Consider the following 105,119-nt stretch of genomic DNA (forward strand, 5'->3'; position numbering starts at 1 on the left):
TAGACGAAACAATATCAAAAGCTCACGATTGATGTATTTTACCTTCTCCAAGGACCAACAAATGGGACTGGATGAGACCGGACTGGACTGGACCGTGTTCTCCGGTCATAAATATGAACTGACACAAGACTAAATACAAGTATTTTTACCATTTTCATTGTGTAACTTTTAGTCTTCATTAACTGTGTATAGTAAAATAAAGTCTACTTTATTTAGTTTTTATCAGAGGGTTAATATCCTTTGGGGTAAAAATTTTTACAGGTATTACTTGATTGTTTGGAGTTCAATTAGAGTCTTATTTTTAACAAATATTATATTTGGGCTAATTTGAGTAAGTTTGTGATAATTGTTTTAATAAAGTTTTTTTTTTTTTTTTATTAGAGTAATACTCGAACCCATAATTATTATTTGATGATCCTGTGAACAGATGTCACCTTTAGCGTTGTATCAGTACTTATTATGGACTGAAGACTACAGTACCGTCTAGTTCAGTCTCGGTCTGGTCTAGTTCAGTCCTTCAAAACGAATTATTATACAACAGAAAAAGGGAGAACGTATATTGAATTGAAATTAAACATGTTTTTGATTGATTTTATTGTATTATACGGACTCCCACAATATATCATTGTTAAATCGTCTGCATAACATAGACATTTTAAATTTGAGTGTGGCAACTGAAAGCCTTTTATTCCATCTCTATGATCTATTTCTTGTAGTAGACCATTAAGGCATTTAATAAAAAGTATTGGGGACAGAGGATCTTCCTGACGAACGCCCCTGTTGTTCGAAAAATATTCGAATTCGTTTCTGCATTTAATCATTGTAGGAGTACGCGCTAAGTTAACTGCAACCATACGAATTATAAAATCACCAAATCTTTTTCGGTACAACGTTTTAATTATGTTCCTTTGAGACAAAGTATCAAAGGCCTGGACCAAATCCACTGCTATCACTGTTAAGTCACTGTTGGACTCTATAAGAGTATATAATGTAAAAGGTCTACTAACCATCATCTTGTTTTTACAAAACCATACTATGATCCATGTAAAATTTTGCTTAAAACTAATCGTGTATACGATTTGAGACTACGAATTAAAAAAAAATTGTGTAAGCAATTTTACATAACAAAAGGCCTAAATTTTTAAGATATCTGGTATCCTTCTTTTTTTGTTGACTAGGTGTCCCTCTGAAGCGAAGTCAGGGAAAAAACCAACACTAAGAACCTTTTCATAAAACAAGAGTAAAATTGGTGAAAGATAGGAGATATATTTCTTATAAAATTCAAAGGTAAAGCCCCATGGACCAGGAGCTTTATTTAATTTTGCATTTTTATTAATAGAGAAGATTTCTTCTATTGAAAGGTCCCCCTCAACCATGTCGTTGTCTTCATTTGATAGTAAAAGCACTTTATCAGACCTGCATCTGAGGTCTTCACAGAAAGAAGCATTTCTTAAATTGCATCTCATACATTTTTATGTATGTTTGCAGTCGATAAAATTTTTACAGTATGGCCAAAAATTGATGGGGGTATTAAAAATATCCGTTTTATAGTAAAAAAAATTATTTTCGGTCTGAATAAAGTGAAATTTGGGAGGTCCATTGAGAATTGATGTAAAAAAAGGAAGGATGGACAAACCCTTGCAAATCCGAAGGGTGGAGGAAGGAAGAAAAAAATTAGCAAAGTTCCCAAACTGGTGATTTCAAAATCTTTGACCAAAGAGAGGCAATCCACAAGGAAACTTGCAGCAAAATTGACTTCAAAGGGCTATCCCATATCCAAGTCATCTGTTCACAACTACCTGAGGCACTCATTGAATGTTTTGCCATACAAACCTCGTCTGCACCCCAAATTTTCAGAAAACCAAAGGAAGGTCCTGCTTGAATTCTGTCGTGAGTGGAATCACTGGACTGCAGATGACTTGAAATGTATCCCCTTCAGTGATGAAAGTCCTTTGGAGCTATTTCATGTCCCAAATCACCAAATAGATCGGGTTTGGACAAGAGATAAGGGAGATGTGGAACCCACTCCAACTGTGAAATTTTCTCTGAAAATTCAGGTTTGGGCCGTTATCAGCCACCAGACAATTCAGATCTTCACCTGATTCCACTAAACCTAACTGTGAACGCCGAGTACTGCGTAACGGAGATCCTCAACAAGTCTCGGATGTCAGATTTGTCTCGTACTGAAGAAATTGGACCTCCTTTGAAGGGGAAATGTTGTCTGACACATCAAGAGCCATTTTCCAGCAGGATGGTGCCCCCCTCACCACTCCAAAAAGGCACAAAAGTGGTGTTCAGACAACTTAGATTCCTTCTGGGGTAAAGGCACATGGCCTGCCAAGAGTACTAATTATTCTCCCATTGAAAATTTGTGATCCTAGGTCCAGAGGGAATTCAATCAAAATGTTCCTTCAACTTCAGAGGATGAATTTTTTTAAAAACTACAAAAGCTGGTGAAAAATTTCCCCCGGATACTTTGAATAATCGTAATGAAGGGATGCCAAAACACATAAAAAAATGTATTAAGCTTAAAAGTCGTGATTTTGGGAAGTGAATAAAGTTTTTTTTCAAAAAAAAAAATCACTTGTTTAGGTTATTTCATGATTTTTTTTTAAATCACCATAAATTATTGGACATACTGTACATGTAGAGATGTAGTCAAATGACTACATCTCCTTGCAAAACAATTCAGGATGATTCGATTCCATACCATTTTTTAGTATGATTGATAAGTTATTATAAAGGTTATTTGTCTTTTTAAACTGGTAAACATTGTAATCTTGATTTCGATTTTGAATTTAACTCTATAAAAAAGATTTGCTTCTCCATAAAGCATATATTTTTTAACATTTTCAGGTATTATTATTATTATTTTTTTTTTACATTTTCTATTTCATTCAGTTGTCTGCTTCTTTTCTCGGCACGTCTTGCCCCTGCTTGTCGAAAAATACCTTTTATTTGGATAAACATTTTTTTTTCAATTCAGAAAAAACGTCACTACCATACTTGATTTTGCATTTTTTATTTTCTCAATTATTCACATCATTCGCATCAATCTCCTCCACTAGTAAAGAATTAAGCTTCGAAAAACTTCTAGCTCTTGCTTTCCTTGAAATGGGGCTCATTTCAATAAATAAACCACGATGGACAGATATTTTAATGTCTATCACTTTATACGATTTTAATGTTTCTGTTGGATAACCTTTAAAGAGAAAAAGATCTATTCTCAAGGACACAGGTCTGGAAAATCTATCCACAGAAAAAAAAAGTATGACTATAATCTTTTACTAAGTCAGCACAGTTATGAAACCCTTGAGGGGTGTTTAAAATGGAAGAGAGGGACGCTGTAGCTCGAGGATGATGATTCCTTGTATGCTGAATAGAATCTTGACCGTATTTAAGTTTTATATTAAAATCTCCACTGATTATGGTTGGTACACGTGAAATAATAGTTGAAAGTGTTTCCTTAAAAAAAAACGGGATCGTCATAATTTGGCCCGTTACCCAAATTACATCAAACAGAGAGCTTGATACCCTACATTGGACCTTGATTAGATTACCATCAGAACAACAGTATTCGATTTTTGGCTGTAGTTTTTTTTTTTTTTAATCAATAGTGAAACATCCCTTTTTGGATGTAAGAGTCAAGGATATCAAACGTGGAAAATTAAGAGTAGCATTCTGGCAAACAAAAGTGATTCTCTAAACTGCACCTCGTGTTAGATTTAATAATCGAATCGAATCGTATTTTCTCTACAAACTCTGAAGGGAAGTGCAATTTAAAGAAAAAAGGAGACCATGATTTTCTAAAAAAAACTTCTGGAGGTTCTCATTACCTTCTGTCGCCATTTGAAATTCTGAAGCAAGTCTTTTTGTATTAGAGGCAGATCTTGATCTACACAGAATAGTATTTTTTTTCAGAAACATCCCCAATGGGTTTTCTTGATTTTCTTGATGAATTGTCACTTTTGATATTGTCTTTTGGTTGGTTTTTCAATATTCCAATTTCCAATTCCCCAGATAAACCCGTACTGAATTTCTCTACAAGTGTAAAAAAACAAATTTCTACCTTTGGACTTATTTATTGTAATAAGATGTTCCTTTTCCATGATACTACCTTGAGATAATCATTCCCCTTTATACTCATCTTGAGTCACCTTTGAATCATCATTAATTCCGACTACTTAAGTTTTTTTGGTTTTTTTTAATTTTGAATATTAAATATTGGGGGAAAAAATCAAAAATCCACTGTTATTCACACAAAATAAATTTTTTGCTAAAAAATTTCAAAAATGAAATTTAAAAGATAAAATTTTTTGAAAAGAAATTTACAATATTAATTTTTTTGGAGAAAAATTTAATATTAAATTCATTGATATTTACAGAAAATGAAACTTTTTGAAAAATTAAATAAATTTTAAAATATTAAATTATCTAGTGAAATACAAAAATTCCTTGGTTTTGGAGGGAGGATCTTTATCTCTCCAGCCTGCCCCATAAGGACACCCCTGGATGCAGTCTAATCCCATCAAATTCATCCCCACTTGTCGTTCCTTAAAGAAGGTAAAATTGACCCTTCGTGACAGACCAACTGAGATAAGGATGGACAGACAAATTATATTTGTGGTAGAGGAAGGGAGAATAACGTAGAATTTTTGTATTTAATGTCACTATAATTGTTCACATTGAGTTGCACTGATTAAGTATCAGTCCGATCTAGAAATTGTCTTTGAATTCCATATACATAAAATAAAGAATATATCCAGTGATGAAATCTAGTGTATTTTTGGATAGTCTGTTATTTTGAAATTGTAAGATTGAAGAATGAATTTTCTTTTCCTTAGCAGTTGTCATTATTTTTTAATTCCTGAGAGTAAACATTATTTTCTAAATAGAGACAAATTATATTCAAATCTTGATTGAATCTTGATACATTGTATGCTCAAAAAAGACTGAATGTAACCCTGAGGATATGTTGCAGAATTATAATTGTAAGTCCTTGTTCATATTGATTCCAGAGTATAATTGGGGATCGATATCGGAGTAATTCTAGTAAAAGTCCTTTTTATATCCTTTTCTCCTTCCTCCCTGGTCAAAGGGGGTTGTAAGTGATTTAATAAAACGTCATGAGCATTGTTCTTTCTCTCCTCCAAAACATTCTTCAAATTATTAAGGTTACCTTTTTGGTTTTCGGTTCCTTAATTATTTTTTTGGAAAAAAAATTCAAAAATTAAAATTGTGACGCCAAGTATTATTATTACAAGTATTAAATTTCGTGAAGAAAAATTTCAAAACTCCATAGTTATTTAGAGAAAATTAAATTGTTTGAAAGAAATATAAATTTTTTTGGAAAAAAAATTCAAAAATACACAATTATTCATAAAAAGAATTTCAAAACTTAAAATTTTTAGAAAAAAATTCAAAATTAAAGCCACTCAAAAAAAAAAATTCAAATATGAAATTTATTGCTCTGCTGTATAATTTGAACGCATGACGAAAAAAAAATTATAGTAAAAACCAAAAGTCCTTCATATGAGAGGAAGCTACGGCCCTTCCAGCCCAACCCCTGTGCAGTTCAATCGTCAAAAAATTATAAGCCTCATCCTTGACAACGTCCTTCAACAACTATTTTCTCCTTTTTTAAATCCGCTCTGAGAGTACTAGGGACCAACTATCTTTAGGACCGATATGACGGATCCTAAGAATGGACTTGATCGAATATATAAGCAAGGGGGTTCGCAGTTACAGGGGTTGGCTGGAGGTGTTATAGCCCCACCCTAAAATCCAAATTTCACAAAAAATTTAATTTTTCAAATTTTTGACCAAAGAAAAAGAATTTTTTTGAAAATAAATGTAAATTTTTTAAATTTTTTTCGATAAAAATTTAATTTTTGTGTGCAGCTGTGGATTTTCAATTTTTTTTTTTCCAAATAATTTAATTTTTTTTTCCAAACATCTGTGGAATTTTGAAATGTTTTCAAAAAATTTAAATCTAAATATTTTTGAAAAACTTTAAATTTAAATATTTTTGAATTTTAATTTTTTTTTTTTCAAAAAAGTTGTATTCTAAAAATTTAACAATTAAATTTTTTTTGTGAACGGCTATGGATTTTTTTTTTTTATTTAAATAAAAAAAATTAAAGGGGTTTTATATTATGATCATACTTGTTCGTGTCATTTAGTTTATTTTAATGGTTACATAATGTGATAAGACTCACCCAATAGCCATTCATGTTCATCTAAGCAAAAATATGTATTATGCATGCACAAATGGACTTATTATACGTAGAATATATAAAAACCGCTGCAATGTATATTTATTTGTTTAAAATATAGAACATTGCTAAATATACTTTTGCGTGAATATAATATGCATAGATTATAATTGCTAGTTAGAGTCCAATAAAATGATAATTAATTTTGTGTACATTCATTAATATAATCTCATACAACTTTAAATGGGAATGCAAGAAACTTCATAAAAGGGTTTTTAAATGTGTGAAAAAAATATATATTAGTAAAAAACATTCTACAGTGATATTAGGTTAGCTGTTTTTTGGCTAGATCTAGATAATTTTTGACTTGTATTAGGTGAAAAAAATGTAATTTAGCGAATGACCAGAAAATAAAGCTAATTTTTGGCCTATTTTTAGTAATACCATAAATAAAATTGGAAAATTACAGCTTCGATTTTGGATATGTAAATTGATTACTTTCAAATCAACAGTTTAAATATACTTGCTTCGACCTTATAGCAAGCTACTCTGGGTTGCATAATAGACCATAGAAGGTGGATTATAGTTTTTGGATTATAATTTTTGTTATTGAAAAAATTGAAAAATTAAATTTCAAAAATTCACAGCTATATGCCAAACAGGTCCAAAAATAATAGGTATTCTGAAAAAATTAAATTTTTTGAAAAAAAAATCAAAAATCCACATTTTTTTACAAAAAAAAATAAACTTTCACCAAAATTATTTCAAAAATTAAATTTTATTTATTAAATTTTTTTGGAGAAAAATTGCGAAAATCTATAGCTATTCACAGAAAATTAAGTTTTTGGAAAAAATATATAAAATTAAATTATATTAGAAAATTAAATTTGAAAAAAAAAAATAATATAAAATTATTTATTTAAAAGCGAAGATTCTTTTTTTTTTTTTTTTTTTTTTTTGGTGGATGGCTACATCCCTTCCAGTCCACCCCCTGCGAATGCTTCTGATCACTCCATAAATGAAAACCAGATTTTTTTTTTCATCCTTTTTTTAAACAACTAAAGGCTATTTTTCTAGTAAAATAGTTATGAAATGAAAAAGGGAATTGAATTAAAATAATAAACTAATTTGACCGTTCCAAAGTTATGGCCAATCATGTTTTTTTAATATTCCTTTAATATGTCAGAGGGAGTTGCAATGACTTAGGAATTTTCTATGATGTTCAGATACAATATGCATATTTTCTTCTCCAGAAACGACTGGGGAGCGAACCTACGGACATTGAGTTCAAGGGAATAATTTATCCCCCTACTGTGTTGTCCATTGAGCTAAGTCGTTCCATTTTGAATTAACATTTTGGCAGCATTGAGGAATAAATATTAATTCTGCACATTATGTGCCTTGGCAATCGCAAATTCAGAACACCTCTTCTTCCTCTGTCCGTCATTGCGGCAATTGATTAACAGAATGAAGGACATAGTACAGAAAGTTATAAGTTTACAGGTAGGATTATACAATCATAGAAGAAGCCTTCACAGCATATTTCTATAACTAATAACTATACAATAATGGTTTTATTAATAATGTAATTTAAATTAAGTTTCTTATTTAAAGGATATGAACAGAACAAATTTTATCATATTGACACTTAGTTTACAGTTTACAATTATGTCCCCTGTTCAAACTTAATTATTTGTTTGTAACCTATATGAAGTCTTAATGAATAGTATATAAATAAGTATTACTGAATTGTATTATAGATTTATCAATCACAATTGCTCGAAAAAGTTATTACGTTTTACCCGGAACAACCTTCATTTCTGACGATTGGGGAGCCTATCCCAACTATGGGAATGAGTTAGATAAGGCACACTTTACTGTTCTGCATAAGGACAAATTGTGGATCCATTAACTGGAACTCATACTGAGACGATTGAGTGTTTATAGAGTATTTACAAGGTACGCTCAGACGGTAAATGTGGAGAAAGTTTATATTTTACTTTTTATAGAATTCTTGACGACATTATGAGCCAATATGAGGTTCTTTCATATTTATTTTTTATTTTTTTAAAGTGTATTTATCCTCCGCTTTTTTTTTTCTGTTCCCTGACTTAATGATGGCATATATGTTCTTCACACTGATACCCATTACTTTCATCCAACTGTTTAATTTAAGGTTTGTAATTTATTTTATAATGTTGTTTTTTTCTTAATTTAAGTATGCCCTTCTACACAATGAGACTTCCCATCTACTTCCGTTATCTCTCCAAGTGCTAATTATCCGAATAACTCGAAAAAGTTGAGATCCGTCTCCTCTTTCTCAGTCAATATATTGTTCTATTCACTTTGATTCCCTTGGATCGACGTACCAAAGTTATTTCCTTATCATTGAAAGGTTGCGATAATTAAATTTCAACTATCCTCGGTCGCTGCCTCCAATTTTGAGAATGTATGTCGTAGAGGCAAACTTGTAGAGGATACCGAATAAGGTAATATATCAAGGAATTGAGAAGATGGCCAAGGGATCAATATCAATGATGGGCACTTTTTATGATAATGGGATACAGAGTTTGAAATTTCTCTCTCTGGATAATCATCTCTATCTTCCTGAGGGAGATTAAAGTCTATGTGAATGAGGATAGAGAATCCTTTCTACGCAAGGGAAGTATGAAATGAAGCTAGATTTATCTCTTCTCATTTTTCGAGAAAGTATACCTTACCCGAGAATTGTATCGTTCAGAAAGTAAGTTCGAATCTCTTTTTTGATGATGTCCTCATGATTGCTACTCCCAAAAAGCAACAGGCCATTGAGAATAAATAGATCACTTATTCTGTGTATCTGGTCTCTTTTTCAAATCGTGGAGTGAACACTGATGTTATTATTAATGTCACAGGTACAAAAAAAGTTAATAGAGTAGTAAATTAGTGATGGGACGATATATTGGAATCGGAGAATCGGCAGTTTTTTCTGGAAGCAGGATCAGCATCGGGAAAATTATCTTTAATTGCCGATTCCAATTCTTATTTATTCTTGGTATTTACAAATTTAAATTTTAAAATGTTTTTCCAAAAATTTCATTTTTGTGAGAACAGCTAGGGATTTTTCCAAAAACTTTAATAATTGAATTATTTTTCAAAAAAAAAATGTTTTTTTTTGTTATCAGCTTTGGATTTTTGAATTTTTTTTCCAAAAAAATTTATTGTTGTGAACAACTCTGTATTTTGGAAACAAAAATATGAAAAATTTAATTTTTCAGAATAGCTATGGTTTTTGAAAAAAAAAATCAAAGAAAATTATGGGCTTTTTCAAAAAATGTTTAAATTAGAAATTTTAGTTAATAAAAAAAATTTCATTTTTTTGAGAAAAGCTGGGGATTTTTCCAAAAACTTTAATAGTTGATTTTTTTTTTTTCGTTAACAGCTGATGATTTTGGTAAAAAAAATTATTGTTGTGAACAACTCTGTATTTTGGAAAAAAAATCCGAAAAATTTAGTGGTTTTGAGAAAAGCTAATGGTTTGAACAAAATTTCAAAAAAATTCCAAAAATCCCCTACAAAATAAAATCCTGTGAACGCCCCTGATAGCCATAGTATATTTTAACTATTATTTAAATATTAAAGAGTCACCATCGGTATTGTTTACTAAAATCACATTGGCATCAATACTTTTTTTGAAATCGTCCCATCACTAGTTAAAATGCTGAATTATACAATTCAGATCATAAACAAAAAATATGTAGATAAACATTATTCATATTTGTTTTTGCTTGTAGTTATCATATCCCTTTTTTTGTAAATTACCTTTCCGATCAGAGGTACTCTGCGCAAAGGTGGATTAATATTTATAGCATGTTCAAAGAGACCCATAAAATATATTACCTAGATATCAAAATCCTCGACATGTCATAATAAAAAATTACTATAAAAATACAGGCTCAGTAAATAAAAATTCCAAAAATTAAGTAATAAGTAGGACTATGAATTGATTGTCCTATATATATATATATATATAATTAGTTTTTTCTTTAAGTAAAAGTTCATAGTTAAGGTGAACTATTATTGGATTTGAGTATTACTCGAAACTCCAAAAAAAAATCAAATTCAATACAAGACAAATACTCGTCAACTAAGTAGAAAGGGTGGTGAGTTACATTAGACAAATAGCTTTGAAGAAACTTCAGATATTATTTTCAAAATAATTTTTTAAAGCTAAAGAATATGAAAATATGTCCGACTATTGTTACCCTCTGTCCTAGTAGCAGAATTTTTTAATTGACTCCTGCCACTTTAGTAAAAACCAAGCCCTTATTAACTTATTGTGTATGGCGACGTTCAGATAAATATAAAATATATTCTCGAGTAAGACGAGACAGCCATTTTTTTTTCTTACAATTTATCCAATTATAACAAAAATTGATTTGAAAATATAGGCTAAACTGATCAAAGCTTAATATATTCGAGTATAGATTCATCAAGAAGTTATTTTTTACTACTGAGACAACGATATCGAAAAGAAGAAATATAATTGGTAGTGATGTGGATGAAATGTTAATGGCAATCTAAACTTGAAGGGGAGCTTGTAGAGATCAAACCGTCACCAATTATCTTTTTTTTTTTGTAAATGAAATATCCAGCTCTTTTTATCTTTAGTATTAATCTGATTAAACCTACATAATGACACCCTTTTGGGCTCTGAACCTCAATTTGTTCCAAAGTTATTGTCGATTCTGTATTTTTAACAAATGTGCTACTAACTCAATAATTTAAGGAGTTGAGTTGTTGAAATTAATTCATATTTCGATATATGAGAGCATAAACAATTAGCCACAAACTTGAGCTCTCTAGCGAACAACAAGTCGAGAAAAGGACATTTAAACGTGATGGATTAGTTTCCATTTGCGTAGGCTAAGCATCTCCTCCGTTGTAAGACTCTTTTGAACTCTTTTTTTTTCTTTTTTGACACATTTGATCCCCTACAAACCTTATGCCAACCCCCCTCGACTACAGCTTTTGGGTGCATGTTGAAGGGTAGGGGCCCGCAGTTTCTCTTATCCAAAACACAGAAGCTCTCAAAGCCACTGTTAGCCAGTACTTGGACACCATAACAGAGGACTACATCTGCAGTGGGTTTCAGACCTTCCTGCCACCACCAGAAAGACTTCATTGTCACTAAAGACAGCTACATGAATGATTAAGAGAGTTCATACACACATCTATTTATAGGATTAATTTTGTTGAAATTCTATTGTTAATTAATAAATGATATTTTGTTGAAGCTTAAAGTGTTCAAATTCTGTAATTATACTCAGCAGTAAAGTAGTTTACGTGCTATTATATCAAACACAAATGTGTTAGAAAAAATGACACTATTCAGGTTGCAACAGTAAAAAGTTTTGCACTTCTTCAATATTATATTTTTTTAAACTATAGCGTACTGTAATGACCAATGATCTCTAAAGAGATTTAACAGTTGGAATAAGTTTGTAGATCATTAGTTGAATCCATAATGATAAGACCTTATGAAAGCACAAGACTATCTAACTTTTTAACAGATGAATATCATCTGTTCCAAACATTACAACTGTTAATATACATAAAGGACATATACATACACCTATATATTACAAAATATATTTAGCTAACTTTGATGGTTCATAAATTATAAGTAAATACAAAATCTTAATTGTTGATTCATTTTGACTTCAACCCCGATTTGTTTCGGCATGTAAGTTATTCTAGCCTATTTTGAAATAATATAAATTATTTCCTTAAGAGATCCAGTTTGGAGATTTTAAATCCAGAACAAGTATAGACCTCAATATCTTGGCAAATCTAAGATCTATGTTAATGAAAATGTGATCATCAAATTTAGCTGAAAAAACTATATAAGAAAAAATCAAAAAATCTTTGAGATATCCTTCGAATACGGACGCCGCACAGCAATTAATTTGTGCCTCTGTGAGGGACGCACCCAAAGGACCATAATAAAACCATAAGTAATTATGTTAGATAGCTTAAATTGATGTAAACTGATCCGGTGACATGAAAGAATTTTAAATTGGAACTGTTTGTCAAAAACGGGTATTTGGAACGTGATCAACAAAACGCCTGCGAGATTTAATTCATTTTATACAGTGCTCACTGTATATTATACAAACTGTGCATTTTGTGATAGTTTTTATATTATATAAAAATACAGATATATTTATTAAAATAATTTATAGAAATCTAACTGGTGATTTTATTTTTAATTATATATAGTATCAGGGGCGGGTTTTTTTTCGACAACGAATGACCTTTTTTTTAGAATATATCGAAATAAAATATTTTTTACTTCAATGACCTTTTTTTATAAAGGAAAATTGAATCATTTTTTTTCTTAATGACCTTTTTTTTAAACAAATCCTTACATTGATTCTTTTGAGGGCCTATTTTTCCCCACAGAAATTATTTTTTTAAATTTCTCAATTTTGGGGAGGGGGGCTACAGCCCTTCCAGCTCCCCCTCAGTCACCACTGAGTATTTGTTAGACATGACTATGAGTGAGCATGGATAAATATATATAGGGGTGTTCGCAGGAGCTGAAGGCGTTGTAGCCTCCCCCTCGGTCCTTATTAGGAAAAAGTATCGCTTGTTAAGGAAAAAAAATATGAATGAGTATAATAAATAGATTGTTTGCAAGCTGTTGTAAGCTTTTGATATACACATATTAGATATTATATAAAATAAAAAACCTTTCAGTATTCACAAATGCAAAAAAAATATAAATATATTATAAATTCCCCGGAAACAGTTGACATGAAATCATGGGATAACAGCACTTTCAAGTAAAACTTTGTCACTTTCATGTCATTACCTTTATTATATCATGCAACCTTTCCTGCAAAAAGAAACATAAAAAAGCCCTCAATTATCTGGGTGTTAGATGAATTACATTTAAATATTTATTAATATTAAAATCCAACAAAATATTTTATTCCACACTGTATTACATAGTGATATTATAAAAAAAGCGTACTATAAATTTGTATATGATAGCCAAAATTTCCTCATATAAATATTAGGATGACCGATATATATATATATCTATTCCACGAGGGATGAACAAAAAAATTTTATTCCTGTCCTTCTTGAAACGGAGCAAATGTATAAAACTGCTCATTACCACGTTTTTTTCAAAAAGAATAGATTATAAAATAGCTAAGACGTATCAAGTGCGATGAGTGAATCGACAGTCGACAATATAATACATAGGGTATTTTTGTGTTAGCAAGCTAACGCCAACACAATATATTTCTACACTAGTCCACAAATTTTCAACTTTTTTATGCCTATAGATTAAAAAATACTTACAACTTCATAATAAAAAAACAAACACTTGAAATAATATATATTTGAATAACTATTTAATTTATTTTTCTTGCAAAAATGTTTTTTTTTACATATATTTATCAAACTTTAAAGGCTTAGTAATAGTACATAAAACACTGCTCTTTGTAGGCCGTAAAAAAATACATTATATGCTATAAAAGTTATTTTTATATTTATCAAAGTAAAAATAGTCCGGAAATCAGCACCTTAAGCATGAGTTGACACGTGTTATCTATGTGAAGGATAATGTTATTTATCGGATAAATGTTCTATAATTATTACTTTAGCTTATTGGATATAGTCATAATTATAATTAGGAACCTTTATTTATAAATGACTAATTATCTCACTCTTGTTATATAATATTTCATATTGAAAAGGAACAGATATGAATATAACTAGTGTAATAAGTGTATAATCAGCTTAATTAGGTAAAAAGGGACCTAAGGTTATTTATCGCTAAGTGTTTTTTCACTGTGTGAAAAACACATTTAGTATTAGCCTAATTTCCTAATTTCAAGACAAAAAAAAACACATTTCAAACAGTAAAATAAAAGTATGTAAATATTTTTTAGCTTATAAAAATAGCATCGTTGTGTGTGGAACAATCATTTACTTAAACATTGTATAGTTGGGGCGTCTGTCGGATTATATATACATATATATATATATATTTCCGGGAGTTGGGCAAAGCTATTCCAAAAAAAATATTTTTTTTTTCCAAAATAATTTGCAAATTAAATTTCAAACATTGAATTTTCCTAAAAGAATTTCATTTATTAAATTTCTTCGAAAAAAAATTATAGAGTGATTCATAAAAGATTAAATTTTTTATATAAAGTTTCAAAAATCCATAGCAATTGACAAAAAAATTCAAAAATTTATAGCTATTGACAAAAAAATAAGTTTTTTGGAAAAACAATTTAAATATGAAATTTTTTTGAAAAAAATGAAAAAACCGGAAAAAAATTTTACGGGATTTATCATAGAGAAATAAATATATAGGGGCGACAAGTTGAGAAATATCTTGAAAAACATTTCAGCTGTTTAAAAAAAAGGGGGTTGTTTTTTATTCTATTATACGACCTGATTTTTTTTTTGCTTAGGAACAATAAAGAAGACGAAAATGATAATATGAATATCAATTATTTAAGAATTGTTAATACATGTTAGATAAAATTCCGATTAAAGTCATTTAGTGAACATAAATAAAGAAGGTATTTTGAAGCAAGGCGGGATAATCGAATCGGAGAAAGAGAAGAGTTGGAGAAGAAAAAGACAGTCTCACAGTATTAATAAGTTAATCATTGAGTTAATTTTGTTACTTCCTATTGAGATATAGTTTTGGCCAATCATATAATCAATTGAATCAACGCAATTGATGCAAAAAAAAAAATGAGTGGGGTTAACGTTGAATAGTCCAAACTTGTTCATCATACAAAGTACAGCCCTACCCATTTTATTCATCTTAACTTTCTTTTACCCTAGTTGTATATTCAAAAATACCTCTGCTATCAAAAATATATTGTCCCCTCTACATATTTCTTTCTCTATGGGGTCCACAGTGAAGTCAATCACTCAAACCAAATCTCAACACAGCCTCCAACCTGAATTTGAGCATGGAGCAGGCCTTGATAAGGAACTCATTGCCCATGTTGGTCAATACCTCGAGAATTGAAGCCCACAAGGAGTCTATAGTGTTATGTGGACGTATATTGGACTCTCTTTCCAAGACACTCCATACATAGTAGTCCAAGGGGTTCAGATCCGGCGAGCTAGGAGACCACATTCCCTTTCTCTAAGGAAGTCTGGAGTGCGTTTTTTGCTCTCAGAACGGTCCTAAGTCTTCCTTGCATGCGTTCCCGACCCATCAGACTACTTGGAAGCCTTGGCAACATCGTAAACAGTAGATTTAAACAGCTATGTAAACTCAATAATCTTTTTGGGCGTGTGCTCGGCACGTAGGCACACAACAGTGCCCCGCGCGGCGTTGATATTCAGAGGACATCTCATGGACTTAGTATATTTTTTTATACGATTTTATTAGCTAAATTTGATGGACACACTTTTATAAACATAGATCTCAGAGTTGCCAAGATAATGAGGTCTAAACTTGTTCCATATTTTAAATTTAATATCAAGGTTTTGAAAAGTACATATAATACCTTTGACTTAATGAATAGTTTAGCTGGACAATATAAACCGTATACAACACACTTTATTTGCTCACAAAAAACTATGATGAATTCAAGTTAAATTTGATTGAGATCAGCTGAGTTAAAGTAAATGAATATTGAGTCAAGTTGAGCTTGAGTATTAGGCAAAGTGAAATATTTTCCAATTTAATGTATTAGGTCTAGGTTTGGGAATTAAGTCCGTTTGACTTCTTCAATCAGGCGGTCAATTATTAATCAAATTATCTAAGTAATTTACGACAATATTTATTTGCAAAGTAGGAAATTATTTCAAAAATTTGTAACTGTATCATCACAACAAAGCATAAACTATGTATATGTGTTGCCTCAAACAACGGAGTTGAACGGAAGTTATGTTTTCGTCTGAATTTTTTTGCATTGTTAGGTCACTTAGATAATGGAAAAATTATTTTCCGATGATTTTGCCAAATAAATGTCGTTATAAAAGCTCTTGTTTAAATTTCACTTTACAGAATTGAAAAAAATAACATTTGTACTTCTAGATAAGGTCAATATCATATATAGGCTTGGTTTCACGAATTCAGCTAAAATTTAAAAAAGATAACTTATGACGTCATTACATATAAACTATCTCAAGTAGGTTCAACCTGGGCTTAATGCTGATAAAGTGGAGCAAATCTTGTTGCCTTAACCTAGTTTAAGTATAACATGCATTCACATAAATCATTATTCTTACTCAAAACCAATGGCTCTATAAAACCATTGGTTATATCTATAAAACCAAAGTAATAAACAATGTAAATATGGTACCACCACTTAAAAAAACCATCCAATTTATGCATTATAATTATAAGATTTGCTTAACTTTATAATCATTATACTTAGAAGAACCTTTAATATTTTTAAAGAAGGGAGACTGTTTAAGTATACCATTAGTTTTTAATTTTGTTTTTTAATCTGACTGTAAAACATAAAATCTTGGAAAGGACATGGTCTACAACTTTGCCCATTCTAATATACTAAATTAAAATTTGACAGGTGATAATTGTCCAAATTGATCTATTAACACAATCAACAAAGTATATTATGATTTGACCGTATCTGTTGACATTAATAAAATTTTTTTATGAACAAATGATCAGGAACAATATTTATTTTTACACCGTATGAATGGCTAAGATTAGTTTTTTAAGTCCAGTTGGATGTTTTACAGTAAAAAGTGCATATTTATTATTATAGGGGGAACTAATAACGGGTGGTACATTGAAATCTGAACACCTACTAATTCTAAAATTAATGAAAGTTGAGTGATTTTGATTGATTCATATTTTGATATATTATAATTTAAACAATGAGTTACAGAACAAACCTGAGTCTTGTAGGTTACGTACAAGTGGAGAGAGAAAATGACACTGGAACGTGATCGACCAATTTCTATTCGCATACTCCAAGCAGTTAAGCGTCTCCAAGACTACCTTCTACGCCGTCAGCAAGTCCGAAACGTTGAAAATGAAAAAAAGCTCTGACCAAAGGACGAAACGGGACCCAGAGGAGTTAGAAAAAACAGCTTAGGCTAATTTCCTCAAGTACATTTAGAGATCTCGGGATTTCACATCAGACTTTCCAGAGAGCTATCAAAAAGTGTTTGGAAAGAGCCTTGTGAGTATGGAGAAGCCAATTTTGACAACAGCAATAAAAGAAACTCATCTTTACCTTTGCAAAACTCTTTTAAATTATTATTTAGAACTCTTTTTTGACACTTTTGGCCCCCTTACAGCCCTAATGCGAACCCCCTCGACTACTGCATTGGGTGGATGTCGAAGATAGCCTGCATTGTCTATTATAAAAACAACGAGGCCCTTAAAACCACTTTCAGCCAGCCCTGGAACTGCGTAACCAAGGACTAGATCTGGAGCAGGTCCAGTCCTTTTGCCACCACCTGGAGGCCTTCATTACCATACACCTACACCATACTTCCTCATAATATTCAACAATTTTCGTATCATTAAATAATAGTGGTTACTATAAATTATGTTTAATATGCAAAAATAAGTTATTTGTATGGATATTGCATTGCTTTTCACCACAACTAAAATAGAACATCTATGTGTAATTGTAAATTGTACTTCCAAGGTATTTTAATTTGTATTACAAGTATAAGAAGTTTCATAAATTCTAAAAATAAATGTTGTCCCATGTTAATAAGAAAAACATTATTCCCTAGAATATGTTAATACATAATTAATCCAGAAATACTCTTTTTAAAGTGAAAATCACATGAGTTTTCTTGAAAAGGCTTTCCAAATGCAGCCAAATTCAGATAAAAGTCATTTAGTTTTAGAACAACTATTTCTAAAAAAACAGGGAATATTAATTCTTCAGATAAGAGCATATATAATAAATTAAAAAAGAGACCAAAATTAGAAAAATAGCTTGGGACATACATAATAATTCATAACATTTACTGTTCTATTCAATTGGTGAAAATGATCTTAAGACATCTCACAAATTAGAGATTTGATAGTTGTTTTAAAGCTCCCCCGATTCATTTGAATAATTGTTTGTAGCTTGTTATATAAATTACATGTATATTATTATATAATCCATGATTAGCTTCCTTAAAAAGGCAATCTGATAAGAAGGAAAGCCCTAAAATCTTACATTAAGCAATTTACAAGATTGATTTATCTAGTAGTACAAATTTTATTTCTCAAGTGTAAAATTTACAAGATGGATTTTGTGTGGACATTTATTTTACAAAATCATCAAAAAATAATGCTCCGCACAACTTTTTTTCAATATATGAGCTCTCAGCTGTAATAATTGCCTCAATACGAGCCCTAAATCTCTTGCAGACCTTGATTATGTAGTCAACCCTGAGCTTGGTTCACTCCTTCGTGTTGAAAGCCTATAGAGACTGGACACTCTTGTGAGGAGTAGCAAACTGAATAAAAATCATCTTGAACAACTAATATATTTCAAGATAATTACATGTTAAAAAAAGATTTACAATTAAATATTATTATTAAATATTCAGGATTTATTCATAATCAAATAACCTGTAATGCTCCTAGTTAAAGTTATATAATTTTTCACACATAACCTCTCTTCTAGAAGCGCCAAGATAGAGTAGTCCAAGGGGTTTGTGTCTACAGAAGAGGGCAGCCACATCTTGAGGTCCAGAAAGGTGTCTCCCAAGGAGGCTTGAGTCTTATTGGTACGATGAAACGGAGCTCCGTCTTGCGTGAAAACAAGATTCGGTGTTCCTGAACTTTCTTCTAGCCCAAAGTAGCACTTTCTTATCCAGAAGTTCGATGTAAGCATCTGCATTGTGCCGATTCTTCCTCTCCACAAAAATGGGGCCCTACCTACTGGATTTTTTGTTCCAAAGACACGTCTCACTAAAGATGAGATATTTCTGGATGTTCGGTTGTGTTGTAGCAGCTGTTTGTCTTATTCACAATAGCATCAACGGTAGAAACAAAATCATCAAAGAAAAAAGCAAAACGTTTCCACAATTTTTGTAGGCCTTAAAAAATTTAGAATCTTCTTTGCTCTTTCCAACCGTCTCATCTTGCTCTGTTCAGAGATAAGATGTCTTGGTGTCCTCCTCCGTGGTTTTGAACCAATGTCATTCTGGATTGAAAATAATTAAATCTGTACCAATCAATAAGATCAGCCCTGCACAAGTTCTGAAAATTAGGTCAATGCCATAGAGGTGATAAGGGCATTTCCCTCACGTCATAAATAGCATCATAATTTAAGAAGACACCATCTTGGGGGCTTTCAGTTGATATTTTTACCACATAAAATGGACAAATTTCCAATAAATTTTGATTAAACACCATCAAATGGCTCTATGAATAAAAAAGACCCAAGAACTGCATTAAATGCTACTTGATGTCAATAATAAACACTGATGTTTGAAGGAATTTTAAATAATGTGTACTAAAAATCTTGGAAAAATATTTTTTTTTTCTTATCAATTTAATAACATATTTTAATACATATTAGAGTATGATATATAATAAAACCAGCTTATGGAAGGATTTTTTTTATCGATCTCATTATGGTATCCAATAATTCACTATTCTCTTTGCTATTAATGTAAAAAGGGTATTTATTCTTATAAACCTTGGTTATTTAGATCTCCAAAAGGACCGACATCAACAATCCTGAGGCCACGTGAAAACGCTCTATAGAAATATTAAAATCAAATGTTATTATGGATTTTTGGAATGTATTAAATGAAGTTAATCTCCTTATCTCATATATTGAAATACATAAATGTAAACAGAGTTGACATTTTTGTAAGGGAAAAAGAGGACAAAGAGAAAGTGGGATATTTGGTGCTACTCTAGTATATATACTCTACCCTTGTTAATACCAGCTACTTGTTATATGACTTTTATACGAAAAAATGAATTACTTCTATAAAAAAGAGGATCTTCTGTATTTAAAATAGTATTTGTCCAGGGAAAATATCACTATTATATTTAAGTTCATATACTTGCTACATACTTAATGACGCCTTTTTAAAAATAATTTATACCAAAGATAGGAAATAATGTATACTTCAGAGAGAGAGAGAGAAGTTAAAAGTTCGACGGCCAGTTAAATAATGAAGAAGAAAGAGCGCTCGCATCAATCCTATGTCCTTTTTGTAATTTCTAAGCTTAGTTTTTTCATTACAAACTACTCAACTCTGAGTATAACTTGAGATGAGAAGTTTGTAATAAAAAAAAGGGCAAAGAGAAGGGGGGAGCGAGACGTATGGTATTACTGAATTAAGAGCATTATTAATACCAGCTGCCTGTTATATAATTTGGGGCGGAGGGGGAGAAAAGAAACTATTGCCATAAAAAGAAGAACCTTCTACGCTTGAAATATCGTTAGTACAGAGAAAATATTGTAATTATATTTATTTTAGTATGCATTTTTAAAACAATTTACACCAAAGACAGGCAAAAATAGTTACTTCAGAGAGAGAGAAGTTAACAACACACTGACCTATTATATAATAAACAAAAAAGAAGAAAGTCTACACACAACAACTATTGTTTTCTTTTTCAAATTTTTAAAAAGTAGTTTTTTCGTTACAAATATGTCACCTCTAGATATCACATATTTTATCAAAATACAGTCGTTAGTCAAAAATAATTTAAAAATCAAATATCACATAAGTGCAACTGATTTACCCTACCTCATATAAATTTCTAGATATACAGTCCTGTATCTTAGTGGATTGTTACCTATACGGTTGGTATAGGTCTGCACTGTTATTAAGGCCGTCGTTTGATTTTAAAAAGAAATGAAATTTCCTTTGAAAAAAAAGGTTTCAATTACGAATAAATTTAGATTTTTTTTTCAGCAATTCAGAAATATTTTGCTCGTACACGAAGGATTCATGGTGAAGTGAATCACACCAAACAAACCACCTACAGCTTAACCAGAGCCTCCAACTTGACCTTGACAAAAACTCCTTTTTCATGTTGACAGCTGCATCGAAAATGAAAGCCGGCAATGAGTCAACAGTGGTATGTTGATGTTTATTGGACTATCTGTCCTATATACCCTACGTATAGTAGGCCAAGGGATTCAGATACAGCAAGCATGTAGGACACATTTCCTTTGCTGAAAGCATAAACATATTTAAAATGTTTTTGTTTCAAGAATCAATTCAGCAACAAACCCTCAGGGTTACTTTACGTCTTTTATGGACACACACGAATGTGTAACCAGGTTTTGAATATAATTGAATCTATTTAGGAAAAAATGTTCATGGCAACTGCTAAAGAAAATAAAATTCATTCCCCAGATTACCAAAGTTCATGGAAATACAAGGTTAGACCATCATGTAATTGGGCTTGTTAGAATTTTCAATTTGATGTATCGTACCGATTGCATGGCAAGACAGACAGATTTTGCCCCAAAATATGCAACCTATCATAGTCTATGACGTCACTATTGCTAGAATTTTCAATTTGATGTATAGTACTGACAGCTGTGGAAGACAGGCATATTTTGACAAAACATGCATCTAACCATATTCTATGACGTCACTATTTAAAACTTGCGTTATAGTATAACCTTGTATTTCTATTAACCTTGCAGGTTACCAATTTCAAAAATATACCGGATTTACATCACTGTCTATGGAGTTATTTGCGTCTTGGGTTATGCACCCAACACGAAGGCAGACATAAATGGCCGCAAGGCATTTGTATTCGAATGCAGTCTGAAGGAGTTAGCTTTTCTATTTATAAAGTTGAGTCAGCTGATCTGATGAGCACATTTTCATAAACATATATTTCAGGGCTACCAAGATATCGAGGTCTAAACTTGTTCCGAATTTAAAATCCCCACCCCGTATACGTCAGATGGGTGGACTCAAGTATATAATTTGATGATTTGAGTCACAACATGTACAATTTGTTCATACAAGTTACAACATATATACATACTTGCATACCCGGTATGTAGGTCTATCAAAGAAAATTGGACTTCTCCTCTGTTTCATTATGCTTAGTACTTGACTATTTATATTATTAATACACTTTTTCTATGTTTGAGGGCAAGCGAACCTCTCCACAACACAACACGCCAACACTCACTCCTCTAAAAAGGGATTACGTCGTTATCATCGCAAAAACAAAAACGAAGCATTTAACAAACATGAAAAGAGCATAGAGGGTGGTGAATCATTTGTATCAATGTCAATGTGTGTGTCCCTTTATTTTGTTTGGATCTTAAATTAATCAATCAACTGTGTCAGGTTGGACACCTGAGTCCTCTATAACAAAAGCCATGTGATGCTGCAACAAGGCTTATGAAATGGCTTCTCCATGTTGCCGACTCCGAACATGCGTTCTCATGTTGGGCTTTGTTCTTGGTTTTATAGACATTGCTCTATGGATCTTATTCTATACGTATAGAATAGAGTTTCGTTCTCTTATGGGATATACATTTTATAAAGAGGAGGATTTGATTGGACTCTCAGTTGTTGTTTGCTTGGACTTGGTTGTAAATGTACTCCTTATCTCTGGGGCTAACAAGGACTATTCTGGGCAACAAAGGGACTTAAAGTAGGTTCATTATTATATATATGAAGAAATTATATAGTTAAAGATTATAGAATCTTAAATTAGCATTGTCTTTTCGTCTTTCTAACTTTGCAGTGCGTGACTAGAACACAAGTATACATATTATATGTAGTTTTGAATATTTTAAAACATTTTTTCTATATGTACTGAAATCGATATTATTGGTTTTTTATAAGCATTTTATGTTTCATTAAAAGTGGTTCTTTTTCATTTGTTTTTTGTTTTTTTTAATATTTAATTACCTTAAATATAGCAAAGTCATTACCTATATACCGTACACATATGTACTTGTAGTTTGTAGTCATTTATATTCCATTGTATGTAATTAATTATTCTTAAAAAATTGCGGTTCATTTGTTTTCTCCATGTTCACTATACTTTTAGTCAGTTTCTGCAAAATACCATTACGATGTAAAAGTCCTTCACGAGAAACAATTTGCCATGAAAACTATACTTTTTTTAATATTTTCGTATATTTATTTAGATTGTAAGTACCATATTATATCCATTGGTTAAAGGGCTTTGAAATTATTGCCGGAACTGTCTTTGACACATGCACAGCTGGTGCCTCAGAGCCTGACCAGAATCATTTCAAATTCATCCAATCAGTATTCAAAACGTTGATAAGGCGAAAAATATTAGAAATTTTTTTCGTTAGTTTAGTGGTTTACAAAATATATTTTTTTCATAGCGTACTACAAACAAAAAAACATTTTAAACGACGTCTGATAGATGTGAAAACTACCCTTAAGAGACCCAAAATTATTACATTATGCATTGCTTTTGTGACGGGTGAATTTTACAGCTAACTTATAATCGTGCTCTAACAGAAATGGGGTTCCGGTTCACTTTGACCACTGGTTGAGTTTATATCTGCCTATAGATATTTAGTAGGTATTAAATAAGGATTGCAAATAAGTGTATGGACCATAGAGATGAGTGTAGCCAGGGGTATATGTTTATAGTGAGTATATTTTTTGTATCATAGGCATACAAAGTAAACACACAAATGTGCCTCTTGGTAGTGATGGGTACCTCTACTCGCCTTGAAACTGGACATATAAATAAGTTTATCCAGAAACACATTTCATGGTTATGAAATTTAAATATCATTTAAATAATATATATTAGTTCACTTTTCCTCATAAGTTTCTTATATATCTCTACACCACACATATGTAAGCCCATATCTAGTTGAAAGAGATTGCATCTATTTCAAAAATCAAAGTTTTAGTGTATAATGTACAAAGAAATCCCATTTTCAACTGAATATTACCCGGGTTTTGTCATATCTTAACCTTGTTGTATGATACTTATGAAGAAGAGTGATGATTGGGGAAAAAATGTAGCTCATTGTTTTTTGCAACGTCATCATTTATTTTTCAAACCTAAAAGAAATTCATACAATAACGTCACATAAAATTATAAATTCTTAAGTTCCTGCACTCTCATTCATCATGAGGGTGTCCCTAAACAATTCAAAAGTTGTATAAAAATAACTTCATAATATTAATATCAACATAACCACACAACTTTTCCTTTCAAAAAAGCGATTCCCTTAATTACATTTGTTAACTATTCTGTATTTTCAAAGGTTTTTTTTTTGTTTTGTAATATAAGCTATATATGTAAATACTAATTACTTATTGGGGTATTAAAATATCTGGTTATACCCGATTCTCAAGTTCAATCACCCGTGTCTACTTGGTCCTAAAAAAATACCCTAAACTATTTTATAAAAACAAAGGTAATTGATACAAAAAATACATTTCTTGTATTTAAAGGCCATGGTTGCCGTAAAAAAGGACTCCGTACTTTATTCTTTAAAAAAATCATATTATTAAATATATGCCCTACCCTGAATGGGAATTGAGACCCATGAAATCCATTTGGTATAAGGGGCTGTAATAGTTCAGGTCAGCCTTAGCTTCCTTAGACCTGTCCTGAATATCCTAATTCTTTCAAAGGGATATTTCTTTCTGTTTTTTGTTTTATTTTCTTAATTGGCTAATGATGTAACATATAATTCCTCAACATTACTCGCTATCTTTAAATTGTTTTTTCTCTCTAAATATTCAGAAGTTGAGCCATGGACTATTTTTGTGACGGGCTTTCTCAAATAAAGTCATTTGTGAAAATAAGACATTTCTTGTCTAAAAAAAGGCCATGGTTTCTTTAAAAAAAGGCCCTGCATTTTATTCTATAACAATAAAACTATTAAATTCCTGGTAGTACTGTTCAATTTTCATGTTATCCAACTCGGAGTTCCTTTCATAAGTCTTATTTTTACCTATAATTTATTTATTCATTTTTTTTTTTATTATCATTGATTTGGGATATAATTATTTACTACTTTAAAATTGTTATTATTTTGGCTGCAGTTAAGGCATTGAAAAAATCAGGAAATACAAAAAAAATCAATTTCAAATATTACATCAGGGTGTTCTCGACAGTTTTTGCATGTTAGCCAAAATGACAAGAAGAAGTTATTTTCATTTTAATTACACATTTCTATTATGAAAGTAAAGTTTTTCTGTATGAATGAATCTTTAAACCAAATGAAGACATTTTTGATCTAAGACATAACAATGTAGTCAATGTTGATCTTGAAGTCGTTTAGCATGTAGCATCGAGCGTGTATATCGGGTACACTGTATATAGTGATCCCTGATGTATAGCGTATACATATTTTTGATCTAACGAATCGACAATTAGGTACTATTAATGAAATATTGCCGGTGTGTACATGTAGGATCAAGTATGTATACACGGACCACTGTTTTTGTTATATGAAATGAATGTATTCACAGAAGAGGCCTCCCGTGTGACGATGATAGTCAATAACTATAAGAGATAGACAATATGGGAAAATCTCTTCGAAGCAAATGGGAGCGCTGAAAAAAGAATCTTCTATGGGGAAAATGGTCGAGACTTATGCTCAAGAAACTCAAAGGGGTAAAGAAGATGAGAAAATGAAAGAGTTGCCGAATCCAGACGTGATTCCCTTGGCTGTGACGACAGATGAGGAAATGTTGAGTAAAAAGGATGGAGAAGGGAAGAAGAAAGGGGACGTACACCTTGTAGATGTCTCAGAGATGTGTTAAAAAAATATAGGAAATGGGGATACTTCGATCGAAAAACCTGGAGCCTAAGTTTAATACAAATGCAAAAAGTAATAAAGTACAAAGAAGGAAGAGTCATTTCATTTATTACAGAGTTATCTTCTTTGGTTTTCCATGATGTTCAAATACATGTTTAATAAACCCTTTCTAAATATAAAAAATGCTCAATGTGGCATGTTATGAGGTTTAGCATAAAAAAGAAGTAAAGCACAGCCAGTGGGCACTCTAGAGACTAAAGTACTCCCTGGCTCATCATTATTATTCGTTTATTCTAAAAGAGAGAAAAATATAAGTATTGAGTTTCTACTTGTGAGTGTGATCATGAAAACCCGAGTGTAACACCCCCATAGATTGAGAAGTTATCTTTTATATTAATAAAGTAAAATGTGTCTTTTAGCTGACGCCTAATTACTTCGTGCAATACCAGTTACTACAGGTAGTTTTCTCGTAAATTATTGGCATCTTTTTAAAGTTCACATCCATACTGGTTGTAAGAGTTTTTGTTATATGATCAATGTGTTCATGAATGAGTTTAGAATGATATTTATTTTTAACCACATTCATCTCTGAGAAAACAGACTTGCACAAACTTTTGATTCGAACATTCCGCAAATACGATGGACGACCCAATTGTTTTACAAGCTCAAATCCTGGATGCAATTCAATGCAGAATTCTTCAGTAGAAGATGATGACTTGAACACGTTCTTCATTTAATCATTAGATAATAGGCTAATCAACTGGATTTTTGGAGTCCAGCAACATTTTGCATTATTTATAAAATGATGAAACAACCCATTCCAGGTATGATAATGGGTGCTTTAGCAGTTGAAATACACTATTACAATTATCAAAACTTGGAAATTCTTAATCAAATTTTCTGATCTCTCAAAGATATTTTTGTCATTTTTCGAGAGCTTTTTTATCTTAATTTTGTTATTGTTATTAAATCATTTGCAAGGGGCGTATAAAATAAAAAATGAATAATACTAAAAGGGAATCCTGATTCTACAAACATAGTATGTAATACAGGGTGTGAAAGTTATCTGTGCCACGAAAATGATTTTTTTCAAACGCAATTTTCTCTCCAACCAGTTATCGAATTTTTAAAAACAACTGATTCTGTAAGCTTGACGGAATCTAATTTATTTTATTCAATAAAAGCACATTCACCTTAATTACAGCCTCTATACGACTCCGAAAGTGCCAACAGGCCTTCGCCACTTGGTCCTTTAGAAAATCCTGGAATATGTTCTTGATCCAACTGATAAGTTCATCTTTGGTGTTGAAGGGGATTCGGTTGGTGTGTCATTCGATCGTACCCCACACAAAACAATCCGTCAGATTCAGATCCAGCGAGTTTGGAGGGCAAAAGTGCAATGAGATGAAGTCGTTACAATTGTCCGGCACACATTAGAGACTTTTTTTCTTATATACCTGTTAGACGAGTCCTGATGGCACATTTAAAGCCTCTCATTGGCGACCATGTCTATCCAGGGTTTCAATTGGTAGGCATCAATGTTGATTCTGAGGCACATGAGGGGGTATGACGTTGCCTTTGGAGCTAACCACCCCAAACGCTATGGTGTAGGCTAGAAACTTTGTCTGCATGATGACGGCACATCCTTGTACAGAAACCCACCACCTGTTGTTCTAGTTGTTGACCTTCAGGTCCTGGCAAAAGTGTTCCTCGTCCGAGAAAAACAACAGCACGATTGTTTCCATGAAGTGGGTGCTTGAGGCGGTTGAGGAGCTTTTGGGAGTACTTCAAGCGCTTTTTCTTGTCCTTTTTTTTCTCAAGATCTGACCCTTCCTCATCTTGAATGAGTAGTAATAAATGTTTTCATAAATAAAGAGCTGGATCAGAGACTTTGACCCGCCTCATTGCCGATTTACTAGATTTTGTTTACAAATTTCGGCGTCCAGACACAGTCACTTACACCTTTGACCACAGCCTGTACAGCTGCCTCAAAATAACCTTAAGAGGCCTCTTAACCTTGCAAACGAACGTTTCAATGATTTCCATAGTTGAAGCCATTATTATATTGTCGTTCCCTGCACAGTTCTAAGGAGGACTTTACCAAATATTTGAGACAAAAAATAAGTCAATTGATTCCATTTTTTCTCAACTGGTGCAAGTTTGAACAATCTGTCTAACAAACAAAAAATCAGCTTCCTAAGTACCTGTATTTCCACAAGAGAGTGAACCGAAGGGGGGGCATATATACTTTGTGGACATTGTAGAACTATTCACGAATTATTATTGGGGAAAAAATGGTTTGTTTTCTTAAATTTAATCGAATTAAACATTTAAAAATTATTCACCAACTAATGAAGTTACCAAACGGGATTAATAAATTAGATATTTTGATCAATTTATGAGTTATTTTGTTTATTTTGAAGTAAGAAGGGTTTCTCTAAAACACCTTTTGTGGATTATCAGATCTTTTTTAGGGGATTTTCCATATTGTATGTATATGAATGTATGGTGAATATAATCTTTTTTAATTGAGAATGTCGGATCAAATGTTTATTAGTTTATTGATGAATTAAGTAGAAGATAGATATATTCCCTTATTAATATGTACCTAATAATAAATATTTAAACTAATAATTACAAGTAAGAATGTTAGATTTGTAGCTACAACAAATCCATTTATATTTATTTCCATGTGAGGTTTTTCAAATTTAGTATGAAGAGTGTCTGTCAAAAAGGATTTTTTTTTATATTTAGAGTTGAAAAAGTATGACTTGTCAGTATTTTTATAAAAAGAAACTGAAAATCAATATGTAAATAATATTTTAAAGTAGAGCAGCATATCTGTAAGTAGCTTTGAGAGAAACACACTGACAAAAAAATAGCTGTTACCAGCTGTTGTTAACTTATTTCACATGGTACTTCTGTATAAACGAATAAATAAGTTGTGCTCTATTTCACAAAGGACAGGGATATAATTTCTTCTTGATCCCTCGTTGTATATATCAGGCCCTCAGAAAGTCTTGGAACATAATGAACATTCAACAATTAATTACACCTAGTGGCTTTAAATGAAATTCTAAAGAATCTTTTTCATTGGAACTTGTTTATTACTCAGTAGAGAAGATTATTTATGCATTTGAGAACCTTCGGCCTCAATCACAGGCTATGTGCGATCCTGGAACGCTTTACACACGTTGACGACGTAGTGCTTCGACTTTGATCACCACTCTTTCTCAACATATTGCTTAAAGGACTCAATATTGCTGTGACGTTGTCTACAGACCTTGCTTTCAATTGGGCACCAGATACATTAATGAAGGGGATTCAGGTCGGGCTCTATGGTGGCCAGAAGTCCATCAATAAGAACTTCATTTTTTTCCCATACAATACTGCACGTTTTTTTCTGTATGTGCAGGAGCCCGTCTTGTTGAAAACAATAATCAGCTTTCTTTGATTGCTTTGTGATCTTGCGAACCTAGGGAAGAACTTTTGTTTGTACTCCTTGCTAGTCAATCTGTATCCAACGGGGAACCAAATTGTCTTCATTTTGTGACCTTCAGATGAAACAATACCGAGTATTATTACTGAGGACGGATGTTATGTGGTGGACACTTTGCGGAAGCTGCAGATGACTTCTCCAAAACATACGACCCCATCATTTAGCCTATTGTAGATGGGACCCACTGTAAATGTCTGCTCGTCCGAGAAGAACAAAATTCAGTTTCCGTGATGCCTCAAATCATTGTAAAGCTTTTTGCACCGATCAAATCATAATTGTTGTTGAGTAAGCAACGGTATTTCAATATGTCAGAGAGACTTGTTCAAGGACTGATAGTCCTAAGAACAGATAGGACCGGTCCTAAGAATGGATTGGACTGGAAGTATAAATGAGGACCGACACAGAACTCCTTATAACTACTACTCAACAAATCCTCTATCTTTCATGAGTGTATGTACTTTATACTAAAATCGTCCAACTTCAAGAATCTAACTTGAAGAATATTAATGATAACAGCTTTGGAAAATAAAAAATCACTGTCATTTTTTTTTTTTTTTGTGTGTGTAGTATATGGATAACTTTTATAAACTTTTCTTCAGTTTAATTTCGTATGTTGACCCATAGGGTATTAAATTTATATATAGATGTTCAATAAACCTTCTTCTGAGATAATTTCTATGCATTATTTTGGGGATAGTTAACAAGAAACTGTTTAAGCTTTCAACAATAAAAAGCTTCGAGCTCGTCTAAGGTCATATTTTTATAACTATACTTTTATAAAATGGATGGCCTTCGCCTTACCAAAATATTTTTTTGTCAAACTTCAAAGTAAGATTATTGCTAAACTTCTGAATAAATAATTTGTTTTCCAAAGGTGTAGACAGAGCATTATTCCGCTCAAGAAATGCTGAGCGAGCTCCCGCGCAGTTACTAATGTTTCCATTGCGTGTGCGTACTATTAAAAAAGGAAAGGGGGCTAATTGGAAAATACTCTCTCAACTGTATAAATAAAAAGAGAACATTTTTGCTTGATTAGATCTAACGGCGCCAAATTTTGAGGCAAGTTCAATTGTGCCCCACGATTTGTGACAACCATACATTATTCGCAATAGCCAAATAATGGGTTTAATTAAAATAGGATTGTCAATAAGTTTTTATTCGTCTTTTGGTGTGCCTTGGATACAATAAGTTTGGGAACCACTGTCTATGAGGACATGTTATTAAAGAAGGTTTTCTGGGGCATACGAATACTTATTATTTATTATGGGATACATTCAAAAATGAGTTTTGTCCTTGAAATATTGTCGTGGCTTATCTTAAATTGACAACGATATAGAGTGTTTTTGGAAAGGTTCTTTTTTTTAAACTAAAATTCATACTTTCAGCTATCGAATGCAATATTTTTAAACTTTTTGAATCTATTCGTCTTGAAGCTATGAGTCTCTGAATAAAAAGCAACTATTTTCTACTTTAAACAAAGATAACTCGAGTTAAAAGTATGATGCAGACATTTTAAAAATGTTTTTAGAATTTTTTAACATTTGCTAAAAAATATATATATATTTAATAATTTATTCTTATCTTCAACACTGAGAGCTTAAAACAGCATTGAACCTTAAAAATAGCCAAAAATTTAAAAAAATGTATGTTCTTTTTGTGAAGGCTACGAGTAAATGGAGCGGGGATCAAATTGTCGCCAAAATATTAAGGCTCTTCTGACCATCTCATTGTCCATGTTGCCGAATACCTCCTTGATGGAGTCCATCAGGGTGGCCTTGGTGCTATGGGGATGTCTGGGGCTATGTCTCGACATAGCCCCAGACAAAATAGTCCAAAGAATTCTTTGGTAGGGAGAGTTAGGAGGCCACAAATCCTTGGTTACGACGTCATAACAGTTCTTGGTTAACCACTGCATGGAGATTTTGGACACATGGCAGGGTGCTGAGTCCTGTTGCCACACCTAGGGCCTGTCTCTGGCCTTCATGGACCTAGTAGGGTCATCCTCAACCATCTTCTTCACCTTGTCGACAAAGTCGGTGTACTTGAACTTTCTGTCGGCGCCCTCCTCCTTGGGTGCCCTCTTTATCAACATCCCAGGTGTCCTCTAGCTTCTTACGGATACGCTGAACAGTCCGTAAATTCACTCCTAAGGTTGAAGCAATCGTTGAATTGGAGATTTCACCTCCATTATTAACCAATGCCATGAACATGAAAGCTCCTCGTTCCACGTATAGCTCTTTAATCTCCTCATATGATGACGGCATGATGCTAACTGAACTACGTATCGTCAGCTGACGAAAATAGCTTTCCTATTTGGTAACCAGTTTTTTATTTGATAATGTTGTCTTCAAGTTATCAAGGTTTAAAGTAGGCGACAATTTGATCCCGATGTAGTTTTGTTTTATGAAACCATTTTTTATGAAATTTTATTTTATAGGTTCTGTGGTACATTGAAATATTTCAATTGACAATGTGGGTCATTATATTAAAAGCTTGGACATCCCTGGTCCAAACTAACTTAACATACCAATTACTTTGATTTTGATTTGATTGTCCAATAAGTTTTTTATTTAAAGTTTTGATTTTAAATGAAGAAACTTATTCAAAAAAAATTCTGGTGAAAAAATGGCAAAGCTGAGCTATGATACGTGCGAAGGAAAGTATTTATAGTTTTGTAAGACGGCACCATGGCACATACGTCCAAGAAGGTGCAGCATTTCTGCAGTTAGAACATGGCTGCCTTCTGGCTGGCACACTTCTGGACTTTGTCATAACCTGATGTGACCCTCTGGACTTCTTGGTTTGGTGCGTCTTGGAGGGCAATTCGAATGTCGATACCCTGATGGCCATGATCACGGAGGAGTGAAACCATTTGTCCTCGGATTCATCAAGGCCCGCTGTTTTTGTTTGTCCCCGTATTGAAGCCATCATTCAGAATGGATGGGGATATATTGAATAGAAAGTGTAAAAATTTTGTTGAATTAGCAACTTTTGCTTCATAAGTTTGCTATAAAAATGGGACAAAATAAAAATATTTAGAATTTTAAAATTTTCTAATTTTCGAGTCCTTGCCCTTTAAGTTCGATCTCACATAGTGAAATTCGGTCTTGATCGGTTCCACAAAAAAATGAAGTTTTTTTTAGAAAAGAAGTTAGATAGAAACACATAAAAAAACATTTTTTTAAACCTAATTTGATACTTTCAAAACATTGATCCACGGTTTCAGAACACGGTCTGGACTGATGTTGTGGTCCAGATGGGTCTATGAAAATACATTTAAGTCTCAAACAGAAAATTTGGTCTTGGACTGATTCATAAAAGCAAGGGACATTTTTTGAAAGCGAAAGTTGTTTGACCAAAACAATGGAAAATATAGTTATTTATACATCAATCACTTCAGATCTTGTAGAGATCTATAAATACTGAAGGGTTCTATATAGAAAAATATAATCAAATTATTAACTGAAGAGTTCTATATAGATAAATATGTCTAATCAAATAAAAACTGAAGGGCTCCATAATGAAAAACATAATCAAATGTAAAACACAGTGAGACACATAAAAATATTTGAAGTGCTCTCTATTTTGTTACAATATCTATTTATTACTATAACAATTTGAATGTTTTGGTCAGCTAAGGATTAAAAGGTAGTTATTTTAGTTCATTAAATTGTTTGAAAGTGCATTTCGATGCAACTAGGGTCGTTTGAAAAGTTGGTACAGAGACCAATATATGGGACTACTAGCGCGTATCGAGGTTATGTTTATTTAGTAGCATTTTTTGGAAGAAAATTCACCAACTTTCAGCCAGATCGGTCTATTTCTTTTTGTTTGGCATTAGTTTGAATCGAGGAGTAGAACTCCTTTTTTTTTTTTTTTTTTTTTTTGTCAAAAAGTAATCCAAATATATTGAAAGAATCTTTGAAGAGCAGGGCTATTAATAAGATTTTTCTTTGGGGGTGGGGGGAGTTTGTGTTGGACAACTTTTTCATGTTCGACAGAGTGTTTTTTGAATGTCCTTGTTTTAGAAAATACAAGTAACAAATGATCTATTTTTTAGAAAAAACAAATTTTGACAACATTCATTCATTTTTTTAACAAACACGTTGTCTTTCCGATAAAGTTGACTACAAGATATATTCAAGGAGACATGGTACCATATTAAGTAGCATGCCTGTTGAATAGCCACAGAAGCATTCTTGTTCTCTTGCTTTCAGTTGATGGTGAATGTGGCCATTGAAAATTAATTTTATGAAGTGTAACCTTCATAGTTATTTGTAAATACACACACAAGAGTTTATGAAAATAATTTACTATAAAAAGCATTGCGACAAAACAACTACAATATCATTGTTTTCGTTTTTATTTAATAAGAAAAAGAAGTATAGCTATTTTTATTATTTGGACTTCCTTGCACAATAAGAAGTCGTTGTATATACAGGGTGCTCCATTGAAATCGGAGCACTTACTAGTTAAATAATTAATTAAGGTTGAGTTATTGAAATTCATTTATGGTTCGATATATTAGAGCATAAACATTAATTATTGAACAAAACAAATCTGAGCTCTTTGGCTTACGAACAAGTACAGAAAATGACACTTGAGCAGGATAGAGAAATTTCTATTCGCACACTCCAAGCAGTTGAGTGTCTCCAGGACCACTGCCTATGCCTTCAGCAAGTCTGGAAAGTTGGAGAAGACGAAGGGATCTGTCAAAAGCCCAAACAGGATTCGAACAAGTTATGTAAAACAGCCCAGGTTGATCACCTCAATGCCAGGAAGTGCCATGCAAGAGGTCTCAGAGTTTCCCACCAGACTGTCCAGAGAGTGTGGAAAGAACCTTGCGACGATGGAGAGGCCCCTTTTGACACTAGCAACGAAAGAAACCCATCTCCTCCGTTGCAAGACTCTTTTGAATTCTTTTTTGACTCTTTTGGTCCACCAACAGCACTGATGCGAACCCCCCTCGACTACACCTTTTGGATGTATGTGTAGGGGAAGGCCTACAGTGTTCTTCATACGAACACCGAGGGCCTCAAAATAACCGTCAGTCAGCACTAGGACGTCATGACAGATGACTACATCTGCAGTGTGTGCCAGGCCTTCCATCACCGTCTGGAAACCATCATTACCACTAAAGGCAGCTACATTAATGATTCAAAAATCTCAGGCACACATCTATTTATAGTATTAATTTTGTTGAAATTCAATTGTTCATTAATAGATTATATCTTGTTGAAGTTTAAAATTCAAAGTGTTCAGATTTTAAAGGACCACTCGGTACATACCTATGTATGTATTGTACAATATAGGTACATATTATATGGCTTAGAAAGTTGGTATCAATAATTAATTGAATACCACAAGTCAATGTAGTTTTACATTTTATTGAATATATTCTATAAAGTTGTTCTTTCCCTCATAGTTTGAGTTTCAAATACAAATGTCTGGGTATTTCAGCTGCAATATCGATTTATTTCAATTTTATTGAGAACAAAAATCAAGAGGGGTTGCTATACAGGGTGCAACAACATACCTTCCTTTTTTTATAATGTGTGGCTATTTGCCCGTAGAAGTAGTGTTGTTGAGTCTTGACGAGGTGTGTTAGACACAATCAATATTAAAGAGGAATCGAGGACGATTGAGAGAAACGAGGAGGAACGTGGAGGAATAAGCCAAAGTAGAATCACATGGAACACATACATACCATATTCAAACTATTCAGTACAGGGTATTTCCATTATTTTTCAACATATGCAATATACACATGATTGAATTATGTGAAAAAATATTTAAAAATCGCATATATGCAGCTAAACTTACACATATTTGAAATTAACATAAAATTTTGCAACAGATGGATAGATTGCTATTTTTTAGTTGTTTTTGTTTTTACACAAATTGACTTAAACCTATGGAAAAACAAAAAAATAGAGTTGCAAATTTCCGGGATTTTTCACAAAAGGAAACTTTTCATTGGAATTTTGTGCAATTACGAGAGTTGTTTGAAAAGCTTGTGAAAAGTCCAACAGATGGCCCTACTGGCGTGGATAGAGGTTGTGTTTAGTTAGTAGCATCTCTTGAAAGAGCACATACCAATTTTCAGCCAGATTGGTCTATTTCTTTCTGATTAGGATTCGTTTGAATCGAGGAAGTGGAGTGATTTTCAAAAAATGGACGAAAAAGAATTTCGTGTGTTGATTAAACATTACTTTATGAACGGCAAAACGCCTCCGGAGACTACAAAAAAAGCTTGATAAATTCGGCAACTTCGATTAAAACAGTTTATAAGTGGTATCAAAATTTTCAGAGTAGCCATATGGACACAAGTGACGCTGAACATTCTGGACGCCCTGTTGAGTTTACTACTCCAGCAAATCATAGATGAAATCCATGATGTCCATGTGGTCCATGACCACAAAAAATGTTCTTTGTTTAGTCGTGTTCTCCTTCTAAAAGAATCATTCTTGCTTATCTTTGGTGTAAAATCTTTTAAAAAAGTATAAATATACGTATATGAATTAAATATAATTATATTATTTTCCACACACAAATGATATTTTAAGTATATAAGATTATCCTCTTTAATCGCCAAGTAATTCATTTTCTCCCGCTCAAATCATATAACAAGCACCTGATATTAACAAGGGTTTAATTAAGATTTACCATATTTCTCGCTCACGCCTTGCGCTCTTACAAAAAAAACATATATATAGATTTGTAGTCAGTACGCCAAGTACTTCTAGAATGGAGATGTTTACTTATACATATTATTTTGTAAACAAAGCGATAGAGAGTAGCGCCACCTTCTAGCTAAATAACACAACCCCCCTCAATGATAATATTATTTTATAAAAAATGACATGTTATGCACATAGAGAGTACTGTCAAAATTATTCTGATTTTGAGCCACTTTTTAAACAATAAGCTACAGACTGTCAGACAACCTTGCGGATAATATATCTTTTTTAGTTTGTTCATGCCCATTGAATATGGAACTGAAACGATTCTTGCTCCTTTTTTCTTGTGTTACCATTATACATGATCGTTCAGATACATCAGGACCACCTTTAACTGTATCCTGATCAATAAGGGCAGCAAATACAGGTTTGAAATTTTATTTACAAGTTTTAATAATACAAAAGAAAAAATTCATTCAATGTGTCCACCATTTTGCCAATCTTTCGTTCGATACGAGGCTTAAATGTTTTGCTGGCCATGACCACGTCCACTGCTGTGTAGATTGTCAAATACCTTCCTTTCTAACTCCTTCTAAAAGAAGTAATCATTGGGATTCAAATCGGGCGAGTTATATGGCTAGATCTGTGGGTCCTAAAAATTGCACCTTCTCTTCTTCAAACGAGTTTTGGACATTGTTGGCTTTGTTAGAGGGGCCGAGTCTTGTCGAAACGGGAACTTGACACCATTGGACTCAGCTTTCATCCAATTTATCCATATGTTGATCCCAATGATCCCAGGGATCATGATGCTGGCTGTAAACTTGGTTTTAAAGACGTGAAGGATATTATCTATCTCTGTGGTCAACCATCTGTCGTTCTGGATGCTGTGGGATCTGTCGACAGTCCATTGTTTCTCATACGAATAAAAGATTATTCGGTTACCATGGAACTTCAAATCAATCAGCAGTTTTCTTCCGTGGGCATCCTAGGTGATCTTCATTTTTTTATGTAAGGGTATATCTTTTGCAGAAGCTGTATGACTTCAGTGTTTATTGACCTGGAGACTATTGTACGCCCTTACTTGACGTTTTTCGTAAAGAACGTTCATCGTATTCCCAGGAGATGCCTTCACGGACTGTTTTAGGCCTATGAGGAATCTGAGAGTGCGTTTTTTTATCACTCAGTGACTTGTGGGCTTTTTATTTGCTCCTCCTCCTTTCAGTGGTTGTAGGCGTCGTAGACTCTTTGAATACACGAGCATCTACTAGATCTACACTGGGCTGTGTCCCGTGAAAGCCAATTCGATGATGGTTCTCCTTAAGGTCTTCTAAATAATTAATATTTGTCTTGAATTAAAAGTTGCGCAACTAACTGAAAGTTGAGGCTCAACCTCTCACTTTAAAATTGAAGTAACTGAGTTAAATACTTTCCTTATTCATCAAGATGTAGTTAAAGATGGCCCGGATTTACCTGAACGACCCTGTAAGGAGGGGGTCCTTTAAATAAATCCTCTAATCATCTATAGAGGAGGGCATGGCCTTGTATGAAACAAGGGCTCAATTTCCCTCGAGAAAGTGAGAGGGAATGAATATACATATTTAGGTATGTACTATAGTTAAAATGTAAATGGATCAATAATCATTTACAATGTAATATTAATAACCTCTAATTCAAACATATTACACATAAATATGTACATAATTCTGCTCTTATTTAAACCCCTTTATACATACATAGTTACGAAGAGTAAAGGCCTAATTGAAAACACACACAAACCTCTCTAGTAAATCAATAATGAAACAGATCAATGTACTTTATGGGGTGAAATAAACCGTGAATACAAATCTTTTTGGGGAGACTTTGGGCATAACTTAAATCTTTTTTTTTAACTTTTACGACGGATTTTTTTTCAGCCTTGGTTTTTTATGATGTCCTGACATAGTACTATAAATTGGTCCTAGTTTTTAGATATATACCAGCAAGGGAGAAAGGTTAACAAAAAAAAATATATATGTTCTAGGTGACATAAGTAATTTCAGGGGCTCAAACCTTATGTACCTTATGGGGGTAAAATCTTCCGTGCCAGGGGCACAGAGTATATATACACTTAACCAAAAAAAAAAAAAGAGTATTCACCTAATTTTTATCCAAGGCAAAAGCGGCTTAAGGCGAAAACGTCGCAAGGTTAAAGTGTTGAAAGGCGAATGTGACAAGGCGGGACCGTTCACGGCAAAAAAGTTCAAGGGGAATCCTCCTGACGCGGGAGTTAATAATTACTTGTATTTTTGTCGATTTGGTAAAAACTTTATCTTAATGCGAATCATTGAAAATATCACAAAAATAAATCTTACATTACGAAAATATAATTTAATGAAAAATTGGCTGGGAAGTATTTTTTATCTCGAGTACTCCTCGTAGGTGCAAACCCCGGGTTTCCTAGTAGAAATAAGCATACATAGTATCTATAACTGATAGCTGGTTTTAGATTCATTTTTTGCTGTGAATACTTTTTTTAGATGTCTACTTAATAAGGGACTTATGGTTAAGGGTTAAGAAAATAGCTCATTATACATTATTAAAAGATAATTAATTCGTAGAAAACATTTTTAACAAGAAATTAGAGGAAAAATGAGACTGTTTCATAATTACATCATAAAATGATTTATCTGCATGGAAAAAATAAAGTTATCAAGAATTGGGATACTCTTGAGTCTTGAGCAATGATTATCATGACGGCAGATCTTTTAGACCAGTGGTTCTTAACCTGGGTTCGACGACACGATTGTCTACCGTGGTGACCTGCTTTCAGTGTGAATGTGCTGCAACAGCATTGAATCACTCAGAGAGGGGGGGGGGAATACCAACAAAAACAACAACGGGGAAGATCCGCTACGAGATTTAAGAAACTTTCTTTGCCGTGTTAGATTACTGATATTTAGTTACTTAGTAAATATGTGTTATACAAAATAAATACAAGACATTCGTGTTATTTGTGCGGTTACGCTCCGCTTGTTCATCATTGGCCTGCAGGTGATCAGGCCACCTTGCTAAGCTGTGATATCTGTGCTGCAGGGAACTTGGTAAACTTAGTAGTCATTTTTTGGCTAAGGTGATTGTACATCATTTGTTATTTTCTTTTTAATCTTTCAATACCTTCTCTAACTCTGTCGAGCAAAAAAAGAAGTAGTCTGACGAATACGTACAATATGGATTCACGTTTATAGAGGAACGGTATGGGAATCAGTGTCTTCAATGCATGATTTGTACTGCCAGATTGAACAATTCTAATCTACCACTGGGAAATCTGGTACAAACCTTCCTAAGACTGCATAAAGATGGGATATAAAAGAATTTGCTGAATTCAAAGTGAGGAGAACCAACTTCAGAACAACAACGCTGTCGATATTTTGATGTCAGCAAATCGTACCATATTTTCTTATTGCAAAGAAAGTCCGGGAGGTTCTCATACCGTTTGCAACAACATATCTTTGTGAGAAAGCTTTTTCGAGGAACGTCGATTTAAAAACGAAGAAAAAGAACAGATATGAGAGTTGCACTTGCCAAGGTAAAGACACGGATTTCCGAACTTCCGAATATTCATTGAGTTATTTTTATTTTTTTTTATGTGTGAAATTCATGTTTTGTTGGTTTATTTCTTTGAACACAGTGGTTTTTGTTGCAACTTCTGTAGGGTTCATTTTGAGGACTAATTAAATATATACCTAATTTCTGAAGAAATCATATTTTATTTTTACAATCATGAAGAGGTTCGGTGAATGCACTGATGAAGCTTCCAGGGTTCAGTACCTTCAATAAGGTTAAGAAACACTGTTTTTGACTAAATGCAAAAAGATTCAAGAAGCAGTATACTTTAGTTGATTGTTTTATGATAGTAAAATGGTAATTGAGTACATAATCTAATAGTTTTGTGTCCGTCCATATTTAGGACTGAAAACTCCAGTCCTTTTCAGTTCAGTCTCGGTCTATTTCAGTTCAATCTTGTATATCAGTCCTAAAATTTTATAAAGTTCGGTCCTTGATGACGTCACTCAACATGATGTCTTCTAAGTGTAACCAGTTTTAGTACTGACAATCCTACAAACAGTCCCAAAGACTGGTGGAACTCTTCCTAAGACTAGACTGAACTGAACCGAATAAATAAAGATAGACACAACAATATAACATAATACCCTTTTTTAAAACAGTGGAAAGGAAAATACATAGGGTCTGTTTGTTTTTTTCAAAAAAAAAATCTAGAATACATTATATATCAGGATAACCGTGTTCAGAAAGTTTCTCTTTAGGAAGATCTAATATTAATTGAGACTCATTAGACAATTAAATAATACTTTTCAGTGCCTTCAAAGCCATTGTCAGCCAGCACTGCAACGCCATGACAGAAAGGTACATCTGAAGCGGGTACAAGGCCTTCTGCTGCCACCTGGAAGCCATAATTGCCACTAAGGACGGCTATATTAATGACTAAGAAAGCTCATACGCACATCTATTTATAATATTAATTTTGTTGAAATTCTATCGTTAATTAATAAATTATATCGTGTTGAAATTTTATATTCAAAGTGTTTAGATTTTAATACAACACTCCGTTGTTTAAATAAATATATTAAAGAAAGATATATTATTTTTATATAATCACACTATGCAACAACCCACATTATTTATTGCAATTTAAGCCTGAGAACACGGAAATGAACATTAACATTTTCAATAGAAGTAAGTTTGCCCTTTAAAGCCATTTTTGTTCTATCACGTTTTCGATTCAAAGGCATATTTTGAAATAAAATATATATATTATATACAGATGAAAAGTTAAAATAATAAAAATTGATAAAAAAACAGCATTCAAAAGATAAACTGTTTATTAAGTTATCTTGAATACTTTTCATACAAAATGTATCCAAAAATACAAACATCCAGTGAAATGAAGGATTATATATGGAACATAATATATTTTTCAATTGCTGGAATAGAGCTAAAATATTCATTAATTCTTACACTTTGTAAGATAATTGACTTAATTATATTTAATTTCGAAACATTTTCAGGCAACGTTACATTGAAAATTTATTAAATATTGTCTAAGAAAAATAAAAGGTAAACTGAAAAAAATTATCAAAATTTTACTTTTTTGTAGGGAAATCTTTTTAAGTTGTAATAAAAGATTTATTCTTTACAGGTGTGCGCGACTGAAACTGAACACTCGTTTAAACTTTACAGCTTGAGGGGGAGTCCCAAGATCTTTCTTAACTAGCCGGTCCATGGCCCTTCTCTTGACGTTGAACTCCCTGGAGAGGCCGCTAACGGTGACCTTGTCTCTCTTGTCCTCGACATACTTTTTCACGGCAGCAACCATTTTGTCCGACCATCGAAGCCTTGACTTAGATCTTGTAGTCGCCTCACGAGTCCCTTTGGCTACCACGCTGTAAACGGTGGTGCGGCTGCAGTTCAGAACCTTGGCAATTTCAGTGAGAGTTTTTCCCCGCGCGGACAGTTCCAAAATTGCGAATCGACGTCTATCCATATTATTGGATGTTGTTTCACTGTTGCTATTTAGATTTTGCTGGAGTTTTGTTTATAACTAGTCAAGACCCTTGCCTCGAAGTATAAACCGGTTTCAACTCAATAAAATCACGAATATGTGCATGGCATAAAATTTAAAGGAGTTTTTCGTTTTAGACGCGCAATCTTATGTAATCCAATTCCTCATTTTACTTGATTTTTGTATGATTAGACCAAATTTTTAGGAATTGTATTCAAGTCCATAAATAAATATTTTATATTTTGAATACTGGAATATTTTTTATAAATTAAATCATATTTTTTTACTTATATAGTTCTTACATTTCAAAATATGGCTTTGAATTGAAATTTTACTCGGAAAATGTTACTTTTAAGAAAATACTTTAAAGGCCAAACTTATAGCCATTGAAAATTCTAAAGATCATTTTCATGTTATATGGCTTAATTAACAATAATAAATGTAGTGTTAGCCAGTGGGAGTTCCGAGACATTAATTTTCTTGCATACTATCAGGGGATTTCCGCTAGGAGTTGGCTGGAGGGGCTGGAGCCCCCACCCCAAAAATGAAGTTTATTTCTTGTAAATGGCTATAGATTTTTTAATTTTTCTATAAAAAACTTAATATTTGAAATTTTTGTGAACAGCTGTCGATTTTTTTAATTTTATTACCAAAAAATTTAATTTTTCGAGAATAACAATGGATTTTTTAAATTTTTCCCAAAAATATAATATTTAAAATTTATTTATTGTGATCAGCTGTGGACTTTTTAAATTTCTTTCCAAACAATTTAATTTTAAGTTTAATATTCTAAATTTTTTCCAAAAAAAATAACTTTTTCTAAATAGCTGTGGACTTTTAAGAAAAATTAATATTTGCAATTTAATTTTTGTAATTTTTTTCAAAAAAATTTAATTTATTAAATAATTTTTAAAAAAAAAGACAAAAATCAACCGCCCTCTATATATATAATTTCTCGGACGCCCTTGATTATATTTATATTTTAACAATTTGATTTAAAACCTACAATTATTATTAGTATTATGTGAATAAATACATTTAAAATCTACGTAATTCGGCATCCAAATTTCTCTCTAATCTACTATTTTACTTTTTATTACAGGAGATGGGGCCTGATAGTCCCCTGGCTCGTGATATACACTATAAATATCATAGGACTCTTTGGAGGAAGCATTTTAATTTTCGTTTTAATGCAAGGATTTAAAAAGTGGATTGGAATTCCACCTTTAATTATAGGATTTTTTTTAATCGGTGGACATATCACCGTATCAATTTTTGTCGTCAAGCAACGCCAAACCAGAGTCATGTCAAGTTCTTGTACAGTAACCTCTGGCACAGCTGATCCAGAGGACTCCTCTTGACTAAATATTCAAAGGACATAGACACACAAACATGCTACCCCGAATTTCCTGTCGAATCTGTTATTTTTAATTACCTCAATGTTATGATGTACATATTATGTCCGTGAGAGTCTAGGCTCTCTACCTATTAATGTACATCATGCCTCCTCTCTTTTATTTTTATTTATTACATACTTTTACTCTATGCTTAATCATATTCATCTATTCTATTGCTCACTACTCCTAAAATAAACCGAAATGTATCTTTTTGGATCAATTAATAGACAATCAATTCATGTGATAAATATACGTACATTATAAATTATTGGATATATATGTTTTTTATTTATTCATATGGCATATTGTTTCGATAGGCTGACAGACAAAATCAATTATCTTTTTTCAGATTTCGTATCATTTCAGGGCTTCTTATATTGATAAAATTTCCAATTCCATCTGAATAATAATTAATTATTCATCTATACATATATAATAAGCATCCATATGTTGTTGTTTTTCTTTTAAATGTTTCCTTTTCCTTTTGAGAGTCGAGGTTGCGAGTAGATAAAAATCCACACATTTTTTTCAACCTTTGATCACGGCGATAACAAAATACCCTATGTATTTTGTTATCAGCTGTCGATTCCTTCTTCTCCCTTGATACGTCATGGCTATTTCATAATTTATTCTTTTTGAAAAATGTACAAAGTAATAGGTTATTCAGCTTATTTTATTCTTATGTTCCGTTTCCAAAAGAACAGGAATACAATTTCTTGTTGATCCCTCGTTGTTAATATTATATATATATTGGCCATCTTATTACTTATGTAAAGAAATATAAATAATAGAATAACTACTCCCAACCAAGGTTAATAGAAATACAAGGTTAGACCATCATGTAATCCGGCTTGCTAGAATTTTCAATCTGACGTATTGTAACGACCGCTGGGCAAAGCAGGGAGATTTTGACAAAACACCCAACCACTCATAGTCTATGACCTCAGTATTGCTAGAATTTTCAATTTTCATACCAACTGCTGGGCAAGAAAAACAGATTTTGATTAAACACATAACCCCTCATCTACTATGACGTCAATATTAAAAGCGTGGTGGAAGTCCAACATCAGTCGTACATCCATTATGGTATAACCTTGTATTTCTATTAACTTTGCTCCTAGCCACTCTTTTAATAAAATATTACGAAGCAATATTATAATGCAGGATCGAATAAAATACTTTGAAGATTTTAATCATATGTAACTCATTTTAAAAGTGGTGAAGAAATAATATGACTTTGATAGTCTGGGAGTATATAAGAGATAAATAGCAGTTGGTATGATTGACTTATTTGGCTAAGTACCAGATGATTTTGGGCCTTTTTCTGTTTCTTTTTGGGTGAAAGGTTGGGTAATACAATAAAGGTAACGACGTGAGATATCATATTGCAGAAGCAAATTGTACGTCATGTTACAACCAAAAAATGAAATGATTCATTTACAGAATTTGTTTTAGGGGATTAGGGGGATCCTTATTTTTTAAATTGGTTTTTGTCGTTATGAGCCATAAGATTTTGGTTGATATTTGAACAAAGATTCTTAAAATACAACCAATATTTTTTTGCTGAAATTTTAAATGTAACTTCTTAAGACTCCAGAGACGTTTCTGGTATTAAAAAATTGGCCTTGATGGCCATGGTGGTCTTTAAGTAGCCTTTTTCTAAAAACAATTATTTTTTACTAACAACCGACATATAAAACAAAAGATAGAATGTAAAATTCTAAGAATTATTCTCGTTGCATGTTGGTATGAATCTTTGCACACTTTTGATAAAGGAAGTTATAAGGTTTAGATAAGAAATAAAAGGACAGAGAATAAGACAAAGGATTTTGGAGCATAACATGACAGCTAAGCAAACAACGTTATTTTTCTTTCTTCCCTGCAAAACTAGTAAAGTGTATCGTTACTTAAAACACTTCATGACTACCAGTAAGAAAACAGTTTATTATTTAGTATGTAAATTATATTTAATTTAAGCCTTCTTTTTAAATTTGGAGCTTCAAATATATTTCGAAAACTCTTACTTTGTCGTTTTATTAGTTATTATTCTGAGAATATGGTTCATAATGAATTACAATTTCATGGAGTGTGATTGTAATCAAATCTAATTAGACGATAAAAAGCGTCTAACTCAATTATACGTAGTATATCTTCATTAAACACTTTGCTAATAAATATTTTCGTTATACCCTCAAAAATCATAATAAAGTAAGCAGTTGATACTCACATCAGTATTTTAAGCAATGATACCATAAGTCTTTCCCCCCTTCTCCTTGTACGCGTTTTTCTCTACAAAATAATCCACTTTGGTCATGTCATACGTGAAAAAGTCATGGATAGTCTTGTTGTATTGATAATGGCAAATATTTTATCTTCAGTAAGCAATGCAGAATTCTTCACCACAACGTTGAAAAGGGTATGGATACACTTTTAGGAATATAGTTAGAAAAACAGTGACCAAATTTGCAAGTTGTTGATGGATTTTTAGAGGATATTGGATAAAATACAGGGTAAATACTCAATTACTATTACCTATTAAAAACTATAATAAAACTGTAGACATAATAGGAATCTTTGATCATTGCTAAAAGACCTGAACGTATCTCACTTCTACATAAGTTTCTAAGAAGTGTATTTCTAGTTGAGATATTATGATAACTAACGGTATTTACTTTTACTATTTTTAAGGTCATATCATAGATATATATTTTTAGAGATATCCAGACATAGCAAGTTTTAGGATGATAATGATTGTGATATATCCGACAATATAAATACCATTCCTTGCTGGTGTTGAAGATCCTCTAGAGAAAGTTATATAGCAGGGAGATTTCCCCATAATTTTCTCAATTTGCATATCATATTGATCTATTTTCAGGGATAAGATTTGAGAAATTATTCTTTCTTCGGCTTTGTATTGATCGACTTGAACAAGTTGAATTGTGTCAAATATGGAAACTATTTACGTTTCAGTAGTATCCTTTGGATATTTGTTAAATAAATTTTTTTTCACAGAAGTACAACTAAGTATATTCACTAATTTAGATTACCTCCACACAGATTATGAATGTATAATTTTCTATTTAATCTGTGATTGTCAACAGATAATGCCACAACAGTTAAACCTATGTATTTCCCAAAAAGTCCTCATGATGGGATTATACTGATTAAACAGGAACTCCGTTGTTAAATTTACAACTGGGATGAGGGCAACAACGCCCATGTATTTACCCGAGGTTGACTTGATCATGAAGGTGAGGACAGTTTTAGAAGTTTAATTATTTGTAGTTCTCACAAATTTTCCTCTAACAAACTCTACTCTTTGGGCCGAATAAATCTCACCGATGATCAGTGTTACATTTTTTTACTCTGCTCTTTAATTCGTGCTTTAAAGAACTTTGTCGTGGATGAAGGTAATCCTGTTTCTACCGTAATCACACTGGATACGGTTCTAAGATATCTGGGAGGCGGAAGTTACAGAGAATTGGACGTAGATATTTGCACGTAGAGCCCAGAACTGGCATGCATATCAAAGCAACGGAAATGAGTCCAGAAGATTATCTTCTACCTTTAGGCTGTTTGAAGAGGAGTCATTAGCTTCATTATGAAAGCCAGCTTGGAAAATTGAATTTGGTCCATTTCTGCCGGATTAGAAAAATGAAGGAGCTCTTCACAAATGTTGTCAAATGTATCTTTCTCTGTTTGACCGTCCGTGGAACCCAGAAAAGCGACAAGGTTGATGGCTTCAGTGACAAAGTTAATTTTATTTTCTGAATTTATGCAATGTGATGCTAAGATCTTATTTAGCAGAAAATTCTGAAGGAGAGGTCTTCTTCCACCTCCAGGCAAGCAGCTTTTATATCTGAATGTATGATTTTGACAAGTGCAACTTTTGGAGTTTTAAGAAACAAGAACCCCGAAGGCAATGATTCCGAAGAGAGTTTGGCATAGAGATCTCATGCCGAAAGAACGGTCTTTTCCATATACATTGCATACACCGGAGCTTCTTGTCTTTCATTCTCCAAATGCACTCTCTTGTTACTAGTTGAAGTCTGTGTTGGCCTTGTAGGTGGTGATGGTGATGAGAGGTAGCTTGCCAGATTCGGCCATTTTGATGGGATGGCTTACCTTTGTTGGAGGGATTTTCTTTATCACAGGATTGATCTATAGGATGTCCACGATACATTGGAACTACTTTAAACTTCATCCAGATCCATAATGTGGATATTCGGGGTTAAATCATACTAATATAAAAGGTTGCATGAACAATACACTATAACTTCCACCACAATTGTTTTGACAACAAACAATAGTCTTCATGGAACAAGCAAGGAGAGACGCCATTCTCGAATTGGCTCGCGCGGGACACAAGCCCTCTGCTATCTACAATCTTCTTAACTACCCCAAGACAACTATGTACCGGGCCTTCAATGCCTGGGAGGTTGAGGGGAAGGTCTGCCGCAAGGCCCACAACATGAGAACTGGCCGAATCCGCACTCCCGCTTCCTTGAAGGTCATGCCGAATGGCCAAACAACACATCCTCACGACATCCATGATGGCCACCAGGCTCACCAACGTTAAGCGTCTCCTCAATGACCTGAAGAGCCATGGAGGAAGAATCATCTTCTTCGCCGACGAGAAGAACTGGACTGTCGACAGAAGCTACAACGTCCAGAATGGCAGGTGGTTTGCCAAGGAGAGAGAAGAGGTCCCTGCGGTCTTCACCACAAAGTTCCTGGCCTCCGTGATGACCCTGGGTGTCATCTGCAGCACCGGTGAGGTGATGCCTCCTTTCTTCTTCAATCCCAAGGAAAGGGTTAACGCGATAAGGTATTGCGAAGTCATGGAGGAGTTCGTCATCCCCTGGATGAAGGATACGGCCGCTGGGAGGGAGTTCATATTCCAACAAGACTCAGCGCCCGCACACATCGCCATGAGGACCACTAACCTCTTCAACTCCCACAACATCACTTTCTGGGATCGCAACACCTGGTCCTCCAACTCACCTGACCTCAATCTGTGTGATTACTACTGGAAGGGGAAGTTGGAAAGGGAGGTGTGCAAGGTCAGCCACAAGAGCATCGCGGCACTGAAGGGCTCCATTACGAGGGAGTGGAATGGTGTCGATTCCGTGGAAGTCATCAGGGCATGCAAATCCTTTAGGGGCAGGATGGAGAAGATGGTGGCTCCTGAGGGAGGACATGTTGAATAAATTTATTGTTTAATATCATGTCTAACTTTTTCATATTAACAAATACACTTCAAATTCCATTTTTATCAAGCAGGTTGAATTTTAAGATAGTTCCAATTTATTGTGGACACCCTGTAAAGATTCAGTAATAAAATCAGTCACTTTAAAATGCAAACTGCATTGTCTTGAATTCTTGGTTGGTGTCTATTAAATCGTATCTCTTCGGATGGTCCTAAGCCATTTGGTTAGAATTTTGGAGTGATTCATGGGGAACTTGTGAAATCTCATATCCGGATCCTTAGTAATTCCCTCAATGCCTGCTTGCATCCAGGAGCAGAACACTTGTACACCATTATTAATTAAGTAATAAGTGATAACAAAAAAAAAAAAATAATTACCTTCGGTGAAACACGTTTTCCTTTATAAAACAAAGGAAAAATGTGTCAGCCTCCTCGTGTAGAAAAAAAAGTGAGTGCAATTTTAAGAGGCGCTTTCAGTTGTTTTTAGTATTCCTTGTTTAGGTCATCATGTAATTGGGCTTGCTAGAATTTTCAATCTGATGTATTGTACCGACTGCTGGGCAAGACATGTAGATTTTAACAAAACCCACTCATAGTCTATGACATCACTATTGCTAGAATTTTCAATTTAATGTATTGCCCAGACTGCTGGGCAAGAAAAACAGATTTTGACAAAACACGCAACCACTCATCTACTATGACGTCAATATTACAAGCGTGGTGGAAGATTAGTCATACACGCATTATGGAATAACCTTGTATTTCTATTTCTATTCATACCTAAGTCATATATTTCGTATCAATGGGTTCTAATTCTATCTGGAGGAGCACAAGCTCCAATCACGCAACCTGCTATGGTAAACAACATCAATTTTGATGATAAATTCGACTAGGTAAGTAGAATGTATTTGCAGAATGAGTCAAACGGATTTGGAGTCGCATAATTCAAATGGTTGAATTCAGAGCCATGATCACAAAAATATTATTCCTTTCTAATTAGTTTTCTTGAGGTTGGATTTATAATATTTAGATGTCCTGGCTCCAAATCTGCAGCTATTTTAAAAATTGTAACTCTAAATCATAGATAAATATACATATTCTCTGTGTTATAAACCGACTCTGTGAGAAAATTATCAATTAATCAATGATCAATGGAAAATAATAATACTTAATATTATTTGAATTAAGCTTACTACATAATCTTGTTTAAACCCGATCTGAAGTTTACATTTTCTTTTTGAAAGGACAATTCAATAGTTTAAATAATTAGTTTATTGATGTTTTTGAAACTTTGCAATAGAAAACCCTTTAACATACATCTACTTTGATTTTGAGTTGTATATATTAAGTCAATCCAACATTTCTTGCTCAAAAAAAATGTTTTAGGATTTCAAATATTATTCAAAGGTGGAAGAGTTGCTTATAATACCACTTGATGTTAATAGAAAACTACAACAACGACAAATATAATAGCTTTATAATAGTACAAATTTCATACGAGTTGACCGAGTAGAATATCACATAATTAAAGTTGATAATATTGTAGAGACAAACGCGTGCAAGGAGAAGGGGGAGGGAGAATACATATGGTATCATTGTTTAAAATACTGATGTGATTATCATCTGCCTGCTTTATTATGATTTTTGAGGGTATAACGAAAGTATTTATTAGCAAAATGTTTAATGAAGATATACTACGTATAATTGACTTAGACGTTTTTATCCGTTACAGTTTTACAACGTCACAGTCCATGAAATTGTAATTCATTATGAACCTTATTCTCAGAATAATAGCTAATGAAACGACAAAGTAGAGTATTTCGAAATATATTTGAAGTTCCAAGTTTAAAAAAGAAGGCTTTAATTAAATATAATCTACATAATAAAAAATATACCATCATACATTTATGTTAAATATACAAATTAAACATTTGGAATCATGTAACTAATAACAATAAATTATATATACAGAATATTGAAATAATAGATTGATCCAAATTATATTTTCTTGTTCTGACACCGGAATCCAGTTAAATATGTCATAACTTTAGGTTGCAAAGCACAAGGGAGACGTGGAGTTTAATCAAAAAGATAATCACCCCTCTTCTTCATGTGGAATTTGCTATGTTGCTATATACAATTGTGCCCAGGATGGATATATCTCTACCGATGAGATCTAACTAATTATTAATAATAAAGTAAATGTCAAAATCATAAAATTAGACAATAAATATACTAATAAAAAAAATATTAGAAATAAATCCATCTTCAAGATTTAGAGCAAAAGCTAATTATGTAGTAATGTCCGGCGATATTACTCCTTATTAAGAGCATCAAAAAAGATATTTTCCCCGTTATTTATGCTTATATAACAACATACTATTATCATGAAGGATATGTACAATTGCTAATTATAATGCTACATCCAATGTAACTACCCCTGTTGTTGTGACCATTTAAGCAGTTGTTTTTGCCTTTTATGAGTTTTCTGAACACCATTTCTTGGAGCCTATCAACCATAGCTAACCCTTAAGTGATAAAAAAAGTAATATTTATTGACTATGTAATATTGGAAAACCTAATTATCATACCCAAGTCTTTAAGTGAAGAAACTAGTCTCAGACAAACTAGTTGCAAACCATCCAAAGCTACTACCCCCGTTGTTGTGACCATTTAAGCAGTTGTTTTTGCCATTTAATGAGTTGTGTATCATAATACTTGATATGTTTAGCTAAAATAGAATTATATTTTATGGTTAGATTTTTTTTTTTAAATGAATACTTACTGTGAGATAGTACAAAATTCAAAGTTCCATTTCGATATTCGTAAATACTTTTTACTGATAACTTGATCGTCATTTGGTGTGGATGACTCAAAACATTTTTATATGTATTTCTATGAATGACATCAGTGCCAACATCCTCCATTAATTTAATGATGGTTCCTCGGGAAGGGATAGGTTTACCCATGTATTTCTCCATAAATTTTTTGAACGTAGATGATTAGCAATGGATAAGGGTATATACATGCAATAAGCATCTTTGTCAGATCAAAGTTAAAGTTTGACTTGATGTATTCATCATTAACTTGATTTTTTAGATGAATATCCATGCTCTTCATATGAGATGAGGATAATGAGTGGCGTGTAATTCTAGACAGGGGACTAAAGACACATTTATATCGACAAACCATCTGTTTCTTATCCGGTAAGTATTTCCCAAATTCCTGGGCCTCCATTTTCAGAAATTCCGACAGAAGGCGTTGTCCTTTTATGCATTTTATTCAGTTCTCTATCGACTATCACCATCTAATATTATATTAATATTGAATAATAAAGGCGGGAATGATAACGTTCTTGATTGATAGAAGAAGATGTTTATTATTTAATCATTGATGCCATAAGTATTTCTTCTCTTCTCCTCGCACACTTTTCTATTCTTACCAAAATTATCACCCTTACACATAATAAAATGATGTTTTTTACAACAGGAGATTGCGTGATTAGCACTAGCTCACATTGCTCGTTATAACAGAAACTCTTTAAATATGGTATACGGTGTATAGATAATACGCGTATATCGGTTCGATACATTAATAATCAATACAACGTCTTTACATATCTTTTGATCTATACATCTCCATTTAAATGTTGTTAGCCTCTCTCGAGGCAAGCAGAAATTGCCGTAGCCGACGATATTTCGCGTCGTCATGGCGGGGTATTGGTTATAGTTTTCAACTAGCAATAACAGCACCTCTCTAATCGATCATTGGTTACTGTATCGCCACTGCGCAAAGCTAACGATTAAAATGTACGAAACCTGTTTATAAATATGTGCGTTTCCTCTTTTCCTTTGAGCTTAGAAATTACACAATAGCTCCTCACATAGAATTATTGTCGCTTGGTCATAAAAATTTTAATGTTTATTCATCATTATATTTGTTTATAATTAGTTTAGTAACTTATGTAATAGTATAATGTGTATATTTTAAAACAGGGACAAGAACAAAATATATTAATAAGAAATAGCTACTTAAGCGCCATCCAACGGTCATATATATCAACTACCTATATAAAATGCTTCTTCTTTTTAGGTATACTTCTGATGGCATCCTCTCTTTTTAACCGTTGATTGTAAGCATATGACTCACTATGATTCGAGATTTGAAACACACTTCATTGATCGAACAATCCTATTTTAATAGCTCAAAAGAAAAAGATGATGGAGGCTGTATAAATAACTCCGAAATGCTATAGATTATATGTGGTTTTACCGGAAATATCTCTTCATTTGACACCATACTTAACAATGGCTTCTTACCTACGTAACAATTCTAAATAAATAAAAGAAGATGGGATAGAAATGACAAATTGTTATCTATTTAGTTACATTTTTATTTATTCGATAATTAATCACTCCTACATTATTGTAAATGACACTTGCAATATCAAAATGTAATAGTTTAACATGATTTACTCTATTGAAAAATATATTTAGATTCAAAACACAAATATAAATGACTAGAATGCATTTTTGGTTATCACATTACACAAAGATTTTATCCATTGATTCTAGAGAAAAAGGAAGGAGAGGGGTGATTTACATAATCAATAAGTGAGCACTCTCTTGAATTAATTGATTTCAGACCATTAATTTACTTAAATAACATATTTCTAAAGTCAATTTAGAAGAATTAACTTCTTCTTCTTTTTTTTTAGAATTCAAGTGATGAAAGGTAGCATCACGTTCTCTAATAACTAAATCCTTTCAAGTCTCATAAAAATACATCATACATTAGAATACAAAAATAAAACTTGATAAATTAATAATAATCTAAGGACAACTTAGGTAATATATAATACAATTTTTGAATAATTAAAAAAAAAAATACAAGAAGAAATGAAATTGGCATTTCCATAATACACAAAGGAAGATCCGTTAAATTCAATCAAAAAACGGGATAGTGGCAGCTCCATATGAACCCCGTTGAAGTAACAACTACGATTTCATTGGTTTCTGAGTATTTGACAATTATTTTATCAAGAGAAAACTCTTGATACGATCCTTTAACTCCTCCAGAGCCATTTGGAGTCAAAGGAGGTCCATTTGGGACTTCCACAAAACCAATAACTCTATCGTTTTTACGAAGCTCCAACAAAACAACATGTCCATCTCCATTACAATTCACACTCAGTATGCCACCAATAAGAGACAAACTTGGAAGCACATCGTTGCATTCTGTGTCTTTAGGTACTGGATTGAACCACCTAATTATTAAATAACATAGGGATTAAATATGGAGTACATAATTGTATCCTACCTATGCGAACTTAGTATAAGAGCGCATGATCTACTCCAAAAAGCTTTACCCGAATCTGCGACCATTCTTCGAAGTTCTTTCTTTTGCTGATAGGCCTGCAAGTAAGAGGCTCCGTCCTGTTTGAAATTCGTAAATCGAGTTGTCCGCGTGGGAGAAAGAAGAATCTCTTCATCGTGACTCGAGCCTCCATTCATAGTAACATCAGGGATATCCGTTCCTGTACATGAGTTATTAGAACTTTGTATGGTAAAATATCGATGAAGATCATCAAATCCCCGTGCCATTATACCATCATTTGTATGTCCTAGATCGAATGTATGGCCAAGTTCGTGTATAATAGCACCAAGTGTAGTCGAAAAACATGCCCCGAACGTATGTCTAAAAAAGTTAAAATAAAATAAATTCATTTCATTTAATGGGCATTTTTTTAACCATTAAAAATCCTACTTAACAAGACTAAAATTTGCCTTTCTATTAATTTCAGGAAATAAAATTCCAGATTAATATTTTTGATTATGTCTTCCTCCTTACTTTATTCAAGTTTAATACAAATCTCTATATAAAATAAATGGCTTCTAATGAATAAAACCATTCAAATTTAATTATTCCAATCTTATTACATACTCTCTTCCTCACCTATAGCCGCTGTCATCCATTAGGTTAAGGGAATCTATTTTGGAAGAGTTAAGAAAAGCATCTTGGACTTCATGTAATAGAGATGGCCACGCATATAAACATCCAGACCCAAACATAGCAAGGCCTCCACCACCAAGGGCACCATGACTTTTCGTAAGAGACATCATTTCTGAATGGTCTCTGGGTGGTCGGCCCAGAGTATTAACAAACCTATGACGAACAAAGTAATATTATGAACATACATCTTGTCAATTATTTATTTGTGTTGAAAAATACCTTGTGGCAGATAAAACTGCAAGTACTTTAGTATCATCATCAGCTAACCGTCTGGCAAGGAGCTCCTTGGCATGATATTCCCAAAGGGCACTTTCAGTCAAAGAATGTGATTTCTCAAGTGATATTTCCGAATGAAATACTTCGCATGGCGAGAGAGCAACAAAGGTCTTTCGACCCAGACCATGTGAATGAAGACTATCCGACATAAAACATTGTATCAGACCGACTGCTAGAGATATCTTTTGGCAAGCTAATTCAACACTATTAGAAGAAAATAGAATGATTCATTATAAAATATTAATTAGTAAAGGTTTTGAGTTGTACTAAGGAAATAAATATTGCGAGACTTTTAAGTAAATTTTTGCATGAAAGTGACTAGGGTCAAGTATAGTTGAATATGTGCAACTGCTCTATTTGCAGGCCTTAAAATGACTATTAGAAGGCGAAAAATAAAATTAGTTTGTCACAAAATTGCATGACTTCATGTCATACATGATGGTGAGGGCGTGTCAACTGTGTATAATATATCAGAGTACATAGAATTATAATTAAAGTAAATATCTTTGATTAGTGATCGCACTGAAAGTCAAAATGAATCAAAGTATAAAATTATTCAAAAGAGTAGTAGCTTTGTACCTATTAGGCTCAAGAACTGGAGCTTGAAAAGATCCATCAGAGTCTCGCGGAACAATGTATACAATTCTAACAGTCTTCTGAACATCATCTGAGTCCTTGACAAAGTAAAGGATTAAGCTTTTGAATACTCCTTTGTACTCAAACGTTAAAATATTCCTTCCCTCTGTTAATTCGAACAAGAATTTAAAACGGGAATTGATGACAGGGACCTTATATGTGATGACTTGTCTTGCCTTGGATAAAAAAGGATTCATGATTGATAAATATAAGCGCCGAAGAGGACTCTTTTTCACGACTTTCTCCTGATGCCTGTTTGTAAAAGTTCTTTATTCGTCCTGTTATTAAGAGGATTCGATGAAAGATCCTTTCCTGGTCCACAACGTTCTCAATATCGATATGCATTCTACGGAATTACCACTCAGGACTACGAACGTAGAGGACAATTTATGTAAGCTGATGAAAGGATACGAGGAGCGCCTTGAATGACTCAATGTCTATAGCAGGGAGAACGAAATGAATTGATATTCACATAAATTTGAATTGAAAATATAGTGATAAATAAATTCAGCGATAATAATTAATATGGTTTCCTTATTTTATTTAAATTACCAGTACATTAACAATCACAATGTATTTCTTTAACTTGCTAATAGTAATTGACACATTATTGTTTATTTTTATTTAATATTCATATATATCAGATCGGACTGTCAGTCCAGATGGTTACAGTAATCATTCATCCATGATGATCAAATCATGCAAACCAACTTGGTAGAAAACTGACAAAGTACTCCAGCAATATACTCGTACTTTATCAAATGACAAAGTACATTAAGTACTTCTCTAAAAAGTAAGCAGAATATGCAAAATAATACTTAATTAATTCCTTACCCTGTATGTTCCAGGATTGATTTATGTGCATATTTCCTTCGTGTATCGGAAAATGTAAAATAAAAAGCAAAGGCAAGCCTCAAGCAAAAAGAGAAAGATGGGTTAGTTAGTCCCTCAACTGTGACTGAAGAAGAAAACAAAATGACGTTCTTTTCAGGCATGACGTCACAAAACCAAGGTGGGATTCATATAATGATATAGTGTATAATTTTATACAAATGCATAGGAAATAAAGAACCAATGACTGAGAAAGAGAAAATAAGAAAGCAAATTGGGGAAAGAAGGAAATACTCCCTCTATTGATTTACAAAAACCATTTTCCAAGGCCCATTCGCGTCTGAATTATAGTTGTTCTTTATTATATATCACTATAATTTCCCTTCGTGACTTTTCTAGCAAATATATCCCCTGATAAAGAAGAGGTGGCGATGAAGCCTAGGTAGTAATAAACAGTCATTTTCTCTTACACACTATGTATGCATTAATCATGATGATTTTCTACTTGATCAGACATTGCGTTGAATTTTCTCTTGCAAAATATAGTAAATAATAGTTTTGAAGCAAACATTGCATAAAAGCGTCATACGATATTATGTTTTAAACCATCTGTGATGGTCTAATAATAAGTAAGAGCTAGGTAGTAAAAATAATTATTGCCATAGGTATTTGAATATCTATTTAAAAGGGGAGGGGGTCACAAACATAATATGTTACTTAGGCAGTAGGTACTAGTAGATAGGACTTCATTCTCACGCAATGAACCTGTATTTTGTGTAAGTATTAGTACATTGGTATTATAAATATTATATACAATACATAAATATTATTAGTAAAACAATGGTTAGTCGCATATATGAAATAAGTATCATTAGTGTATGTACGGATAAGATTCAAGAATTGAAAAGCCTCTCCTCTCCACTCTACGTAAATAAGTCGTAGCAATATTATGTAGTCTAAAAAGTAGAGCCTTATTTTGTCTATAATAAATAAGTTATATATATATATTTATTTATTCACTTTCAATAGTATTAAAGCACCCTTTTCTCCTATAACAGATTATCAAGGCAACATACATAATACTTTTTTATCATTAAAGACGTGTTGTTTAACAAAACAGAAACTTTTGCCTTTCATTATATATATATATATATATATATATTATAAGACATAATATTTACAAACTAAAAAGGGAACTGCTTTTGGAGAAGACAATATATAATAATTAGAATGATGATGATAGTACAATTATGCAAGGAGGGGGAAAAAATATTTCTTCATATTTTCTCATAAAAACCACATAATTATATAAATTTTTTTCCTTTAAATATATATATATTGATATATATTATATAAATACCATTTCTCTTTACCTTTTTTTCTTTTTCTAAAAAAAAAAAAATATCTACTTAAAAAAATATATGCATGTATTCTTAATAAAACTTATCAAAATAATTTTTAAAGTTTGGTTGACGTTAATTGAAAATCTATATATAGATAAATATATATGGTATGTAATACAATTTTACGAAAGAGATACAAAATGAGTAGTAGTTTTCTTTGCTAGTACTGACAGACAAAAAACAAAAACAAACAAAAAATGACCGTTCTCGATAATAGATCTATACATATCTCTGTATATATATTGTTTTTTTTTTAAAATATATAAGTTAAAATACCGTTGTTTTTTTATTATTAAAAATGAAAATGAAAAAATGGAGGAAGAGACAAGAAAAATATATAAAAGACATTATAAAGACAGGGGGTAAATTATAAGGAGTAATGAGTAGTTTTGTGAGTGATTTTTTATAATAAAATTAGATTCTGTTACCACTAAAGTTATATTAAGTAGGATGAGAAAATAGAAGAAAAATAGATAGGGGTGATGTACGTTGTTGTAGTAGTAATAGTGTAAATAGTAATGATTAAAGAAGAAAAGAGACAAAGAGTGAGGAAAGGAAAAAATTATCTTAACATATTAATATAGTAGAGAGTAAATGAAAATAAACTTTTTAATAATTAGTTTACATGGAAATGAAACAAGGTTTGGGGAAAGTAATATGTAAATAAGACATGATGATTATTAAATTGAAAACATAATAATAATAATAAATACATATTGATAGATAACATATATGCCATTTTATATATATATATCCAATCTATGTAAAATGGGTAAATATATGTAACTTGGTATGTGTGCAATTCGACAGCTTGTTTTGTTTTTTGTTTTTTTTAAATATGTATGAAAATAATAGCATTTTAAAAAAATGTATGATTTATCAACATAAAAATACATAATTTGTACATGTTTTCTTCTTTCGTCTTTTTTTTTTTTTTTTATTAATTAATTTTTTTAACGCTGAAATTTGAGCAAATTTCTAATTTCTCGTCCTTTTTTTTTTCTTTTTATATATAGGTATGTTGAAGTTGCAATTGCGAAAAGCACCCAGAGTTTCGATCGTTTGCAAATGGAGTTCAAATAAATAATAAGTGATATATTAAATAGTTGATTTCGAGAATGAGACTCGAAGATGGCTTGTTTCACTAAGTTGATAATTATGTAACTTAATAAGCGCTGTTATAGCCTCATCCATGGAGGCAAGTTGAACAAGGGCCATTTTCCTATCATTAGGAAAGAATTTGAAGGCTTGAACGTTGAGTCCAATTTCTCGAAAAGCAGATCGAAGCTGATCCTCTTCAATTGAAGAAGGAATATTAGATAAATGTAAAGTTGAGGACGGTGGATAAATGTTTTGATAATTCTTGGAGCCAGGCTTCTTAAAACGATGTAAATTGGAAGAAGTATAATCTTTAGTGAGGCCCGCATCAGGTTGCCCATCTTTTGGTAATTGTACTGTCATATGCTTGGAGTGCATAACTTTGATGGCTTTATTCCACAGTTTCACTTTATCTAGGTAATTCATAGCTAAAAGAGCTTGCTGAGGCTCAGACATTTGAACCAAAGCAGAATCCTTTTTATTAAAAAGAATTTTGACTCTTTGAACGTCCCCGTATACTCCGAATAGGATAAACAAATGGTCACATTGTGTTAAATTTTCATCTAAATTCGAGACCAGAAGAACACATCCTGAACCAGCCACCCCAGGACTACCCGCAAATCTTAATCCAGTTTGACCGAATGAGGCCGCCCCTGTATTAGCAAGAGGGAAACTTGCAGCAGCGAGGGTTGCCATATTTGACGTGAGACCCGCAGGGGATGCATAACCGGCTGCTCCAGCCAAAGGATTTGTTGCAGCTGCGAGACCCATAGCAGAAAAAGGGGATCCAATTACACTTGCACCATTTGGATTGGATGTTGCTGCAGCCAATTGATGAATAGCCGCAGCAGTCGAATTGGCAGCCCCAGTACAATTCGGTGAGTCCATGCTAGTTGATCCTCCAGTCGGCAATGAAGGGCGAGTATAGTCCCTTGATTTGTCATTGTTATATCTGACATTAAGGTTGGAAAGTTTAGAGTATTCAATTTTCAATTTGCAGCATGCATTATAGATGTTTTGTCCATCTAGCGACATTTTAGCAGCTTGTGCCATAATGACATCAGGATATTGAATGAGAGCTTGGAATGTATTATTCTTTGTGAAAGTCACAATTTTGAGTACTTTACCCATCCGGGTAAATATTTGGTAGATGACATCCAGCGTCACAGGATATACCATTTGTTCCACCACGACACGCAAGACGGTATTAGGTCCTCCACTGGAGTTATTTTTGGTTTGGACATTAGAGGAAGGTATGTTTTCGCCATTAGTAAGGGATTCATTGCCAGGTGTCTCTGGACCCGAGAGAGCTTGAGCTGCTTGTATAGCAGCCTGGGCGGAAGCATTGGCGTTGCTATGCGTTTTGTCCGTTTTCAGTTCTTTATGATTCGAGAACTGAACATAGACAGATCTTTCTCGAAGTTGTGCAACACAGTTGGTAAAATAATTGACCATTGCAATGGCAGAGGACTCGGCCTCCATCTCAAGGAAAGCTTGATTCTTCCCTTTGAGGACAAGAACGTTCGTGACGCGGCCAAAAGGAATACCCAAGTGAATGATTTCTGCCTCGGAGACGTCTGCAGGGATATTTCGTATATGAATGACGCGTGAGGGGTGGTGGTTGGCGGCAGCGGCGGGGGTGCTACTATTATTGTTATTATTATTATGCATGTTGATATTGGAAGAGGGTGGAGAGAGATTGCTGTCCAATTTCACTCTTTTGGCGTCGTTATTATTGAGTCCTCCGTTCAGAGTCGAGTCCGAGATATACTCGGGCGTCCCATTGGACTGAGGAGGGTCCTCCATGGTTCCTGCAGAGAGAGAGCAAACAAAACTAAAGTGGAGCTTAAGAATCCGCTTGGAAAGAAAGAGACAGCATGCATCATGTACATCCAAGGAAACAAGGAAATGAGGAACGAAGGAAATGAGGAAAGGAATAGTAACTGCTAAGTAATGAATTGGAGCTTACGTTTAGTCATAGACTGAGTACTGAGAAGAATGAAGGAGGAATCAAAGACTGGATCAGAGTGAGTGAGTGAGTCAGAAAAGGACAAGGAGCCAGAGTGAAAAGCAAGGAGAGGAACAAAAGGCGGGACACACGAGATGGAGAGAGGCTCACACTCCAGGTGATTGCTGGGCACTACAAGGAGCGGACAGTCTCCTGGGGGAAATCCTTCTCAAGCCTGTACAAAGTTCCAAGCTACAACAAACTACCCGCTATAAAAAGAGCAAAAATAAAACAAAATTCGCCAAAATAATTAAAAAATTAAAAAAATACAAAAATGGAAACCCAATAATGAAAAGGGGAAAGTAAGAGCTGTTGCTTGAGTCAGAGATGCAATTGAGCAGGGCTCAAGCCTCAAGCTTCGCCTCTTACTTCCATGCAATGGGGAGAAATGCCAAAAGAGAAGTTCCACTCAGAGTGGAACGTCGTGCTTGCACTCCTCTTGCGGGACACTTACTCAGTGAATGCATCTTCATTGTTCAAGGACTCCGTAACTATTTCTTTATCCACCTCCGACCATCATTCTTTCCCAAACCAATTCCAAATTAAGAACAGAACAGAACAAGAGAAAACCAAGAAAAACTAAAAAAAAAGCTAAAGAGACATCAAAGTTAGAAGCAGAAAAAGAAAAGAAAGAAAGAAAAAAAGACACAAATTCGATGTAAAAACAGAAAGAAAGAAAGAATAGAAAAAGGAGAGGGAGACACACACAGACAAAAACAGAGACACAAATAGACAAGATCCTCTTCTCATTTAGAGAATCATTGTAGTAAAAAAAAGTAAATGAGAAATATAGGAAAAGACACCCGCCGCCCGCCCAATTAGAATTAAGGTAGATCCGCCAGAATTCCAAACAGCCAGCAGACCGGCTACAGCCGACACTTTTTCTTTTCTTTTCCTTTTGGTAGCAGCAAGAAGCTATACTTAAAACCTAATACAGAATACTACTATTTATATACAGGGTGGTCTATATTTAATAACCCTGATGCTTTTTTACTAGTTCCTGTGGACGGGCTATCAGGGTTAGGGGCATGGGCAGTATTTCTGCCTGAGCGTATGAGAGTGTAAAAGCAGCATATACTTTATTCGCAGACAAGGTATTCTCATACGAGGGACTCCTTCAAGTTATATAAGGGATTTAAATGGGTTTCCAACTCAAGAATTTATTTCATTCTAAACACTGTCATTGTCTATTATCTATTACTTTTTAAACATTACCCTTTCAATCCAGACGAGAAATAAGTTGGATGAGTCCTGGGATATACAGTCTCTCGACTCATCAACGGGGACATTTATTGAGGAGACCTATAAACAATTTCTAGTCCACCTGAGGATGGGAAAGAAATCATTAATATAATTTATGCAAATCGCGTTTTCTATATTTTCTATAAGATAGGTCTTAAATCAAACAATCGAAGATGCTTGCGAAAAGAAATGAACATAATATAAACCATTTTTTTAATATCCAACAACTAAGTAGTCAATCACAAAGTGTAAAATCTTCATTAATTTAAAAAAAAACTCGTAGGAATTCCTTGAACTCGTTTCAAAATATTTATATAATGACAAATAAATAGCTAATTATTGTCTATAGAAATGGCCTATAGCCTGGATCTCAAATATCCCTATTATCCAATCGTATTAAATCCGTATCCAAAGTGTATTAGACTATTTAGATTTCAAATTAATATAACCATAAGATTATAAATAAATGAACATTGCTATTGAAATCGAACATAAATAATAGTTGAAACACTCAAATATGTAACAATATTATTCCACTGTGTTATTTTAAAATTTACTTAATATTTTTTAAGTTATTACACTTTAGACGTTTTAACTCGAGCCATTTGATGTTGAAAATCTATACCTGTTGATTAAAATCATCTAAATATACAGAAAAGTAGAATCTTTAAAACATTGGAAAGACAAATTCCCTTCCTAAATATCTATCATTCAACTTTTAGTTGCATCTTATGATGCTAGGTAAATTTATTTCAAACTTGAGAGTAAATGTCCTTAAATTAAGCCGAGTCTTATCAAGTCTACTTGTCAATTTCTAAAAGTAGAAAACATGGATTTCAGTTTTTCAGAAAATATTTATATATAATGTACGTTGATCGTTAAATATATTATATACATATTTCCATGTTTAATGAATTACTATGATATTATGAAAAAGTATCAAGGAGGTTGCGAGTTATAGCTCATATTTAGAAGAATTATTGAGAGAAGATCTAGCTCGTTCTTGTTATTATTAATTTTACTTCTTGTCAATTATTTGAGGTGTTGTAGTATTGCAATAACGACTTGACTGCTCTGCTTGACTTTGATTATCTCCAAATTATTAAATTGTTTATAATTATATCATATGTTAGCAAAGTTTTTGTTAGACGATCTTGACTCATTAGGTCAATATACTATAATTTATAAATAATGGATTTTTCGGAATTTGGTATTTCATCCATCGTGAAACTCAAGCGGAGGTTTATAGGCGTTGAAACTCTTCGTTTGATTGCAATAAACAGACTTAGAGTTATATTAATGAGCAATGCATCCGTACTTGATCTACATAATTTACTTCCTTCCATGGTTCGTGAGCTATACGAAAGTTTTTTCTATTTTAAGAAAGGGACATTCGTAGGATTTGCCAATGATCTTCTGTCCCTCTCTCCTAGAAAGCAATTTGAAGTTTGGCTTAAATTTATTGGTAAAATATGTACTTATAATGTCTTTGGATTCAGGAATTTATCACATTTATTTCACAGATAAAAATGAAACGAAGAATATGGACCTGCCCGAAATATCTAGAGATTTTTCCCTTGAAGTTGTTACATTCCTTGAAAAAAATACTACACATCTCGAATCTATTCAAATGTATTACAATTGGATACTAAACAAAGTATATATAAATGCATTTATGAACTTACCTCAACTTAAAAACTTAACCATTCGTGGTAAAAAACTAAACGATTTTTACCTCGTCCAATGATAATCATATTTAACTCAGGTTATTTGGACGATGAATTTCTAAAATTAATATCAGAGCATTGTAAGTTAGAATCCCTAAGCATATATGGAGGAGTAAGGCCAGAAGAATGTGAAGAGGTACGCTATGGTATGACTTCAAGAGGAATATCGATGTTTTTATCTAGTCAAAAGGATTCCCTTACGAAAATAGATTTACTCCAAATGTACTACTCAAGGTTTTTCATTGGAATGGGTTCATCGGGCCCTGTTTCTTGCTTCAAAAACAGTTTACAAGAATTTCTCAATTTAAAGTAAGGTTATATCGATATTGTTTGGTCTTATACATTTTTTTTTTCACAAATTCATTTATTCTAGATTATTACAGTCTCTTACAATCAGTTCAGATATGTTTATGTTAATTAATAAGAGTATTCAGTCAGTGGAAGAAGTTGTTCTTAGCTTTAAACAAGCAACAAAAATATCTTATGAACGCAATATATTTGAATTTATTTTAGAACTATGTCCAAATCTGAAAAAAGCTTCATTATTGGATTTGAAATTAAATTCAAGGATAGCTATAATGAATAATAATGAATCGGATGTAATGTTAAAAGAGACATCCTTTATTCAAGCTCTAAAAAACAAATTAGGAGAATTAGTTATTGAAATATCTGTTTTTCTGTATGGAACGATTGATTGGAACAGTATACTGAATTATGTTCCAAATGTTGAGAAAGCTTCATTTGTGATGGAATGTGGTAAATATAAGATACATTATTCATATATCTATCTATTTTTATTTCATTGAGTGTTTTTTTTTTTTTTTTTAATATTTTAAATCTAGATATAATTAGCGCAAACGATTTAAGTATAAACAACAAACCTAGAATCTGGAATAACCTTAAATCCCTTTCTATAACTGGGAGTCTCTCTGAATGTGATTTTCATGCTCATCTTGAACCTGTTATTTTGAATTCTCCGAAGCTAACAGAATGTACTATAATTTTTTATGGTTTTACCCCAAACTTCAATGAAGACTCCTTTCTCAAAAAGATTCAATCCTTTAGTCTTAAATCTCTTGAAACACTTCGAATTCATCTCTATGATAAGAGCCATGTTATGAGTGGACAAACTATAATTGAACTTTTGTCTCGATGTTCGAAATTGTCTTATTTAGATAATATTAAGGCGTCTTTTAATATGTCTCTCAGTGAATTTCTTGTGATTAAAAGGCTGGTTAGTCAAAGGGGTTTAGAGCTTATAGTATCTTAATTTATTTGTGACTAATGTTTTATCCTTTAAAAATCCTATCTTTTTAATATATGAAACTAACCAATAAATCATACAAGTTATGGCTAAAGAATACAATTTATTAATTATTATTTATAACTACATACTTTATTTTATAATCTTCTCATCAAAAATCCAACAGTGAGTTGCATCTTATATCGAATATAATTTTAATTTATGCATTTATTTGAGATTAAGCAGCGAATCTAATATAAGTCCATAAAAGCTCACATAATAGTACGATATACATGGTTCATCATAGATGGTTGCGAATTACAAATATTCTGGTTGTCTCACTGGACGTATTATGCATACATCATCAATTATACAAACTTGAGTGTGAAGAAAAGTTCAAATAACTTCATTTTAGTCTTTAATTATGTTGCACAATCTAGGTTTAACTCTTTACATCCAATTTATCTTAGAGAATATATTATTCAATGTCTATATATATATATATATATTGAATAATTGATTAAAGAATGGGATATAATGTTTATATTGGAATTAAGATTTATTCAATAATAACTAAGTAACCTGTAGCTGAAATCAATTGGACTCTTTAGTTAAGATTATAAACGTTATTTTGGTAATATTTCAATCCAAATTTGTTATTTCTAACCCAAATTAAATTATTAATCAATGTATGAAAATTATAAATCATCCTACCTCCTATATGTGCGTTTCGTAACGTGTAAACATTTTTTGAATAGCAAAAAAATTTATTTTTTCAAAGAAAAATATATTTTTTTACAGTTTTTACTTCTTTCAAAATGTTTGTCTAATTAATAGATATTACTATTATTTATTTAATTAACAAAATTTTCCTCTTTCATCTCCTTAAAAGAATAACAACGGATAAATATAACTTGTAGGGTAAAATTGGTTTATATGAAGCCAGGAATTCATAAGATATTAAGTATTTTATCCAAAAAAATAAAACACATTTGTTATAATATATAAACTATTATTCAAGTACGTCCCATTTCTTCAAAGTTACGTATTTGTTCATATTTATTTTCTTACTCCTTCGATCCCCTCCCCAAATAATTAAAATTTTGGTATTTGCAGTTAAAAATTGTCATGTATGTTAGATAACTCAATTATTAGTATATATATATTCCTGAGCTATATAATACCAAACTATCAAACATTTGATGCTGAATAAGCCGCATAATATGAATTATACTTATAATATATTATAAAACTATTAATACTTGCTCATTTAATGAAAAATAAAAGGATATAATTGTTAATTAAAGATTCTGAGTTTTAATAATATATTAGTCTCTCTAGCAACAAAATTTTGAGATTATTATTTTATTAATATCCATATTTTTCTCTTGGTTGTAATTAAGTTAGTTATGATTAATGAAGCGATCTGGGTCATGGTTGAGATAACATCTTCCTTTCAAAATGCAAAATATAAATAAATTTAATTATATTTTCCCTGCACTAATGGTATTTTAAATGTTTAAAATTATTTCATTTTCTATTGCAAAATCAAATAACACGCAGCTGATATTTACAATGGTCTTCTTAATTCAGTAATACTGCATTTCCCTTGAGCTCTTACACTAGTCCCATGTATAATTATTAATTAGGGATGAAAATCGTGTTTATTTTGGGTATATTAAAAAAAGAAACAGAAAATCAACATGGTAACCCTGACAATTTGGAGAATGCTTCGGAGGATAGCAGCTTAGCTATCATGAGTCATGACGTTTCATTAAATCAGCTGTAACAGGGGAGGAGAAGGAAATAAAACAATGGCATTGGCAAGAATGATTCTGATGTCTATCCTCAACTCTACTCCGAGTCCAATAAGGACTTTAAATTATATTTCCGATACAAATTATTTTACGTCTTATAAGAACACATAAGAATGTTTAATCAAGCTTTGAATATAATTGAATGTAGTATCATAAGTTTTAAATATAATTGAATCTAGTATGATTGAAAGGGAGTGTACTACTCTGCAAGTCCCTACCTTTAATGTTTACACAACCTTCCATCCAAAAAGAAACAGAAAACAAGGAAATTGACAGATGACAACAAAGTACATAAGATATTTTTGTGTTAGCGAGGTAATGTCGTGTCAGGAGTCAAATAATAATGACAACGGCTAAGGAAAAGAAAATTCCTTCTTCCAAATAAATAAATGCACACGATTAACATCACTATGTATTGTATTATCTATCTATCTATATATAACTGAGTATGTGTGTGAGTTTGTCTTTTATGGGTGCCCAAACCGTTGGGCTTAGGAGGCTAAACTTTGCATGGGTGCTTCTTTTGAACCTACTGAGGCTTAAAAGGGGGTGCCCATTATTAATTTATTCAATATCAAAAAAGTTATGGGCAAAAAAAAGAAATCGGTGAAAATTGCACTATCGTTGTTTTTTTTGTTTTTTTCAGGTGCAAAAAATAGATTTTTAATGGAATATTGGATTCGTAGATAAAATAAAATTTGTCTAGAGATTAGTTTGTTTATAATTTTGACACATATAAATTGATGTTTAACTAAAATATATGTCATTTTTTGAATAATTTTTCATTTTTTTTCATCAATCGTCAATTTTTGAGAAGAAATATCGCCAAAATGAAAATCCTATTTTAATTTCCGAATAATTTATTACATAATTTTTGCAATATTAGCAAAAATGAACCAGTTATTGAGGTTATTTCTCCGACGATGTTATTCTCCATAACTTATTAATATATCTCTCATTTGCCTTAATAAACCATCAACATTTTTAGGGAAAAATTCCAAGGAACGACAGTTAAGGACCGGTCCTAAGACTGGACTGGACCAAATAAATATAGACCGACTCAACCCTAATAGCAGTTTAGTTTTTAATTCTCCTATACAACATTCACATTCCATTTTTTTAATCTCAAGAAGAAATGTCACCAAAGTGAATGAGGGTTGAATGCAGACTTATAAATTTTTAAGGTTTTTTTTATTATTATTTCCTTTAAGAAAAAGATGATAAAACTAAAGTATGAACGACTAATACTTCAAAAGCACACAAAATAAGTTTTTCTCCGTGTTTAATGATGATCGTGTCCATCATTTTGAGACTCGTAGAGTTTGACGATTCCAGCAGTAACAATAGCAGCGGCAAGGCCATGCTTCCATCCGATATAAAACATGTTTTTGGCTGCTGTTTTAATTTTATGGGTTTCAGGAGTCCAGAGAGTACGATCATAGCGCCAAGCTTCGTTTCGAATCCATGGGTCTGTTAAGCCATGTCTATCCAATCGTTTTTGATATTTCAATATCTCAGGAGTATGTGGCCCAATCGTAAAGGATTTCCAGTCAGGAATTGGGGGATGAGGTAAGCTTCCGCCTCCCATAGTCTCAGGAATACACTTAGTTATTTGATATTATGAAATTCAATAATATGATGAAAAAATGGCGAGTTTGTTTGACATGAAGAAATAGTAGGTAATACAGTACTCAAGGGAATCGTAAAATAAAAGCACGAAACCTCGAAAAACGGTAGATTTGAATGCTTATAATATAATCTGTTTATTTCTATACAATATTTTATAGATAATGATGGATATGTTATTCATTTAAGCGAAAAATACAAATACACTAGTTAAGTAATTAGTTATATGAGAGTTTTTTTAAATCTTTTTTGTACTAATTATTTATTGAATAAATTACCATAAACAGTATAATACGTAAAAAAGTATAAAAAATGCAGCTATTATCCATTATCAGCAATTATTACTCTTAAATTACAGCCTTGTTCAAGCTCAGTTAAAGTATTAAATCTACACAATCCTTCTCTACACATATGCTAACGGTTTTTTAAAATTTATTAAGTATTCAACATGGCTATTGAATCATACATTGTGGTAAATTAATTTTTTAATTATATTAATCGAGATATATAATTTATTTAATTTTAAGTGACTCATTATTGAAGGTTGCGAGGAAATTATATTTATATTATTCAATATTATAAAGAAAATTAGGAAAAAAAGAAGGAATCAATGAGTTCTATAAATACCTGGAGTAGGGCCAGATCTACTACGCAACCTCATCCGTGGGTTTAATCACATTTTAAGGAAAAAAATAAAGTGGCAGCTTCTTAGTCAACAAGTAAAATTTATTTTATTCTTCAATATATCATTTTCTCAACTTTATTAATAAGTCACGTGGTATTATAAGTATCTATACCAAATCATTAAAATTTTAATACTTATATTAGAACATTTTATAATTAGACTGAGTGTTTCAAGCTATGTCTTAGATATAATATTTAATAAATGTTTATATATAATCCCATTACCAAAAAAAAAATTGCAAAAAAATTGTTTTTTTGCATTAATTTATTCGATGAAGTACGATTTATGTACATGATCCTATAATAAATAAATACTCCTTAGATACGTTAATTATGTTTAATTTTTAATATTATAAATTATTTTAATATTGAAAATCAAATAGAAACCTCCCAAATCTAATTGAAGTAATATCAACTTTAAACTTCAGGTTTCTCGTCTCTTCGAAAGAGTTTATGACATATGAAAATACTTCGACTACTGAAACGACGTATTAAAATAATTTAAAGACTGATAAGATTCTAGGTACTAGGAATGTAAAAGTTAATAAGAACCTGACTGATTGCTGTAGTTTTTAGTCAGATCCAACACGAATTTGAAGTGAGGAATGAAGGTTGCGAGTAAAGTATGCTTATATATCCGTTGACTTGAATGTTATGAAGAGAAGAAAAAGAAGAATGAAGTTTCTAAGCTAGCTAAGTCGACGTCACTATGGACTCCTGATTAGTGAAAAGCAGCGTTCTCGAGCGAGGTACAAAGTAAAGTACATACTTGAGAAGTTGAAGACCCCAAGAGGCGTAGCTCATGATTTCCGAAGTTCATCAAGACATTGTGTTTTTTGTAGATTGAAGCTTATCCTCTTCCCTGACGACATGAGGATGTCGTATCTCAGGCCTCCCTTGGCGTGATCCTATTGCCTGAATTGCCTCTAAAGCCGCCATCCGTCCAGCTATGCTACCCGGCACAAACTACTTCAAGTCCATTGACTGTCCCTTCTTTGCCAGCGGTCTTTGTGAACGCCCTTATTGCCACTTTCTACATAGAAGAATCTCCTTCAATTCTGAACCAGAGCCGGCTCTTCCTTTTGTCTCGCAGCCAGCTCCGCATGTGGATGCGAAGGGACATCGTTTCTATCCCCAACCTCATGATGCACCCGTCTACAAACCCACTCCAAAGGCTCTTCTTGCAACAGAAAATAAACCTAAACCTTATATTCCATCCAGTTTGGCCAAAGTCGCTGCTCTTCAGAAACCTCCGTCTTTACCAAGACCCACTCTCAAGGTTCTAAATCAATATTATGGACTTTCCATTCAGCAGATTCCTTCTAGAATTTCTTCTTGTTTTTACCCATGTTTTTTTTTTTAAATCAAATTATAAATTCTAATGACTAATTACAAGTTCAAAAGTACATCAGAATTCATTCCATCTTTTTACCTCATTTATAAACATGCATTAGCAATCTTTTGATCAATTCACGCTTAAAACATAGACTCATCTCTATTTATTCAACGTATTATCACATACTAATGATTCCCTTGCTTTATAATAATACCTACTTGATATCACATCAAGAGTAAGTTCTAAAAAAAACTTACTCTTGATCTGTACTTAAAAACAGAGACAACATGTTTTTCCATACCAATGTATGGATCTTTATTAGTGTCTTGAAAATGTTAAGTAATGAGTTAAAAAAAACCAAAGAAATATTAACTATCCTTTATATAAATAAGTATTGTTTGACATTTTTGTTTAATGTACTTTATTTTTAGCCTAGAGAAGTCTTGGGAGATATTGGAGATTTGAGTAGTAGTGATGAAGAAAGCAAAAATCCAGATTTGATAGGCGCTATACTATTGCAAGGTGTTAAATCCGGTGTCTTGGGCGGTGAAGTATCGGAATTCCAACATGAACTTATCAAAAATACTTATAAAATCAAGAAGTAATGCCATTTCTATTCATGAGACTTAAAATTATGACCTTTTCTTTTTGCAGATCTAAACCCTTGAAGGAAGAACTTGAAGGATCGATAAAGAAAGAAAAAGACGCAGAAGTGGTTATTGTAATCTCTGACGATGAAGACGCTATTAAAGAAGCTCAGCGAAAGAAAGCGGTAGAAGAAGAGGATCGAAAGAAAAGGATTCTTGAAGATGAAAGATTGGAAGCCAAAAGGCTCCTTGAGGAAAAAGAAAAAGAACTCGAGGAATTAGAAAAGAAGAGACAAATTTTGGAAAATTTTTATGGAAAAAATGATTCGAAAAAGAGAGATCCTTCATTAGAAAACGAATCTCGATACGATAGAAAAAAAAATAAACATAAAAGTCGTAAAAGGAAACGTAGTAAGAAGAAATATTCTCGGAAAAAGTCAAAGAGGAGACGTACTTCTTCAACGTCTTCCTCTTCATCCTCCTCATTTTCGGATTCGTCCTCACAATCTTCGTCGTCATTCTCCAGTTCAGAAGAGAGTGATTTGGAAAGAGAGTATAGAAGACTTCATAGGAAGCGAAGCAAGCATAAAAAGTCAAAAAAACATTACAGAGATAAAAAAATATCTCGCAAACGAGAGGAATTGGTTAAATTAAAGCCAGACCATAAAAATCTAGAAATGACAATTAAGAAAGAAGGATTAGATGATACAAACAAACTTAATAAAATTTCGTCCTCGGTAATCAAGAAAGAAAAAGGTTTAGACCCTAGTATCATAATAAAAAATGAACCAGCTGAAGAAGTTAATAAACCTTTACTAGAGCCTCCTAATAAAGAGATAATTCCATCTCCCTCTCAAATTAAGGATGAAGATCTTCCTGAGTCTGTCAAATCTTTCTTAGATGCAATGGAAGAAATTGACCAAAAGATAGTAAAAGATGAAAAGTCTAAGCGTTCACCGACTTGTAGCTCTGAGCACAAAGACCATAAGTCATCTAGAAGTCATGGTTCTCGGAAACACTCGCACTCCTCCTCGACTCATAAAAGTAGTAATAGCGGTAAGTCATCTAAAAAATCTTCTCATCATGATCGCCGAAGTTCCAAGTCAGATGAAAAATCTTCTCATCATGATCGTCGAAGTTCCAAGTCAGATGAAAAATCTTCTCATTATGATCGTCGAAGTTCCAAGTCAGATGAAAAATCTTCTCATTATGATCGTCGAAGTTCCAAGTCAGATGAAAAGAAACAATCAAAATCCTCTTCTGCACCATCTTCCAGTTCCTCAAGATCTTCAAAGAGTAAGTCAACACCACATGAAATAAAAACATCCGCAGTTTTGCAAGAAAGTATTGAAGAGCCTACTCCTGGACCAAGTTCAAAGTCTGATTTTTCTAGAATTGAAGAAAATAGTTCTGATAGGGATGAGCCTAGACAAGATTATTTTGAAAATTCTGGTTCAGAGGATGTTTTTGAAAATGAAGATGATGAATTGAAGAGGATTTTCGAAGAGCATGAAGAGCAAGTAAGGAAATCTGCATCCTCATCCTCAAATAAAAAAATTAAAAGCGCAAAGGATACTGCCCATTCTCAGAATAAAAATGTTGAAACTCTAAATCCTAAGAGTAAGAAACGAGTTGCACATAAGGCAGAGACTGATAGTTCCCTCTCTAGACCTCCAATAGTCAGGAAACCCATTTCTGCCACACAACAAATGCTTGAGCGCTACAAAAAGATACAAAATATGAGAGAAAACTCTGAAATTGAAAATCGTTTGGCATCCTTGGTGGGAGAGGATGAGCCTCCAAAATCTAAAATGAAATCTTCTACTGCCCAAAGTAAATCAGTTAATAAAAGCCGAACGGTTGTGACTACTACAAAAGGTACGGCACGGGTATCTCACGTACCTACGGTGAACATTAGTAAACCTTTAATTGCTCCTGATATGAAATCAAAAATTCCTTCTAGTATACGTCAGCGTTATCTTGATAGTATTGTTGAGGAGTGCTGTAAAATTTATAATGGAGACAAAGGGAATGCATATGCTCGTGCCACTAGAGAAGAGCAAGTTTGTTGTGGTAGGAGTAAAAATAGAAACATTTATTTAAATGTAGTTGTGAATTGTATTAAAAAGCTACGAACTGAGGCATCTCAAGCCCCAAAATCTAAGCAAACTTTAGTAATACCCCAGGGATCCATGGTTACATCCCATTTGCAGATTTTGGCCGGAAAGGGAGGTTCAAAAGGTTCTTGGAGCATTGAAAAACCCAAGTCTACTATTGATGAAAATAGCCCTGGCTTAACTTATGCAATTCTCAAGCGTTATGTTCTATCCAAGGAAGACATGATAGAGAATGGATATCCGGTTATGAATTCTGAAATCAAAGGGAAAGCTTATATAACCCAAAATCCACAGTACTCAAATCGAAAGCCTCAGCCTCAAGAACCGGATAAACGTAGATGTGATAGGTGCTCCACTATTTACAAAGTTGACCTTCAAGGTAAGCAAACTGAAACTGGTGAATGTATTTACCATTGGGGTAGACTCTATAGACAAAGATCTAATAGAGCTCTGGGACCCACATCGGGTTACTATTGTTGTAATGGGGATACCAATTCTGAAGGTTGTGAAGTCAGTCAAGTTCACATAACAGATATGGAGGATTATAACAACATGCGGGGTTTTGTGACTGCATTTTCTGCATCAGAAGAAATGAATGATGGCAACTATGGAATCTACGCATTGGACTGTGAAATGTGTTACACGACCTTTTGCAATGAGCTAACGAGGGTCACAGTGATAAACTATGAGGGTAAAACAGTGTATGAAACTATGGTGAAACCCTCCCGGGATGTGATTGATTATAATACGCGATTTAGTGGAATTACCCAAAAGGATTTAGAAAATGTTACGACCACGATTATAGACGTTCAAGCTGTATTATTATCCATGTTTTCATCTGATACAATACTCATTGGTCATAGTCTTGAAAGTGATTTAAAAGCATTAAAAGTGAGTTTGATTTGTTCCCCCTTTTAGTATTTTGTACAATTATTGAACGGATTTTACAAGTTGTTTTACCAACGTTTCATTATGCTTTATTTAACTTCTAGCCATTCATTGGTTCCATCATTTCATAAAATTATGTAATTTCTATATTTACGAGTCATATAACTGTGGGCATTTGCACTTAGAATTGAGCCGCAAAAGGCTTATTAACTAGTCATTTTTATTTAAAAAAGTCAAGAAACACATAATTAAGTACTCTAAATTTAGCTAATTTTTGGTTACAACTAAAATGAGCGTACAAGTTACGATTTTGTAACTTGTATCAACAGATTGTAATGTCTTATTTAATTATAACACCAAGTATAATAGATGCTATCATTTCATTTTGATTTATTAATATTACCTATCTATTATGTATTTAGAAGTAATATAACTGTGGGCATTTGATCGTTAATATGTGCCACTTATTATATATTTATCAATGAGTAATTTCATTTAAAAAGTTAAAAAAAAAAAAACACTATCAATAATGATACTCCATGAGTATTTATAATGTTTCATCTCATTTGGTTGGTTGCAACTTCTACAAGACATGCATTTCCAGCGTTTTTTTATGTATCCGTATATGTATATTATTAATATATTGATATTTATTTTCATGTTTAATTATAGATGGTTCATTCGATGGTCGTCGATACTAGTATTGTTTTTCCACACAAAATGGGCCCTCCTTATAAAAGGGCCTTGAAACATCTTGCAGCAGAACATCTTAAACGAATTATTCAGAATGACGGTAAGGATTATTATTATATTAAGTATAAATATCTGTTAATTTACGTCGAGTTTTTTAATATTTTTTTCCCTCTCTAAACAATTGAAGTTTGTGTATTTCTTTTTCGCGTGCAGTCTTAACCAAGTATTGCGCGTAGAGTACAAACATCATACCCAAAATACGTTTTCCTTTTCAACCCTTTTTATTTATTATTATTTTTTTAGTTGGGGGTCATGACTCTGCCGAAGACGCATTGGCAGCCTTGGATTTAATGAAAGTCAAAGTCAAATCAGATGTGAAAAAATTACAACAGGACTCCTTAAAGCAACGATGATACCTATCTACTTCATAGTAATTATATATATAAATATATATTTGTAAATTAAGAGAAATATTTTATAGGTTTAAAATTATGAGTTGAAAAACAACTAAATATCCGTTTCTACATATTTAATTATTTAAAAGTTTGCTTATAAAAGAGAGAGATGTTATTAGTATTTATGTATATATGATAGTATCAGCAGTAGTATACCTATGATTTAAATGTCGTATGATGAGGGGGGTAATGATATTTGGAGGAAGAGAATGGTTGTATATTTATATATATTGTGGAAGGGCGAAACGCACGCACGCCCAACCATGGCTATTTTCGGAGAATAGTAAAATTGAATACAATTTGTTCCACTTATTTTTGGTCCTTAGGATTTAGTTATAATTTCATTCTCAACATGAATTATCCTTTGAGGGTAATTTCCTTATTTCTCCTCTCCTGCCTCGTACATTCCAAAGATGTACCCTCACTTCAGGTTGATGTGACTAGAGAAATGAATTGTGCGGAAACTCGGAAAGCTGGTGAAGGAGATAAAGTGACTGTTCACTATGGTGGATTTCTGAGGGATGGGACAAAATTTGATTCCTCATTTGATAGATCAAAACCCTTTACATTCCCCTTAGGAAAGGGTAAAGTGATCCCTGGATGGGATAGTGGTCTTATTGGGGTATGCCCTGGTGAAGAAAGACATTTAGTTGTGCCTTCACATTTAGCATATGGAGATCGTGGAGCTGGAGATGTGATCCCACCCGGTGCTACATTGCTATTTGACATTGTTGTAGTCAAAATTGAGCAGGTACCTACGCAGAAAGAGATACAAGAGGAGCAAAATCGTATCCAGCAACAACAAGAGGAAGAGGAGGAGAAAAGACGTGCCGAAGAAGCTCAAAAGTTGAAAGAGCAACAACAAGTGGCAGACTATGATTACTATGAGGATTCCTCTGATCCTTGTGGCGGCGGTCAATTACAACAGGAAGTTATATATATTCCTAGAAACTGCCAAAAAAAGTCCCGATCCGGTGACAAACTCTCCATGCATTATACTGGAAAACTCTACGATACAGGAGTTAAATTTGATTCTTCAAGAGACAGAAATAAGGCATTTGATTTTACTCTCGGAATAGGACAAGTGATTGCGGGATGGGATGAAGGGGTAAAGGATATGTGTGTAGGTGAGAAAAGGACTTTGGTTGTTCCTCCTGGAATGGCTTATGGAGAGAGAGGTGTTGGTAACGTCATACCAGAGTGTGCTACGCTTATTTTCGAAGTGGAATTAGTCGACATTAAGAACTAATGATCAATCATTTGTCAGTAAATCATTTACATTGCTCAGTTTTGTTAGTAATATTTGTATACAGTATACTACTTCCACTATAGGTTGCTGTGTATGCGTGTATCTTTGACATTTTACGTATACAAAAAATAAATTTATTCCATTTGTTATAACTACTATTTCTGTTTGTTAAAATAATTATAATCATCCATAATATTTAAGCACATAGTTGTCATTATTTGTAATATTATCTCCTGTGTGTACTCTATCTCATCAGTTGATCACTTTCTTCGTGGCAATTATTAGAAATTTACTTTTTTATTTATTGTATATATACATATTAGTGGCGGTTCATTTTCTTTAAAAGAAAGTCGTAAATTGATTTCTACCATGTAATATGTATGTACTACATAATATTTCATTTCACACTGTGGTTTTTGTAGTGGAAGAATAAAATGAGGCATTTCATGGATTGTTTTCTGAAACTATGCACATTCCCGTACATAAAAGTATGGGTTTAGTGAGTTTGAATTGTATCTGGGAAAAGGAGGGAAGTCTGGAGAGTGTATGCGGTTTCAATCATTCTTATTCTTTTAAAGTTGTAGTATGAATATATATGATATTATTAATTATGTTCCTACAACTTAGAGGGGAATGATTGAACGAACAAACTACAAAATATACATAAATAGTGAATATTCATCCTTTCATTATATAAATGGTTATGTGGTTCTCTCGAGTTGCAAATCCCTGCATTGTTGGTATTCTAGGAATGAAACGCACATACCATTTACATTGAACTCATTTAATAAAAAATTATGCACATAATGTATAAAAGCCTTTAAGTAGTAATGCTGGCCTTGAATATATGGAGAGGTAAGGATAAAATATTTGATGATTTCTATTATAAATAAATATGTTATTGAAGTTACAAATCTTCAGTATAAAGCACATAAACGCACGATATATCCACTTAAATTGTTCCAAGGACAATGTCAGATTTCACGAATAGGTAGATCATTATGTTGAATACTTGTGCATTTTTTTGCCCATTCCTTTATTGATATAATTATGCATGTATTTTTTTCTAATTGATGTAGAATCTATTTAGTAGCAATGGTTTTCATTATACAATCAGTGATTAATATCGCATCGTTTATAATCATTTATTTCTCAAAAAAGAATTATATAAATCTTTAAATAAAGACCTTGATGTGCAATGTGGGGTCAGAACAACTTTCTCTCTCTTTTTCATTGACGGGTATTGGTGTAATTAGTAATTACATATCAGTTGAATGATTTATAAGATGTATAAGTGTTGAGAAACAATTCATTTCCCCACACTACTTACCTACGTCAAGAAAGGTGAAGGGCCAGAAGATTGTTATTTAATTATCAAGAACAATTTGAAGAAGTTGTAAGAATTACATTCCTTGACTAAACATAATTAAAAGCGTTTCCTATATTAATCCTATCTACATAGCATACATAGATATTTATTTTCCTTAAATTATGATTGTCATCTTTAAAACACGTCTAAATTAAGGACTTTTATAAAACTATTGTACAACAATATATGGCTAAAAAATTCTTAGACACGAATTCACTGGATATATAATTATAACGTGGTTATTTTCACGTATGAGTTAGATCTAGGAACAAAATAAAACCTTCGATGACCTTAAGTTACGCAACTTTCCACCTAGCTTAAATCCTCGAATGATTTTGTGAAGGTTTATACAGTATTGACATTGGAAACAATGAGGCTTTGGTTAATTGATTACATTCTTCTCATTTCAGGGACTTACAGAGTATCCATATTTATGCTCTGCTCTGTTTTTAAAAATAGTGTTCAATTATAATGGGAAGGTAAAAATCCTACTAAAATAATAATGCAAGAACCTAATACAAATCATAGGCCTCCGTCCATCCCGTTTACTCATCCCCTAAAATGTAGTCGAGTTGCATGTTGCGACAAGGAAATTCACAAAGAAAAATCCAGTTCTTATACAAGTATTTTGTACATTTCATAGCAAATTTTTAACTGGAAATATAGTTATGAAAGTTATTTAACACTTCCATTAACATTTTCAAATAGTAGGTGCTACTTTTTATCGTAGGCGGGGTTTGAAATTTACACTAGGCATGGGGGGGAGTTTGAAAACTTTTCTCATTTAGATACTAATATTCATAATCATATCATAAATTTTGAGAGTCAAGGGTTGGTCTAAACAACAACAGCTGCACTGCTACAGCTAAGGCAAGGACATAATAAATATGAACTAATAAGTTAAGCAGAGTTGTTATCTTTGTAGGGAATGGGAGCAAGACATATGGTAGAGCTGAATTAAGACACTGAATTAAAATAAGCTGCCAGTTATATGATATGGGGGGGGGGGGGCATTAATTATTCATTTTTTCGCTCCAAAATCATAAAACAGTCTTAATCCAGATGTGCCATATGTCTCCCTCCCGCCTACTCCTTGCACTCTTACAAAAAACCATCTTTAGTAATCAGATAAATGATACGAACTCTGGTGGTTTAAAAAGTTTTGTAACGAAAATGACAGAATATATTAATGATACATTAATTTTGGTGTATGGTAACTTCGTATAAAAACAATTTGGTATAAAACCATTTCGTATAAATTATAAGGAAACTAAGCATAGACTTCATGAATTGTTATTTTATACTCCGAATTTAGGTTTTTTTCCCCGAGTACCGGCGATACTTAGATAACTACTAAGAGCCCCTCAATTGTACCCCGAATGTTGGGGGTGTTTTCGGGTACCGCTGGGTCCCAAAATGGCATGCAACCTACCACCAACACTTGAAGAAACTACTAAGAGCCCCCACTTCCCGCAATTGTACCCCAAATGTTGGAGGTATTTTCGGGTACTGCCGGGTCCCAAAAGAGGATGTAACTTGAAAAAAACAATTAAGAGCCCCTCACAACCCCCCCCCCAATCGTACCCCGAATGTGTATTGGTGTTTTCGGATTCTTATTGCCTTAAAATTATAATCTGCTATATGTTCGGGGTACTATGGGAGGGGGTTGTGAAGGGTTCTTAGTAGTTTTTTTAAAGTATCTGCGGTGGGTTGCATCCCGTTTTGGACCCAGGGGTACCTGAAAACACCTCCAACATTCGAGATACAATTTGAGGGTTTTGAAGTACTTTTGGAAGTTTCTTCAACTATCAGCGGTGGGTATCCGAAAACACCCCTAATATTCGGGGTACAATGGGGAAGGGGGGTTAAGGGGCTCTTAGTAGTACTTAAGAATCGCCGATACCCAAAAGTACCCCCAAAATTTGGGGTATTAAATGACAATGACAAAAATCTATGCTTGTTTCCTCATAAATTTATACGAAAATGTTTTATGCGAATTGTTCTTATACGAAGTTACCTATTACTATTAATTTTATGTCATTTTGATCACGTTTTCTCTTTTTGAATTATATTTCACAGTTGTATCACGTAACTTCTTCCTCCACTATTAAATAGCACACTCAATTTCTCACAAAATATAAAGGATATCAACGAGTGGTGCTATTGGTACATGATTTCTTTACCGCTGTATAAAACTGAAAGATATATTTTTGTATTCCATTTCAACCTTTGAATTTTACTACAAAAGTATTCTAAAATGAAATAAGTTAAAATTTTGTGATTATACATGATTTTTTTTCTAGATGGAAGTCTATGATAATTGCTAATGCCATTTATATTAGTGTCAAGGTGTATGAATCAGAGTAGACTACAGCTACCTGTATAAAAAGTCCATTTATAGGAGTTTAAAGCTATCATATAAAAGGTGTCCTATTAATTTTACAATAATAATTAGATATGTACTTATATGATTGATAAAAATAACATTTATCATTTGTTAATTTCTTTCTGTTAATTTTTTTTACAATTAAAGTGTAGACTACAAGATCAATTTTTGTCCAAATTTGGTTTTTTCCCTACAAGACGATAATTTTAAGATACTGCAGATGATCTCATTTAATCATTTATCTTCATTACGTAGTCACTCATAGAGTAGTTCATGATATCCTCACCGCTCCCTAGAGGACAAATTATATTCTTGCATCCAACTAAATTTCACAAAAAATGATCATGTGGCTGCCATTTCACCACTTGGGTTTGGCCTTGGAGATTAAGTTGTCAGGATAGAATATAAATGAAGCGAAGAAATTAACGCTGTTTACAGATTTATTCTGTTAATCGTTCAATTTATTCTTTCTGGCGTTCAAAATTGATTGAAAAGCATGAACAACTCTCATATTCATGCTGTATACCCAAGCTTAGGTAACTAATCTTTATTAGTAAAACAAAATTGCACTCCTGGGTATTTTTAATAACATTCATCCTTGCTTCTTTCAATCTAAAAGAAAGTTCCATTTAGGAAACTCACGTGACCATAAGATATAACTTGAGTATTCAGTGAGTTGCATTGAATTGAGTTTCTTTTGCCAAAAATCTTACAAATTCGCGTAATTTTTTTTTTTTAAAAGTAACATTGATTTAACTTAAGTAACTAAAAACTCATTTAAGTGTGTTTGTATATAAATAAGTCCCTGGGTACTCCATATATAGTGTTTCCTGATTCATATACCTATAAATTATTTAAAAAAAAAGAAAATATAATATACAGCGAGTACTGTATAAAGTGAATGAAATCTCGCAGGCGTTTATTTCAACTAGAAAGAAAAAAAGCGGGAAGAACTTTGTAAAATAATTTTTTTTGAGAGGACATTTATTTAACAAAATCATCGTGAAAAAGTGTTCAGCACAACTTTTATTCTATATGTGAGCCCTCAGCTCTAATAATTGGTTCAATACGAGGCCTAAATCCCTTCCAGACTTTGTAATTAGACTCGAGCTTGACCCACTCCTTCTTGATGGAAGCCTCTATGATTGGACACTCTTGTGAGGAGTAGTACACACTCTCTTCTCGCGCTTAGATAGAGTAGTCCAAGGGGTTCGCTTCTGGAGAGGAGGGTGCCCACATATTGAGGTACCTAAAATCTGGAAAGTTGTATCTCAGGAAGTCTTAGGAGTGTGATGAAACTGAGCTCCGTTTTGAATGAATACAAAGTTGTCCCCAAACTGGCCCAAGATAACACTTTCTTATCTAGAAGTTCGATTTGCATTGAGTCTCTCTTTCCTCTCCCAAAAGATATGAAGGCAAACTTTGCTTATTTTTTGTTCTGAAGACATGTATCACTGAAGCTGAGACATTTTCTGTATGTTCGGTTGTGAGGAAGCTGCTGTTCTGCTTATTTACAAATTCATCAACGGCGAAAAAAAAATTATCAGAAAAGTTCAAAACTTTGCCGATTTTTTTTTTTTTTGCCTTGAGAAAATTTAGAATTTTCTTTGCTCTTTCCAACTCTCTTAGTTTGCTCTGTTCAGAAATAAGATAAAATCGCTCGAATTTTCGATCATTTATCTATGTTTTTATTACTTTTTATGTTTCTTCCTCTTATGAGATAACATCAAAATATTTGAGAGATAAAGAATATGTAATTTTAAAGATGGATTGAATAGACGGTTGAAGTTATATCTCAAGATAAGCTAGAATCTTTTTTTCCATGCCGTATCTATGACTCTCTGCTGTTTTCGGTTGTCGAGTTTGCCACTCATGTAGCTGCCCACTTTAAGAAGACTCAGATATCGGTTCTCCCAGAGACACCGCTTCAAGCTAATTGTCAGGCTTATTGGAGGATATTGCACGGAACCTCTTATATAGATGTCTCCAGAATCGCTGTCACTGTCTCCAATTTTGAGATAGGAAGATAAAGTATGATGTGGGGGCAATATATTACAGTACCCTGTAGAATTTTCCATTAAATATTTTGGGAGAGTTCGAGTAATTTGTAGCAAACTGTCGGTTAAGTAAAGTTGAGTTTTTAATTTTTTTTTATTTTGAGTAAAACTACCTATATTTCTTATAATTAGGTTAAATAAAAAGTTCTGAGCATTTTTCATTGGATGTCTATATCTGACTATATCTCACAATTTAAAAAAAACCGTAAAGGTTAAACTTACATTTAAAAAATGTTCATTGCTAGTTTTGTGTTTAGTGAAGCCAATTGTGCGTAACAGCGTTCCAAAATGGAAGAAAAATAAGAGAAAATTCGATACATTCTTCAGTATCACTACGACCGAGTTGAAAAGGCGAAGCAGACGGAAAAAAAAAAATGTTCTGCTTATGGACCCAAAACAGTATCGAATGCAATAGCAAAGCCGTGGTTTCAACGATTCCGTTCTGGTAATATGGACGTCGAAGATGAAGCATACTCACACACTGGATCGGCATATGAACACTTATTCCATTGCCCTGGAACTGAAGATTAGCCAGAAACCCATTTGGAACCATCTAAATCGGATATTCTTAGTTATGCTAATTTTATTGTCCAAATAAAGAGAAAAAAACACTCAGGCCTTTTTACTTCACCCAAAGTTGATAGAAATACAAGGCTATACCATAACCCGTAAATATATCTGATGTTTGACTTCCACCACGCTTTTTAATAGTGACGTCATAGTGTATGAGTGGTTGCGTGTTTTGTCAATCTGTTTTTCTTACGTAGCAGTAGTCGGTACGATACATCAAATGGAAAATTTTAGGAAGCCCAATGACATGGTGACCTTGTATTTGTATTAACCTTGCCTTCACCTATTATTTATGCCAATGTAATTACTGTATTATATTTTCGTTTAGATTTTAGACGAGGGATTCTAAGGTAGTATAGACGCATCTGGATCACTTATTATTTCTTTAAGTAGTTAATTATTATATTTTTTTCTTTTAAAAAGATCTAAAATACATAAAGAGTATTTGCAATAAGAAAAATAAAAAGTAGTAAAACGTTTAACATTTACTTTCTAAAATAATAGGATTTTTGTTTCTCGAAAGTAGTGGTCGTAGAATGATCGAGAAAAGTATTGAACATGTGTGTGTACTCATAGAAGTAACCTTGAGGAATCCTTGCGGAGTTACAGTTTTAAGTCCTTGTTGGAATCAGAGTAGAATTGGGGATCAACATCGGAGTAATTCTTGCCAATGTCCTTGTTTATTTCCTTCCCCCCTCCTCCCTTGTCAAATTTGATTGAAGCTGCTCTCCTTCAAAACATTATTCAAATTGTTGTTAGGGTAACCATGTTGATTTTCTGTTTCTTTTTTAACATATCCAAAATATACACGATCTCTACTCATCATTGCAAAGAGTCACTCTAAATTCATTTTTGAACGAATATATTTTTGATTGATTTCTGCATAGACAAGGACTATTGAAAGTTAATTAAATTGTCTGTGCATTTTCTTGGAATTAAATTTAAGAAAATTCAGTTTTTTTATATGATTTATACTCCAAATAATTGAAAATGAATTATGAGGAACTATTAATGTGATTGATTATTTATAATTTAGAATAACAAGTTTCTGAACATTCCTTAATATTAATATTTATTATTATTTAGCATAATGGAGATCCTCTCAATAGAATAAAGAAACTGAAGACCAGGGGAGCCAGAAATAAAGAGTGGGAACAAGCTGGGAAATCCGGAACAAGTTTAGAACTCAATATCTTGGAAACCCTGAGATCTATGTGTGGCTCATCAGATTCAACGGACAAAGTTGTAAAAGAAAAAAATACTATCTTTTTGAGATTTCTTCCGAATATGAACACAGTCCGGTCATTATTATGTGGCTTTCTACCGGGTGCATGCCCAAGGACGTAAATAACTCAATATATAATGATGCTATAGAGTTTAAATTGATGTTAATAGATCTAATGTCATGCTAGAATTTTAAATGAGTGCGGTTTTCCCCAATTGGGTAAATAGAATTGGATTTATACCTGATAACCAATATTTTTAAGACCTTCATGTTTCGGGGCAAGGAAATGGGTCCTCCTAGGCCGCTGGATCTGAAACTCTTGTACTACTATGTGTGGACTAAACTTGCAAATTACGCTATTGTTTCCTTGTCTGCTTCAATTCTCGAGGCAGTTGTCAACATGGAGAAGGAGTTCCTCATAAGGTCTATGGCAGGGTCAGGTTGGAGACTGGTGTTTGGTTTGAGTGATTGACTTCTCTATGGACTCCTACATGACAGAGCAAAAGATTTATGAATTGCTGAATTTATTTTTGGAAATAAATTGTAATATACTTTATCCTTTAGTTTTCAGGATTCAAAATCCCCACCTTTTAAAGACCCTCACTTTTTCAGACTAAAAAAGTATAATAGTTATATAATACAAATACTTGTTACTCCTGATAATACAACTTTCAATATTATATAAGCTCTCCAGGAGTCCTAATGACTAATTAAGGATATCGGAAGTAATGTTGTTACATTATATCTGATCCCGGTATGAAGTAATAAATATATTATCTTTCAGATAATATATTAAATGTATTCGTTGTATTTAAGAGGATGTAATTGTTCCGGGATTGTTGAAATGATTTGTTATTTAATTATGTAGATATTTTTAATTAACTGTCTATTACGATTTGAATATTAATTGTATAATAGGGCTAGTAAAATGAAATACATTATTTTTCCAATAGATGGTTTTAGTAATGCGTATCTCGGGTTATATATGTGCGATCGATTTACACTAGGCGGCGTTAGTATAAGTTGATTTTGTGCCCAAAAACTTCCAAGACAGTGTTGTGATTGTTAGACTCACTATTGTTTGAGACTGCGTCAAAGATGAACAGCAGGAAAGAGAAAATACGTCATTTTTTTTACAGTTTACTCCGACAAAGGAGAAAACGCGAGTAAGGTGACTGAAAATGTGAATCGTGTTTATGGTCCTGATACTGTAATGGTCAATCACGTGGTATTTTGGTTTCGTCGATTCCATTTCAGTAATTTTGATGCCAAAGATATAGCCTTCTCTGGCTGGCCAATTGTCCGACCGTCGTGTAAGCACTATTCTGATTGCCAAAGATGAATAATATTTTATTTTTGAAAATGGAAGCACATTATAACTGTTTGACATTTATTTGTTCATATAAGCGTATTTTTTTAATATCCACTAAAATAAAAGCAAGCTACTTTGACAAGTGTTTATAACATTTTTCAATGTCTTACGGGTCATTTCATGTCAATCTATGAAAAAATAAAATATTGTTTACACACCTTTTTAAACAAATAAGACTAGACTCTACACAAATTTTCAATTCAATATCTTCATTAGCAACAGAGAATATGACTGTTTAAAGATTGAAAAAATTGGAAATAATGGAGTACTATTAATTAAGAAATCTGTAAATGATGAAAAATTGTTACATCCTCGAATCTTGTTAGTGATCTCGATCATTATTCCGGGAGAATGAATTTATAAATATATCCATGACGTTTTGAATGCAAAATTTGGCAATGAATCTCCGTACATCATTAAACATAGTATACATTATTAAAAGGAACTCACTTTGAACTATCAGAAAATGTAAGTTTGGATTTTGTGACTGAAGGAGACCGGTGATATTGCACATTTAAAAAAATAAAATAATAATAATTGCATTGAATATGATGATAATTATTAATCAATGTATCCAATAAAATAAACCTTAAAAGGTCAGAATTTAAAGAAATTAAAAACGGATGATTAGTTTTGGAGCAAGACAACCAACAATTCTCTTTGTTGGACTTGAGATCCTTTTCAATTGTAATGGAAAGAAATACATAATTTGACATTTAAATATTTAAATTTTTTTAATAAAGGAAACTATGATGCAATAGTGTTAGTAGTTTCCTCAAGATTTCCTATTTCATCCTGCTCTCATGGTGTTAAATTTCCGAATCCACTCTCCCTCTTTGGTGAGTTTCATCACTTCCGTATTCGAATTCCCTTTTTTTATTATTTGTACTTTCATATAAATCATCTTATGGGCAACTGTGAAATTAGATCCAGTAACTTCTTTTAATCTTCTTCCAGTTTGGCCTATATATTGGGCTCCACAGTTGGGTTTTAAGCAAGCAATGCAATAATATATTATTCCATTTGTCTCACAGTCAATCAAATGAAGAATATGTACAACAGCTTTTTTATAAAAAAGTAATTAAATATGAATATATGTAATCTTCAAGCAGTTTAGATCAAACATATACATGTAGTGTTCGTCTAAAACTGAACAGTCTGAAATTTTTAAAAATAGTTAAATAATTCTGTAATTTGTAAAGTGGTTGACGAATTAATTTATTTAACATGAAAGATGAGAGTCTTAGACGCATGTCTATTCAATATGGCTGCCCATGTTTTCCACTAACAACTCCAGCCTGGACCGGAACTTGCTGCATGACTTGGCGATGAAGATCTGGTTGAGGTTGGCTTAGGCATTCTTGAGGGCAGACTTCAGCTAGTCCTTGGACTCCCGACAGCATTCCCTTTAAACTCCCAAACACTACGAAGTCAAGCGCCGAACAATCAGGCTGTTCGGCTGGCTTTTTCTTAAGTTTGTTGAGAAGAATCTTTGACCTTGCAAGACGGTTTTCCTTGTCTACAGGCTTGAGGGCTTGACGTTCTCTTGTAGACCTTAAGGCCAAGATCTTTCTTAACTAGCCGGCCCATGGTCCTTCTGCTGACGTTGAACTCCATGGAGAGGCCGCTGACGGTGACCTTGCCTCTCTTGTCCTCGACAAACTTTTTCGCAGCAGCAACCATTTCGTCTGACCTTCGAGGCCTTGACTTAGATCTTGTGGTCGCCTCAGGAGTCCCTTTGGCTACCACGCTGTAAACGGTGGTGCGGCTGAAGTTCAGAACCTTGGCAATTTCAGTGGGAGCTTTTCCCCGCGCGGCAATTTCCAAAATTGCGACTCGACGTCTCTCCATATTATTGACAGTTGTTTCACTGTTGCTATTTAGATTTTGCTGGAGTTTTGTTTATAACTAGTTAAGACCCTTGCCTCGAAGTATAACCCGGTTTCAACTCAATAAAATCACGAATATGTGCATGGCGTAAAATTTAAAGGAGTGTCAACTTCGTTGGTAGAGGAAAATATAGTGCATAATAACGAACACCCAGCCCCAAGAAACATTTTTTGTTTACGCTGTATCCAAAGTAACATACAAATTAGGAAATACATGAAAAAGGTTTCAAGTTTTAAGTAAAAAGACTATAGATCGGCTCACGTATGATGAGTGAAAAGAAGATTGTGCCTCTCCTTTTTTTGTTGTGTACGGTTTTTCCCAGACCTTTCAATTTTTATCTTTTCATATTTGATGACGCCTCAGAATCTCCGGGAGCTCGGATGAGAAGTTCTTATACATCTACCTTAGAGCCCTCACCTGTTAGGTAGTGATTACTACATATTTCTGTTTATGGCCTACACGCTTTGGGGGTACAGAATCGACCTCAATAGAGGCCTGTGAAATTGGTTGTCCAAGATTTTCGCCAAAAGGGACAAGGAATTCTACAAGAAGGGCATTATGGAATGGGATTCTTGTTGGCAACAAGTGATCGAACAGAAGGAGGCATACTTGGCTTAAATTAGATGATTGTAATACTTCTTATAAAGCATTGGAATAAAGCAAATTACTTATTCCCCAAACTACAGGGTGTCCACGATAAATTGGAACTACTTTAAACTTCATCCAGATCCATAATGTGGATATTCGGGGTTAAATCATACTAATATCAAAGGTTGTGTGAACAATACACTATAACTTCCACCACAATTGTTTTGACAACAAACAATAGTCATCATGGAACAAGCAAGGAAAGACGCCATCCTCGAACTGTCTCGCGCGGGACACAAGCCCTCTGCTATCTACAAGCTTCTTAACTACCCCAAGACCACGGTGTACCGGGTCTTCAATGCCTGGGAGGTTGAGGGGAAGGTCTGCTGCAAGGCCCACAACATGATAAGTGACCGAATCCACACTCCCCGCTTCCTTGAAGGTCTCCGGAAGTCCATCTAGGCTTCGCCGGGGACTTTCTTGTCCAGTTTGGCCAAGAGCCGTGGAGTGAGGATCAGCTGGTCTCCAAGGCTGTGAATGAGGACCTCGGGTACATGTCATACCGAATGGCCAAACAACACATCCTCACGACATCCCTAAAGGCCACCAGGCTCACCAACGGTAAGCGTCTCCTCAATGACCTGAAGAGCCATGGAGGAAGAATCATCTTCTTCTACAACGAGAAGAACTGGACTGTCGACAGAAGCTACAACCTCTTCAACTCCCACGATATCACTTTTTGGGATCGCAACACCTGGCCCTCCAACTCACCCGACCTCAATCCGTGTGATTACTATTAGTAGGGGAAGTTGGAGAGGGAGGTGTGCAAGGTCAGCCACAAGAGCATCGCGGCCCAGAAGGGCTCCATTACGAGGGAGTAGAATGCTGTCGATTCCGCGGAAGTCATCAGGGCATGCAAATCCTTTAGGGGCAGGATGGAGAAGATGGTGGCTGCTGAGGGAGGACATATTGAATAAATGTATTGTTTAATATCATGTCTAACTTTTTCATATTAACAAATACAATCCAAATTCCATTTTTATCAAGCAAGTTGAATTTTAAGATAGTTCCAATTTATTGTGGACACCCTGTAATATTACCTAACCCATTCAGTGTACATTCAAGCGAGTTAGAAGGGAATTTTATAACAGCTAAACTATAACACAAAGAAAAATATTTTCTCTGTTCATATGCTTGCCTTATGTAATTCATTATTATTCCTACTACCATTGCTGATAATGGAGTGACAGAATAGACTATTTGACCATGACATTTCCATCTAGACACGCAAATCAAATATCAATTCTTCTCAAATACCTGGATATACCAGGAGAGTGTCACATCCATGTATATTATTTAGCAACATAAATAAAAGTGGTATTAAAATTGGTGCAATTTTAGACGAATTGCAAGAATAGTAACAAAAGGGGTTTACCCTATCCAAAGTTTTCTAAAAATTTACGGTTTAAGAGAGATGTAAGCGCAGTGCGTCTAAAATAATACAAAAATGGGGTTTGAAAGATATTTTTTTATTAAAATTAATTATACAAAATATTGAATAATAAAATTAGTAAATTATAAATCACAACAAAGATTTAGAATTTAAAGTTTATTTAGTGTCATAAATTTGGTATTTGTGATTGAGATTCCAATTTGGTTCTGAGAAAGTAAACTTTAGAACTAGGGATAGTTACGTATTTGAGGCATCTGTTAGGAATTTAACACATTCTGAAACCAGTAGAAAAGACTTAACATATGTCATACCAGAAGAGTCATATAACATATAATTTAAGGTCTTCCTTTACTTCAACTTGAATCCTTTTTAATTATTTATGAGATTTAAGTAATTAATATGAAATGATTGTTGGTTCTTATTGTAATGACTTCAAGCCGTTTGATATGTTCAATTTTAAAATATATTAAAATTGAATTAAATGAACTCATTTTACATTACTGAATGCCTTAGAAATGACTTCAATTAGGTGGAAATTAATTTTAAATCTTAAATTATAAGTAGAAGATACATTTATACTACAATATATTTATGATAACGAAACTTCCCAGGGCGAAACTGCCCGGGGTGTAACATCCTAGAACCGAAAAAAGGTAATTGTGTGTGCTCTTTCTTCTATTTTGTTCATTATGAAATAGGTCTTCGTTCTCTTAACTTATCCCTTTGAAGTAAGTACCTATTCTTGCCTATCGTTTGTGTAAATTGCTTTAAAAATGTATATTAAAATAAGTTATAATTACATTTTTTCCCCAGTCCTAATGCTATTTTAAATTTAGAAAGTGCTCCTCTTTGTAGCAGTGATTATTAGACAGGTGATATTAACATGGGTCTTAATTTAGAAATAATATATATCTTGCCCCCGCTTTTTCCTCAAACTTTTACAAAACTCCCATCTCCAGTCATTCATATATTTTCAATCTGTACTCTGATGATCGAACACATTCATCTTTGAATTAGAAAAAATAATTTAGCCATTTATTGTCTATAAATTACAACACAAAAAAATTATAAAAATAAAAGTTTTAAAGGTATCGATAAGTTCAGTAATCGAGTCTCTAGTTATCAAATGACAGTTTGTATAATGTAATTTTATATTTGTATAATTGTAATTGTATAATTGATGACTTTCCTTAATATGGGATAGGTAAACTAAAGAATATATATTATCCACAAGGTGGTGTGGCAGTCTGTATCTTGTTGTTTAAAAAAAAAAAATTGCGCATGAGAAGAATTTTCACGTTTACGTTTAATATTTCATTCAGGGAGTTATATTATTTTGCCGCCAGAGATCCCCACTCTGCCTCTTTATGTTAACAACGCTCATGTTCCATTCTCCATTGTGATAAGTTGAAAATAGTTCCTAAATTAATTATAGAATAAATAAATAGAGTATAGGTAAGGATAAATTATGACATTTCGGAGGTGTACGCAAGATTCTTATTTGGAGGAGGAGGGGAAGGATTTCCATCTCAAAACAAAACTATAAATCAATGATTTTCTCGATGCACAACTCTCAACTATATATTTTTGCCATTGCTGGGGGTGCTTGCAGCATTAAGTAAATATATATATATATTTGGTGGCGGGGGGTAGTAGAATAGTATTAATTAAACATTTTGTTCCGTCCCTATATTTGATCGAATAACCTTTTTTTTCCTTAGAAAAGAAATCCTTTCAAAATTTGATTTCCCCTTTTTTTTCATAAAAATATTTTGTTGTTAAGCGATATTTTTTACTCGATTAAGACAAAAACTCATTGATTTGGTGGGGGCTATAGCCTCTCCAATTCACCCCTTGCAGACGCCCCTGATAGCCTATATCATTTTCGGCTCCAGAAACTTCGTGGATACTGCCGAAAAGATTAGCAAAAAGATTATGTTCCATCATACAGAAGCACATTGGTCCAAAATTGGTAGAAGAACATTACTTGGTGGGATTCTAGAAATTCTCCTTCATTACATGTCCTTTCGTCTCTCGAATATGGTGTGTTGGGTGAAGTTGAGTCCAAGTGTTGTGAGAAACCTCAAAAAAATGGCCTAGAACTAAAACATATACAGTATAGAAGTAGTGGACCAATATGTCCGAAGATTGAATGATTTCGTATTGCAAAGCGTTCAGGGGCCGTGTAGGGACAATGTTGGATGCAGGGGAGGCATTTACAAAAATTATTTTTGTATCTAAAGTGAATCCCTTGCAAAAAGAATTATTGACCCAACATTTGTGGTTTATGAGAATCAGCGTGTCAAAGTTCACTTGCATAAATGTTTCCAATTGTGTTCCATCCACTGTACATACATTCGTACATCAAGTTGCCACCATATTTATTTAGAGTTGCATTCTCTTCAAATCGGCACTCGAACAAAAAATTTGTTAGAGCTTTAGTCAAATAAAACAAATCTCATAAGTCAACATTATTGTAAGTATTATTTTCATAGCTTCTTAAGCCGTTAAAAAATCAATATTTGCTTTTCTAAAGCTCTGTATATAGATAAGCTTTTAAGGACTAAAACATTAATAAAACAACTGAATTGAAAAGGGAACCTTGTAGCCATATAAATTTAGGATTTATGTTAAAAAAAATTATTTATAAGAGGTTCTGGGATAAATAAATAATGATATCCACTTACAATTTGAAAATCTTCTTTTAAAAAGATGAGCTACTAAAATCTTTAATTTCATAAACATTAATAACTTATATTACGAGTGTTTTAAAGTACATACGAGTCCCTATTTTATTTGGATAACGAGGCTTGTTTTGAGCAATTGGTGGGTTATTTCCTTGCTATAGTGACTTCCAAATTTGCTAATCACTCTTCCCTCAAAGGACATTGACAAATTATCTGTTCATTTATCTTCTTGCCCCTGTTTATAATAGTCATCGAACGGAAGGTAATTTGTTTTATAGGATCAAGCTCAAATTTCAAACTTTAGTTTAATTGCATTTATAAGTCACTCGTAACCGTATGTAAAACCATATCCTTTGCCCATAAAAGTCTAAAACTAATTTATTTCTTCACTAGTCATAAAAAAATAATCTTTTTATCACTCTTAAAAAAAATTTTAAAAAGAAAATTGTTTAAAACTCCAAATGGTTTGGAAAAGTTTCCGACCTAACAAAGATACAATACATACTTTTCTCAGTGATGCTTCCATCTCTGCAACCCGTCTGCATAGTACTCGGTTTTTTTTCACTACAAAATAATTGTTCTAGAGATACTTTTTTTCTTTTTGCCTCAATTAATCCGAGTTGGATTGACTTAGACACGTCAAATTTTAGGACAGGAATCGGGAATCAGAGAATCAATTTTTTTTTCTGGAATCCAAATTGCGGAAATAATGTTACATTTACGATTTGGATTCATATTGATTATTCTTATTTAACTATTGATTACTTTTATTAGTCATTAAAAAAATTAAGGAATTTTTACCTTTCCATTTTGATACTTAATTTTCCATTTTTTCCGAAAAAATTAATATTTAAATTTTGTTTTCAAAAAATTTCATGTTAGAAATTTAATTTTTGAAATTTTTTGGAGAACAAATGGTGATTTTTGAAAATTTTTTTATAAAAAAATTAATTTTTGCAAATAGTAGTGGTTTTTGGAAAAATAATTTAAATATCAAATTGTATATTTGATCATTAATTTTTGAAATTTTTTTCCAAAAGCCAGTCAAAAAAAACCAAACGAAAACAACAACATCTATATATAATCCTATGGACGCCCCTGATAGAAAAATGTTATTTTTAACTATTATTTAAATATTAAAGATCGGGAATTTTTACTACAATCCCATCGGAATCAGCATTTAAATTTTGTGAGGAATCGTCCCATCACTACTAAATATGTAGTCACATAATAAAAATATATAGTATATTTGATATGACTTTTTGTATTTAAACTTTTGTTACTCATCTTTTGAAGAGAAATTTGATCTGCGGCGTAACTACGGAGGCAAATAAAGCCTTTTAATAGCTACATGGACACCACCTTCAATTTAAAAGAATAAAAAATTCCAAGATAATTGATAAAAAAACTGCTAATAATATCCAAGAATACTTATCTATTAGTAAAGTTGATAATTCTGTAGAGAAAAACGCGTACAAGGAGAAGGGAGGGAGGAGAAAGACTTATGGTATCATTGTTTAAATACTGATGTGAGTATCAACTGTTTACTTTATAATGATTTTTGAGGGTATAACGAAAGTATGTATTAGTAAAATGTTTTATGAAGATATACTACGTATAATTGACAGACGTTTTTTATTTTTATTAATGAAATGACAAAGTAGAGTATTTTGAAATATATTTGAAGTTCCAAGTTTAAAAAGAAGGCTTAAATTAAATATAATCTACATGCTCAAAAATAAACCATCATACATTTATGTTAAATATACAAAATTAAACAATTGTAATCATATAACTAATAATAAAACCTAAAACCTAAAACCTAATGAGCATACCCAAGTCTATAAGTGAAGAAACTAATGTCAGACAAACTAGTTGCGAACCATTCACAGCTACTCCCCCGTTGTTGTGGCCATTTAAGCAGTTGTTTTTGCATTTAATGAGTTGTGTATCATAATTCTTGATATTTTTAGCTAAAATAGAATCATATTTTATGATTAGATTTAAAAATAAAGGAATACTTACTGTTAGATGGTACAAAATTCAGAGTTCCATTTCGTAATTTGGTGTGGATGACTCTAAACATACTGAAAATTATCTCAACATTCACAATTTACAATGGGGGTATTTTTATAAATGACATCATTACCAACATCCTCCATTAATTAATGATGGTTCCTCGGGAAGGGAAGAATTTACCCGTGTATTTCTCCATAAATTTTTTGAACGTAGGATGATTAACAATGGATAAGGTTATATTACATGCAATAAGCATCTTTGTGAGATCAAAGAGAAAGTCTACTTGATGTATTTATCGTTAACTTGATTTTATAGATGAATATCCATACTCTTGATATGAGATGAGGATAATGAGTGGCGTGTAATTCTAGACAGGGGACTAAAGGCAAATTTATATCGACAAATCCGACAAGCCATCTGCTTCTCATCCAGTAAGTATTTTCCAAATTCCTGTGCCTCCATTTTCAGAAATCCAGACAGAAGGCAACGCTATTTTAGGGGTTTTATTCAGTTCTCTATCGACTATCAGCATCTAATATTATATTAATATTGAATAATAAAGGCGGGAATGATAACGTTCTTGATAGATGATGTATATTATTTAATCAATGATGCCATAAGTATTTCTTCCCTTCTCGCTTTTGTATTCTTACCAAAATTATCAACCTTATTTATAAGTTAGGTTGTAACATCTCCTTAAATACAATTTACCTTAGTTAAAAAGGTTCACAAAACATTTAAAAAATTATTTTTGAAAAAAAGCATGGAAAACAAAATTGTCTTTTAAAAAGATCATTATCTCATTCTTATACACAGGTATGAGGTTTTATTCATAGGTGTATTAATATATATATTTTTTTTATCAGTATCCACATTTTCATTTTAAGAATATTTTCTCCATCATATTAAGGCTTAAAGTACTTATTATTTAATCATTCTCTATTGAAATTCCCTCAATGAATAATAGCGGAAACTAAATGTTATTTTATATTATTTGAACGCTAATATCTTTCTTCTCCCTTTTTCAACAGAGATAGAAAAAGATAGCTCAAAATCAGTTGGTATTTTTGAGCCAATTCTTCAAAAACATTCTTCATTTCAATTTTATTATCTATTTTTAAAACAATTTACACCAAAGATAGTCCATAATTATAGATTAGCAGTTTGGAATAATAAAAAAACTACCTTTAAAACAGGAAATGCAATTTTGTCTCACTTTATGGACCGATTTTTTCGGTCTTGCCCAATGGACCGATTTTTTTATTATTTTATTATTAAGTGGACTTCTACATATGTTCTCCAAGAGTAAAGCCCAAAGAAAGATAGAGAAGGAAGATACTTCTAACTTGATCATTCATCTCAAGAGATGCTCAATTAAGAATTCCGTATTCCAAGAGAGACGGCGGGAATAAAATTCATCCAAGCTATCTCTGTTTAAATTTCGTATTATGTCATTGCACTTGAAAATACATATGATGTCACGTTATAAGCAATTTATCTATAAAATCGATCTAGACATATCAATGAGACCGGTACAGACCGAGCTTTTTTGTTTGACCGAATAAGTTTGGTCCAACAAAAACGGGATAATAGATTAATAACTAGATGTTCTGGCTTCAAGGATAAAATAATAATGCCAGTGGCTTTCAGAAATAAAAATCCGGTTCAGATTATCAACTACAAAAAGCCACACCTGCTTTTAAAATCAATTAACATTTAGAGTAAGACTAAGGGGTATGTTCGAAGGTATTAATCCGGTCTGGAACGGTCATGTTCATAAAAAGAAACCAAAAATCAACATGGTAACCCTGTCAATTTGAAGAATGTTTTAGAGTAGATAAAGAATAATGCGCATGACGTTTCATTAGATCAGCTACCTTCCGCTGTGACAAGAGAGGAAAGAAAAAAGGATATACACAAGGACATTGGCTAAAATTTCTCAGATGGCGATCCCTAATTCTACTCTTAGTCCAACAAGGACTTCTAATTATATCTCCACAACAAATCCTCCGGGCTATGCTCCGTCTTTTATGAGCACACACGAACGTTCAATCAGCGTTTGAATATATTTAGAAAAGGATGTTCACTACACAGGAATTCAATAATAATGACAACTGCTAATGAAAATAAAATTCCTTCTATATACTACCAATTACAAATTAACGGGCCAGCTAAAAAACACACCAGATTTACATGTATGGTTATGTTATATAATAAATTGAGAAAAGAGTACAGGGTACATTATTATGGAATATTATTTTGGCTTAAAATAGAAAAGTGTTATATAAATATTTTTAATTTATTCAGACATATGTGAAAATCAATTTAGTCCATCAATCCTATATGCATTTTATTAGCAAAAGAGTTCGTTTTTTTACCATTATATCATTGTCTCTTAAAGGAACGACTTTTACGTAAAAATAGAATGAATAAAGCCTTGTATAAGTGGGTTCATAATTTATAAGAACAAAAAATGACCAAGGATATGATTGCACTTAAATTGACATATTTTCATTATGAAAAAGAATGTATGATTCATACATACCTTAAGCTACGACCGTAGATGAATATACAGGATGCTCTCGAATTAGAGTTTCATCAACAAAGTAAAACAATTTTCATCCATCGATCCAGAATCATACAACAAAATTGATTCTCCTGAGTTTATAACTCTAAGGTTGGGTGGGGTTTCAAATCCACGCCAAAATAGAATCCTGTGGAGCCCCTGGAAATGCAAATAATTTAATTATTCTACATTTGAGGAATAAAAGAAAATCCCCACAACTTGATAGACATTGAAATATAGTATTTTAAATGCTCTTTTGAATTGATCAGACTTCTTATTGTGTAATTCCTGTGTAGAAAAGATGAATACAACCTTAATACATTTTTTGAAAACGCTAAATCGTATAATTCATTAGCCTTTAAAATTTTGGAAGCCTAAATAAATCATTTTGTATCTTCTTAGCTATTTGCCATTGATTGTGTCTTTAAATACAAGTTCTGTTTTGCAAGTGCATGATATATTCAACTTGCTTTCTCTTGTTTTAAACACCTTCTCACTGACTTGAAGCTAGTATGCAAAACGTTTTGTTGCATATTTTACAGACGTGGACTCCTCGTCTACCATTAGGGAGCTCTTTATACGCCATAACCAACTTTGCAAAGCAAACGCGATTATGATCAGGTGAAGATAGATGCCAAATGTGCTCAAAATTGTCTTTGTAGCAGAGATGCTGCTATTTTTCATCATTTGGGGGTTATCCCCAAAAGTTATTGACATCGTAATACTTATATAAATAGGTTTATTTTAAATATATGCACATACAGGGTGATGATTTTAAATTTGAAGCAAGTTTAGAACTCAATATCTGAACGACCCTAAGATTTATGTTTATGAAAGTGTGTAGATCAGATTTAGCTGACAAAACTGTACAAGAAAAATTCAAAATTCTCTACGAATACAAACGAGGTGCAGCCATTATTGTGTACCTCCGGGTGGAGCCAAAGGGCACAAATCACTTAATAGATTATGATGCTGGAGTGATTTAAATTGATGTTAATAGATCTGTGTTATGTTAGAATTTAAAATATGTGTGGTTTCTCCAAATCAAGTAAATGGAGCCAGATTTATTCTGGAAAAACCAACATTTTTAAGACCTGTATGTTTTGAGCAAAAGAAATGTGACCTCCTAGCTCTCCCATTCAGAACCCCTTGGACTACTATGTATAGGGTGTCTTGGAGAGAGAGAGTCTAATAAACGTGCACATAACACAGTTGTCTTCTTGCGAGCTTCCATACTCGTGACAGGGGCAAATATGGACAATGGACAAAGAGTTTACATCAATACATCTGTCAGTTTCAGGGCCAGGTTGGAGGCTGTGGTTGAAGCTGGAGGTTGTTGGTTAGAGTGATTGAATTTACTTTTGCAGGGGCTTCAAATACATTTTTGGTGGAGGGGGGTGAGGTTGAGCCCCTTAAAAGGTTCTAACGACGCCCATTCTTTGTGTTTCATTTGCATTGTGGGCTGTGACCCCTGCCCACTGCTGCAATATTCCGTACTTGTGTAAAAAAATCTCTACACACAATACTCTGAATTTAATATGCTCAAATTAATGGGAAAATAATTATGGACCACCCTGTACATACAATAATAATACTTGATCCTCTTAGATTATAATGTGGAATATTTATTTGTTCAAATAGTTGTCAGTCTTTCAATGAGGGTAGGATAACCCTCCCCCCCTCAATATTTATTTCATTTCCGGAACCGAGCCTACATATATTTAAAATATCGAGGTTGAAATTCCTTACTTACGTCAGACTTATGTACAAAATATACTCGTATACATTATTTTCTAGCCATATGCAAAGAAATAACTGTATGTTTTTTTCGGACAAACAAATTGTATTATAAATCCGTTTTACACGTGCTTTTCCAGCACGTGTCTTTCCTAAAGTCATACACTCAATATTTGCATATAACTGCAAAAAGCCTGCATATGTTGGACAAAAAAGATTTTAACCTATTTCACAAAAATACTCCACATAATTATTTTTTAAATTTTTTATCCTTTTATTCTATGTTAACATTTCTATACTTAAATTAATAAAAATTAGTCAACAAAACAATATTTAAACTAAAAAAGAAAAATTAGAATGGGCACTCGCTAAAGTGCAAAACCTCCCCCTAAAATTATATTGAGTTAGGTATCTCAATTTGTTTCAAAGTTAGGATTGATTATACATTTTTACGTTTTGTGTTAACTTGAATTTACATTCAAAACTTAGGAAAAGAAAGATGGTTGTTGCGCGCACTCATTCTTTCTTTCGGTTGTCTCCCTCTGAAGTAAGCATTATCGCATATTTTTGATGTAAAGTGTTTTAAAAATGCGTTATAAAATAAATAAATTTAAATATAATGAGGATAATTTACCTCCACTAATACTATTTTAAATGTTGAAGGTCCTGATAGAGTAATTAATTTTCTCCCCCCAATACAAAAGGCTGCTTCCATTAACAAGGGTCTTAATTCAGGTGTACCATATGTCTAGCTATCACCTTCTACCCTCCCTCATTTTTTCACTGCATAGACTCTTAACTCTATACCATTTCCAATTCAATATGAGAATAGTACAATTCAAAATGGAATAGTCTGATTCAAAATGGAATAGTCAAACTCAAAATAGGGACCATCAAATTCAAAATAAGAATAGTCGAATTCAATATATATATAGATATTTTTTTATAGTATTTCTCTTTAAATATGTATATACCCATCTAATCCAATTATTGTATAATCTTTTTCATTAGTACTGAAAAATCTGTCATAAGTTTAATATTTAAAATGTGGTATCTCATTTTAGGGTTGCAATATTTACAATCTGCTTGTACATGTTAAAACTTCTACAAAATCGCAACTTTTACATAATATGTATATAGGACCTTAGGGGTCAATTATATAACGTCCAGAGAAGTTCTATGAAATTGACAAAATCTAAGATGTTTCGTGATGGAGAAGTTAAAATTTTGGATGTTTAAGCAGGCAAGATGTATGTATGACCCCATATATTAGATAAAGATGAGTCAAACTGGAGCATTCAGACTACATGGTATAACTCATTGAGGAAACCCCTAGAATTACTCTCTGAGAAATGGAAGTATGACGTAAGAAATTATATTGCAATCTAATTATGCAAGCAAGCACTATCAAATCATCTTGACTCAATGATGTATACATTAAAACTGGTGAGATATGAGTCTCCAATGGAAAACACCCTTAATATAAGCTTAAATATTCTCATTTTGAATTTGAATGGTCTCAATTAGAATTGGACAATTCACAATTGTAGTTGGACTATTCTAATTTTAAATTGGAAATGATAGAGTTATACTACATAATAAACTTGGGTTTTAGCCAATATATAAGGAGTGTCGATAAAATATTTATTTGCTTTTGTTTACAATTGTACTGGTTATTTTGATGACGTCACAGAGGAGCCAATTTTGGAGGAAATTCGGTAAAACAAATTGTATTAATAAATAATCCAGTAATTTATTTTCTCATCAGACAATACAATTAGTGTAAATTTTTACAGTCTGACGATTACAGTAATGGAATTATTATTTTTTTAAATAAATTAAAAGTCTTTTTCTCCGTTGTGCCTTCATCAAAAAAAGTTGTCAGCAAACGTCAAAGAGACTAGGTTCAATTGTTCTAGTAACATTTACTGTGTTGCAAGTTTCTTATGGATATACCTTATTTATAGTCACTTTGACTTTAGCCGGAGAGTTTAAATGCTGTTGCATAGTGTAATTATTTAAAGTCCACTTCTTAAATAACTATTTGTTTAATCTACTTGACTCCTTGATAAAATATCAATTAATTATCCCCAAGAGAGTGAATCATAATCTAAGGACTATAATTCAAATAAGACTAATTGACAAGAAGATAATGAGATAACATGCTATCTTTATTTTGTTTTAAATGATTTAAAAGATAATTTTGAGAAATGATTTGTTATTACATTTACATACATAGTCGACTAACTTCTGGGATATACATCAGTGTATTACATACTTTTTTTTTTTTACCTTTATTTTTCCAGGCTCATAAATAATTTGCCTTTCTTTAAAAATGTGTCAACAAATAAGTAATTATTAGATGAAGAAAAAAAGAATACATAATAATATTAGGATTTGTTTCTCGTGATATTAACATTCCTTCTTCCCGGGATTATAAACATACAATAAATCCCGGGGGGAAATATTGCATTTAACTATTTCACAATAAACATAATATAATATAAACAGCTGTATTAAGAAATCCCTATTAGGCATGTGTGTTGTTAACTTGAACTCGTTTGTAAAAACATCCCCAGTGAGTAACACTCCATTGCGAAGAAATAATAAACGCCCCTGAATAATAATTATGATTAACCGGCTAAAGAATACTAGCTACTTCTGACAAAGTTGAGCCACCTGCTGTGCATGGGCTTATAAATTAAACCCATCTTTTGAAGATTTAAATACCTTAAACTTGCCCCGTTTTCAATGTTGATCATACGAAAATTTTCCTCAACTGGATTTAACTTACTTGTGACGATGGAAAAAGAGATGGGACTGCACCTCGTTTCAAATTCCAATATGATTTTCCCCCTACGGAAGCTAGAGTTTGATTGGGTACTCGGAAATCTTAATGGCTTGAAAGTGTTTTTCACATAATAGAGAGTGCGCCATTATTGTCTTCTCGTCTCGGAGCAATCCACCATTTAAGACATGTACGTTCATTTGAAGGGAATGGAAGTGATCCTCCTTTCGAGCACCCAGGGACAACACAAGACGATGGCATATGTATAAATTATAATCATAACTCTCTTATAACTTATAAATGCTGCAATATGTACAGATGAAATATTATTAAAATAGCTACAGAATTTATGGACGTTCCATAACAGTAGACGTAATCTTAAGTGATACTAGCGCCCTTAAGCAATCCATGTTGATATTAGTCCGAGCGAAAGTGAGTCACAGCCCTGGCGGATAATGAATATTATTTAGTTAGCTCGTGCTTTATTGACAATGCTTCCTTTGAATCTTTTCAGCTATCTTATTGATTTCAGGGCATTTTGTGTATAGTACGGATCTACAGTTCTAGTGTAAGCTAACATATAAATCTAATAATGAAAATCAGGTTTATTTTTTTAGTAGTTGGACTCTTTATCCTGGAATTAGTAATCTGAGGAATGAATTTACTTTTCCTTAGCAGTTGTCATTATTATTTAACTCCTGAGCATTGAATATCCTTTCATAACTATATTATACTATATCCAAAACCAGAGTGAACATTCATATGTGCTCCTAAAAGACGGAGTGTAACACTGAGGATATGTTACGGAGTCATAATTGTAATTCCTTGTTGGACTCAGAGTAGAATTGGGCATCAACATAGGAGTAATTCTAGTAAATTCCCTTGTTTATATCCTTTTGGCATTCCTCCCTAGTCACAGGTGATTGTAGCTGACCTATTGAAACGTAATGAGCATTATTGTTTCTCTCCTCTAAAACATTCTTCAAATTATCAGGGCTGATTTTCGGGTTCTATTTTTTTGGCACGTCCATTCTATACTGGATTTTCATCATTGTATATAGTCAAAGGTGTTAATCCCGTGTGAAATGGGCATGTTAAAAAACCCGAAAATCAACATGGTAACCCTAACAAATTGAAGAGTGTTTTGGAAGAGAGAAAGAATATGACGTTTCATTAGATCAGCTAGAATCAGCTGTGACAAGAGAAATTCGTTCTTTATACTACCAATTACAAATTAACGGTCCAGATAAAAAACAAAACGGATTTACGTGTATGTATATAGTATAAGCTTTCTTCATTTTATTCATTGCATGAAAAGTCCGTAGGATTTTTATTCTGGAAGGAAAAAACAGGGCTTTTTTGTAGAAGAGACAAAAAAAAATTGAAAAGATTTGGACAATTACCTTTTTATTTTTTGTACAGAAAACTATAATTTAATATTTCAAAAATTAAAAAAAAAAATCCATTTACAGATGCTCCTCAAAGTTGAATACTTCATTATGATTGAAAACCCATTTGAGATAAAGTTTTTAACGATTAAAACTAAAGTTCTAATGTTGTACGTTGTCAATAAATGATCACGAAGCACCAATAAAAACCACCCAAAAAGTGGAATTTTTAATTATGATTTTACCTTTTATTATTTATTGGATCTTTTTAAAAATTATATTTTTCCTCTAAATGTAAATTAAATTACCCGGTATCCGAAAACGTTAAAAATGCCTTCCCAGCATCTCGCTGAAGGACAATTTCCCGGGAATGAGAAACTATAAAATGGATAATTTATATGACAAATGGCTTTCAATCATTTAAAGGATATAATTCTTAAAAATAATGTAACTACAAACGACAATCCTCTAATTTTATTTACCATCATTCATTACGTATGTATTTGACAATTCCTCAATTTAAATTTTCATTCTAAAGGTCCGACATATTATTGTCAACTAATGAATAATAAATAGATACAAAAAACAAAGTCCATATAATAGGGACGGCATACAAAATGTTATGAAGGCAAACTTGATGTCCTTACATTGTACATATTATTTAGAAACTATTTCTTTCAAAGTTCTCAACAACTCGTACATACATCACTGATGCATGACGGCATCAACAATTATACATCATAAATATATACAAGCATATATTGTGTGTACTATTAATTATTGAACATAAAATGCTCCATAAAAACTCAAAGCTTACGAGTCACAAGTATCCTAACATAGGATTCAACATGAACAAAATATTTCAAATGAGTAGAAAGGATGACTCCTGTGCCTGGGAACGTTTACATCAGGAGTATGCACTTTCAGGGCCTTTGCATTGTCAGGATTAATCCGACTGACATCCTATATTTGCCAATTACAAGGAGACCCCTTCCTCTCTTCCTGTGACAACTGCCTTGTGCAACCCTTTTATCTAAAGGATATACTCTATACAGTCACATACTGCTGCTATGAACAACTATTAAGAATAAAAAGTACTCTCTAGTAGTCCATTAAAATCAGCAGACTTTGAATTTTAAAATTCAACAAGTTATCATTTATTAATTAAAAATATAACTTCAAGAAAATTGATACTCTAAATAGATGTGTGTCTGAGCTCTCTTAATCATTAATGTAGCCGCCCTTAGCGGCAATAATGGCTTCCAGGCAGCACCCGCTATAATGTAGTCTTCTGACATGGCTCTTAGTACTAACTGGCAGTGGCTTTGAGGGCCTCGTTGTTTGGATAGAGGGCACTGCAGGCCTTTCTCTCTACATGCACCCAAAAGGTGTAGTCAAAGTTGTTGGCATCAGGGGGTTTAAGCGGCCAAAAAGGTCAAAAAAGAGTTTTAAAGAACTTAAAACTAATTCAAGAGAGTCTAGCACCGGATGAGATGGGTTTCTTTCATTGTTGGTGTCAAAAGTGACCTCTCTACCCTAACAAGACTCTTTCTAACCACGTTTTTGATAGATCTCTGGACAGTCTGACGTGAAATCCCGAGATTTCTTGCATGAACTCTCTTGTACTTGAGGGGATTGGCTTGGGCTGTTTTTTTTAGCTCCTCCTGATCCAGCTTTGCCTTTTATACTCCAACTTTACAGACTTGCTGACGGCGTAGATGGTGGTCCTAGAGACACCCAACTCCTTGGAGTACCCTAATAGAAATCACGTTCAAGTGTCATTTACCCAACTTTTACGGAAGCTAGAGAGATTTTAACTAAATGTAATGCTTTAATATATCAAAATATAACTTTATTTCAATCACTCACCCTTCATTAAATATTGAATTAGTAAGTGTTTAGATTTCAATGGTTCACCCGCTATATGTTATTTATTTTAGGAGAGAGGGGGATATTGAAAGCTTTTAAGAATTTTCTTGTTGCACGCCACTTATTTAGAATTTCTTTGTGTAAGAACGAGCCTATTTTGATTTCCAAAAAAAGAGGACACGTGGATCTAGGATTTTAGGAGGTGGGTAATAATATTTTGACTTATAAATCTAAGGAACGTGTCGAAATCAGACGTAACAGTCGTTCAATAGAACAATCTTTGTTAAATGACGTTATCATAGATATAAGTCGGTGATGTCCTCATCCATAAATCTTCACAAATTTTTATAATAATGATAAATAATTTAATTAGGCTTAAAGTACGGCAAACCCTTCTTTTGCTTGAAAGATCCTTAAAGTTTTACTTAACTCAATAAAAAGAAACGTATGTACACATTCTCTACAAGCGTAATAAGATCAGACCTTCGGTGCGAATGTGTGAAGTAAAAAGGAAAGAAAATCAACTCGACGTCAATAACTGATTGGGCTGTGGCCACTGATCCGAATCTTCCAGTAGCTTTTAAGGTGGAGGTCATCATCAGCAAAGTGCAGGTGATAATTTATTCTTGCAGATGCAACAAGAAACCCATTCCATCAAATTTGGAAGGAGTAATCGAGAAAGAACGTGACGTTTTAGCAAATTTCTCCAACGATGGTCGTTAATTCGGACTTTTAAGTGCTTGTATTTAAAAAAAAAGCTTGTTTTTTTTAATTATATTAAGTTAGAAATGTTTGTTTTCTTGTCAGAATTATAAATAAAAATATGCCTTATGGGCATTAAAAAGAAGTTTTACTTAAATAATTTAATTGTTAATCTGAGATACTTTACTCAAATACAATTAATAAAACTGATTCCTTTTAAAGAACGTTTTAA

General features: G+C 32.7%; 6 protein-coding genes, 2 long non-coding RNA genes and 1 other non-coding gene across 15 annotated transcripts; 4 read left to right on the forward strand and 5 right to left on the reverse strand.

Annotated features, from left to right (window-relative positions):
- The first annotated feature begins 22,413 nt into the window (after window positions 1–22,413).
- On the forward strand, window positions 22,414–43,349 carry LOC121128465 (uncharacterized). Its single transcript, XR_011783309.1, has 2 exons — window positions 22,414–22,827; window positions 42,787–43,349. It is a non-coding gene; the product is annotated as an uncharacterized lncRNA (long non-coding RNA).
- Window positions 43,350–50,110: 6,761 nt separating this feature from the next.
- On the reverse strand, window positions 50,111–51,901 carry LOC139907079 (uncharacterized). The gene is made up of 3 exons (XR_011783398.1): window positions 51,079–51,901; window positions 50,885–51,024; window positions 50,111–50,821 (listed from the first exon to the last, which is right to left on the reverse strand). It is a non-coding gene; the product is annotated as an uncharacterized lncRNA (long non-coding RNA).
- A 48-nt stretch (window positions 51,902–51,949) lies between these two features.
- Window positions 51,950–52,090, reverse strand: LOC121128793 (U4 spliceosomal RNA). The gene has a single exon (XR_005868284.1). It is a non-coding gene; the product is annotated as a U4 spliceosomal RNA (small nuclear RNA).
- Window positions 52,091–52,672: 582 nt separating this feature from the next.
- Window positions 52,673–56,197, reverse strand: LOC121128625 (uncharacterized). Of its 2 annotated transcripts, XM_040724218.2 has the most exons (6): window positions 56,052–56,197; window positions 55,161–55,654; window positions 54,525–54,785; window positions 54,249–54,458; window positions 53,613–53,990; window positions 52,673–53,559 (listed from the first exon to the last, which is right to left on the reverse strand). In XM_040724218.2, exons 2-6 carry the CDS (start codon window positions 55,412–55,414, stop codon window positions 53,241–53,243), a joined length of 1,422 nt encoding a protein of 473 aa, XP_040580152.1. In that variant the 5' UTR covers window positions 55,415–55,654; window positions 56,052–56,197; the 3' UTR covers window positions 52,673–53,240. The 2 variants fall into 2 exon arrangements, with proteins under 2 accessions (XP_040580152.1, XP_040580154.1); XM_040724220.2 differs by lacking the exons at window positions 55,161–55,654; window positions 56,052–56,197 and adding an exon at window positions 54,849–54,958.
- A 580-nt stretch (window positions 56,198–56,777) lies between these two features.
- heph (polypyrimidine tract-binding protein 1 heph) lies at window positions 56,778–61,503 on the reverse strand. 3 transcript variants are annotated; one of them, XR_011783393.1, is made up of 3 exons: window positions 61,012–61,178; window positions 57,578–60,360; window positions 56,778–57,028 (listed from the first exon to the last, which is right to left on the reverse strand). XR_011783393.1 is itself a non-coding variant. In XM_040724216.2 (3 exons), the coding sequence occupies exons 2-3, from the start codon at window positions 60,526–60,528 to the stop codon at window positions 58,550–58,552; spliced, it is 1,821 nt and encodes a 606-aa protein (XP_040580150.1). In that variant the 5' UTR covers window positions 60,529–60,766; window positions 61,012–61,503; the 3' UTR covers window positions 57,039–58,549. The 3 variants fall into 3 exon arrangements, 2 of the variants coding, with proteins under 2 accessions (XP_040580150.1, XP_040580149.1); XM_040724216.2 differs by lacking the exon at window positions 56,778–57,028 and adding an exon at window positions 60,519–60,766 and having other exon boundaries at window positions 57,039–60,360; window positions 61,012–61,503; XM_040724215.2 differs by lacking the exon at window positions 56,778–57,028 and having other exon boundaries at window positions 57,039–60,360; window positions 61,012–61,206.
- Window positions 61,504–62,508: 1,005 nt separating this feature from the next.
- Window positions 62,509–64,892, forward strand: LOC121128624 (uncharacterized). Its single transcript, XM_040724217.2, has 5 exons — window positions 62,509–63,264; window positions 63,323–63,511; window positions 63,565–63,835; window positions 63,900–64,282; window positions 64,369–64,892. Exons 1-5 carry the CDS (start codon window positions 62,991–62,993, stop codon window positions 64,794–64,796), a joined length of 1,545 nt encoding a protein of 514 aa, XP_040580151.1. The 5' UTR covers window positions 62,509–62,990; the 3' UTR covers window positions 64,797–64,892.
- Window positions 64,893–67,755: 2,863 nt separating this feature from the next.
- ND-B12 (NADH dehydrogenase [ubiquinone] 1 beta subcomplex subunit 3) lies at window positions 67,756–68,260 on the reverse strand. The gene has a single exon (XM_040723862.2). It carries the CDS (start codon window positions 68,172–68,174, stop codon window positions 67,869–67,871), a length of 306 nt encoding a protein of 101 aa, XP_040579796.1. The 5' UTR covers window positions 68,175–68,260; the 3' UTR covers window positions 67,756–67,868.
- Window positions 68,261–69,587: 1,327 nt separating this feature from the next.
- LOC121128763 (uncharacterized) lies at window positions 69,588–84,780 on the forward strand. Of its 4 annotated transcripts, none has more exons than XR_005868269.2 (6): window positions 69,588–70,175; window positions 70,664–70,833; window positions 70,887–73,315; window positions 74,497–74,617; window positions 74,821–74,947; window positions 83,690–84,780. XR_005868269.2 is itself a non-coding variant. In XM_040724376.2 (6 exons), exons 1-5 carry the CDS (start codon window positions 69,846–69,848, stop codon window positions 74,928–74,930), a joined length of 3,672 nt encoding a protein of 1,223 aa, XP_040580310.1. In that variant the 5' UTR covers window positions 69,588–69,845; the 3' UTR covers window positions 74,931–74,947; window positions 83,690–84,780. The 4 variants fall into 4 exon arrangements, 3 of the variants coding, with proteins under 3 accessions (XP_040580310.1, XP_040580311.1, XP_040580312.1); XM_040724376.2 differs by having other exon boundaries at window positions 70,887–73,827; XM_040724377.2 differs by lacking the exon at window positions 83,690–84,780 and adding an exon at window positions 74,999–76,421 and having other exon boundaries at window positions 70,887–73,827.
- On the forward strand, window positions 75,325–76,421 carry LOC121128764 (peptidyl-prolyl cis-trans isomerase FKBP9). Its single transcript, XM_071892917.1, has one exon. It carries the CDS (start codon window positions 75,325–75,327, stop codon window positions 76,219–76,221), a length of 897 nt encoding a protein of 298 aa, XP_071749018.1. The 3' UTR covers window positions 76,222–76,421.
- Window positions 84,781–105,119: the final 20,339 nt, after the last annotated feature.

This window comes from Lepeophtheirus salmonis, chromosome 13 (genome assembly GCF_016086655.4).
Source record: "Lepeophtheirus salmonis chromosome 13, UVic_Lsal_1.4, whole genome shotgun sequence".
NCBI lineage: Eukaryota > Metazoa > Arthropoda > Copepoda > Siphonostomatoida > Caligidae > Lepeophtheirus > Lepeophtheirus salmonis.

Bases quoted from the DNA above. Each gene is read 5' to 3' on its own strand.
- ND-B12 (XM_040723862.2), bottom strand. From the start codon at position 68,174: ATGGGAGGCGGAAGCTTACCTCATCCCCCAATTCCTGACTGGAAATCC.
- LOC121128624 (XM_040724217.2), top strand. From the start codon at position 62,991: ATGGATTTTTCGGAATTTGGTATTTCATCCATCGTGAAACTCAAGCGG. The intron at 63,512-63,564 runs GTAAAAAACTAA...TATTTAACTCAG, and splicing joins TAAAAACTTAACCATTCGTG to GTTATTTGGACGATGAATTT. The intron at 63,836-63,899 runs GTAAGGTTATAT...CATTTATTCTAG, and splicing joins CAAGAATTTCTCAATTTAAA to ATTATTACAGTCTCTTACAA.
- LOC121128625 (XM_040724218.2), bottom strand. From the start codon at position 55,414: ATGAATCCTTTTTTATCCAAGGCAAGACAAGTCATCACATATAAGGTC. The intron at 54,459-54,524 runs GTATTTTTCAAC...TGTTCGTCATAG, and splicing joins GCAGTTTTATCTGCCACAAG to GTTTGTTAATACTCTGGGCC. The intron at 53,560-53,612 runs GTAGGATACAAT...TTTAATAATTAG, and splicing joins CTTATACTAAGTTCGCATAG to GTGGTTCAATCCAGTACCTA.
- LOC121128763 (XM_040724376.2), top strand. From the start codon at position 69,846: ATGCTACCCGGCACAAACTACTTCAAGTCCATTGACTGTCCCTTCTTT. The intron at 70,176-70,663 runs GTTCTAAATCAA...CTTTATTTTTAG, and splicing joins TACCAAGACCCACTCTCAAG to CCTAGAGAAGTCTTGGGAGA. The intron at 74,618-74,820 runs GTAAGGATTATT...TTATTTTTTTAG, and splicing joins ACGAATTATTCAGAATGACG to TTGGGGGTCATGACTCTGCC.
- LOC121128764 (XM_071892917.1), top strand. From the start codon at position 75,325: ATGAATTATCCTTTGAGGGTAATTTCCTTATTTCTCCTCTCCTGCCTC.